This window comes from Callospermophilus lateralis, chromosome 6, assembly GCF_048772815.1.
Source record: "Callospermophilus lateralis isolate mCalLat2 chromosome 6, mCalLat2.hap1, whole genome shotgun sequence".
NCBI lineage: Eukaryota > Metazoa > Chordata > Mammalia > Rodentia > Sciuridae > Callospermophilus > Callospermophilus lateralis.
In genome coordinates, this window is record NC_135310.1 from 59,796,862 (window position 1) to 59,941,040 (window position 144,179).

The 144,179-nt window shown below is 34.5% G+C and overlaps 1 protein-coding gene and 2 pseudogenes across 1 annotated transcript; 2 read left to right on the forward strand and 1 right to left on the reverse strand.

The window, feature by feature from the left end:
- The first annotated feature begins 3,351 nt into the window (after positions 1 to 3,351).
- LOC143401876 (ribosomal RNA processing protein 1 homolog B-like) lies at positions 3,352 to 21,329 on the forward strand (annotated as a pseudogene).
- Positions 21,325 to 101,039, forward strand: Hace1 (HECT domain and ankyrin repeat containing E3 ubiquitin protein ligase 1). Its single transcript, XM_076858388.2, has 24 exons — positions 21,325 to 21,630; positions 28,142 to 28,196; positions 29,349 to 29,438; positions 30,356 to 30,460; positions 35,435 to 35,510; positions 40,072 to 40,203; positions 51,875 to 51,957; positions 57,794 to 57,890; positions 58,063 to 58,164; positions 59,215 to 59,321; positions 61,792 to 61,942; positions 68,416 to 68,741; positions 69,270 to 69,338; positions 69,585 to 69,672; positions 76,438 to 76,549; positions 76,645 to 76,742; positions 76,926 to 77,013; positions 81,279 to 81,428; positions 81,937 to 82,133; positions 90,494 to 90,625; positions 94,461 to 94,559; positions 94,824 to 94,894; positions 99,498 to 99,611; positions 100,136 to 101,039. Exons 1-24 carry the CDS (start codon positions 21,555 to 21,557, stop codon positions 100,236 to 100,238), a joined length of 2,721 nt encoding a protein of 906 aa, XP_076714503.1. The 5' UTR covers positions 21,325 to 21,554; the 3' UTR covers positions 100,239 to 101,039.
- Positions 101,040 to 105,036: 3,997 nt separating this feature from the next.
- On the reverse strand, positions 105,037 to 105,699 carry LOC143402521 (refilin-B pseudogene; annotated as a pseudogene).
- Positions 105,700 to 144,179: the final 38,480 nt, after the last annotated feature.

A 144,179-nucleotide genomic window follows, 5' to 3' on the forward strand; every position in this document is an offset into this window, starting at 1 on the left:
ACATCCCCAGCCCCTGAGCTTAGTCTTGAAGAAGGAGTGGTAGTTAAAATAAATGAGATTGGAAGAACATTCCAGGGAGACGCAACCTTGTGGGCACAGCTGTGATGTGTGAATACAGGATATAGTTGGAGAACAAGTATTTTTTTCACCATTGGAGTCAAGGTTCATGTAGCAGAATATTGAAAGATGGTCAGGCTGAAAATGGGTCAAAATGGCTTTTTTTATGTCATTTCACTAATCTGAAGTTGATTCTGAATGGAATGAAGACTACTATTGACAGATTTTAAATTGGGGAACAATGTGATTTAATAGTAGAAAGATTTCTGGGTAGGAGTATAACCAAAAGCTCAGTAGTTGTGCCCAGTGCCAATTAATGCCAATTTAATAATGAGAACACAGTTTTGAGAAAAAAAAGAAAAAGAAGTTTTATTGCTTTAGCAAAGGAGAAACACTCCAGTCCTAAAGGCTGAGTCTCCCCATCAGGAGGGACAGGGTGGGGATGGGGTTTAAAGGAACTCTTCAAGGGTTACATTCCATTTGTGCTCTGGTGGGGTGCAGGGTCCCAGGGTGCCCTGGTGACCTGTTAGGATTCACTTGTTAATTCGGGAGACATTCACTTCCCAGCTCCTCAGCAGGCATCTCCTTCCTGTAATGGGTGTGTTCAAGGGCAATTAACTAGGGGAAGAAACACTAACTCTGTCTCCCTAATCTTGTTAGGGAGGGGGAGAGGGGAGAAGAAAGAGAGAGGAAAAAAAATGTTCTTTTAAAAAATAAGCCTTAGAGCAATGAGGGGTATATTCAGAAGGTGAAGGGACTACTGTTACAGGAGCAACATGAAAGATTGATTGCAAGGGATGAGGCTGGCTCAGGGGAATCACACAGGATACTACAGCTATTATCCAAAGAGGCATTGATGAGGGTCCAATTGTTGTCATGGTGATAAAGACAGAAATTAGAGGTTAGATACAAAATGCTTAATAGGGGTAGTGGGGGCTGGGTTTGTGGCTCAATGGTAGAGCGCTTGCCTAGCTTGTGTGAGGCACTGGGTTCAATCCTTAGCACCACATCAAAATAAATAAAATAAAGGTATTGTGTCCACATACAACTAAAAATATTTTTTAAAAAAATAGGGGTAAAGGAAGCAAAGAACCTTAAGAACTTATCAGATGTAGGGGTGAACAATTAGAAGATGATGCCATGATTTCCAGCTTATGCATTTGGATGAATGTAAATAAAGATTAGTATAAGTAATATAGAGTAAAAAAAAAAATAATGGACTTTGTTTTTTGTGGTGGCCCAGCATTTCAACTCCCTTTTTTTGGGGGGGGGGGCAACTCTCCATATTATGAGTTTTAGCTCTTGTCAGAGGTCACTTCCCACTATAGAAACTGAAAATCAGACTCACTTTCCTAGCTTCCTTTGCAGCTAGGCTAGAACTACCTCTAGATTCCACTGATTAGATGTTCTGGCTCCAGAGTTTGAATTGGAACCAATGAAATAAATAATCCACTCTTGTGGTAGCAGTGACAGTAATAGCCTTTCTGCTGTGTTGCTGTCAGCAGCTAACAGCTGGTAGCCTCTGTGTGGTTGTGGTGCTTGGCATTCACCATCAGTACTGTCATGTGGTTTGTGTGGCGTGATCCTGGTTAGTCACCCCAACTGTACTCCAGATTGCCTCCAACTTTCCTGGTTCCCAAACTTGGCTGTCTAGGCTTTATAGTGACTCTCCTTCAGTTTTAATCAGTCAGAGTAAGTTTCTCATGCTTGCAACTAGGTCTCTAATGAATATCAGCAAAGTTAGAGGGTGAAGTCATGTGGGGCTGTGGAGAAAATATTACTGTGTTTTTGTAGAGCCAGAACTTTGTGAACAAAATTTTACTGAAACTTGGTTCTAACAAGCCCTGAAAGGTGATTTCTGACTAATTAGATAGAGAATTGCAGAAAGATTTACCTAGGGAGAGTTTACAGTTCAATGGGGGTGGAGAGCAAGGACTCCAGGCATCCCCTGGGTTATAAAGCTAGAGACAATGGTCTTATCTTTCCTAAGAGATTTGTTTACTTGAGAATTCAGGATCTTTTCAATCCATCTCCAAAGAGATTTCAGTAAGGAAGAGACAGACAGATGTAACTCTTTCTTTTACATTTTTTCTCTCTTTTTCAGCATTCTTTCCCAACAACACAAGATTTGTACTTGTAGTGTTTGCCTTTTGTTACATCACCCCAATGGAAAGAATCAGGGGATGGGGAGTCATACAATTGTTATTTGCTTTTAAGGTAATAATTGGTCTTTACTTCAGGAACCTCATGTGTGCATTTAATATAATATCAATTAATATGGCTAGGTAGAAGGGAATAGTGAATATGTTCATGTATCTGGGGACATCAATGGGCTGAAGGCAGCAGTTTTCGAGACATAATTGAGGAAGGATAGGGATATTAAAAATTTGAAGTAGTGACAACAGATAAAAACTGGTGGCACTAAGAAAAAGTTGTACTGTGTTTTGGTTTGGATGTGAGGTGTCCCCCCAAAAGCTCATGTGTGAGAGAATGCAAGAAGGTTTAGAGGAGAAAAGATTGGGTTGTGAGAGTCTTAACCCAATCAATGAATTAATCCCCTGATAGGGATTAACTGAGTGGTCTAAAGTGGTGGGTGTGGCTGGAGGGGGTGGGAATTGGGGGTGTGGCTTTGGGGTATATATTTGTATCAGGCAAGTGGAGACTTCTCTCTGCTTTCTGATCACCATGTGAGCTGCTTCCCTCTACCAGTCTTCCTCCATGATAATCTGCCTCACCCCTGGTCTGAGGAATGGATCCGGCCTTCTATGCACTAAGACCTCTGAAACCTTGAGCCCTCAAATAAACTTTTCCTCTTTTACAATTGTTCTGGTTGGGTTTTTTAGTCCCAGCAGCGAAAAAGCTGACTAAAACATACTGATAGAGGACTGAAAGCTGGGGAGAAACTAGCAAAGAACTGAGAGTTTGAGACCTGTAAAATACACATTCCTGGGGACAGGTTCTAAACCACTAAACAGTAAATTAGAATATGAACAAATTTCCCCTCAGCCTCATTCATGTTAATAAATATTTTTGTTCCTGTACTTGCCAGGTACAGGTGCATGGTTCTGAGGAAGTTACTGGTTTAAGAAAAAAACACACCCCAGTGAAGCTTCCAAGATTAAAAAAAAAAAAAAGTTCTAGAGTGTTGGGGATGTAGATAAGTGGTAAAGTGCTTGCTTAGCACTTGTGAGGTTCTAAATTCAATTCCCAGCACTGCAGGAAAAAATGGTTCTAGGGAAGGATAACATATGGAGAGTGGTGACTTGGCCCGTGATCTTTGACTGCCTCTGGGCTATGGCTGCTGGGAACTGCTCTGGGAACTTCCAGGACAAGAATGCCCAGTTGCAAGGCACAGAACTATCAGTCTTGACCCTGAGTACCTGCAATCCTTTTGCAGCCCAGCTACTGGGGATAGAGAATTATGAGCATAGTAAGATAACTCTAATTGCTTGCAAGCATATTGATGTTCAAGACTGACTGCTTTGAAGAAACTTTTTCACAGAAAGTCTTTGATGATAAAACCTATATAATAAATGTGCTGAGCTAGCTCAGGGTCATTGTTCCTCCATTAGAGGATGGTGTCCCATCTGGTCCCAGCTTTCTCTCTATAAGTGTTTTTCTTTCTTAATCCCCCATTTCCCCTTGATGGTTTCTCAGGTTTGGCTGTGCAGGTCACAGCAGATAGTGCTGACAGTTGCACAATAATGATCTGGTAAACTTACATTATGTGAGTTTCACCACAATTTTTTTTTTTTTTAAAATAAAAGGACCTCTCTGATAAGGAGAAATTGGAACAGAAGGAAGTGAAGAAGTGAGCCATGTGGACATCTGAGAAGCTCAAGAAGAGATTGACAGGATAATGGTAGCTCCCCAAATCACTGGAACATAGTTAACCCAATTCAAAGATTCAGGGAAGCTGGGAACAGTGGCTCACACCTGTAATTCCAGCAGCTCGGGAGGCTGAGGCAGGAGGATCCTGAGTTCAAACCAGCCTCAGCAACAGTAAGGTACTAAACAACTCAGTGAGACCCTGCTCTAAATAAAATGTAAAATAGTGCTGGAATGTGGTTCAGTGGTTGAGTGTCTCTGAGTTCAATCCCCAGTACTTCTCCCCCTACCCCTCAAAAAAAGATTCAGGGAAATAAAAATTATAAAAGTGTTTACAAACTTTTTGATACCTTTGTTCAAATTAAATTCCAGAAGTGTGCTTTGAATTCTGCAAAGGCCATTCTTCTATGTTGGGAGACATCTGTTTCCCACCTAGGACCCTCAGGTCTCTTTGTCCTGGGAATAATAAACACGTTTAATGTATATTGGCTGCTTTTTTTGTGGCTCATGAGCCAAGGTACTTACACTGAGTGTTGTATCTATGAAAGTGGGGGAGGTGGTGGAGAAGGAAGAGAATTTCAACATCAAATATTCAGTGGAACAGAATGCCAGAATTAACTAGCAGTGATGTGAATTAGGTTAATATGACAACTGCATCGAGTCCTCATTATTGGAGACAGTCTCAGCATATAGCAATCACAGAAGAGCCTCAGAAGGAAACACATGCCTTCAAAGCAGGTAGGTCAACCTAAAAAGCCATGTTCAGTTCAGTTCTTTTCACCTTAGCCTTGCTTGGAGTCTGAACCCTGTATGTACTTCATGGATAAGCCAGAGATATGGGCAAATTTAAATGCAAAATTGGGGTTCTCCTGTTTTGGCTTATCTTTTCAGAATTTCCCTACAAACTTTGTAGGAGCTGTTTTCCTGTTTGAGCTAGTGAAACTGAAAGACCCCAGCCCAGCAACCTTAGGCTTAGTTACAAAATTATTAGGGCACGTCACAAACCTGCAGACAATGTGTTTTTCAGATAATCAGTTAAGTGTGACCGATTGAAAAGGGAAAAACAGGATGGTTGGGAAAGAGCAGAAAAACAGATTCCAGGGCATGCCTGAATAAACAGGGGCTAATAAGCAGGAACAGAAAAATCAGAGTGCTCATATGTAACTGTCATGTGGTGTAATTCCAGGAACATAAAATGAAAAATAACTTTACCCTTTAGGTAACCTATATGCTGGGTTCAAAATAGCCAATAAGAAACCTGTTGCTTACCGCGCGCGCGAAACCTGCCCCTTGACCCTATAAAAAACCTGTACCCCAAAGCCCGGTGTGCCAGCTCACCGAAGCTCCGGCTGAGGTTTCGCTGAGCACCCACAGGCGTCTGTGTCTGAATAAACCTCATGCGTTTGCAGCCAGTGCCTCGTGCGTCTTTCCTGGACAGGGAATCGGTGGGTCTTTCAAAACGGCGATTTTTCTACTTTAATTTTAACTATCTAATGCCAACTGGGATCTGACCCATTTCCGGCAAGAATAAGAAATTCACCTATTGTCCCTTCTTTCAAATTCAAATGTTGACTCCCATTTAGTTTTTGCCTGCTTTGTTCCTTTTCCAGTGCCTTCAGGTAGTTACTTTTAACATTTTTTCCAGAAGGTTTTTATTTTTTATTTTTGAGAGGATCTTGTATCAACAGGAACAACACAGTCATGTCTCTTATCCAGCTTTGACTCCTCAGTTGATTGCTGTAGTTACTCCCTTGCAAATACCTAAATTTCTTTGCTTCTTTTGCCTCTCATCATACTCACCTGGAAATCCCCAGGCTTAATGAAATACAGCTTTCCATCTGGTCCAGAACTACAACCAAGAAGCCAAATTTGGCTATATAAAAATACAAATGCTAACTTAGCCTCATTTTAAATGAATGACAAAACAGAACTGCTATACTTCCTTAGTTGATCCCATCTCTTATTTCCTTAAGTAACTATCTCATACTGCTTTTTCTTTCCACTAATTCCAGTGCTTCACTCTCAGCTTGCCACTTATTTAATGAGTATTCATATATCCCCACCAGTACATCTGCCAATTGTGTGCTTTTATACCAATAAATTTTGCTTTTTCTCCTATGACATTGGTATCTGTCCAACTTCCTAAAGTCTCCCTTGAGCACTGGGTCCCATCCTTACTTCCCTATTCACAAAGAGCCCTTGTCCTCTCTCTCTCTCTCTTTTATTATTCACTCCCCCCCCCCATATTTCTATCCACATATAAACATGTTATAATATTGCCCAACTTAAACTATAAGTGAAACCTACCAGTTTTCTACATGATCCTCCAGTTAGTGCCGCATTTTCTGCATTCTCCTTTAAAATCAAATTAATTGCTGGGCTCAGTGGTTCACACCTTTAATCCTCGCAACTCAGGAGGCTGAGGCAAAAGGATTGCAAATTTCAGACCATCCTTGGCAATTTAGTAAGACCCTATCTCAAAATAAAAAACAAAAAAAAAGGCTGCAGATGTAGCTTAGTGGTAGAGCATCCTGGTTCAATCCCCAGTACCAGAGAGAGAGAGAGAAAATTGTGAGAGAATTATTCGGACTACCATTACTTCTTCACCTTGTAGTCTCTCTGTTGTTATTGTTGTTGTTGTTGTTATTTACTGGGGATTTCACCCAGGGGCACTCAACTACTGAAATGTACCCCCAGCCTTTTTTTTTTTTTATGTTTTATTTTGACACAATGTCTTACTAAATTGCTTAGGGCCTTGTTAAGTTGCTGAGGCTGGCCTCAAACTTGTGATCCTCCTGCTTTAGCCTTCTGTGTTGCTGGGATTACAGGTGTGAACCACCATGCCCAGCATTCTCTGTCTTTAAAAAATTTGTAAGTAAAACATTTATATAAATTCAAATTTAGATGTTATAAGAGGGTACCCAGTGTTCCTGTGTCCCAATAAACTAGTTTTTCAACTTGGAGGCAACAATGTTAGCAGCTAATCAAAATATGCAATATACATACAGTTATGTAGTCTTTTTTTTTTTTAAGAGAGAGAGAGAGAATTTTTTAATATTTATTTTTTAGTTTTCGGTGGACACAACATCTTTATTTTTATGTGGTGCTGAGGATCGAACCCAGCACCCGTGCATGAGAGCACGCTACCGCTTGAGCCATATTCCCAGCCCCAGTTATGTAGTCTTTTTTCCCCCCAAATGTTAACACAGTATGAATTTCCTTCTGTACCTTGATTTTTACCCCTACTTAACAATACATCCTGGAGATTATTCAATATCAATAGAGTCCTTTCTGTATAAAATATAAAGCATTTTTTCATTATTTTTATGATTCTTGGTGACATATGATATATCACAATTTCACCAGTTCTTTATCACCACTACAAACAATGATATAAAAATCACCTCTATATCTGTTGTTTTATATAAATTTAAATATATCTATAGGATAAAATTTATGTTGAATTGTTTGATCAGAAATATGTGCATTTGAATTTGGATAGATATTGCCAAACTGTCCTCCAAATGGGTTATATAATTAAAACTCAGCAGTCATATAGGAAAGTGGTTCCATTTCCATTAAATTTATTCCAATCAGGTTTTATAGTCATAATTCCATCAAAACCACAAGCTTCTAGGATATGAAACCTCTATGTTGCCAAACCCAATTTTTTATTTCAAATTTCTTACTCTAACAGGAGCATTAAAATACTTGACAAGTTTTTTTTTTTTTTAATATTTATTTATTTTAGTTCTCAGCGGACACAACATCTTTGTTTGTATGTGGTGCTGAGGATCGAACCCGGGCCGCACGCATGCCAGGCGAGTGCGCTACCGCTTGAGCCACATCCCCAGCCCCAACAAGTTTTCTTCATGTGTCTTGGGTCCACCAACTTTTCCTGATTGCTCCTCCTTATACTGCTTTGCTAGATCCACCTCCACTTGCCTATCTGTAAATGTTGGATGTCTTATTACCTCAAATTTCTCTATCTCTTATCTTCCCTAAGTGATTCCTTCCAGTTGTATGGTTTTAATACAATCCACTGCTGACAACTCTTTTTGTTTCTTTGTTTATTGTGGCATACTGGAGATTAAACTCAGTGACACTTTATCACTGAGCTACCTTCCCAGTCCTTTTTAGTTTTTATTTTTAGACAGGGCTTTGCTAAATTGCTGAGGCTGACCTTGAATTTGCAATCCTCCTGTGTCACATGACTGGCTCTTCTTACATATCTAATAAACATCTGAAAATTTAAGGAACTCTGTTTCCTCTGTACCCCAACCACTCTTCTTCTGGTATCTTCCATATCAATAACTGGCGTCTCCATCACCTGGTAACTCAGGACAAAAATCCTTAGAAGTCTTAAATTCTTAATGCCTCTTTTTTTTTTTTTTCTTCCTATCCTCAGTAAATTCTCAAAAGCCATAATTTCTCACCACCTTTACTAAAATAATTCTGGTCCAAGACACTGTCATCCCTCACTGGGCTCTTAGCTTGCATCCTTATAGCCCCTAAGTTTGCTCTCTATTTAATAGCAAGGATAGTATTTTTTAAAATGTACATTTTTTACATCAGTCCACCAGTTCAAATCATTTAGTGGCTCATCAAACTCTCCTAAGCTATCCTACCACTTCCGTTGACCAAATTTCCTAGCTCTTTCACCCCGGCCACATCTACTCTTATTATTTTAGGCTTTGCACTATTCCTCAAACAGTCCAATATCTTCCACACATTGTGATTTTGAATTTGTGATTCCTCATTTTTTTTTTGTGGGGGCATGGCACTTTTAAATAGCTAACATCATATTATTTATCCTTATCCTTATTTCTGTATTTTATGTTTTCTGTAATGAAATATAAATCCACAAGGACAGGGTATTATCTGTCTTATTTAATGCTATATCTCCAGTACCTAGAATAGCACCTGGAACAGATTAGACACACAAAAAATATGAGTTCAAGTGTACATATCGTAATCTGTTTCTGCTATATCTTTTACCTCTCTTCCATCTCCACCAAAAGCTCTGACTTGTTATTTTCTTCTGGATAAAGGTAGTGTCTTATATTTATTGGTATCTTTTTCAGTACAAATTATAGTTCAGCATCTATGCCATGTGTTGAACATATGATGAAATAGGGATTTGTACAAATGAAGAGGTATTGGAAAGATGAAATCCCATTTCTTTTAATTTCATTGTCTGATGACATCTTTCAAAAATGTTTGAAGTTATAATCAATAAGGGGGCTGGGGGAGCTGGCTCAGTGGTACAGTGTGTGCTTACCATGTATGAGGCCCCAGGTTCAATCCCCAGCACCAAAAATAAATAAATGAGTAAAGAAAAAGCCATAGTGGTTGTTAACATAATTTTGCCTGCCAAGTAACCCTGGCATACATTAAGATAATCATCCAAGTGTTTTGTCCTCATCACTAACATCTGGATTGTTTTTCTTTCTTTTTCTTTTGTAGGGTCTCATGCATGCTAGGCAAGCACTCTACCACTGAGTTACACCCTAGCCCATTTTCTTCTCTTTTAAAAACTCCTCTGATTTTCTTTTTTGAGGTGGTACGGAAAGAACCCAGGGTCTTGCACATGCTAGGCATGGGGTCTACCACTGAGTTATACCCAGCCACCAGACTGTATCCCAACTGATGCTTTGATATGTTAACAGTTTTTGAGAAAACACAAGTACATTCTGGCTGGTCCATCTTGTCTGAGCATTTAAACTCTTTCCTCTTTCCTCATGGTGTGGGGACCTGCATTTCTTGCTGCTGCCTATGACACACTGTGGTCTATAAGTACCCAATTCTGTATTTGTCCATCTCTTTCCTCAGTCTCTTGGCACCTTCTGCCTTTATCTATTCTTGTACATGGGTGTCTTTTTTTTCCCCCAGAAAATATTATCCCATTGAAAGTGATTTTATGTAAATTAAACCTGCACAATGTAGATGTGGAAAACCTGTACTCAGATGCATTTATGAAATGGATGTAGCATAGGATTATTCCACACTCCAGACTCAGGCTACTTAGAAACACAGCATGTGCATATGAACAGCAAGAAATATGGTAATATGCATTCATCCGCAGGTCCACTGCATTGAAGTGCAGGAAGGGACAAAAATCAAACATGTATAACAATAAATTTGAATGCCTCAGACCTAACTTTATGAGAAATGGATGACTCACATTTAAGTACTGTCTCCTCCATTAAAATCTGTCAAAAGGGTTTTGCTGTGGTTGTAGCTCTGTGGTGGAGTACTTGCCTAGCATGAGATCCTTCATTTGATTTCCAGCACCAAAAACAAAAGTGTGCATAGAACTTTCGAATTCGCATTTGTCCCTCAAAAGGTATTCTGTACTCCTGGACTACCACTGACTTTCAAGTCATCTTCAACTCTTACTCATGTAGTCCATCAACCATTTAGATTCTAGATTCTGCATCCTGATAATCCACAGTGCTTATCCTCATCTTCATTACTCACTTTTACCTTAATATGCTGTATTTCCACTCACCTGTATGATTGCAGTAGCCTCTTAGCTCATCCAGCTCTACTATTCTTTTTTTTTTTTAAAGAGAGAGTGAGAGAGAATTTTTTAAAAATATTTATTTTTTAGTTATTGGCGGACACAACATCTTTGTTTGTATGTGGTGCTGAGGATCGAACCTGGGCCGCACGAATGCCAGGTGAGCCACATCCCCAGCCCCTGTACTAGTCTTTCCCACTACACTCTTGATGATGTTACCCCTCACTGCTTTTCAAACAGGCTTCAAGCTCTTAAAGCATGTCATTCACGGCTAAGTGAAATCTGGCTAAACATGTAAGCCTTAATTCTCCAATTACCCATAAGCCTCGGCTAAATCAGCTATTAATGCTCAACAAATATCAGCTGTTATTATTTGTTGTTAAGCAGATTGTCCTGCTCATTTCTATTCCCCATGTGTAAATGTGACCTGCTTTAAGGCATGAAATCTCCCCGATTCTCCTCCACCCCACCCTGAAAGTGGTGCCTCTCTCTCACATCCCCAGGTTCATTAGTAAAACTTGAAGAATTTCTCTACAATTTACTGTATATTATTATCACAATTGCATGTGTCTTAACTTTCTAGAAGTTGAATTCCTTGAGAGTATAAAAATGTCATGCTCTTTATTGTATTTAAACCTCACATGAATATATATGTGGTGAACTTGGGACTAAGTTACCATGGAGAATTCACCAGCAGCTTTTATCTAACTGAAATTAAATCTTTAAAAAAGACAGCACTTCACTGAAATGGGGGCAGGGGGAGGAAGCCAAAGTACAAAAAAAAAAAAAAAAAAAATTTGCTGCAAATACGCAAGTTCAATGATACCCAAGTTTTATATATGTGTATATTATTATTATATTATTATATATATAAAGGTGGACACAATACCTTTTATTATTGATTGATTGATTTTTTAAAAAATATTTTTAGTTGTAGGTGGACACAATATCTTTATTTGTTTGTTTTTATGTGATGCTGAGGATTGAACCCAGTACCTCACACTTATGAAGGGAGTGTTCTACCACTGAGCCCCAGCCCCAGCCCCTGATTGATTGATTATATGTGGACTGAGAATTGAATCCAGTGCCTCACACATGCTATGCAAGTGTTCTACCACTGAGCACTGAACTCTACCACCCCAACACTAGTTTTCTTGACACTATTATTTTTAGTAGGAAACAATTTTTCATGCTACTTTCTCAAGTGATCACTACAAGTTTCAGAAAAATCATTTATAAGACTAATCTTTTATCTTATTTATTGTGAAAGTCACAGATTTCTACAAATTCTTTCATGGTTAAGATTTTAAGATTCTCATATAAGTCACATTTTGGATGTTATCTGTGTCTATTGATATCCTAATGCCTTACCAGGGAAGACCCAGTATTGCTTTTATATTAGCAGATACCCTGAAATTTTGCAATAGATAAATGAAATTTTGAAACATTTATTGTAAGCATAGCCAAAAGCTTTTACTTTACACAATCAATTTATGTGACTTATGGAAATCCTATCATTTACATTTATCCTAAGAGCTAATACATTTTTAATCCTAACATAATATGAAAGTAGGCTTGCAAGAATCTATTCCTGAAAAAGTTCTGGTGACCTGACATTTCTTTCAGCTGCTGTTAGCATGTACGTCTCACTGTAGACACACAGGTAAGAGAATTGATATGTATGGAGCTGATTCATAGTTAGATATTGATTTTTTTTCTCTAAATTCTAGGGATCAAACCGAGGGCCTCATACATGTTAGATAAGTGGTGCTTTACCACTGAGCTACATCTCCAGTTCCTAAAGATTTTAACTTAAATGTCCTCAATATATGTTGTGTTATCTCAGAACTCAAAAAAATAGAAGTGTTTTTTTTTTTTTTTTAATTTTTAGTGTGATTAGATTTTTCCAGGACTAATTCTCTCCCATATATTAAGTTAGATGTGACATCTGAAGAGGAAAACATCTTCTACCCTATTTATTATTTCATGTTAGTCTTAGAGAAGAAGCTTTTTGTCATTTATTCACTTTGTGTCATAAGAGAAGTTAAACTATCTTTCTATTGTAGGGGCCATGTTTTATACTTCTTGAGAGTAGTATAGAATAAATATCTTCAGTTTATTGGGTAATTTGTCATTTGGTTGGTTGGAATTCTTCAAGTAAAAATGCTTTATGCGATCGATATGTGCTTTGTGAATATTCTTTTTTTTTTTAAAGTTTACTTTTTTTTTTTTTAGAGAGAGAGAGAGAGAGAATTTTTTAATATTTATTTTTTAGTTTTCAGCGGACACAACATCTTTGTTTGTTTGTGGTGCTGAGGATGGAACCCAGGCCGCACGCATGCCAGGCGAGCGCGCTACCGCTTGAGCCACATCCCCAGCCCGTGAATATTTTCTATTATGGAGAAAATGCCTCATCTTTTTCACAATGATATTGTCTGCTAAGAAGTTTTTAAAAATTAATATCAAATTGTTGCCTTTATGCTTTTTTGCTTTCTGTTTCCTGTTCAAGAAGTCTTTGCTGGGCTGGGTTGTGACTCAATGGTACAGTGCTCGCCTAGCACATGCAAGGCCCTGGGTTTGATCTTCAGCACCACATAAAAATAAATAAAAAAGATATTGTGTCCAACTAAAAAATAAATATTTACAAAAAAAAAAAAGAAGTCTTTGCCTTCTCCCAGATCATGAAAATAGTATCTTATATTTTCTTCTAAAAGCTTATAATTTTTGCTCTGATGTTTTATTTGTGATCCTTTTTTAATTAACTGGTGTACATGGAGGGGGGGTGGTGGGAGAAAAGGAGGCAGGGAAGGAGAACGAGACAGTGTTTGAGTTCCCCAAGCTTCCTCAGAAGGATAAGGAAAGTCTTTTCTGAGAGCTCTGAGCAACTTCTCATTTCTCATTGGTCTAAATTGTGAACTATGAATGGTCGGCAGTGTTCTGGGATGAGATTAGGCCCCTGAGCTACATGCCCTCAGTGTCAGGGATAGAGTCAACACATGGGCTGTGCACAAGTGTGAGTACCTGAGTCAAAGTAGGATTGTAATTAGGGTTAAGAGGGGGAAAGAAGAGTGGTACCACAGAATTAAAAAGCCTTCAGCCATATCTCAACAAAATGAGATATGTGAGCTCTTACTTGGATTCTGATTCAAATGAGTAAATTGTTAAAAATGTCTTAGACCGATGTCCACAGACCCAGCAACTCGGGATATTGAGGCAAGAACATCAAAAGTTTGATTTTTTAAAAAAAATTTTTAAATTTTTATTTTCTAAAAATAAAAAGGGCTGGGGATGTAACTCAGTGGGAGAGTGACAAAGTGTTCCTGGGTTCAACTCCCAGAACCACATACACACACACACAAAAAAAAAATGTGTAAGGCAACTGAGAAAATTTGAATATTCTCTGGATATTTGATGTTATCAATTAACTTTAGCAAATATTTTATGTATAATAGTTACATTATAATTATTTTGTGGAATCCTTATCTTTGGGAGATAAATAATAAGTATTTATAGGTGAAATGCTATGATATCTGAAATTTACATTACAAAAACTCAGCGTGAAAATGGTAGAATAAATGGGAATATTGACAAAACAAAATTGGTTGAGTGATGAGTTTTATTTTGCTGTTTACTTTTTTTATAAGAAAATTTTGTAATAAAAATATAAAAGTCATCTACCACCCCCTCAAAAAAATGAGGATATATATTTCCACAAAAAATTGACTAGATGTTTTGGATACAACCATGATGCCCATTTTATGAATACTTTTCATACACAATGTTATCTTTGATTTGGGTTGTTTAAAATAATTTTATCACTCCTGGGTGCAGTGGCACATATCAGTGGCTCAGGAGGCTGAGGCAAGAGGATCACAAATTCAAAGCCAGCCTCAGCAACTTAGCAAGGCCCTAAGCAACTGAGAGATACATGTCTCAAAATAATAATAAAAAAAAATTAAAAGGGCTGGGGATGTAGCTTAGTGGTAAATCACCTCTGGGTTCAATCCCTGTACCGCCCCCCACCCAACACAAAATCATTTTTTAACAGGTTTGACTAGGCAATGAATCTGTAAAGGTAAGAATTAGAAAGATCTGAGGGGGTATCCAATGATAAGTCTTCCTCACATGGCTGGCCTTGACACACTCAGAGACCCCCATGAACAATAGGACCCCCTTTGGACTAAGGGATAAAACCTCTCATAGGCAATAGGAGAACACAGCTAGCTCTCAGTCCTACGGGGCTAATGGTCATATTAGAAAAAGAGGAGTTAAAAAGTGAACTAGTTTTTGAGGCCATGGGATTGAAATAACAAGACAGAGGATAAAAGTCTGGGGAAGTCAACTCAGCCTTCTGAGATGATGATGATGATGATGGTGGTGGTGGTAGTGGTGGTGGTGATGATGATGATGATTGATACCAGGGATTAAACCTAGGGGAATTTAACCACTGAACCATATCCCCAACACCCTTTTTAAAAATTTTTTTATTTTGAGACAGGGTCTCACTAAGTTGCTTACAATCTTGCTAAATTGCTGAGGCTGGCTTTGAATCTGTTTTCCTCCTGCCTCAGCTTCCTGAGCCTCTGGGATTACAGGTGTGTGCTATTGAGCCTGGCTAGCCTTCTGAGATTATATGGTCAGCAGAAATATCAGTTCTGACAGTAATAATCTTAAAGACTTTGCTAGATGATAAGGGCATACCAGGTGGGTGAGGGACAAATGCATGCATAGAATTGTCATTAAGGTAACTCACAGTTAATTTTACCTATTAGCATGGCAAAACACACATCCCTAGGTACAGGCTCAAGATGGTTATAAAACATGCAACACATAAAAAAGCATAATAAGGAAAAGCACAGGCATAACTGAAGTCCCACGTCTTCATGCAATGATATCAAGAGACCAATATCCTGGGGCTGGGGGTATAGCTCAGTTAGTAGAGTGTTTGCCTTCCATGCACAAGGCCCTGGGTTCAATCCCCAGCACTACAAAACAAACAAAAACACCAAGATCCTACCTACCCTGGGGATGGCATGAAAGATATTCTCCCTTTGTTCTTTGCTTGAGCCAACCTGAGTCTCTGTCCCTCATGTGATGTCTCCCTTCTGGCTCAAGTAGAAGTCCTTAATAAAGCCATACCCATGTTTAAATTCTTTCCAGGTCCATTGTTTGTTTCTGAACTCTGAGTTCAAGAACCCAAGGTCAGTAACAGTTCTTGTTACTTAGGTCAATACTGTCCTTTTTCATATGTATCTTTTTTTTTTTTTTTTTTTTTTTTAGAACTGGGGATTGAACCCAGGGATGTTTAACCATTGATTCACATCCCAAGCCCTTTTTTATTTTTTATTTTGAGACAGGGTCTCACTAATTTAGTCTCACTAAACTGCTGAGGTTGGCCTTGAACTTGTGATCCTCCTGCCTCAGCCTCTCAGGCCACTGGGATTGCAGGTATGCACCATCACACATGGCTCATATGCATCATTTTTAATGACTGAAAAATACAACATTATATAAATACCACAACTTAATGAGCAATTTTCTTTTTGGGTGTTGTTTTTTCCCCCTAGTTGTAATTAATTAAAAAAAATTTTTTTTAGTGTCAATGGGCCTTTATTTTATTTATGGATACATGGTGCTGAGAATAGAACCCAGTGTCTCACACATGCATACTAGGCAAGCGCTCTGCCACCAAGCCATAACCCTAGCCCTGATCTGATAATTTTTAAAAAGTCAAAACAAAAAACCTTCCCTCAACCCCACATCCCGCTCTATTTACTTCCTTATTAATACTCTTATTTCTGACACAGCCTGATCCAATATATCAATATTCTACAGGGATAAAGTGCCTGCAGTATTCATTGGACTTTTCAGGAAACTAACCACCTGTATATGAGAGATCAACCTATAGGGGTGTCTTGGACAAATTAACCCTTCATTTCCAGTTACACATTCTCCTTAGGCTGCAAATGCCATTCATACAGTTATATTTCCAGATATGTATCTCTAGCTCACAATAGTCATGCAGGTCCAATCAACTACCTGGTATCTCTATTTCAATACCTTGAAAGTATTTTATATTTTCCATGACATGATCTTCTCTGAATCTGATTCTATTCCAGTGTTTTCTGTTCCAGAGAATGGTACTATCATACATGCAATTTGATAAGCTAGACTTTCCCCCCTATTTCCCTTACCCAATCCATCATTAAATGTTATTTGTTTTATCACAAAAACAAAAACATTTCTCAATCTACCCAGTTCTCTCTTAATTTCCCATTTACCTTGATAAGATAATTATATCCTCCTCTTCGAAGGCGCGGCCTACAGCTTACTGCCCGGGATGCTTGGTCTGGTGCTGGTTCTACTACCGTGCAGCCAGTGGATCTCCAGTTCTCTCAGCCGTTGGTGTCCGCGAAGAAGTCAGCGACCTACCAGGTGGTGAGGAAGCTGCGCCAGTACCTCACCTTGAAGACGCAGATAAAAGAAGTTTCAGCCAAGGATAACTCCTAAAAATATGGAAAGGACTCTTCTACTGTGAGTGTAGTATGAACCCCTTCTGCAGGAGGAGCTAGTGAAAACTATTTCCCAACTCATCCATTTTGTTAACAGCTCAGAGGCTCTTAAGTTCTGATGTTTTCATGTTTTTCAAAACTTCCCTGTTCATAGCATTTGTGCACCTGTTCATTCAGACCTTTTGGCAAACCATGAATAGAGAATGGAAGAGAATAGACATGCTGTGCCTGCACAAATATATGTTGATCCATCTGGTCCGGAGGCAGTATTTTGAAGTTCTGAAATGGAATGGCTGGGAAGAAAACTGAATCAAGATTTTTTCTGTATGTTCTGACGAAGTAGATCCTGTGTCCTGAGAGTTATTCTCCTGATGGAGTGAGATTCCACTTCATTAATATTTACCTGGATGAACTTCCCAAAGTGGGAAGGAAAGAGCTTTTGGCTTAGAACCTCAAGTTCATTGATCCATTCTGCAAAATTGCTGCCAAGATCAAGGACCATACACTGATACAGACAATACCTTGGGGTGTTTTAGAAGTCATTGTAGATTAGTTTTCTTTTGTACCTGAAAAGACAATGGAGGAACAGAAAATGACAGTGGGTAATGGTGACCTCTGAAGAAGAGACTTCTGAAAATGAGGCAGCAGCAATCAGCTGAAAGAAGACAGCACTGGGAAAATACCACTCCCGGAGAGACAGAATCAATGAAGAAAGACAAAGGACAGACTGTGGAATCTTCAAGGACATAGGGTTACTACTCCAGTTTGACTAAAAGGCTGTTGCCAACCAACTCCTTGAAATAACCAACAAGAAAAACATCCCTCCTTTCAACCAGAAGCATCTCTGCAAACTAATCAAAAAGTTCCAAGTCCTCACTAAAGGTGACTTCTCAACTCAGTTTTCCTGAGGACATTTCTACTGATGAAGATGATCAAGCCCTCAGTCAAAGAAGGTCGGGGAGGGGGGCGGGGACATAAGCTTTTGAAGAAAGCTGACTTGGAGAAGGAGACAGAAAACTGTCTTTCTTTCTGAGAAAGAGGACAGTGAAGGCAGCATTCAGAAGAAAAAGAGGAAAAAAAGAAGAAGAACCACTTCCAGCCTGAGACTTGGGGCACCAGGGAAGTGGCCACACCCTCAGCATAGAGCAGGGACAGGGACCTCCAACTGCTCAGAGGCAGGCCCTACAGGTGCTTGCAACTTTACCCAGAGCAAGGGTAAAATCCAGCACCCAGGAGGAGAGTAGCTCAGAGCATCCCTCCCTGTTGTCCCCACACACAACAGGAGGAAGAGACTAAGAAGAAAGAGGCTGAAGGCACAGGGAGAGATCTGGGATCCATAAAGTTTCCTTTGGAAGACAAGTCTCAGAGTGACCCTGGTAGGAGTCATCTTCAGAGATCAGCTGCCAGAGGTTCCCCAACAGATGAGCTCAAGTCCTGAAAAGAAAACAGAAGCTTGGAGCTGTCCTGGTCAACAGCAGTGACCAGGCCACACTGGCCTGTCCTTTCTTGAGCCTCAAAGAGGGAGAATATGGCCAGGTCACCCTACTCTAGTGCCTTTTGATTCTCCTGCACTCTAATAACTATTTTATTTTTGCTTTATTTTGTTCATGTTAATATTGTTTATGATGGTTAATTTTATGTATCAAGTTGGATGATATTTTTGGATGAAGTTAACATTTAAATTTGTGGACTGTGGGTGAAGCAGATTGTCTTCCATAATGTGGGTGGGCTTTGACTTATCAACTGAAGGTCTGAATAGAACTAAAAGACCAGCTTCTTAGAGCAAGAAGGAATTCTACAGCTAACCGCCTTTAACTTCATCTGCAGCATTGGCTGTCCCTGGTTAGCAGTTTTTGGGTTGGAATTATACCATTGGGTCTCCTGGGTCTCAAACATGCTGGCCCACACCGTAGACATTGGGCTTGCCAGCTTTAGTAATCATGGGTCAGTTCCTTATAATAAATCTCTTAAACACACACACACACACACACACACACACACACATTGGTTCTGTTTCTCTGGAGAACCTTGACCCCAGTGCAGGAGGCAGGAGTACACTGAAAAAGAAGGCAGAGCCCAGCAGCCCTGACCTCTACAATCTCTACAATTAGAAAACAACAGTTTTAAAAAAGAAAGAGAAGATGAAAGAAAATGTTGACCTAGATTGACCACAGTGGAATACTGGGATACAAAGTCAGGCAGATCCAAACACCTCATGTTTTGGTTATTATTTATCAGATATATGTTATCTCCAATTCCTCTTTGAAATTTGAGGAAAAGGTAGTCTTTTAGAGCAAATAGATGCTTTGTTTTATCTTTTCATATGTAAAAAATCAAATCAAATCAAGTTAGAAAAAACTTAAAAATTTATTGGCATTCAAAAAGTACAGATTGTGATCCAGGAGATTTTGAACTGTAGTAAGACACTCACCTTATTTCAGTTACAGCAGAGTTTATAAAGCATTAAAGGAGGGCTGGGGAGATAGTTCAGTTGATAGAGTGCTTGCTTTGTATGCATAAGTCTCTGGGTTTGATCTCTAGCACCACAATAAATAAATAAATAAATAAATAAATAAATAAATAAAGGGGGGAGAACTTTGATTTCTTTTGTGATTGACTGGTATTATTAACATTTTTTTTCTTTAACATCAAACAGCTATTTAAGCTGATTTCTCTATAGCTGATTGGTTTAATTTCACTGAATCATGCTGACAGGGACATAAAGTTTATGTTTTGTTTATGGTTAGAGATAACATTTTGGGGAATTGGAATGACTTAAGTTTTGGTTACATGGTTATAGACAGTTGAACTTAGGTATACCTAAACTGTGGCTTCCACCTTTATTTTTCTTTCACACATATGACCTTCCCCCCACATCTCACATGGGCAGTGGAAATGTGGTTCCCCTTGGTGGAATGGGCTGGCTGTGGAATAAAAGCTAAGAAAAATAGAATGGTGGAAAAAAAACCACCACAGGATACAATACAGAAATAATTTCAAAAACCGGGGTAGGACGTTTAAGCCAATCATACAGAGGAAGCTTCTATACTAAAAAGCAAAATGGAGCCCAGGCTTGTTTTATTTATATAGGGAACATCAAAGACCTTCCAAAGAATGTTATTCACCATAAAAGACAGAAGGTGGGCTGTCCAGTTCCCAACAGGTTACGCCCATCTCCAGAGCTATTGCAAAGACTGGGCATGGTCCACGCTGGCTCACAGCATTTGACATACCTTGGAAGGGTTGACTTCTCCCATCTTGTTGCCAAACTGGTTTAGTCTTATCTGAACCAACAGGTTAGGTGAAGGTGATGGCAGTTATAGGCTAGAACTGATTTAGGATGGCTTTGACAGGGAACATCCAATCAGTACCAACCACAATCTGCCACTTCATATCTTGCATGGGCAGGTGAGACTCTCTTTTTTATACTTACTGCCCATCCATTGCAGGGATACTTTGCCTTTTTGAGGGAGAAGAAGTTGAGAAAGTCAAACCCTTTCCTTCTCCCCTACTCAAGCATCATCTTAGCACTGGTAACAAACTTAAGAAAAATTTCTTCCTTAACTTTTCATCATCAGTTGTGTTAACCAGGCTCCTATTAATACCCTGATAGGATTAATTCTTTCAAGTTTCAGGTGCTCAAATTTCCTTTGTAACCTGGCTTGGTGTTTAACTGCTATGCACAGATGACAAATACGATTTTTTTCCCACTGGTTTGCTTTCTATTAATTTCTTCAACACTTGTTGGTGTCAAGGTTTTTTGAAGTCTTTGTATTTACCATTAGGATGTCATCACATTGAGACTGCATTGTACCAAAATTCTCTTTCATGTTGTTTTTATTTCAATCATTCCCCAAGTTTCAATTTGGTGCTAGGTGTTGTGGTAACTACAAGGATCTAGCAAGGCTGTCCCAGCCCCAGGAAGTCACTCAGTATGAGACACAAAGTATTAAGCTATTGTTACTTTCTTACAGAGAAGGAAAACGCGCATTTTGCTTTCACATTTGTTTAACTTATTGCTCCTCAAATTTGACATATAATATTTAAAGAGTTCATTTATCTAAAAAAAAAAAAACGTATCAATACCAGAATGGATAGTGGTGATGATTTAAGAATAATTGTGAAATCCACAATTGTGTTTTATACTCATTAAGTTATAGGGGAGTGACAGAATTAAAGGTAACTGCTCCTGTACAACTCCGGAGGGAACGCCGGGTAAGTCTCTCCGGGATTTGGAGGTACAAACAGCACTGCTCGCCTCACTGCCCTGGCCCAGTGGCGGCTGGGCGGAGCTGGGCGGGGCGCACGGCCTCCGGCGTGGCTCCGCCCCAGGAGCGCGCCCTTCCAGCCCGGAACTACAGTTCCCAGAAGGCCGTGCGAGTCCAGAAGAAGAGCCCCGGCCGCTGTAGGAACCGCGCGAGCTGAGGTGGCTGCGGGTGGTCCCCCGCGCTGGTGGTCTGTATAGAAGCAGAGGGTCCTGGAACCAGGACGCAGCTCCGAGCCTCTGTCGCAGTCACGGGTGCTGGCCGGGGGGATTCCACTTCTCTGCCCACTGGCCGGGCCTGGGGCGGGATGTAGGGCGCTGGCGCGAAGGCCGCCGGCGCTGCGCGGCGATCTCGTAGGACGCGCCGAGGATGGAGAGAGCGATGGAACAGCTTAACCGCCTGACGCGCTCGCTGCGCCGCGCTCGCACCGTGGAGTTGCCGGAGGGTGAGCGGGGCTAGGGACCAGAGAGGTCTGGCTCAGGCCGTGTCAAGATGTAATGTAAAAACTAACCTAAAGCCCACTTTACTTTCTTGAGCTGGTAGGGCCCGGGCCGGGACCCCCAGCACCCCCCTGGCGGGTTGCTCCTGCCCCGGCAGGTGGGAGTTTGTGGGAGAGGCCGTGTCTATTAGGGATCTGCTGCCGGAACAATCCGAACAGAGGTCTTTCCTGACTGTGGATTTTGGGGGACTGAGCAGGAATACCAACCGATGGTGGAGACCCGTATTCAGAGAACGCTAGTTACGAGCCATTTTACAGTATTGCTTGGGGGGATAGGGAGATGCTCCAAAGATCCTATTTACTTTATGCTGCTGGAGGGCGGGGGCGGGGGTAAGCAATTTTATTCTTAATAATTTAAGATGTAGGGCACTACTGTGTTTTGACAACAGACAAAAGATCATCAGTCATCACTTAGGTATTCTCAAAGTTGGTGTGTACACACAAATACATTTTTCTTTAATAGGCATGCCTCCCTTCATGCTTCATTTATTCAGTGGGCTAGGTGGAAACTGAGGTGCGTCAAAAAAGAGGAAGAAGACATGGTCCCTGTATTTCAGGACTCTTATTAGTTCAGTGTGCCAGCATTCCTTCAGGATAGGTAAAACTCTAATAATAAAAGAGAAAAATACTTCCGTTTTGTTTTGTTTGTAGCCTCAGGAATCCAGATGTTTTAGTGCCTGAAGGAGGTGGCAGTGATGCCTCTAAGAGAATGGCTTTTTATGCCCTAGTGAGCAAGTGAGAGAAGGGTTAGGAGGGAGTTAGGACTGGTGAATACCCGCCCACTTCATTGTAGTTTATGTTGTTGTTTCATTTTTTAAAATAACTTTTTTTGAATTGGTGCTGGGAAAGTTATAGGTTTTTGGAAGGAAGACTTTGGAATTTTTTTTTTTTAATATTTATTCTTAAGCTTTAGATGGACACAATATCTTTATTTTACACTTATGTGGTGCTGAGGATGGAACCCAGTGCCTCATGCATGATAGGTGAGCACTCTACAACTGAGCTACAACCCAGCCCGGGAATCTTTTTAAAAAATATTTATTTATTTTTGGTTATAGGTGGACACAATGTCTTTATTTTACTTTAGATGGTGCTGATGATCTAACCCAATGCCTCAGGCATGGAGTGTTCTACCTCTGAGCCATAACCTCCTCCTCACCCCTTGGGAATCTTGAAAGAATTGTGGGATTGGGGACTTTGGGATAATTTTCTTGCAAAAAAATTTCCTGAATTTCTACTTAAGATTCAGAGTAAGGAAGATTTATGGCGGACATTTTGATATTTTGTTAGTATGAAGTAGTTAAGTCCTGGATTTTAGTAACTAGATTTCCAGCTTCAACTTTTTCTCTTTATTCTAACTTCCATCTTTGAATCTGTTCTTTAAGTGCTGCTCTCACTTATTTTCCAAGTCAGATTATCGGTATAAGTTGATGAAGACTTTGTGTGTAGTTTCATTGACATTGGAATTTGTATTGCCCAGTGTGCATCCAATATTTTTTACATAAATATAATTTGAAAGACTTTGATAGTATTTCTACCACTATATCAATAATAAATATCAATAATAAATAACGTTAGCATTTCTTTATTTCCTTCCATTGTTAGTTCCTTTTCTTTACCCATCAAAATAAAATCGTACTGCATATAGTCTCAATGTGCATTTAGAAAACGTCTCAAACTTTTTTTTTTTTGGAGTGGTGCTGAGTGAGCATCAAACTCAGGTATGCCAGAAAAGTGCTCTACCACTGGACTACACTTCCAGCCCCTCATAAATATTTTTTTATATTTTTATATGCTTAATGACTTTGCAGGATTTCATAAGATGCATGATTTTTGTTTTTATAACTGATTTTATGGGTGCAACTTTATACTTAAGACTTAGTCTGCCTGTTTCCCCATGGTTAATTCTTAGAAAAATAATAATAAGATTTAATTATATAAACATTTTAAAGGCTTTAAGCATCAGGTTCTCAACTTAAACCTGGAAATTACCTTTAGCAGTCTGAGTGGTTAGAAACTAAGAGTATTACAATTAAAAGTAAGACTTTTTCCTATGTTGCTAGGAAAAACTGGTATCTTGTTTATCTGTTTTTTTTTTCTTTGATTTATGATGAATTTATTCATTTTGTTTCTTAAATTTATCTTCGATCCTAACTTCTGATTAATTTTTGAATTTTCTGAGTGTATAGTACATTCTACAAATTCACATTAACATGTTTGCATTGTGAGGAATGAACAGAAGTGCTAATAGTGTACATTTAAGAAATAATGAGTTTTTTTTGCCTTGTTAAAACTCAGCAGTCAGTAAGCATCTAATTAGACTAAATTCTTACAACTGTAAAGTTTTAAGCTGTCTTTTACTCTACAGTTAACTTTGTTGCATGATTTACTGACTTGGGGGTAGGGGGCACAGTTTTTTTTCTTGAGGTGGTGAAAACCTGAGTATGACCACCAAGAAATGGAGTCTAGGTTGTTGAGTCATCCTAGGCAGGGCTAATACAGAAATAGCCTTGTGAGAGAAAAAGAGGCGAAGGCAAAGAAATTATTTCAGGGATGTGGATTAGCAAGGAACTTTAGAAGATTTGTGTATATTGTTTGCATATGTAGAGAAAATAGTTTAAATTATTGCATTTACAGTGAACGTAGTTTGTTTAATAAGAATTTGAGTACATTTTAACATACATATTTGAATGATCATTAGGATAATTATCAGCTTTAAAACAAATTATTCCCATTAATGGTTTGAAAAGAAATTATTTATAATAAATTGAGCTCCTTTTTCTTCAAGATTTTCCTTTTAATAGTTGATTGAGTAAATCAAAACTATTAATAAAAATCTATAAAGCAAGAAGTTAAATTTTTCTTATCACTTTGAAAACTTACCTAGGTTTCCGGGTATTTACTTAGGTGTGGAAAAGGAAGCATCTGGCAACAAATTTTATACTGTTCTTTCTTAGTCTAATATTTTTTAGTCTCCTTTTAGGAATATAGTTGTGGATATATTCTTTATTCTTACCTATCCTTGTAAGGACCTATATTTTTACAACGTTAAATATGACTTAAAATATAAGAGCCACATCTAAATTTAAAATTTTATTTCTTTTTGGTATCAGGAATTGAAAGAACGCAGGGGCACTTAATCGCTGAGCCATGTCCTTGAGATGGGGTCTCACTAAGTTGCTTAGGGTCTTGCTAAGTTGCTGAGACTGGCCTGGAGCCTTGGATTCTACTGTCTCAGCCTCCTGAACTGCTGGGATTACAGGCGTGTACCACCATGCCTGGCTTCTAAATTTTATCTAAATAAAAACCTTACAGATAAAACCAATGTAAATCTTATGATGCTCACTTACAATTATGTACTATTGTGATGTGTATTTAAATTTACAAAAAAGGGTATATTACCTGTTTATCACTTTTTTTTTAATTATGGAAATTGTCATTGTTTAGAGACTCAGATTTTTTTTTTAATATTTATTTTTGTTTTCGGTGGACACAACATCTTTGTTTGTATGTGGTGCTGAGGATTGAACCCAGGCCGCATGCATGCCAGGCAAGCTCGCTTCCACTTGAGCCACATCCCCAGCCCGAGACTCAGATTTTTTTTAATTGGGGTGTGTATTATTGAGAGAAAGAATGTTGTTATACCAAAGGAGGCTTTGTGTAATCTTTTCAACTTCTGGTAGTGACTCATTACTAATTATTGAGAACATTTTATTGGATTGCAGTTAGCATTTTAAAGAAAGAAATAGAAGAAGATAAAACAAATTAGAGTGTATCATATCATGGACTTTTTGGTTACTGTATATAGCATATTCTGGGTACACTATAAGGCATATAGTATTATGAGAGTATAGAATCCGTGGTTTGTTGCCATTACACAGCTTGTTACTTTGTGTTTCAGTTTTCTCATTTGTAAAATGGGGATAATGGTACTTCATAAAGTGATTGTGAAGAAAAAAGAGATCATATATATAGTCTTTAAAACAGTGCCTTTGGATCCCTAGCCTAGTGAAAACAAAAGTGCCTTTAAGATAATGGTTTTCAAGCTGGTTATGGTGGTGCATACCTGTAATCCCAGCAGCTTGGGAAGCTGAGGCAGGAGAATTTCGAGTTCAAGGCTAGCCTCAGCAAAAGCAAGACATTGAGAACTCAGTGAGACCCTATCTTTAAATAAAATACAAAACAGGACTGGGGATGTAGCTCAGTGGTTTAGTGCCCCCAAGTTAAATCCCTGGTAGCCCCCCTCCCCGCAAAATTCTCTAAAGTTGCTTTGTTTGAATTAGTATTCAGTCAACACATTACATTTAGTTGATCCATCTCTTAAGACTCTTTTTTAAAAAAATATTTCTAGTTGTAGATGGACATGATATCTTCATTTAATTTTTCATGTGGTGCTGAGAATCAAAATCAGCGCCTCACATGTGCTAGGCAAGCGCTCTGCCACTGAGTCACAACCCCAGCCCGAGACTCTTTTAATCTATAACAGTCTCTCCTCCTTTAAAAATTTTCTTCCAGTAATTTTAGACTCATAGAAAATTTGTATAAATAATACAACATTCCCATAACCCTTCACTCATCTTTCTCTGATGTTAACATCTTGTATAACCAGAGTACAATTATCATAACTAAGAAATTAATATTCATATAATAGTGCTGTTAACTACCTTACAGACTTCATTAGAATTTCACAAGTTTTCCTACTCATGTCCTTTTTCTATTTTAGGGTCAGTCCAGGATGCCACATATTTAGTTAGTTTCTTTATTCTTTTTTTTTTTTTTTTAAATACCTTCATTTTGTTTATTTATTTTTATGTGGTGCTGAGAATTGAACCCAGTGCCTCACAAGTGTGAGGCAAGCAAGGTTGAACTACAACCCCAGCCCCTATGTTTCTTTATTCTTTCCCAAACTGAGTAATTCCTCAGCCTTTCCTTTTATCCAGTGACCTGGAGATTTAAAGAGGACTGATAAGGCATTCTGTGGAATTCCCCATAACTTGGGTTTGTCAGGTGTTTTCTCATAATTAGATTGAAGTTGTACATTTTGGTCAAGAATGTTACAAGTCTGGGGTGTGTGTGTGTGGGTGTACAAAAGTGATGTGTCCTCAGTTGATCATATCAGGAGCTACTGTGTATTGATATGAATTATTTTAAGTGATGTTATCATTTGTAGTATTTGCTGGGTTCTTTACTGTAAATTTACCATTTTCCATTGTAATTAATATTTTGGGGAGATACTTTGATACAATGGAAATGCCTTGTTTCTCTTCAAACTTTAATCCACTGATTTTATTTGGAATTTTCAAGGTTTCCTCTCTGTAAATAATTTAAAAAATATAAACCTCTAAAATGACTTGAGACATGACTATTAATAAGAATAAGTTCAAAACATTAGGTAAAATGTACGTGAGTATAATATGGCATTATAGGTGTTGATTTTTAACCTTTTCTTTGGAATCATGTGTTTGTGAATTTACAGGATTACAAAGGATTGCAAATCTGAATAGTGTAATGTAATAAGTAAAATTGTTTTTAATTCTGTTTCTTAAAACTTTGAAAGTAATTTCTTCTATTATATTATCAAGAAGGAAGTACCAGGTCTAAGGTTCTTACCTAAGAAGGTAAGAATAGTGCAGAATAGCAAAGGTAGTACAAAATTTACAACTACTAAGTAATTTCTCATCTCCTCTACTGTGGTCACAAAAGAGATGCAGCTTCCGGATATAAGGAGCAAACTGAAGAGCTTAAGGTTGCAAAATTATTTTAGTATATGCATTTTTTGGGGGCAGTACCAAGGATTGAACGCAGGGGCACTTAATCACTAAGTTACAACCCCAGTCCTTTTCATTTTTTTATTTTGAGACAGGATCTTGCTAAGTTGCTGAGGCTGTCTTTGAACTTTTGATCCTCCTGCCTCTGCGTCCTGAGTTGCTAGGATTACAGGCATGCATCACTGTGCCTGGTTTAGCTTAGTATATGTATCTTTAATATCCATAAATATTTAAAATTTCACAAAGTGTATACATAAGTATGATAAAATACCACTTTGGAAATACATTATGGTTATTAAAACTACAGAAAATATAAGCACTTCAATTTGCTCCTTGTATCCGGAAGCTCCATCTCTTTTGTGACCATAGTTGAGGAGATGAGAAATTATGTAGTAGTTGTAAATTTTTCACTACTTTTGCTATTCTGCACTATTCTTACCTTCTTCTACCTCTCTTTCTCATTTTTTATGTAGAGTTAAGAAAACTCTAATCTTAGAGTGGGCATGGTGGTGCACATCTGTAGTCCCAGATAATGGAGAGGGTACTGCTGGATGATTGCTTAGGAGCTCGAGGCCAGCTTGGGCAACACAGTGAGACCTTGTCTCAAAAGAAAACTTTTAAATCTTAAATATCACCCTTTGGAAAAAGTAGACTATTAATTAATTCTTTTTCTTTTGTTTGAAACTCAGATAATGAAACTGCAGTTTACACATTAATGCCAATGGTTATGGCTGATCAACACAGGTGAGTGTCTCTTTCATAAATTTATGCCTTAGAAGTAAACTTTGTTCTGAATATTATACACACAGACACACACAGATTCACAGTTTGCATATAGATATGTCCTGAGGCCAGTTTTAACATCTCTATTGTAATTTTCTGTTGTGAAATAAGGAACAAAATTTCCCAAGAACTATATCTAAGCTGTAAAATTTTATGGTAGGAGATTTTCTAAATGAATAATTAGATTTTTTCTTCAGTATTTGATTGGTCATTGAAATAGAAAAAAAACATTGCAGTGGTTTCTTTTAAGGATTACTACTGATCTTTATAGGAAAGATTACATCTGAGGGTAGCTTACTTTCCTTTTGTGCTTCTACTTTGATGTTCTTTTTATTGATGTAGTGTTGACACTCATTTTATAGAGGCATGTTTAAAATACAGGCTTTGTGAAGGGATTTTTATTCTTGTAGCAGTCAGCTCTGCTGTAGTTGGCTAGTGGATAGTTGGGTGTACAATGAGAAGAAAGTGAAGAAAAATTATTTTGAAGCAAGTTTAAAACATAAGTTATTTTTTGGCTTTATATTTTCTCTCTGGTATATTTAAAAGGTGTTTTTGTCTGACTTTTTTTTTTATTTGGCTAAAATTAATAATAGGTAGACTCAACTTTTGACTAGGGGACCAGCTATGTCTATTCCCTTTGTTTCTGGGGAGAGCTGAAGCCAATTTACTCTGTTAGATATCCTCAGAACATGTAACAGCACAATTTGAGTGGCGAATTAGGAAACCTTCAGCACCAGTTTATGGTGAGGGCATTTCAATTATGGGTAATATTTTCTGGCTACCATTCTGTACTTTAGAATAGTGCTTTACTTTTTGGTTGATAAGAGATAGAACCTTTTGAATAATTATTATTATGTTTTTTTTTTAGGAAGAATTTCTTATTTTTTTCCTAGTTGTCCATGGATCTTTATTTTATTCATCTATATGTGGTGCTAAGAATTGAACCTAGTGCCTCTCATATGCTAGGCAAGTGTTCTACCACTGAGCTACAGCCCCCAGCCCTTGAATAATTATTAAGAAGACTTAAAGAAGTATTAACTTGATTTATTATGTTTAAAATTTTTTGTTTACATATTGATTTCTTTTTTTAATCTTTTTTTTTGGGGAGCATAGGTCTGTTTCTGAACTACTGTCAAATTCAAAATTTGATGTCAATTATGCATTTGGACGTGTGAAAAGAAGCTTGCTTCACATTGCAGCAAAGTAAGACTAAAGATATTTTTTGTTAAAATCTGTTCTAACCTAAGAATCATGAGTTTGACTCACCATTGTCTCATAATATTTATGGGGAGAGATAAGTACAGGCAGTCAAATAGTCTTTATCCTGTTTAGGAACTAGTATGCTATGTATTCTCTCTAGATAAATGATTAACTTTGGGATTGAACTCAAGTCTCATGGTCCTATTGTCTTAGCTTGTTCTAGGTTAGGTGTGGGGTTGTTTTTCTGGCATACACAGAGTGTGAATTCACCCAATTTTTCTTTTATCCCATCAATAAAAGGGATAGAAGGAATAAGCTAAATGTATTTGAAGTCATTCATTTTATATTTTTATCTTTTTTTTTTATTAGTTGCTCAAGACAATACAATGATTTTGACATATCATACATTTGATTCAAATAGGGTATGAATTCTCATTTTTCTACGTGTACAGATTGCAGGATCACATTGGTTATACATCCATGTGTGTACATACAGCAATCTATATTTTTATCTTTGTGGGAGTACCATTTTTTTTTATCTGTAGTCTTCTACTGTATAATCAATCAGTTAATTTATTGATACCTGTTCTTCTTTCTGGCTATAGGTAGATGTGTTTAAATTAATTGTTTATGATTAAGTTGATTCCTGGAAATCCAAAAATTGAGAGTACTATATAGCTTCTTTTATAAATGAATTCTTTATTTTGCTTTATTTGAACATCTCAAATCCTTTATAGCTTTCCTAATAGAATGTACCATTTTGAAGATAGAGGGTATTTGTGACAGAAATTAAATCAAATTGTAGATAAATACAGAGTTTTAAAATAATGTTGTTTAATAGAAGTTTTTGTTTTTTATTTAAACTTTGTCAAGTGTGGCTTTCGTTGAATGTATTTTAACTGTCTTTTAATATTTTTTAGTTGTGGATCAGTGGAATGCTTGGTTTTGCTGTTAAAGAAAGGAGCAAATCCTAACTATCAAGATATTTCAGGCTGTACACCTCTTCATTTGGCAGCTAGAAATGGGTAAAATATTTAGTTTCCTAAAGTAGCTAAAGCTTTATTAGTATTTCACTCTACCTTGATTTGATGACCTTCCCCTCCATAATTGCCTTAGGGAGAAATTAGAAAAATAATACATTTTACTTGTTATAATTTTTTTGTTTCTTAAGGATATATAAGTATTTTTTCTCAAAGTGGGTCTTAGATCATTGTTACATTTAAAAATATCATTTAATAACTTATTATTCATTAATATTTTTCTTCCTAAAAATATATTGCAATAGTTCATCATTACTTGTATTATAATGACATTTTCTGAAAAGCATAATTTTAACCTCTGTTTTTTGTTGTCTTTTTTCCCTGCAATCTTTTGCCACTCATAACTCCATGGCTTAATTCCTAAATTACTTGTTTAGTTAATTTTAGTAGTAGAATTAAGGACAGTGAGCACATTGTACCAAGTTTACAGTTGTTTGAGAATAACTGTATTGATGTAAACTTTCTAGTTAAGGGTAACTTTCAGTGTTAAAACTTTTTTCATTTTAACTGTGAAAAAAAGTTTCCTAAATAAATGATTGTGCTTAAAAAAAAAAGAGTATTTTCAAAAAGTGAAAAACTTTGTGTATTGAGTATATTTTTGCCTCTTCTTGCCAATTCTTAATTCTGGTCATCATCTAAACATCATTGTGTTATTGTGTGCTATTCTAAACCCTACTCTAATTTTTATGGTTTTTGTTTTTCTTTTCTATGAGGAATTCTGAGTGTCACACTTCTGTGTCTGCCTCTGCCACTGTTTTTCATCTAGAATTCTGTTGGACCAAGAAATGATACCAAAATGATTGGAAGTAAATTTAAAATGAAAATAAGTAGATTTTGATTGAGGCATTGAGGAACTTTTTTGAGTACTATAAAACTTCTTTATGGAAGTACATTCCTGTTGTGTCTCTTGATTAACTTTGGAGATATTTTTGTTTCCTGTTCTAAACTGGGATTACCCACTGCATCAATCTGAGGCACAAATTTTGCATATAAGGATGAAAATTGAACCAAAAAGATAAAGAACCATAGTGATGTCTGGGTTGGGCAGGGGAAAGACATAATCTTTTCACACTGTCTGATGTGTCTCCTTTTATGCGTTAACACATGAACCAGCTTAATTGTCTGTTGTTTTAACTGATAACAACATGCTGATTAAACAGTTGTTTTTATAAAAATCTTTAGGTATATTGTAGTGTGTCAACTCAAGATCATAGAGCTGAATTGATCTCAGATCTATTTTCCCAGGTGTTAATAGGATAGTGACAACAGTTTTAACAGTCTTTTTTTTTTTTCCCTTTTGGTACTGGCAGTTGAACCCAGGAGCACTTTACATCCGAGCTATACCTTAGCTCTTTTTGTATTTTATTTTGAGAGGATCTTTCTAAGTTGCTTAGAGCCTCACTAAGTTGCTAAGGCTAACCTCGAATTTGGCAATACTTAGCTTCCCGAGATGGTGGGATTACTGGTATATGCCACTGTGCCTGGCTACTGACAATAGTCTTTGAAAAGTTTATATGTGTTCTGTCAACCATCATAAACGGAAGGACACATTGGTACAAGGCAGGGATTAAAAGTCCACTGTAATTGTAGGTAGACTTACTCAAACAGTTTCAATGTAAGGATCAAGAAGTATGTTTTGTTAGGGTCGGGCAAACGTCGGAGGAAGAGACCACCAAGAGACTATCTCATGCAAAAGCAAAGGGTTTATTACACCAGCATGCTGGGGCTCAGAGTTCTCCTGAGAGAAGCCGGAGCAGTGAGCACAGCTTAAGCAGAGTTTTTATGCAGTGTTTAAACAGGGAAGTTCATATGGCAGTTAGGGTGCGAGGGTGGGATTTTTATAAAATAACCATTACAGAATAATCATGCTTTTTGTCAGGGGGTGTTGGGTCAGGGTATATTTTGACATAAGTAACTGTTTTTAACATAAGTTTTGGGTTCCAGGAAAACAGAACTTAAACTTACAGAAAAGCAAAACTTAACCTGAACAGGAAAGAAAAACTTAAATTTAACCTTTACAGTTTTAGACTTGAAAGACAGGATGTTCTTGATCTGCTAAAAGGATGTTTTATATATTGTTTTCCAGTATACAGGCCTTTTAAGTACATAGAAAATAGCTTTGATCACTGTTTCTGCAAATAGTAATTGAAAAGACTATTACAGTTTAAAGATGAAGAAATTTGACAGGTATTACATGATTCACTTATCAAGTCAGCAAGAGAAAAGGAATTAGAAGAGTTCATCACCCATTTGCTAATTTGGTTGCCTTTTTTTTTTAATAAAGTGTGCTTTTAATATCCAATATTTAAATATTTTAGCTTTTTAAAAATTGAATTGATGTCTTGTACAATATAGAGATGCTCAGTAAATGTTTGCTAACTGACTTGAATCCTTGTTACTTCCTAAAGGTATTGGTGTTTTCAGAAATAGCTGTTTTCTATAACGTCATTATGAATTCAAATTTGTCCATACTGAAGTAGAAGTCACAGGAGAATTCTACTACTTTTGCTGGTCCATTAGTTTTTCTTTTGCTTCCTTTGCTGTCATTGTTAGATGGATAATATATTTCTGTTGGCCTGCTTTAGTATTTTTCTTGTCACTATTAGTGTTTTGTTGGATTGCCTTCCTTTCTAAAAGAAGCCCCATTAAGCTTCCACAGAAGCTGAGAATTTTCTTTTTTAACATCCTCAACTCTCTTTAAAAAAACAAAACAAAACAAAAAAAAGCAAAAAGAACTTTGAAATAGGGTCCTCTTTGGTTGCCCAGGCTGGCCTCTAACTTGAGATCCTCTTATTTTCACCTTTGGAGTAGCTGGGATTATAGGTGTGCCCTTCTGTGCTTAGTGAGAATTTATTTTCTAAGATCTTCATAATGATGTGTTACACGAGGAAAGTTTGTAAATATTCAAACTTAAGAGTTTATTCTGAGCTTTATTTTCTTACATTTCTTTGATCATAATGTGATTTATTTATTTATTTTTGGCACCAGGATTGAACCCAGAGGAACTTAAACTCCTGAGCCACATTTCCAGCTCTTTTTATATTTAATTTTGAGGCAAACTAAGTTGCTGAGGGCCTTGCTAAGTTGCTGAGTCTTGCTTTGAACTTAGGATTCTCCCGCCTTAGTCTTAGCCTAGTTTATAATATGAGTTTTAAATGACATTTAACTTTGTTTTAAGTGTAAAACTCAACAAGAAAAGTAATTTGCGAAAAAAAAAGTCATTTGCTAGTCCTTTTTTTTCTTTTAAAAGATTTATGTGATCATTAATAATTTTAATGATTAATGGAGTTTTGAGAGCCACTATTGGTCTGGCTATGCTTAATTATGAGTTGATTAAGGAAATATGATATAATACATAGCAGAAGTTTATGAATTAGTTGAATAAATGGTAATATATGCATTTCTGCCATTTACTCTGCATATACCACTATATACCATGTGTAGTATATTATTAATACATGTATTAATACTATATGCACTGTTTTGTATATATTTCTATTTATTCATTTAGGTCATAACTTCATGCCACAGATTATATTTCCTCAATCAGTTCAGTGCTGAGCATAGTTAAGCCCCTGTGTGTGTGTGTGTGTATTGATTGCCAAATGAGTGATACCAGTAGGTAATATGCTTCCACATGAATATGAGGTTCCATGTAGTTCACAGGAATTCATACAGACTTTATTAATGAAGGGGAATTTAAGGTGTATATTGAATAGTAACTAGGAATGGATAGGCTAAGAAGAAACTTTGTGAACAAAATGCAGTGAGTGAACTGTACAAAAATGGGCAAAATACTTGAAGAGACATGTCTCTAAAGATATGCAAATGGCCAATAAGCACATGAAAAGATGCTCAGCATCACTAATGAGGAAAATGCAAAATAAAACTGCAATGAGATACCAATTCATAATCATTAGAATGACTACCATAAAAAAACAAACACCCCCAGAAAATAACAAATATTGGCCAGTATGTGAAGAAATTGGAACCCTTGTGTAGTTGGTAAGAATGTAAAATGGAAGAGCTGCTGTGGAAAACAATATGATAGCTCTTTGGGGCAGGTGTATGTTGTTCAGTGATAGACTGCTTGTCTTACATGCATGAGGTCTTGGGTTCAATCCCTAGCACTGCAAAAACAAACATGAAAACAAAATATGGCAGTTCTTCACAATATTAAAAATAGAATTATTATGTGATCTAGCAGTTCTACTTCTGGGTATATATTTAAAAGAATTGAAAGCAGTGTATTGAAGAAATATTTCACATACCTGTGTACATAAGCATTATTTATAATAGTTAAAATGTGGAAACAAGTGTCCATCAACTGATGAATGGCTAAGCAAAATATGGCATATGCACATAATGAAATATTATTCTGCCTCAAAAAGGAAGGAAATTTTGACATAAGCTACAACATGGATGATCTTTGACTTTGTACTAAGTAAAATACCACAAAACTTTACTCTTAAATGTTTAAAATGATAAATTTTATGTTATGTGTATTTTATCATAATAAAAATGAAAAAAATGAAGTGGGTAGAGAGGAATGCATAGACATATATTTTACAGGTTTTCTGATTGTGTTTTTATAACTCAGTATTTAGTATTTTCCAATCACGAATGTGGAATACAACATTGAAACATTTTGCTATGCTTATATTTCTTATGGCAATTACTATTCCATTTAGTCAACACTAGAAATTTCTGCAGTTTGAATGATAAGTTTGTTCCAGTGACATGAAAACTTAATGGTTATTTCTTTATCATGTTATCTTTGAATCATAGAAACAATTTTATATTTTATTTCAAATAGTGTTCATTTAAATATTTTAGTTATAGTTGAAAATACAGATATATATATCAACTAATGTTGATTGTAATTAATATTTCAGTAAAATAATTGTAGTTTGTATATTTTTTCTAGTATCAGTTATCTGTGACTGTCTTTCTTTTTAGGCAGAAGAAATGTATGAGTAAATTATTAGAATACAGTGCTGATGTCAACATTTGTAATAATGAAGGCCTTACAGCAGTAAGTGCTATTTTATCTGAGATTTTTTAAAATAATTTTTTTAATACAATCTTGAATACGTGATGGCAATGAACAATGTAGTATGAGTGTTTCTGTGAGATCTTTATAGTATTTAAGAAGGTGTAGAATGATTTGAGATATAGTTTTCAGTTAAGTTGTAGTTCACTTCTCTTTATTAGATTATGATTATCATTTATTTTGAAGTCTTATTTGCCTAACTTTGGTCACTGACTTTCAAGGGACTTCTTAGGAGCATCTCTGCTAAGATATGTTATCAGTTCTTTGTAGGAGAGTTGTTTTCATTATGTCCATTTGAGTACTGTTAATATTTCATTTTAGGAAAATGGTGTAGCTAGAGAGAAAGGAATAAAGTAAAAACGAGAATTAGCACTCCTTATAATCCCTGGGTTCAGAGGTAATCACAGTTAATATTTGCCCTATATTCTTTTAGATGTGTTATATCTTAAACTAGTATTTTTATCCATTTTGCCATATTTTTTTTGGTACTGAGAATTGAACCCAAGGTCACTTTACCACTGAGCTACATCCCTACCCCTTTTTATTTTTTATTTTGAGACAGGTCTCAAGTTTCCCAGGCTGGCCTTAAACTTGTGGTCCTCCTGCTTCAGACTCTCAAGTTGCTAAGAATACAGGCATGCACCCCTATGCCTGGCAGGTTAATCTAGTTTTGAGCCATATAAATATTGTAAGGAAGGTGGTATGAGCTATTACTAATAGGATTGTTGAAATCTCAGAATTTTAACCAATCATCATCATCATTTAATAGAGCCTTATTCATTTTGAAAGTAGAGATAAAATAGAATTATTGAACAATAATTTTGAAGTCATGGCAGAAGATATTAAGTATTATTTGTTAAATTGAATTTCACCTTTCTTTGATAATACTTGTAGATTTTTATCTTTTTTTAAAAAACCTATTTCTTTATCAGAATTTTATAACTTATTTATTTATTTAATGTGGTGCTGAGGATTGAACCCAGTGCCTCACACATGCTATGCAATGCCCAGCCTGATTTTTACCTTTTAATTTGTAAATAAAGAAGAATATTGACTATTTACTTACCAAGCCAGTTTTCAAGGCCTTTTTGATTAAAGACTTTTGGGGGAGAGATATAAGAAAAACAGTATTTTTTATATATGTTTATAGGTATATATAAAATTTAAAATTATATACAGAATATAAATCTATGTATATTATATATATATATATATATATATATATATATATATATATATATTTTAAAATATGGTAAAGTTTATTAGAGGAGAAAGAAAAGATACCCTCAGTTGAGAGGGCAAAGTCCTTTCAGGAGAGGACCTTCCTTAAAATTTGAATTTTTTTGAGTGGCTTATTAAATAATAAGCTTAATCATGATTATTATATGGGCTCTACAGGTTTTGTTATATATTAGCAATATAATATCATCTACTCTGTAAGGAAAGATTGTGTTCTGTGTATCTACAGAATTAGTGATTTGGTAGGTGCCACAGAGGTATGAACCCTTTGAAATGATGTAGATCTCTAGGATACTACCCAGTTTAGGCAATATAAGATGTCTGTTGTTAATTTAATCTGTTGAATCACATATGTTTTTATCTTTGCTTAATTCCTGAAATTCAAGGAAGATGGAGTAGAAAATAATTTTAAAATTTTTATTGAATAAAATTATTCATGAACAAATGTAGAGTCAAATGATTTGACAAGGGTTGGTGAAGGAAACAAATCTTTTGGTCTTCCCAAACTTGCCCCCCTAAAGTCTACCTATCTCTAGGCAATTCTTCTCAGCTATTTTAATGGATTTAAAAATTTCATCTTTGTGTCTAAATATTTCTGAGTGCTAATATAATGCACATTCTGCTATTACATATTCCTACCAATAATATCTGAGTGATACAGTTTTTCAATTTGTTGCCAGAATTTGCTGCAAGCATTTTCCCCCCTTTTTGATCCTCCTGGCTCAAGCCTTCCAAATCACTGGGATTACAGATGTGTAGCCAGGAAGCTTGAATGTTTTTTTTTGCGGAGTATTATGATAGATGTGTAATGATCTCATTGTGCTTTTAATAAGCATTTGCCCAATTGTCAGTGATGCTGAACATCTTTTCATAGGCTTATTTGCCATTTGTATATCATATCCTCTTATATGGAACGAAATGCCAATTCATGTCATTTATCCATTTTCTAATTGGATTTTTTAAAAAGCTGTTGTGGGAAGTCTTTATATATCCAAGAGAAAAGGGCTTTATTTCAGGTATGTGATTTTTAGATATTTTCTCCCAGTCTGTAGTTTGCTTTTCAAACTCTCATGAGGATCTTTTTTTTTTTTTGAATTTTCTTCAGGGTCTTTTGAAAAGCAAAAGTTTTTGATTTTGATGAAGTAGACTTTATCAGATTTTCCATTTATAGATCATGATTTTGGTATAAAGGCTAAGAGCTATTTGTTTAGCTCAACATCCTGAAGATTTTATCCCTTTTTTTTCTAAAAGTGTTAATTTTACATTTTGCATCTATGTCTGTGATTTCTTTTGAGTTAATATTTGTATAAGATATGGGGCTTAGATTGAGGTTCTTTTTTTATTGGCATATAGATACTCATTTATTTCATTTAAAAACTTAAATCTTAAGATATTATTTGTGAAATTATAAACTCATAGGGGACTACAGAAATAATAAAAATCCCATGAATGCTTTTTTTATCTATGTTTCTTTTTTTAAAAAATATTTGTTTTTTTAGGTTTAGGTGGACACAATATTTTTATATGGTGCTGGGGATTGAACCTAGTGCCTCATGCTTACTTACTAGGCGAGCACTCTACCACTGAGCCACAACCTCAGTTCTTGTCTGTTTCTTTAGCACTGTTTGTTGAAAAGGCTGTCCCTTCTGCATGGAATTGTTTTTGCATCTTTCTTAAAAATCAATTGGGCATATTTACTTGGGCCTTTTCTGTGCTTTTCATTCATTCCATTGATTTATGTGTTTACCCCTCTGTGAGTACTACACTATCTTCTTTTTTTTTTGGGGGGGGGGAGGGTGCTGGGGATCGAACCCAGGGCCTTGTGTGTGCAAGGCAAGCAGTGTACCAACTGAGCTATATCTGCAGCCTTGGTACTATACTATCTTGATTATTGCAACTCTGTAGCAAGACTTAATATCACAAGAGTAATTCCTCCCACTGTAATTTTTCTTTGTGAGGTTTGTGTTAGCTATTCTGGTTCTTTTTTATTTCCATATAAATTTTAGGGCAAATTTCTCTGTGTCTACAAAAATATCTTTCTGGGATTTTGATTAGAGTCATATTAAACTGAAAGATCAATTTGGGGATAATTGATATCTTATGTTGATTGAGTCTTCCAATCCATAAACACAGTGTATCCTTCCATTCATATATATCTTTGATTTCTTCATTAGCATTCTGTACTGTTCAGCATAGGGATTTTGTGCATGTTTTATTAAGCATTTAGCCAAGAATCTCATTTTCTTTGGAGCAGTTGTGTAAATGGTATTGCATTTAATTGTTTTTGCATGTTTAGTGTTAGTGTATATAAAGTGCAGGGTTTTTTTTTTTTGTGTGTGTGTGTGTGTGTTAATCTTGTATTGTACAACCTTGCTGAGCTCACTTAATTAGTTCTAGTTTATTTATTTTTTCTCTTTTGCTTTGAGTTGTGTTATCTGAGTCTTATGTCTCTCTCTTTCACTTTGCTGGAGCATATCAACTGGTAGTTTCCTAAGAAAGGGTGCGTGGGAGATAAATTTGTTGCCATTTTGCATGTTTGAATATGACTTGATTCTTTGCATTTGCACAATTATATAATTGATAATTTGGCTGACAATAAAATTCTAGGCTGGATATCATTATCCCTTTGTATTTTTAAAGCATTGCTTTGTTGTCTTCTAGTTTTCATTCTTGAAGTTTGGTGCCATTTTGATTCTTGAGCCTTTATATGAAACCTGTTTTTTTTTTCTTTTGTCTTTAGAAACTTACAGAATTTACTTTGTGCTTCAGCATTCTAAAATTTCATGATTATATGTTTTGGTTAGATTTATTTTATTCATTTGACTGGATAACACTGAGTTCCAACAACCTAGAAACTTATGTAATGGGAACTCATGGAAATTTTCATACATTATGACTTGGATGATTCCCACTCCCCTATTCTCTCTTTTCCTAACTCTTATGTTTGAATTTTAGACCACTTGGACTAGGTCATCAATTTTATTATGTTTTCTCTTTTGTTCTGTTTTTTTTTTTCTTTGTGCTTTATGGGAGACTTCTTCAACATCATCATCTAAATCTTCTTGCAAAGTATTTGGTGATCTTCAGCCTAGGAACCATACTATTTTAGTCTTGATTTTGTAATACCTGATGGAGTAATCTGATGCCATGTGTCTTTCTCATGTTAAAAAAAAAAAAAAGGGAAAAAGTATATGGGTTTAAAATATCTTTAATTTGCATATCATGTTCATTTGAGAAATAGTAGCATTATTTTTTGTTTTCTTATGAAATATTCTTGATATTAAGTAACTAAATGACTTCACAGATACACTGGCTGGCTGTGAATGGTCGGACAGAATTGCTCCATGACCTCGTGCAACATGTCAGTGATGTCGATGTTGAGGATGCGATGGGGCAGACAGCACTGCATGTGGCCTGCCAGAATGGGCACAAAACAGTGAGTACACCCATGAAGGCTTGAAGTTGCTTTTGCTTGTTTTGAAAACTTCACTGTGTGTTTTGGAACATGAAACTTTATAATAAAATATTATTTTGTAAATCCTGTGGGCTTCTGGGGATTAAATTTTATGTAAGACAAAGGAAATAGAAGAAAATAATGCTCTTAATTCTTCAAAATATTTGTAATTTGTACTCTAATTTTATCTGATTCATAAATCTTAATAGCTAAATTAACGTTTTTTCGTGGTATTAGAACTTAAACTCAGGACCTTGTGCATGTTAGGTGAGCACTCTGCCACTGAGTTACATCTCTAGCTGTTTTTTAAAAAAACTTGTTCTGGGACAAGTCTTGTTAAGTTACCCAGGCTGGCATCTAACTTGTGATCCTCCTACCTTGGTCTCTCAAGTAGCTGAGATTTTAGGCATGCATTACCATGGTTGGCTGCGTACGCTAAAAATTTAAATATGTATTTACATGTATTCTAAGCAATTATAATTTTTCTTCCGGTTTAAACCTCAGTTATTGGAATTAGTGAGGAAAATGAGTACTGATATTGCTTAAATAGTCTGGAACTTGTGAATACCAGTGTTTGTTTATATTTTTTGTCTTTTATCATCTGAAAACTAATCAGTGTTTTCAAGAAGTGTTCCTTCTCTTTGGTGCTTACTTTCTGAGTCAGTATTATTAAATTTAAAAAATATTCTATGTGAAGGAAAAAAATAAAAAAGATCTGAGATATCTTGAATGATCCATTTTGTTTTAAAATGTGTGTGATGCTGGGAATCAATCCCAGACACTGGTGAGGCAAGCGTCTACCACTGAACTACATATTCAGCCCCAGTGACCCAGATTTTTAAGGAACTACTGCATATTTGAAAATAAGTTCTATATATAGCTCTCACAGGATAGAAAAGCACCTACTTTATTGTAAAGGATCTCTGCTGTACCAAGTGAACAGAGTATCATAGTAAATGATACTTGCAGGCCTTTCTCTTGTATAGAAAACCCATTGGGATTCAGCTTAGAAATAATTGACAAAAACTAATATTTGCTCCCTTGAGCTAGTGTAGAAACAAGAATTACTAAGAATACTTTGGTTTAAAACATGTGCATGGCAGGCTGCATTAAAAATTTAGAATAGCTTTTTGAAGTTATTGAAGATTAGGTTGTATGAGTATAATATACTCCATATGGTTTACAACCTAAAGCAGGTGTGGTAAAGTAATAGAGAATTCCTCATAATCAGATGCCTTTGAACAATTGTATGCTCAAAAGATTTATAGAGAGCCTAACTTTACTAATGATGAGTTTCACAGGGTGAGATTTTTGCAGATATAGTAGAGGAGAAACAATACAGAAGCCATATTGACTTGTTGATTGCATTGGCCCGTGAGGTTCCTCTTGTCATAGTTGATCAGTTGGAGTTATCTTTGAGGTTTGTGTACAGATAAAGGAAATATTTAGCACTGCTTTATGAATCATTGTATATATCTTTCATTTTTTTTTCAATTTGGACAAAAGAGCCTTAAAAATTAGTCTTATCTCCTTGTCTCCAGGCTGAATTATACTTCTAAAAGTATGTTGGTAGTTGTGCTAATATTACCTTTGTTCTAGAATTCTGGAACTAGTTCATATCTCAGTGGATTAGCTATCCTTGTCTCTTGAGTTGGATATAATGTACTGTTTTGTAAAATACGATAAATAGGGATTAATGACTTTTTAGAATCTTTGTGTATCTTTTCAAAGTTGAATTTGGAGTGATGTATTTTAGTGGCAAGTCAAAATGACCTTTTTTATTATCTCAAAAGTAGCCAGCACACTTGTACTAATTCACTAGAAAGTCTCTGGAACTTATCCACGTAGAAAAATACTAGTACATGTAGGTTTCAAGATTTTTAAAAAAATTTTAAGTTTAAAATCTTGCATATTGATTGTATATATTTTGTCAGATAAAAAATTAAACTTTCAAGTGGGAAAGAGATTGTATTAAAAATATTTAAAAAGTTTTTCAAATTAAAGAAACCAAGATAATGAAGAAATCCTTGAAATTTGCCTTCTAATCTCATTTTAGTGGAAATCTCAGGAGTGTATGAAAAGATTTTGAGCAACTGCCCAAGAACCCTAAAGCTTTGAAGAATTTGTAATTGAATATTCTTAATGACCAGAAATGCTTTTCCAGATTTATATAGCTTTGTTTTAAAGAGAAAAGATTTGGAAAATACATTAATTTTTGTCATAATTAAGAAGCTGAATAATTTTTACTATGATTTTATATACAAGCATCTGTCAGAGGTGAATATCATAAAGGCCTCATTATCCTTTTGTTAGAAGGATATGCTTCTGGCAGATGAAGAGTGCATTCTGACTTTTTTTGTCCTTGCAATGTAATAACATCATGATCTTAATTTACTTCTATTTTTATTTAAAAATAAGATGAAAGCAGTGATTATAATTAATAACTTTATTTTTATATAATTTTCTTTATATCAACTGTTATACTGTATTATTAGATACATACTACCAGAATTATGCTTTGTCTTTGAATATTGATTTTAAGAAATAATTTCAGACTATGTGGGTCTGATGGTACATGAGAATGTGGCAGGAATATTGCTTGAACCCAGGAGTTTGAGACTAGCCTGGGCAACATATAGAGATCCTGTCTAAAAAAACCCAAAAAACCCCCCAAAAAACAAAGCAACAACAACAACAAAATTGTTTCAGTTTTGTTTTTTCAGTCTTTGGCAACTTTTTCTGCTCTTAACCTTCTCAGAAGGTATCTGCTGTCTATTGATGATATAATTGAGGAAAATGTTGTGAATACTTTCATGGACATTTAACAGCATTAATATCTTTTGCTGTCGTTACTGTCATTATTAATAATGTATGATGTGATTGTGTGAAGGTACAGAGAGCAATATGTAGACCGCTTTATTCCTTTACGTTTGTGTAAGAAGCTAGTCTGTGTTGTTGGATTTTGTTGTTATTCTTTTTAAATTTTATTTTTAGAATGTTTAGTAAATAATGTACCGTTATTGTACATATGAAATTTACTCAGTTTTTTCTTTTTGTGACTATAAATTCAACTTCCTTTTTTGGTAATTTTTCCTTTTTTATCCTGTAAGATTTATAAATATGTTGAATTGCCACAAATGATTGTTTATTGTCTGGAATAACTTGGATATATTAACACTAGAGAACTGTCATATAGTTTAATCAAAATCTAAATGTTGCATTACATAGCAAAATTAATTGAGGGATTAGTCTACAGTTTATTTAAAAATAAATTATATTTTATAAGAATAAATTTTATGTTTCTGAATTTATTAAACTGAATACGAAGCTTCTCAAGCAATATAAAGTGATGGTTGTACTCTCGTTTGGATAGATTTACACTCTTGTAACTTAAAAGCAATTGTTTTGATAATGAAATTGGACTGAATTTTGTAGATTTGTTAGTTGACAGTGTTTGCCTACATTCATTTAGCTCTCTTGGTTGTTGTATCCTTAGCTATCTTCTAAGCTTTTCATCCAGAGAGTTACCAGTCATGTGAGCTTAATATAAAGTATTTGCAAAAATATTAATCAGATTCAGCTCTGAGGCCCAAAGGTAGGTAGACTAATATTTCACAAAGTACTTTTATATTCAGAGTAACTTTATTTATTTCAATGCTAGAATTCTCCTTAATTGCTTATGGGAAATATGAACCTAAAAAATAGAAAGTCCTATTACTGATATTTTTCCTAACACAACTGAAGAATAATCATTATTGTGGGATATTGAATACAGGCTCAAACCCTCAATATATTTAGGTGAACAGGTTGCTAAAGAAACCTTGTAGACTCAGTCACTGATTAGTGGTTTGACAGTTTTTCTTGGTGTATAAGTTTTGTGTACATTGTCATAAGTCATATGTCAGAATTATTTAATAAAAAATAAAGATGCTTTTTGGTTATTTAGTTCCCTTTTAGCAAATGATAATACCACAATTTAGGCTTTTGCTTATAGCTTTATTATTGAATATCTATTGCTTTTTACTTTGACCAGCATTATTTTGAGAGTTGACATTAATAAAGAAGAGCTGCTTTGGATTTTTTTGCTTTGTGATTTATCAGTGTATTGGACTCAGGTGGTTTTAGTCATTATCTTCAATTAAATGACTTTTGAGATTGACCCAGCATTAGCTTTGTACATTAGTTTTCCACTTAGGAAACTGTTTTATCATTTGAAACATTGTGAAGGTTATTGAAAGTGTGTTATTCCTTAAGGATCTGTTGAAGACCATATGAAAATTTCCTTTGTATGCTTTTCTTTCTAGGTACCTCCTGAGCAGTTTATTTTCTAAAGAGAAGGGACCCCTATTCTAGATATTTGGGAATCAGGAGAATAGTTTTTGCTGGTAGTGGTTGAGGAAGATTGAGCAGGAAATTATAATTATGAAAATTTTAAGAGCTTATTTTGCTGATGTCATTTTATTCACCTATAGTGATCTCAGTTCACTGTAGTTATTAAAATTATGTATGTTTTGGATAAACAGCTAACTCAGTCACAGATATTTATGTTGGTCTACATGTTTACTTTTTTGTTTTTTAATATTTTTAGTTGTAGATGGACATAATACCTTTATTTATCTTTATGTGGTGCTGAAGATAGAACCCAGGGCCTCACACATGCTAGGCGAGCGCTCTACCACTGAGCCACAACCCAAGCCCACATGTTTACTTTTTAAAAAAAATTTAAAAAATTTTTAGTTATAGATGGACATAATACCTTTATTTTATTTATTTATGAGGATCGAACCTAGTGCCCCAAGCATGCAATGCAAGCCTGTATCCCTGAACCATAACCCCAGCCCACATGTTTACTTTTTATTTTAAGCCACTGAGCTTAATTTTTATAAGAAAATGAAAAGCCAAAATTTCTCATTTTCAGAGAAATTATGATCTTATTCATTATGTTTTTTTGACCTTTTACAGATCATAGCCCAATGCAGTTTTTAGAGAATGTATTTGTGTATAGGGTTTACAGGAAAAGATATTTTGTAAAATAAATTGTATCCAAAAAATGAGAATCCTGGATTTCATTTTTCTGGCTACTACTGATTACCATTGAACACATTGCATGTTGTTTATTCTATTTTGTCTATTGGCCCTTTGTACTATAATGTAAACTTCATGAAGACTGGGACCCCCCCCCCCTTATTTCTTGTAACTCTAGAATCTAAAATAGTTCATTGTACATAATAGACATGAGTTGTTTTTTTTTTTAAACTGAAAGATGGAATGAACCACTCAAATGCAATATCATTTTTTTCTGTGTTTTTTCTTAGTATTTGTGAATGTTTGTCACTTATTTCCTTTTTTGTGTTTTAAGTGGTGTGTTTATTGATGGCCCTGATTCTTCTAAAGGTTGTATTGGATTTATTTGTATCTACTGTCAAACTCTGGTTTTGAAAATCCTTAGGGACTTTAAAAGTTAATTCTTTAATTATGTTGTGCCTTGTGTTTTAATGTGGTAGTGTTTTTCAGGAACTTTAATGTATTTAATTTAGTAAATAAATAATATTTTGTTTCCTCCTGAATTTTATCCTTCGTATACATATTATAAACAGTCTTACATAGTTGGAAACAGTTGTTATTTTGTCATACTTTTGAAGATCATATAGCCTCATACTCTATTGTTAAACTGAAGTTGTTGAAGCTAGGCAGTATGTATTTGCAATCTTATGTAGCTCTTTACCTTTCATGATATTTCACATCCAAATTGTATGTGTATATTGTCAACAAAAAAAAATTTGTTGTTGTGGTTAGATATTTTGCTTTATCATTGAAGTATTGCCACTCTGGATTATTTGGGAATGAGAATTCATTTTGTACACTAGCCTGTGTTTAATTGAGATGTAATAAGGGACCCAGGAGGACTTACTTCCCCTGCAGGGCTCTGTGGGAACTGCCAGAATAGTACAATGATAGGGTGAGTTGGGTAAGTGTTGTACTCTATGTGCCCCTGGTCTGACACCATGTAGGCCTGGCTTGCTTCCTTTACCACACACCACAATGTAGTCTACTAATTGTTGAGATGAATACCTCTTAGATCTCTTTTGCACTTGACTTATTTATTTATTTTTAAAAATATTTATTTTTAGTTTTTAGGTGGACACAATGTCTTTATTTTATTTTTATGTGGTGCTGAGAATTGAACCCAGTGCCTCTCAGAGAAATGATTGGTGATAAAAAAACAAAAACAACAAACAAACAAAAAACTATGAATAAGGTTATCTGTGATTTTCTTGCTACTTCTCCTGTTACACTATTGAATCAATAATTGAATTCTTTATTATGCTTTTCTCTTTTTTTAATATTTTTAGATGGACACAATGTGTTTATTTTATTTATTTATTTATTTATTTAAAGAGAGAGTGAGAGAAGGAGGGAGAGAGAGAATTTTTTTTTAATATTTATTTTTTAGTTATCGGCGAACACAACATCTTTGTTTGTATGTGGTGCTGAGGATCGAACCCGGGCCACACGCATGCCAGGTGAGCGCGCTACCGCTTGAGCCACATCCCCAGCCCTATTATCCTTTTCTCTCGTGTCAGAACTTTTACAAAAAGAAACCAGCAAACATTTTTTTTTTTTTATCACAAAGGTTGATGGCTTTTCATTCATTATAGTGCTACAAGGCAATTTTTTATTCTTCACGTTGAAATTCATTTATACATTATTTAATACTTTTAAGAGAATTCTCCCCTCTCTTTTTCTTTAGGCAACATTTTATCTATAAGTGAAGCTATTGAAAACTTTAAAAAAATGTTTCCTTTAATAGTTGTATATTTTGAAGGTCTTAACCGAAATAAATTTTTTAATACAGAAAAGCAGAAAGACTTCTGAATGGAGAATAAAATACTAGAATCAACAGTTTCCACTACCTTAATCAGATGTTCTTTCATCTTAAGAAAGGAAAGAAAAGTTTTTTTTTTTTTTTCCCCCCAGTGCTAGGAATTGAACCTAGGGATATTCCATTACTGAGGTATATCTCCAGGCCTCCCCTTCCTAATCAATTAATTTTTGTTTTAGTTGTAGATGGACACAATACCTTCATTTTATTTATTTTTGTGTGGTGCTGAGGATCGAACCCAGTGCTTCACATGTGCTAGGCAAGCGCTTTGTCACTGAGATACAACCGTAGCCCCATTTCCAGCCCTTTTTAAATTTATTTTGAGACCGGATCTTGCTTAGTTGCCTAGGCTGGCTTTGAGCTTTTGCTTCTCTTATGTTAGGTTCCCAAGTAGCTTGAGAATTCAGGCATATGCCACTGAAGCTGACTTAAAAAAGAATCTTTAATGTCTTGTAGGGTGTACAATGATATGACAGGTATATAAGAAAAGAATTTTAATGTCTTTGTAGGGCAAGGATATGACAAGGGTATGACAAACATGTTTCAGTTCATACTATAAATGATGCCTTCTTGCTAAGATATGCTTATAAAGTTCTTCTCATTACTTTATTGAAAACAGTGGAGTAACATGTTAATCTAATGGCTAAATTGTTTTTATACTATAAACTTTACAGTATACATAAAAATACAGAAGCACTGTAAAAAGTATACGGTTTTAAAAATGGCTTTATTTTTTAACTGAACACAAGCAGCTGTTGAGTCACTTGAACCTGGCTGTCTAATAGTTACTTGATAGGGAATTAGTAGATCATCTGTGTTTAATATAGTTTGTGAAGGTATATGTCAGATTATCCATAATAGTATTTAGTAATCTGAATTCAGAAAAATTAGAATTTCTACTTTCTGGTAAATAGGATTATGATTATGAACATAGGCTTAATTTTTAATCCTTGCTTCACTGTGTGTTGGGGTACAAATTACCTGACCTCTTTGAAACCTTAGTTTCCTGCTTGTAGAAGTGGAGAGAATATCACATTTCTCACAGGATGATGCAATAAATGAATTGATAAATACTTGTTAGGGTAGTGTTAGGCACATGTTAAGGTTATTCATATTATTGTTACATAATTTTAACTATAATTTATCTGAATGTGTCCTGTATTTTGTTAACTTATTTCAGTTTCTGGCTCACTAGGTTTTAAATGTACATTAATAGATATTTTCAATGTATTTGCTTTCATCTCTCTTCTCTTGGGCTTTTTCAACAATGAAAGCTTATTGTCTATATTTTCTACAAGAGTTGTAGACACTGTTAGTGCTATTTCACTTCTGTTTTGAGATCACACACACACAGAGCTGCTATGTCAAAAATCAGAAAGGTTGAAAACCAGGATCAAAGGACCGAAATATGTCTTCTCTTATAAAATAGTGACCTCTAAATGCTTCTCATTTTCATATTTGAAAGTTCTTACTTGTGTAAGTTTAAAAGAGTTGTATAGCTGATAATATTAGTTTTATATAGCCTTTTTTTTTTTTATTTAAGAGATTGAACACAATGCTTTGTGCATGGTAAGCATGCAGTTATCTCTGAGCTACACCCTTAGCCCTATAACAGTATTTCTATTACTTAGATTTTAGAATTCATACTGGGATAGAAGTAAATTCAAATAGCAGTATGTGATAACTATATTTTTAAAATTTTTATCAAAATATTTTAAATAAAAAAATAGTTGTCCCTTAAATCAACCCTTATTCTTTGTCAAATCATGATCATGAACAATTTTTGACTTTTTAAGCTTTTTCTCTGGTAGATAGTTCTAAATAATAGGCTTCTATGGTTTTACTGTTTTAATTTATGATGTTTAGATGTTACTTAATAATTTCTTGTTATGGCAAGTTAGGATTTACAAACTTTGGTTAAGTAACATTCATTTTATTTATTATTAGGTAAATGTTGTTTACTGTTACGTCAGGTAGGGAACTATAACATTTTCTTTCTAGAAGTAATTGACTTTGTTCAGTTTACTTTGTAAGAATCAGCAGTTCTTTCTATATTTTTATATTCCTGTAAGTATCTCTCAGTACTGTTTTCTACAAAGACACATTTGTTAAATAATCTTGTCAGTTTGCCTTTCTTTTTTTTTTTTTTCTCCCTTTAAACTTGGAGATTTCTTAGTGTCCGTCTTGTGTTTGACCTCCAATATTCTGGTTTCCACATCTTCTATTTTGGTTTATTCCCTTGTTTTGGGGGAGGATATCGTTCAGCTCCCAGGTATGCTTTTCTTGAGAAAAGATACTTTTTAATTTTTTAAAAAATTTGAAATCTTTCAGAGTTAAGCATGTTTCTAAACTTATAACTGATGTGAATAATAGTGTGGTCAAGAAGAGAATTTTGTATTTTAAATAGTTTATCTTACAGCTTTAAAGGCTTTTTACCTTTTAGATTTTAGTGTTACAGTTGAAATATATCTTATCAATCTGATTTTAGTTTATCTTTTGAGATTTTATATGCTTGGTATTATGAAATTTTATTTTGTTGCTTTGTTGACATTCTTATAATTTATTAGACTGGGGATTTGATGAGCCATTTAAATTTGGCAATTCATACTCTTTAGTTCTGGGTTTTTTGTTTGTTTGTTTTTGTTTTTTAAAATTTATTTAATTTTTATTTGTAGTTGGACACAATACCTTTGTTTTATTCATTTTTACATGGTGCTGAGGGTCAAACCCAGTGCCTCACACATGCTAGGCAAGCGCTCTACCACTGAGCCATAACCCCAGCCCCTGGGGTTTGTTTTAGTATTATTTACTGATTCCTGTGTTGTTCCCCAACTTCTTCATTTTCTTTATGCTTACTTTCTGCAATGTGTCTCCTTGGATTGATCCACTGATTTTCTCATCTTTTCTGTTTTCTTCTTATTTGTCTTTTCATTCTGTTTTCTGTCTTGTAGATTTTCTAAGCATTGTGTTTCTTCAGATTGTCTGTTGAATTGTTGTGTCTTCTTGATATTTTAATTTCTTATTCTCTGAATATTTTCCCCTTGGGTTTCTGTTGTTTCAAGGATATAATACCTTTTTTCCTCTTCTCTCTGAGAATATTAGCAATTCTAAAATTGGTTGTTTTCTTTGGTGTTCCCTTTATTTTTTATTTTTCTGGGTTTCTTTTTAAAAATTTTTGCTGTTTGGGTTTGTTACTTTACTGTGTCTTAAAATATTGTCTGTCCATCTGTGTGTAAGGCTGAGATACTAAGATGTTGACTGGAAGCATTGTGTTTGGGGGCCAAATTTGTTGGATGTTTGGCTTCTTTGTACACCAAGTTTTCTTAATCTTGGCACTGTTTATATTTGGACTTTATAATTGTTTGTTGTGGGGACTGTCTTGTGCATTATAGAATGTTTAGCTGTATCTCTGGCCTTTCCTCCCTAGGTAACAATAGTCCTTCCCATCCCTAGTCACAAAAATCGAAATATCTCCTGGAAATGCCAAATGTCCCTCATGGGGAAAACATTCTTTGGTTGAGAATCACTCCATTGTAGGAACATTGCCTTGAACTGGATTATTTCATTAGGAACTCTACAGTTAATATCCTTAGGGCTAATATCTTTAGGGCTTTCTTTCTGGTACCAGGCTATAGAGTGGAAACTTTCAATTTCTCTTGAGGTTTGAAGCCTGGCTGCTGGATTTTGGGGACCCAAGAGAAATATGGGGTTAGAGGTTTTCACTTAGTTTTTTCCACCATGGCTCCTGAACCTTGCTTGTACCTGTATTTCTAGTTTGCCAGTCTAGAGCCTCCATTTTCACTTTGTCTAGAGAATAAACCACCTGTCTTAACATAGTAGAGTCTAATACTATGGCATGGAGGAAGAGTCCTAGCTAAGGAGGAATTATTTGTTTTATAGACTTTTAACTATTCCTCCTATTTCTTAGCTCTATGTAAACATCCTATTTTCAGAGGTATCCTGGTACTTGGTACTTCCTGTGGTAGGTTTTTTTTTTTTTTTTTAAATTTTGTTATTGTTTATGTGCTATATTAAGAATTTGGTTACTTCTTATTAGAATTCCCATTTGGACTCAGCTTTTTTTGATCTGCTCAGTCAATCTACTGGTCTTTCATTTGTTTGCCATCTTTCAAAAACCTTTTGGCTTATCTAGTACACTGGTGTATTCTTTCTTGTTCTTCCTTGTACAGGTGTATGTTAACACACTACTAGGTTTTAGAGCAGCAATCAAAATGAATACATGTGTTCAATCCAGAATAAATAAAATAGTTTTGTTAAAAAAAACTATATTTTTACATATTTTATTTCTTTTTTGCAGGAGGAACTCAAATGAATATTATAGAAATAAAACCAGAATAAGTGTGTGTGTATTTTTATATATATAAAATGTATATGTATGTACACACACACAGACACACACACACATTTAGTTTTTAAGGCTTTTAGGTGTACTTTGCCTTATCTCTAATCATCAAGTGTGAACTTTTAATATTTTTATATTAGCTATGAAACAGTGCTGCCAAGGAGTTTTTTTCATGCTAAAACAGTTTATCTCACACTGATAATTCCATACATAGCATGTGGTGCCTGAGAGACTCAGAGCTTATCAAAGTTGAGTTTGTGCAGCCATCATAATTGTCATATGCCCATTCATTTTCTCTTTAAATTAGCTTTTGAGTTATGGGAAGAACTTTCCTTATATGAATTTAAATTCTGAGAATTGTGTCTTTTGACTTCTTTGATTTTAATTGTTTTTTCCCCCCTCCCTAGACAGTGCAATGCTTGCTAGACAGTGGTGCTGATATTAACAGGCCAAATGTGTCAGGAGCCACTCCGTTGTACTTTGCTTGCAGGTATGATATTTTATATTTTCATATATCCAAAAAACAAAGTTGTGTATTTACCATATTTTCAAGCAAATATTTCTGTATATTATCTACAGCTCTATTTTCATAAAAATGTTATGTTCTCTTTTAAGATGAAGAAAAGCATTTTGGTTTTGTTACTTAACTACATGAGGGAAAGCATTTTCTATTATATTTCATTGCCAGTGTTTTTATGCTATAGGTGGGAGCTTTTGATTTACTTGATTATTTCAGTTTTAAGAAAAATCAATAATCCAGTAATTCCCAGAGGTCACTTTATTAACTAACCAGGTGAGTTCCTTTGGGATAAGCTCTTGAAATATGTTTTGGTCCAGAGCCATGGTTTTGCTTTCTCTGTATCTATAACTTTAAAATATTGAGTCAGTTTTGTTAGTTACTGAGTTATTCATTATTTTTGTGCTTGTTTCTTGATCTTTTCTTGACTTGGACATTTGTTCACTTATTCATTCACTTAATTGGCAAACACGTAGCTAGCACTACATGTTATAGGTATTAGTGATATAGTAATAAGTAGGGCTGGGATGTAGCTTGGTGGTAGAACACTTGTCTGGCATGTACAAGGCCCTGGGTTCCAGATCTATCATCATAGAAAGCAAAACAAATAATAACAAAAACAAAACAAAAAAAACCCCCAGTACCTAAAGAGCAACATAAAAATTACACACATGTATTCACACCCACTTAGATATACGAGAGTTTGTGTATTGGGATGGTATATAAATGTAGCTTACAGAGAGAAGCAGTGCACAAAAAACTATAGTGATTCTTCTTTTTGTTTTAAATTCTAGTGCTTTCTTGGTATCCCCTAGTACTGGTTCTAGAATTCTCCCATGGATACCAAAGTTCTCTAATACTCAGATCCCTTATATAAAATGGCCTAATGCTTGCATATAAACTATGCATATCCTTCTGTGTACTTTTAATCATCTCTAAATTACTTATACCTTATACATTGTAAATCTTGTACAAATAGTTGATATACTGTATTGTTTACGGAATAATGACAAAAAGTCTATATTTGTTTTAGATTGAAAGACCTGCCTTTCCTCTTTAGCTTCTTGTTGGGTCTCTGATGTTATCTTGATCAGACTGATTCAGATTATTTATTGAACAACCTTTGTTAGGAGCAGTTCACCAAACATTGTAGTGAATTTTGTCTTTGATTTAAATTTTATGAATTTAAAAATTTATAAAATTTTAGACTCTTATGTTCAGGGGGCCCTTATGTACAGGAGCTTTTGAATCTTTATACATCTAGATTTTGTCTAAATCTAGTCATTTTTTTTATACTTAAAATTTGGTTGGTTGGTTAGAATAGTAGTTCCTTCCATAGTGTTCTTAATTTATGAATAATATAATTGTTTGATTACCTGAAATCATACCCTATTTAGAATTTATCTTTAGATCAGAGTTTTCTTTGAAGCTCTGAATTTGAGTGTCTCTCATCACTCAAAAATCTCATAGAATCTCAGATGTTAACATGTCCAAAGTATAGTTTCTGATTTTCTTCTTCAAACCTTTCTTTCAGTTTTCCTTATTCTCCAGTTCTTTAAGCCAGAGACCAGATCATTATTTTTTTATCTCTCTCTGGACCCTCAGCTTGAAACTTATTTAGTAAGTTCTGTAAATTTCTACATTCAGAATTTGTTTTGAAACTTTTCCACTCTTACACTCACTGAAATTGTTACGTCTTGACTAGAGTACTGTAGTAGTTATCTTCACTTAGCATTATATTCTCCAGCTCCATCCATTTACCTGCAAATGCCTTATTTTCTTTTATTGATGAGTAATATTCCATTGTGTATATATACCACGTTTTCTTTATTCATTCATCTACTGAATGGCATCTAGGTTGGTTCCACAGTTTAGTATTGTGAATTCAGCTGGTATAAATATTGGTGTGGCTATGTTACTATAATATGCTGATTTTAAGTCCTTTGGGTATAGACCATGGATTGGGATATCTGGGTCAGATGGTGGTTCCATTCCAAGTTTTCTGAGGAATCTCCACACTGCTTTCCAAAGCGGTTGTACCAATTTGCAGTCCCACCAGCCATATATGAGTGTACCTTTTTCCCCACATCCTCTCCAGCATTTATTATTGCTTGTATTCTTGATAACTGCCATTCTGATTGGGGTGAGATGAAATCTTAGTTTTCATTTGCATTTCTGTAATTACTAAAGATGTTGAACACTTTTTCATATATTTGTTAATCACTTGTATATCTTCTTCTGAGAAGCATCTGTTCAGTTCCTTAGCCCTTTTATTGATTGGGTTATTTATTTTTTGGTATTAAGTCTTTTGAGTTCTTTATGTATCCTGGAGATTAGTACTGTATCTGATGTGCGTGTGGTAAAAATTTTCTCCCATAATGTAGGCTCTCTCTTTACCTCAATATTGTTTCCTTTTCTGAGAAGAATCTTTTTAGTTTGAATCCATCCCACTTATTGATTCTTGATTTTATTTCTTGTGCTTTAAGAATCTTGTAAAGGAAGTCAGGGATTAATCTGACATGATGAAGATTTGGGTCTACTAGTTGGTGCAGGGTCTCTGGTCTAATTCCTTGGTCCTTGATCCATTCTGAGTTGAGTTTTGTTTATGGTGAGAGATAGAGGTTTAATTTCATTTTGGAAGATGTTTTTGAATGAATTGAGTCACTGTAATTTCATGCTTGAAAAATATTTTATATGAAACAGTGACATTTATAATAGTAAATATAAGTATGGTAATACAGAACTGAGATATTCCCATAGTCTGAATGTTGGAATGTGGTAAAAAGATGTTTTTAGAAGAACATTCTGCTACTACTATATTCCCCTATATCATTAAGGGTTTTTTTTTGTTTTTCTGGTACTTAGAATTCACCAAGGGCCTTGTACATGCTTAGGTTCTAAACTAGCAAACATCAGATAGCTTTGAACAAAGATAGTTATACAAATCCGTGTTGAGAAGTAAAACCAAAAAACATTTACAGGCAGACTTTTAATTGTACTTGTGATATTTAGATTTTCAAGTATTTTCTGTATCTTCAGATAACTTTCATTCTGTTAGGAAAAGTAAGATTTTGTTGAGATGTATAGATACAGTAAATTAGTAAGACATGTATAGAGTTTTAGAGCTTTGTAATAGTTATAAAGGGGTAAAATTCAGAGCATGGATTCATAGTTCCTGCCAGGCAACTCCTTTTAGTTATCAAACTCTGTAAATAGCCAGGTAAAATAGACCTTAGACTCAGAATTATAAACTGTTGGATTTGGAACATCCCCTTAGAAAATACGGTCATTTTGTTTCAGGCTATTCCAAAAAATATTGCTTCTATTTGTACAATTATATATTCTATCCAAGTTCTCAAATTCACAAAGTCTGAAGTTAGAAGAATGAAAGTGTTTGAGAGATCACTTCTATTTCCTCTTCAAGGAAGTGAAAATTATCTGAATCAATGTTAAAAAAAAAAATCCATTTTGCTAAATTTAGTTGCTTTTCTCACTTTCAAAGTAAAGTTTTTGTATTAGATTGTCTTTTTAAATTGTGGAACTTCTTTGAGCGTTTGTTAAAATCAGCCTTATATTTTAATGTCTCTGAATTGTAAATTTATTTATTTTTGTTGACTTTATTTTGAATCAGAGGAACTCATTTAATAACAAGACCTAGAGTCTAGTGATTGCTACCTCCAGAGTATAATGGTTCTAACTGAAAGAGTAGTAGTACAAGGAGAGCTATCAGAGAAAGGCATGTGGATAGGAGAGTTGTTTATTCTAGACTAGATTGAATAGCCAAACTGAGTGGGTTGATAAAGGTTGAAAGCTAGATAGATATTTTTTCCTTGTAATTCTCACTTGTGTTCTTCCCTTAAGTTTTTATTTTGATGCTCTTTTCTTTTTCTTTTTTTTTTAAACAAAGAAAGTGCTATGAAATGTGTTTTTTTAAAAAATATTGATTTTTTTGTAATCGTAGTTGGATACAATATCTTTATTTTTTTTATTTATTTGTATGTGGTGCTGAGGATTGAACCCAGGGCCTTATTTTTAATATTTAAATTCTTCTGGAGTAAGCAGTCTAAAAATTTGGGTGTTTGTGGTAGAAAGGAGGTCAGGATAGACTTGAGAAAGGGATTAGGAAGTGAATGGAAGGAAAAAAATTGACCAGAGTTTAATAAATAGTTACATATCTCAAAATGTTATGAGTTATTGTAGGATTCATATTAACCATCCATAATTCATAGAGAAAGACTTTAAAAGATTTTATTTTTGTTATGGAATCCAGATTTTTTACTTTTCTTTTTTTATTAAATTATTTTTTCTAATTTGTTACATTTGACGGCAGAATGCATTTCATTTCTTATTACACATATAGAGCACAATTTTTCAAGTCATTGTTCTACACAAAGTATTTTCACACTTTTTGTGTCTTCATACATGTACTTAGGGTAATGATGTCTAACTCATTCTACCATCTTTTCTACCCCCATGCCCTCACTTTTCCCCTCCCTCCCCTTTGTCCTATCTAATTTTCCTCCATTCCTTCCATGCTTCCCCCCCCCCCAACCCCGCCCTGCCCCACATCACCATTATGAGTCAGCATCCTCATATCAAAGAAAACAGTCGGCCTTTGGTTTTTTGGGATTGGCTAACTTCACTTAGCAGTATATTCTCTAACTCCATCCATTTACCTGCAAATGCCATGATTTTATTCTCTTTTAATGCTGAATAACATTCCATTGTGTATATATATATCAAAGTTTCCCTATTCGTTCATCTACTGAAGGGCATCTAGGTTGGTTCCACAATTTAGCTATTTGAATTGTGCTGCTATAAACATTGATGTGGCTGTGTCCCTGTATATGCTATTGTTTAAGTCCTATAGGTATAGACCGAGGAGTGGGATAGCTGGGTCAAATGGTGGTTCCATTCCAAGTTTTCCAAAGAATCTCCATATTACTTTTCATATTGGCTGCACCATTTTGCAGTCCCACTAGCAATATATGAGTGTGCCTTTTCCCCCACTTCCTCACTAACACTTATTGTTGTTTGTATTCTTTATAGCTGCCATTCTGACTGGCTTGAGATGAAATCTTAGAGTAGTTTTGATTTGCATTTCTCTATTTGCTAGAGATATTGAACATTATTTCATGTATTTGTTGATTGATTGTATATCCTCTTGGGAGAGGTGTTTGTTCATTTTCTTGGCCCATTTAGTGATTGGGTTATTTGGTTTTTTTTTTTTTTTTGATGTTAAGGGTTTTGAGTGCTTTATATTAGTGTTCTATCTGATATGCTATTGGTAAAGATTGGCTTCCATTCTGTAAGTGCTCTATTGACTTCACTGATTGTTTCTTTTGCTGAGAAAAAGCTTTGTAGTTTGAATCCATCCCATTTATTGATTCTTGGTTTTAATTGTTGCACTATAGGAGTCTTATTAAGGAAGTTGGGCCTAATCAACATAATGGAGATTTAGGCCTACTTTTTCTTCTATTAGGCACAAGGTCTCTGGTTTAATTCCTAGGTCCAACTTTGAGTTGAGTTTTGTGTATGGTGAGAGAGAGGGAGGTTTAATTTTATTTTGTTACATATGGATTTCCAGTTTTCCCAGCATCATTTGTTGAAGAGGCTATTAAAATATTTTATTTTTAGACTTACAAATGATTTTCAAAGATAAAAACTTGATCTTCCAAGATGTTTATGTCTGTTTGTGTATGTAAAGCAAATATATCAAATTGGTAAAATATAATAAATTGGCTATTTAAATAAATTTATTAAAAATAAAAAAAAATTTTATTTTTAATTTGGTTCTATTTTTATATAGTCATGGTCAGAGAGATACAGCACAGATTCTTCTATTACGAGGAGCCAAATATTTGCCAGATAAAAATGGAGTAACCCCTTTGGATTTATGTGTACAGGTATGTTTTCAATATATATTTTGAGCCTATTTAAGATAGAAACTGAGAATAGTAAAATCATTTTTTTCATAAATGAGTGGGTGAGTGCAAAGATTTTTATACTGTGAAGTATAAATGACTGTTAAGAAAAACTTTATTTTTGAAGTTGAGTAATTTTAAGTCTTGTTTTTAGGGTGGATATGGAGAGACTTGTGAAGTATTAATTCAGTATCATCCTAGGCTTTTTCAGACTATTATTCAAATGACACAGAATGAAGATCTCCGAGAAAACATGGTAATATAATTGTGCTAGTAACTTGGAAATGAACAAGCTTTATTCAGGCTTATATATGTGAAACTTTCCAAATGTGCTTAGTAATTTTATTTATTAATACAAATATTTTAATAATTTGAATATGCTTATCTGCACTATAGAATAAGTATGAATTCCATTTATTCCTTCATATCCATGGGTTCTCCATGCATGGATTCAACCAATCAGGGGTCAAAAACATTTTTAAAAATTGCATACGTACTGAACATTACAATTTTTTTTCTTGTTGTTTCTTAAACCATATAGTACAAGAACTATTTGCATAGCATTTTTATTGCATTTGGTATGAAAAGTGATCTAGAAATGATTTAAAATATGTGGAAAAAGGTTCATAGGTTATTTGCAAATACTATGCCATTTTATATAAAGAACTTGAGTATCTGCAGATTTTGATATCCTTGGGAATTCAGGTGGTAGTCCCCAGAGATACCAAGAAACATATGTAATAATTAACAAACTTTGGGCTAATATTTGACCTTCTAACTCTTCTGTTCTGTGGATCTTTGATCTTCCCTTAAGATAACTGTTCCCTGTGAAAGAGGAAACGAATCCGAGGAGGAATGTCATGTTATGATTTGTAATCACTAGTTTACCAAGCACTGTTTTTTTATTTTTGGTTTTCTTTTTGCTGTGCTGGAGATTAACTCAAATCTTTCTGCTGCTTGGCTATATCCCCATCCCTGAGTGCTATTATTTATAGTAGCTATAATCTTAGAAAAATTATAGAATTTAAAATTTTCTGAAATTTGAGAAGTCTGGAGTTAAATTTTCATAGATACACTAGGTGATTTTTATTCTCTTTTTTTTTAAATTGTTGTTTACTGTGTAATTTTCAACAAAATTTTCTGTTATCATCTATCATATTAACTTTTAAATTTATACAGAGCAAAGTATAAAGGTTTCTGTTTTAGCTGATTGGCTGTAAGGTGTTTATTAAATTAATAAGTACTTAATTTTTTGACAAAATTTAATAGTTTATTTAATCTTAATTTTTTACTTATAAATATTTAGCTACGGCAAGTTCTGGAGCATTTGTCTCAGCAAAGTGAAAGCCAGTACCTAAAGATTCTAACAAGCCTTGCTGAAGTTGCTACAACAAATGGTCACAAGCTGCTTAGGTAAGTGTTTCAGCATTTCAGTAGGTAGCAGTTTCTGCCTGAATAGTTATTCTGTTAGGTGCCTTTTTTCAGTGGGAAGATATTATGAAAATTTGCTGACGTATCATTATTTTATTTAAAAGGACCAAGATAATCACCTAAAGAAACTTTGATCTTAAAGAAACTGGAGCATACTTGAATGAGTTTTGGCATATGTGTTTGGAATTTTTTGAAAGTATTACTTAGACTAGTTATATAAGTAAATACACATGAAGAAGAATCCAAAAAGTAGTACAGGAATCTTGCTTACTAATTTATAAAAGTGAATATAGGCTTTTCTTCAACTTTTCAAAATACTTTTGAGATTCAGCATGAACTTTTCTCCTTACCCTGTCTCATTTCGTTTCTTTATTCTTTCCAGAAGTTTTTGTGATTTTAGTGGCTCATCACTAAGTCCATGGAGTTAATGCTTTTATATTACTTCATTTTATATATATGGCATTTTCCCACAGCTACACTCTTTTGTGGTTAGTCACCCTAATTAGGAGTAAGTAGCTATTAAGAAATGCCCTTGAGTTATATAATTCTCTGTTATTACATATTAATTTATAAATTTGACCCTCTTTTAATTTAGACGTTTTCCCCTTTGTATTATTATTATTATTTTTTCACTAATCATCTCTATATTGATAGGTCATGATTGTCTCCTACCTTTTTAGTTGCTACTGAACTTTTTTCCTCCCAACAACATGCAGGTTCTATAATTCATCTACATTGTCAAATTCATGATTTTAGACCTTTGTTTCATTTTCCCCTCAACTTTTCATATACTTCAGATGAGAGTCATTTTCTGTACTCTAAGACCCTTTATTTTTTCTTGGTGCCAAGATCACTTTCTTGCATTCTTTAAACTGTTCAAAGTTTCTTTAGCAGTTCTACTCAATATACAATTTGCTAAAAAATTATTCTCTTTGCAACTACTTTTAGAATCTTATCTATAAGAATTATTGAATTCCAGGTTCCCATAATATGCTTCTCTTATTTTAGTCATTCCCAGTATTACACGTTGTTGATGAAGCCTTTCTAAGATTCAGATATGCTAATTAAAAGCATGGTCCTTGGAGCCTGCCAGACTCAAGTTTAAATCCACACCATTACTAACAGTGTGGCCTTAGCAACTAAAGACACACCATTTACTAACTGTGTGGCCTTAGCAACTAACCTTTTGGAGTTTCCTTATTGTTCATCCATGCATCTAATGTGTATTTTTGAATGCCTGCTGCCCGACACCAGACATTCTATTAGGTGATTGTGAATAAAACAGACAAGATGTCTCCTTATATTCAATTTGCCATTTAGTTTGGATTTTGTTCCATTTTATTAGAAAGTGGTAGTAAATACTTTAATGAATAGACATTTTCTATTCCCAAATTATTAATCCTTATTATTATTTTTTTAAATGTTAAAGGTATACTAAAAATGTTACCATGAATTGGGTAAAATATATAGAGGACTTTTGATAATTAGATTCATTACAAACACAATTATGGCATTCTGCCTGAAAATTCATGAAACTCCTTACTCTGTGCAACAGTTATAATACAAAATAATTGATGTTAGAGATTTCAAAATAAAATATTCCCTAGACCCCAAAAGTTATTTATAGATATATTATTAAATTAAGTATGAATTTAACTGAAGTTCTTCAGCTTCTCTGTGGAAGAGGAATGATTGGTATTTGTGATTATGACTAATCCCAAGGTACTTTGGGGTTCTGAAGGGCTTTTCAATGTGTTTAAGAAAGTTTATATTTTGTATGATTTAATGTTAGTTGAATTTTTTTTCTTTCCCACATTGGGGTTTATTTCCTATGTTTATGTGGAATCATAGTACAACCCATTACATAGAGAACAACCCTAATGCAATTAGTTGGTAACTTTAAGATTATTCAATTTGTGAATATTCTATATGCCGATAATTGGTTACGCTTGTTGGACAGGGAGGGCTATGAAGTTATGGATAGACTAGATAGAATTTCAGCTTCTTAGTTTAAACATTTGAGCAATGGGTTGGTCTGCTTTTGTGCAGCTGTATACTTTTACAACATAATACTTATAGAGTTGGTTCTTTGTGAAATGTTTTCAGAATTCTAAATAGTTCAACTTAAAAATGTACTTTTGGAAGGGAGAATTGAAGATTACCTTGAAGTTGGTGTATCAAGATACCAATTGTTCTAGAGGAGTATTCCCCCCCTACACATTTACACCTTGATCTTGGTTATATTCTGGGTACTTTAAAATTACCATTCTATTAATAAGCTATTCAAATAATGTGTATTCGATACTTTGCTGTTAAACCATTTTGTTTCCTATCATGATAAAAAGAGAATTTTACCCCCATTTTATCATGAAGCTAAAGGTCAGTGAAATGAAACTGTTGAAGATATAGTTTGTTTGCCCCATCTAATCTGTTCATGTTTTAATTTTTTCAGCCTATCTAGCAATTATGATGCTCAAATGAAGAGCCTTTTAAGGATTGTGAGGATATTTTGTCATGTCTTTCGAATTGGCCCTTCCTCCCCCAGTAATGGAATCGATATGGGTTACAATGGGAACAAAACTCCAAGAAGCCAGGTGTTCAAGGTCAGACAAGAATATGTTGTTTTTAGGCGGACATATGTAAAAGATGAATTTGACAAAGCATGCCTTCATTAATCAGACACTTTACAAACAGGGTATAATTTTGGTTCATATCTGTACCACTTGTTTTTTGTTTTTATTTGTGGTCTTGGGCCTTGCACCTGCTAAGCAAGTTCTCTACTAAGCCACATCCCCAGCCCACCTCTACCATTTTTTAAATTAGGCACACCTTTTTTCTCTCAGTTCTCTCTAATCAAACATAAAGTTTAACTGGTGAGCTTTCTATATTTTCTTACATATAAAATTTTTATTTAATTAGTGTTTTATTGTAAGCATAAAGATATTTAATGTTTAAATTTAATCTTATTGAATGTTTTTAATATAATAGGCAACTACCATTTAAAAATTCTTATTAGAAAGAAAATATCTAGTTCTGTTAAATTTTATTATTGTGTGTATGTATGTATGTTGTGTGTGTGTCTCTGTATGTGCTTTTAGAAGTAAAGTTACTTGCTGGGTGTGGTGGTGCACACCTATAATCCTAGCAACTCGGGAGGCTGAGGAAGGAGAATATCAAGTTTGAGACCAACCTCAGCAACTTAGTGAGGCCCTAAACAACTTAGTGAGACCCTGTCTCAAAAAGTAAAAAAAATGGACTAGGGATATAGCTTAGTGGTAAAGTGCCTCTAGGTTCAATCTGTCGTACCCCGCTTAGAAAAAAGAAGTAAGGTTGCTTTTATTTACTAGATGTACTAACAGTTAATTCCAGGGATTACCTCAGGAAAGAATCACTGAGAAATTTTCTTAAAATATTTTGTATTGCTTCTTCAACGTTTTTTAATACAGGTACAAATGAGTGGAAGATTGATCCTTAGAAGAATGATTCCATATAAAACCAAAGGCAGCAATGTTACCCATGTTAAATTGTAATTTTTTGAAGTAAAAAAAAAAATTAAAAAATAATACACACACACACAGGTAGATAGATAGATATTACTTTATTGCTATTAATGCTTGTTTGTGGTACTGTATATATTTTATTTTTGGTGATACTGGAGGGGTGCTCTACCACTTAGCTATATCCCCAGCCTTTTTTATTTTTTATTTTGAGACAGGTTCTTGCTAAGTTGCCCAGGCAAGCCTTGAACTTGTGATCCTTCTGCCACAGCCTCCCAGGTAATTGGAATTGCAGGCATGTACCACTGCACTCAGCATTGTGGGATTGCATTTAAGTTAATATATTTTAATGGTTATTATTATTATTACATATATTTTTTGTGGTGTTGTTTATTAAACCCGGGGCCCTGTGCATGCTGGGCAAATACTCTGCTTCTGAGTCACACCCCCTGCCCACTAATGTTGTTTTTTAAAAGGTAATTTTTCTTCAGAGATTTTCATGGTGTAAAATTTTCTTTTGGCATTCATGAACTTATATTTTTTTGTTTTTTTATTTTTATTTTTATTTTTGTAGTTGTAGATGGACAGCACGTCTTTGTTTTATTTGTTTATTTTTATGTGGTGCTAGACATTGAACCGAGTGCCACATAGTACTAGGCAAGTGCTCTGCCATTGAGCGCCATTACATCCAAAAAGCAATGTTTTTATGTGCTACTTCCTTGAAAACTAAATTAATAACTTTGCTATCTATAAAATTTGAAGCTGTAGTCTCTGTTAAATGATTCTTTTTTTTGTAACATGGAAAAACTGGTAGATACTTAAAAATAAATGTTTTGCAAACATTTTGACACTGTATATTTTTAAGTATTAGAATAGGTATAAGAGAAAATCAGTGTTGGAAATAAAGTTTTCAGTTGTATACATGTATGTACATTTATAGGCTTTCCTCCATCGTGCTACCTTTTGGATGAAGAAAACTATGCATCATCTTTTAATTCAAACTGACTTCGTATATCACCTCCTCTAACACTAGTTAGGATTGACAACTTGCTGTCATTTTAGTTAGGATTGACAACTTGCTGTCATTTTAAATGTCAGTCTAAATTATTGATTTATTCTTTTACTGCTGTTTAAAGTGAGTTTTGCTGCTCATTCATATATTTAATTGTTCTTCATGCATTCTGGCATAGCTCACTATTAGAACTGATTCTACCCTTGATTTTACTTTCAGCTCATCCTTTCTGTTCATCTAAAATGATAAGTAGAAAATCAAATCAGTTATAGATATGGTCACTGTTATCTAAATTCGGTATAGATTATATTCAGTATTGTCTGATTTTCATTGTTTTAAAAATTTGAATCTGTCACTTACTTGCTAATTGATATCAGAAATTAAGTGTATGTTAAGTAGTCTCTCTACAGGTATTTCATGCTTGATTTAAATGTCAATTTTCTATTTAGGCAGTCAGTACACTTACGGTAAAAGAAGATATCATTCTTTTTCCTTTTTATGGAATTCAAACTTTGTGTTTTGTCATGTATCTGTGAGATATATATATATATATATATATATATATATATATATATATATGTATATCTCTATATGTATCCAGCTATCTGTCTATAAAGTTGTTTTCTTCCAGTTATTTTGTTGGTATCTTCATTTTTTTTTTTTTTTTTTTTGTGGTGCTGGGGATTGAACCCAGGGCTTTGTGCATGTGAGGCAAGCACTCTACCAACTGAGCTATATCCCCAGCCCTTCATTTTATTTTTAAAGGTGTTTTCTGCATCATGAATAAGTGCTCTCGCTTCTTTGACCACTTATTTTCTCTTTAAATTTTTAATTTGCATTTTGGTAAAATGTTTTTATTCCAAAACTCAGGTAATTAAAAAACAATTAACAAGTGTTGACTTTTAAGAAATTTATTAGTCTCTTTCCATCCAATTTTATGAATAAAACATGGAATTTTGGGGAGATAGCAAAATGATCTGCCTTCCCACCAGTCTGGCTGAAAGTAGACATTGTACATTGCCATCATGCCTATAAGGTCTCCTGCTTTGTGGGGTAATACAGATTAAAAATCTTTATTGCTGTTGAGTTGCACAACATTAGACTGGAAATACTATTTTAACTTTACCACATTTTGTGTAAGGTAGCAATTGATCTCTACTTTCCATTTTAGTAACTAGGTACTGTAACATGTCACTTTATTGTTAGGATTAACTAATGGGTTTTCCATTAAGAATGAGTGGGTTTATAGGCCATGTGTTTTTAGTAGGTGAAATTGTTTAACATCCTGTTATTAGTTTTCTGATTTATATTAGAAGTCCTTTAAGTTAATCTCAATACTAACTATTCTTTCAGTGTTAAGAGATTTTCATCTAGAGCCTTTGGAATTTTGGAGTATTTGAAGGAGAAAGTTGTTTTTATTATTATAGTGAGTAAGCAAGCATGAGGAAGACAGTTTAGGTTATTTTGAATCTGATGTGCCCTTTTTTGAGTGTGAAATAGTAAGCTGTAACTGTTAATGGTTTCATAGAATTGTATTTGGAAAATTTGGGAGCCAAGAAAGATTGAAAAATTAAACTTTAATATCTTTTGGGTTGTGGCATTTAACATTATTGCATTGAAATAGACTGACAAAGAATTTCAAGGCAGTACCCCTTATTAATGAACTGTTAGTATCAATTTCCTGTCACATTTCTACTTTACTTCAGTACATCTTAAAATTTAAAAAATTTGTTCAATAAATTTGGAATTCTGTATTATAGTGTAGAAATATAATTTAAAATGTTTGTAACTCATCTATGATGGTCTTATTATTATTATAGAGGTAAATGTGGCAATCATTCAATAACATGAAATGAAGCAATATTTTCAAAGTGCCGAGAAATCTGCTACTATTTTCTTTAGTAATTGACTTATTTTTCAGTAACAATTTATATGTATGGTGTTTTGTAGCCTATCTAATATATTTATTATTTATGAATATTGAAAGCTTCACAGATATGGTATGCAATAGTTTATTTTTATTTATATTTTTGCAATGCTGGAGATGGATGTTAGCCAACCACTCTGTACCAATTAGCTAGAAAACCAGACTGCAATATTTTATTTTAAAATTTAAACTTTATTTTAATCTTTTTTGTCTGTGGCTGCTGCCACAATTATAAATTAAAGTTATTTTTTATGGTATTCTTGTTTGTGATTGAGGAGTGATTTTTTAAAATAGATCTTCAAAGAGACAAATTCTTATGTAAAATTACCTCATGGTTTGAATTTAGGTTTGGTGTATGTGTTGTGAAAAAAGGAAAGGTGGTAGAAAAAAGAAAAGTAAAGAAAGACCCCTAGTGGCTTATATTCTTTATTTTATTTCTTCCTATTCCTTATTGAAAACTCTTAACTTTTAGGATTTTTGTATCTATCTTTTCATACAGATCCATTGTATTGTTATTATTTTGGATTATTCAAAGTTTGCCTTTAAATTTTTTTGCACATTGCCAGTATTTGAAAATAGGATTGTAAGAGTTTAGGCCCAGTGTTCATCTACATGATCAGCCTGTATCATTCTTGCCTTAGGCCTCATCTCTATGCACTGTGTCCGTTTTCCAGGTTTTATCACTTTTCTTTTTTCTTTGGTTTGAAGTAATTTATGTGACCACCTGTTCTTTCTATTTTGGAGTTCATTTTCTAATGTAAAGCTAAATAGTTTGTGACATAAAAAGTTCTTATTCAGCTTCTATCACAGGTTTACTGTTTTGCTCATGAGGAGTAACTGTAGGCTCAAACTTGGATGGTGATTATAATTCTAAGCCATTTTCAGTAAAAGTGTCATGTCACTGTTTATAGCAACTGTCCTTCCTTAAACAGCAGAGGCCTCAAATCTTTCAGCTGTGGCCTAAATTTAGAAAAGCCCTGTTTGTGGATGAGTGGGGTCCTTATTTCAGTCTCATCCAGGGTAATATTAATTTCTCTTTAAAAAGGAAACTGCTTTCCTGCTTAATTAGTTAGTGTACTAAGTTTTGTTGATTATAGTAGTGGTAGTTCAGTTTATTTGTTTTGTTTTTGCTTTTTGGTTCACCATATGAATGAAGAACTAGGGGTGATTTAATTACTTGCAAATAATAAATACAATATTCTGGTTACTTAATAAAGTTCTGGATTATTGAACAAACAATGAAAATATTGTAAAGGTATTGTTAGATAATAATTGAGAAGAATTTTCTGGCATAACAGGTTATTAAAACATTCTCTAAGATTTCAGAAACAAATATGCTTGCGTGATCTTTTTCCATAGTATTTTCTAAAAGTAAGATTATTTGTTTAGTTAAAATATTTAAAAATATTTAAAATACTGTGTAAGATGAATGATAACCCCTCTACTCTTTAACTGTTAATCCTTATTTGGAATTAAAAATATTCCAGCAGTTCTTTTAATAAAAAGTAGTGGACATTTATATTTGTTTTAAAACTACTCATTATTATAGATAATGTTTGTATTTCTTTTTTTTAGTATTTGGTCCTATTGTAGCATTTTTGATAAAATGATTTAAATATAAAATGTTATTTACTCTTAATTCACAGAAGACATTTCACTATTCTCAGAAATATTTAAAATATTGTAGGAGTAAAAAAGCAGTTTGATTCCCCTCTTCCCCCTTATTATTATTATTTTTAAATGTTTATATATATATATATATATATATATAGTAGTTGGACACAGTCTTTATTTTATTTATTTATTTTTATGTGGTGCTGAGGATTGAACCCAGTACCTCACACATGCTAGGCGAGTGCTCTACTGCTGAGCCCCAGCCCCAGCCCCAGCCCCCTTAATCTTGGAATTAAGAGTTTGCAAGGAGCTGTGAGGGCATAGCTGAATGGTAGAGTTTATGCTTAATGTGTGTGAAGTCTTGCATTTGGTTCCCCAAACCACAAAAAAAAGAATTTGCTAATTAGTATTTTGATAGAAGTTTGGTAATTGTGCTTCTTTATTAATTATTTGAGATGGAGTGTATGTATAAACAAGATATATTGTATGATTATATACTTTATTCATAGAAATGTCATATTTTAATCATTTCTTATGATAAATTATCAAAATTCTAGGAATTCATGTAAGAAAGGAGAATTTTAAACTGTTTATTAGGTTCTTTGGGAATTCTAATTTTATTTTAAGTTGGAAATGGCTTATTTTTGTTTTAGTGAAAATTCTTGATAATTATTGACAGTAAATGTTAGGGGTGTTATGAAAGTAATGTATAGTCTTAAAACTAAATTTTTGAAATTGAAAGAAGAACGATTGCTTATAATTTATTGTTAGATTTTATCTTTTTATTACCATGAATACATACACAAATAATTAAATTTTGCTATAAATGAAGAAATTATAATTTATATGAAACATATATTTTTGTTACTTACCTTGAAGCATTATTGTCATTTTAATATGGGAAAACTGAAGTATCTAGAGTAAATTTTCTCTTTTACACTATATGTCTGGCTGTGTGGGTTTTTTTTTTTTTTTAAATTATGCAGTTTAAGAATGATGTCTAAAAAACTTTTCTTTTTTTCATAGCCTCTGGAATTGCTTTGGCACTCATTAGATGAATGGCTAGTTTTAATAGCTACAGAATTGATGAAAAACAAAAAGGACTCAACAGATATCACTTCTATTTTACTGAAACAAAAAGGCCAAGATCAAGATGCCACTTCCATTCCACCATTTGAACCTGGGAGCTATGAAAATCTATCCACTGGCACAGGGGAATCTAAACCAGATGCTCTTGCAGGGAAACAGGAAGCCAATGCAGATTGTCAGGATGTTATTTCTATGACAGCCAACCGGCTAAGTGCTGTCATTCAAGCTTTTTACATGTGCTGTTCTTGTCAGATGCCTCCAGGGTAAGAAGGTTTCAGCTTATTATTTTTTGCTCTCATAAGTGAAGAAGAGATATGATGTTTTTGTAATTTCAATAACAAGAAGTAATTATTGATGTTTAAAGATCCTATTCTAATCTTGTTTTAGAGTACTTATTGTACTAATCTGATTCTAGTACAAAATTTCTTTGTAGAATGGAGAATGTCATTTTATATAGGATATCTTAATTATATGTTTGAGATTCATAGAGCAGAGATGCTCATACTTTGAAGATTTTTAAAAACATTACTTGTTTATGTCATCTATTATTGAGAAGTTTTATATATTATATATATATATATATATATTTCTATACATACATACATACTATTTCATTCTACGTATTGACTAGGCATGCCTTAGTTTTCTGAATTTATAAAGAAGATCCAAACCTAAGTTCTTTCTTATGGTCTACAAGCCTGTCCAGTTCAATACATATTTATCAGATTTTCTGTATCTTATCACCAGTGTTTGTCTCTGTATGTATTCTGATTTTTGCCTAATCCCCACAGAATGACTTCACCCCGTTTTATTGAATTTGTCTGCAAACATGATGAAGTTTTAAAATGTTTTGTTAACAGGTAAGGGTTTCTGAGATTTCATGGACTGTCTTGGCACTCTTTCTTCTCTTTAAGTTTGGTTTCTTCCAAATAGAAAAAAATGCTATTTCTGTTTCTATTCAAATGTGTTCAATAACAATTCAAAATGCAGTAGGAGAGGATTAATATGTTTTTCTTTTATTTCAGTTATCTATATATCTGAATTTGCATTTCATTTAATGGTATTTGTATTTCTTGTCCATTTAACAAAATATATTTTTCTTTTAGAAATCCTAAAATTATTTTTGACCACTTTCACTTTCTCCTTGAATGTCCTGAGTTGATGTCAAGATTCATGCATATCATAAAAGCGCAGGTAGAAATTTTCTTTATCTTGTTTTTAGTCTTAGTAATGAAATAAATTTTTAAAATTCAAATATTATTGAGTGTGGTCAGCATTATACTTAAAACCTCCTGTAAGTAAGAGGGATGGAATTACATGTTGCTTTAATATGAGGAATAAATTTTTCTTCTTGAAGAAATGTGTATTGAGTGCCTACTATGTGCAAATGCCCGTGCAAAGACTATAGAATACATTACTACATTTCCTGAAGTGAGTTTCACGAATCAATAGTCCTGTGTCATGGATGGTCTTTGAGAAAAGGATTTTATCCCCAAATACATTTGGGAAATTAGACTTATGTCCTGTGGAAATATGTAAAGTACATGAGTAGCATGTTAAAAGGCTTTGAGAAAATCTTTGGATAAAAATAGTGATTTAACATTGCTAATCTTTCTAAACTTACTTGACCTGACAATCTTTCCCCTTATGAAGGTTGTACCTATTTATCCCATATATCTCATGTTTTGTGAAAAAATGCTAGGGAAAAACTTGTTTTGCTTCTAACCAGTTATATGACTTTGGGCACATTTCTTAACATCTTTGACCCTTGATTTCTTCATCTATAAAAGATAATGAACCAACTTTATAGGACTGTTGTGAAGAGTAACCTGTGAAGAGTGCTTGGTATATATGCTTAAAAAATGGTAGTTGATTTGGAGATAGAAATCACATTTCTCTAAGAGGATCCGAATTCAATCTAGCAGGGAAGATAATATTTGTACTTATAAGTCAGTAGTTATGTATCACCTGGTTTTTCAGGAGTTTAAGGAAGGAAGAACTTGCTTTTGGTTGCTCTAGTGAAAGGAAATTTCAAAAAGGAGGTAGATTTTAAATGATTTTGAAAAGCTTGAGAAACGTGCAGTATTTTGATGGGAGTAAAGAGGAGGACAAATATTCTAGCCAAAATATGGGCTGGCACATGCAGGTGGAAATTTCAGATAGGTGGAAGTACCTGGAAAGGTAGAATAGGTTCATATTGGAATATTGTATTGAGCCTTGATTGCCAGATTGCAGAATCTTCTTTGTTTGCTAGACTGTTTGGAAGCTTCAGGAGAATAACAAATCTTGGCAACATTTTAGGAAATCATTTTAGAAAATAATTTATCAGATGTAAAGGATAGACTGGAGGCTGTGATTTCATTAGTAGTCATGAGATAATAAATACCATAAGGTTTTTAATATCTTTAGGAACACGAACCCTTTCAGAAGTTAAAAGAGCTAAGAATTCATTTTTATAAAATTATATAGATGTACATAGGGATGTTTTGATTCCTGTTTAATAATGATTATGTAAAAGAAGGAAATGGTAATAACTTATGCTTATTGAATGCTAATTATAGTTTTAGTACCATGTATTTGCTTTACATTAATTATTTAATTCTCAGAACAATCAGCTGCTTTTACTGAATCGAAGGGGTTAAATGACGTGTTTAAGCCATTCAGCTATTAAGTGTAAGAAATAGGATTTAAAAGTCTATCTGGTTCTTATGTTTATTTTTGTTGTGGTGGTGGCGGTGATGCTGGGTTTTAAAGCTAGGGCCTCTCACTTGCAAGGTAAACTCTAACACTGAACTGCATCACCAATGTCTTAAATCCATATTTTCTCTCTCTCTCTCTCTCTCTCTCTTTCTTTCTTTCTTTGTGTGTGTGTCTGTGCATATGTGTTTGTTTCTAGGGATTGAACCCAGGGCCTTGTGCATGCTAGGCAAGTACACTACCACTGAATTATATCACTGGCCCCTTAAGTTCATTTTGTTGACCTGTACTATATGGCTATCTACTAGGGCAAATGAGATACTAGGTAAAAGAAGCTTTTAGTTGTTGAAAAAGAGATAATTTGCTATTTTTAATACTATTTCTGTTTTTCATTTTTCCCCTTTCCCAAACAGTTCAGTTGAAAAGCATCTGCATTAGATATCTGTCCTTTTTGACCAAGTGAGAGAGTTTTGTTAACTTACCAGGATGAAGAATATTCACATGCATCCTGCTGGCCTAGTGTGGGGCTTTGGAGTTTGGGTGTGGTAAGGAGGTATCTGTTTAGAAGAGGGCTCATGATGAGATAGATGAATTGGAGTGGCGTAAGGAGGAGGTCCATGTGGAAGATGGTGGCGGCTTCTCATAGTTACTTGACAGAGCCTCAGTGGGGCGGTGAGCATTCTACAGTGAAGGGGCCATGTCAACAATAGGAAGTTGGTTATATATGGGAGGTGGAGAGGAGGTGAGTGTTGATCAGATAAGTATGGGAGCTTAATGTTGGAGAAAGGAGTTACAAAATGGAGGAAACTAGAACAAATTCTGTGCTATTAAATTTGAATCAACAGATATCAGTGTGAACAGAGTTTTCATTCTTTAAGATATAGCAAACTTGGCATGTAGCTCTTGGTCTTCTAAATGAAGCAGGGCCCATTGGAGAAATGGTGAATTCCAAGGTCAGGTTATGGAAAAGTATAAGTGCCGCAGTCTGGCTGGGCACAAAATCACTAGCCACTCACAGCTTTGTAGATTCAAACAGCAATTCTTTATTCCCGAACTCACACCGGCCGTCTACAATCACGTTCTGGGGAAATCCACATTCTCCGCAAATCCATCTCCTCTGCCTCCCAAAATACTCTCTGAATCCCGGGAGAACTCAAGGGGAACTCAGGCAGCAGGATACGCCCTATTCCCAGCAGGAATAATCTTAATCCTGGAATTGTCCTAAACCCGGATTGTCCTAAACCAGGAACACCCTAAATCCAAGGAGAGCCTTAAACCCTGATCCGCCCTAAACCTGGATCCACCCTGGTCCTTGAGCAAGGTCACCTTACATGCAGTGTCACTGCAAAATGCCTAAGGCAAGTCCATTTTACCATGAGTCCTTCCTGTAAGCAACATGGGGTACGCTGGCAAGGAAATTGTCATACCTACTTGGCTAATGGCTCTCAGCATACAAGATGAAACTGTAACATTTTCTTGTGCAGGAAAGTAAAGATATGTTCAAAGAATCATGGAATTATGTCAAAATGACTCAGAATCCAGTTTGAAATGGATTCCCATTGGCCAAATTTGAAACAATTGGAATATCAAAATAAGTAATGATAATAGCATATTATAAATAAGATAGGAACTCATGTATCTATACTGGAAAAATTAATGAATGAATTTGGAAAGTTCTATAAGGGGTGGGTATTTATAGTCTCAAAACATCTCCTCACAGACTACTTATTACAAAGAGAAAATGGGAGCTTTACAGTGGAGAAGCTTTGCAGTAATCAGAGCAGACATAGCAGTGTGCCAGCTAATAGGATACACTAAGAAGAACATGGCCTCACTTCTGTGATGTTTTTGCTAAAGATGCATACCCTAAATCTAAGTATGAGGAAGCATTAAGCTAACTCTGATAACAGGGATATGCTACAAAATTAAGTGAACTGCAATCTTTAAAAGTTTCAAGGTTATGAAAATTAAGAAAACATTGAATAACTATAACCAGAGTGAAGGAGATAGAGAAACAGGATAATTAAATGTAGTTCATGAATCATTATGCCCATAAAGGATATCTTTGGGAAATTGTCAAAACCTGAAATGGGGTCTGGGAATTGGATACAGTAGTGTACCAGTGTTACTGATTTTTAGTAGTAGTTAACTGGTTATGTAGGATAATTTATTTGTAGGAAATATATATAGAAAGTATTTATGGGTGTACTGGGCAGCATGTTGGCAACTTACTCTCACATCAAAAAAAAAGTGTTCTGTACTCAAGAAATTTTTTGTAACTTGGAGACTGTTTCTTCCAAACAAGTTGAAGACCAGCTATTTCTGAAGGATTGACTTCTTCTTCTGTTGGTGGTTTTCAGGTGGCCAGTAGTTAAAGGGAGACACATTTTGTGTTGCTGTACAAATGCTATTAAGAGGAGCCTCTGTAATCAGTCCTGTTTTGTGAATTATATATGGAAATGCAGGTACTCAGAAAGTTTACATACAAAAATGTGCCCTTCAGCTTTGTAGAGCTGTGTATGTATATGTGTGACTGTGTGTGCACGCATGTGTGCACATGTGTGTATTGGTCTTATAGATATCTTTATTAGATTTTGAAGGTAGCAATTGGTACCTTTTAATGTTCTATATGAATTACTTAAAAAATTGCATTTGTTTTTATTTCTTGGTTCACATTTTATAGATCCAAGACAGTTTAATATCTTAAAATGGCAAGTAAGCTTACTGTCATATATTGTCATAATTATTGACAATTTTAACATTTATGGGAGTGGTAATAGACCATCATCTATTTATTGTTGTGGATGTTGAGTATTTCCACAAATTACTTAGCTTCTTAGTGCTACATATCTTTTGCTTCTGTAGATGGGGCTAAGTGTACCTTTTTCTCAGTGTTACGAGGGTTGTGTGTGATTAATGCACCTTAAGGGCTTAAAACAATACCTGGCTTATTGGTGCTTAAAAAGCATTAGCTAATTTGTGATTATAATTATGATTATTATGTTCTGTTGCATTATTTTTTAAATCCTCACAATAAATCCTTGAAGTAGGTATTATTTTATCTATTTTATGAGTAAGAAAACTAAGATGTGAGGGAATTAGTAATTTCCTTAGGATCACAAATTCAGTAAGTGACTGAGCCAGCATTTTAAACCATGCTTATGTGACTTTAAAGCTCATACTTAAATATGTTGCTTCAGTGTAAAGTTTTGTTTTCTCCTCTTTTACCAAAATTTTAGAAATAATTAGCATTGAAATTTCAAGTACGTTATATTCCAGTCTGTTTACTAAAAATTAAGTACTTAGATGCATACTATATGTGAAAGAGCAAATATTAAAAGATTGAAGTTAATCTCTCACCAGTTATCTAAACTAATAATATTGGTTATCTAAACTAATAATATTTTATTAAGAACTAATAAAAAGCCTTAAGTCTTTTAAAGCAAAACTAATATTTAGTTTAGCTCAACTAAAGAAATTGACTGATAACCTAGAAACTTGCTGAAAGGTAACTTCTTTGTGGTATTGGGGGGTAGTATTGCTCATCCTTACCTTTTGAAACTTGTAGTTTCTGTGGTATTGTGCCACCTTGTTTATCCTTTAACGTTTTTAGTAGTGTGTGTTATTTGCTGAGCAAATTCTCAATCCTGATCTCGGATTGTAAATTTCTTTCTTCTTGGTGGTTATATTCTGTTCTCTTGAACAAGGTACCTTAGCTTGTTTCCAACTTCAGCTGGACTCTGTTTTCAGTGTTTCAAGTGTAGCAGAGTCAAGTATTTATTTCCAAACCCCTAATAGTTATATCCTACAATTACATTAAATTCAGGATACATAAAACCTTGTTTATTGTTTTTCCATCAGTGCCTTCTAGGAGTGTGGCAATAAGTTGTGGGAGAAAGTTTCTTTCCCTCCAAGTTATATCTGTTAGTAAATTCTATCTCTAGCGATCTTCTTTTACTTTTCCTTTTTATTTAGAGGAGTAATGGCTCTTAGATTTACTTCATAGTTCCTCTTTCCTACCACTATGTGGACCTCATTATTTAGTAGCTGTTTTTATAACTTGTACTTGGATAATCTCTCTTTAAGTTGGTGCCACACTCACTTTGATTACTGTATTATATTCTTCTAACCAATATACATAGTGGCTCCTGTATGTTTTACTGAATTCTCAGGATCCTTAATTATGTGCTCAGTTTACTTATACAAACATTTTTCTTTCAACATGTATAGAAGTAGAATTCTGTTTATACCAGTGCCTTCACTACATCTTCCAGAGGGACATGATTTCTCCTTCTGTACCTTTCTCTTTGTCTCTCTTAACCTGATATGCCCCTTTTTCTCCTTGCTTGAGCAAGTCCTACTGAGCTTTAAATTCTAGTTCAGAAAATGACTTGTGAAACCTTTGTACTCATTCATCTTCAAGTTTCTAAATTCTTAGTTGCATCAGTATTTTGTACTTCACTTTTTAGAATTTGATATATACTATTGTACTGTTTTTTGTTATTCTCATCTCTTCAACTTTCCTAAGTAGTTTTTAACATCTAGAATGACACTTATATAGCTTTTATGTTTTAGTATTGGCACATACTAGGTACTCAATAATACTTTTAGATTAATCATAAAAATTATAGATCACTTGCAGTTTGCTTTACCTGTTAGATGAATAAAAGGCAGAAATTTTCTTTACCGTTTAAGAGATCTTATTCTTCAGTTTTTAGGGTGGAGGAAAGAAAGACAGAAGGATAACAAATAACTTTCTAGTTGCCGTCTGTATTTCAAAAGAGAAATAAGAATGAAGATAGGTGTAAAAGATTATTTTCAAAAAACTGAAGTGGAACATTCACTGTAACTTTTTCTGGGTGTGAAAATTCATTCTTATAAGCTTTGTTGGGTTTAAAATAAATTGAGAATAAATATGTTCAATTATATATCCAACATTAAGTTCTTAGATATAACATCAGTATTTCCTATTGAAAATGTGGGAATTTTATGTTTGATCCTAGCCAAATGTTCAAGAAGCAATGAAAACATAAGGATGTTAAAAAATACATTGTCTAGGTTGTCAAAGTATTTCAGCTAACATCTGCCTTTTTGTGAATAGTTACTGAAATGTTTGAACATTATCTAATAAATACTTATTGCGAATTAGAGGTCTAAGAATGATTATTTGTAGAAATTTACTAGCATTTAGTATGCTAATAAATCTGGTAATTAGGTGACTGAAATATTGTTAATATATTTTCCTGTCATTTTTTTGGGTAGCCATTTAAAGATCGCTGTGAATGGTTCTATGAACATTTGCATTCAGGACAACCAGATTCAGACATGGTGCACAGGCCAGTAAATGAAAATGACATTCTGCTGGTTCACAGAGGTATGTTTAAAAAAGAAAATGATATACGTGTGAGGCACAAAGTACTTGTTATTATAAATTTTAATATGTAAAATTAACTAATGCTACATATTTAGATTCTATTTTTAGGAGTAGCTGTGAAGTTGTATCAAAAGCAAATTGTGCAAAGCTGAAACAAGGGATTGCTGTACGATTCCATGGAGAAGAAGGCATGGTGGGTATAAAAATAAGTGATTTGGAAATCACTGTATATAAAAGAAACACATTTGAATGAAGCTTAATATTTAATTGATAAACAAAGAAATTTAATGATTTTAATTTTGTTCTCATTCAGAAAAAAAAATTTCCAGCATAATATATTTTTGTTGATGCTAAATTTCATTTTCTTGAACCTTAGGGTCAAGGTGTTGTGCGAGAGTGGTTTGATATTCTGTCTAATGAGATAGTCAATCCCGATTATGCATTGTTTACCCAGTCAGCGGATGGTAAGTTGTGTGGTCTTGATTTTTTTGGTGACCTGTCATATTTTTCAAACTACTTCAGTACATTTTGTTGATTCCCACAGTAACCCTGTGAACTAGATGAGGCATTCCCATATCAAAAACTGTAATTCAGAGTTTTTGTCTATATTGACACAGCTGACAAGTGGTAGAACCGAAAGTGGAACTTGACTTAGTATAGAGTTGGTTTCCAAATGTTTGTCTTGAGGTCCTGAACAAGTTCTTATCTGCCCTTTGAAATTTATTCAATTGATACTTATCCTTTAGCCTATTTTTTTTAATATTTATTTTTCAGTTTCCAGTGGACACATCTTTATTTTATGTGGTGCTGAGGATTGAACCCAGCGCCCCGTGCATGCCAGGCACATTACCGCTTGAGCCACATCCCCAGCCCTAGCCTACTTTTTTGGCTACCGTTTTCTTCCGTAAAATAGTGTTGCTAGAAATGGACTTAAAAAAAAGTCCTTATTTGGAAAAATAAAAATTTGCTAACCCTATTTGAGTTTCTACATCTAAAATTTAGTGTGATTCCTCCATTGTGAGAGTTCTGCTTCCTTTATGTTTCAAAAATAAATTCTGTTTATTCTAAAAGGAAAAAAAGATATTGGTTATGAAAACCAAAATCTAGAAATTGTGATGTTAAATCTTAACTCATAATATATTTATGCATGCTGACTTTTTTTTTTTTTCAGTTCTTTTAAGAGATCAAGACCTGACAACTACAAAGCTCTTACCTAACCATATAATACAGATGAACAGCTCTCTTTGTGGAAATGGTTTACAACCTATAGAGTTGTAATTTGATATTATAGACTAAATGGAATTGGTTACCACCTCATTTTTGTGAGGGTATGTTTGAGAGCTCTGTAATAAAGACTTATATTTGAAGTGAAAGTAGGATTTTAGAGTTCAGATGCTTTGCCGCACAGTTCCATTGTTTTTCCTGCAAATCTTTTCTTTCTCCAGTATTTACAAGTAGAGAATACCTAATTAATTGTAGCTTCTGACTGCTTCCAAACAAGTGTAGCAGCAAATCTCCATTTAATAAGAAGGATTACTTTAGGAGAGGCCAACAGGAGTGGCTGCAATGAAGCTAGGAAGCTGCAGGCATTCACCTATGTAATGCGCTCCTTGGGTATTTGAAATTACTTAAGAATATGGGACTGCCTGCTTTAATTGTGTAACCTTTGATTGTTTGCTCTGTGGTGAATTTAGTGTCTTTGTGAACAGTATGACAAGTTCAATGAAGCGCTAAGTTTAAAGATTTTAGGCCTAATCTCTAAAACTCAATTCAGCATATTTTAGGCTTTGCTTTTCTTTATAGTCCCCTCATTCTCCCTCTGTTTAGTTTTATTCCTGAAATTCAGATTTGATGTGAAAATCATTACTAGAGGTACTTCCTTAATACCACATAACAAAGCAAATGTTGAGGGGATAGACTGTAAAAATTGTGGTTCTTTTTGTAAACTACATGTTTTCTCTTTGGGGTCATGGTTTTAATAATAATTTAAAAATCTAGGTGAAATATTATCTTGTTATTAAGTTTAGTTTCATGAAGGAATTTCATTTAGGATTTAAGAGTTCCTGAATGTGGGGAACATCTGGAGAGACTGTTATTTGTAACAATTTTTTTTAAAAAACTTATTTTCTAATCAAATTAAGATGCCCATGATAGAGAAGCAGCTTATGATACTGTTTGAGTTTGGACTTTGGGGTTACATTAGGTGTTAATATTGGCTCTGCCACTTTTTAAATTTGATGTTAGACTAGTGAAGTCAACCTTTAATTGAAAATGGTGATAACTTGTTTTATAACACAATGAGAATTCAGTTAGTGGATACATCAATTAGCTGAGATATGAAAATGTTTATTTTGATGCTTGGCCCAAAGAAAGCATGAAATAAGTATTAGATACTGTTACTATTATTCTTTGAAAATAATTATGTAGTAGGATTTCCTTCTTGAAATTGTATTTTCAGGGCTTGAGATATAACTCAGTGGTACAACATTTGTCTTGTGTGCACAGGGCCCTTTGACTGCCAGCACCACAAAAAAAAGTTTTTCATTATATTTTGAAAAATATCTCAATAAATCATTTATCTGAATAATGGTTCAGAATTTTACATGCCAATGTTCAGTCAGCCCTCAGAATCTGCTAGTTATTGGTGCAGGTCCCCTCTAAACACGTCATAATTTGTGGATGGATGCCCAAGTCCCTTCTATAAGATGGTCTGGTATTTGCATTTTACCTATGCATATCCTCCCATATACTTTAAATCATCCCTAGATTACTTATAATTTTTTTAAACATTTATTTATTTTTTTAGAAGTAGTTAGATAGAATAGCTTTATTTTATTTAGTTATTTTTATGTGGTGCTGAGGATCGAACCCAGGACCTTGCATGTGCTAGACAAGCACTCTACCACTGAGCCACAGTCCCAGCCCCAGAATTTTTAATAGTGAAAACAAGAACCTGGGACTGTCATAGCTGTGATTATTTTGAACTTAAAAATTTTAATATAAATTTTATACTCTGTTTTAACTAGTTTTCAAGTTAAAAACTTATTTATTATTCCTGTCCTGAAGATTTTTATCCCATTTGCTTCCTTTTTTTTTCCTTTAAATTTCTCCTTATCTATTCTTTTTAAGAATCCAAATTTCCCAGAAAGTATTAGATAGTGAAAGAATTACACAAAGCTAGGAGAGGAAAATAGACTCATCAAAAATAAGTGCTGGTTCACCAGTAATCCTAATATTCACTATTTGAACAGATTAAAAAAAAAGTTGTGATATTCTCATTATAAAATAATATGGTTTTGGAATTATGGTTGTGCTGATCTTTGATGTCTTTCTTCTTCTCCAAGGCCTTGCTCTGTCTTTTCATATCCAGTCATACCTCATGACTGGAAATTATTCAAAGGTACTTAAGAGTGAATGATGAACTTCATGTGGCTTATTTAGGCCATTCAACCATAAGCTTCTAAATTTTTTCCCTTATATCTAATTAAATGGGTGACAGCAGTTTAATCGAGTTTCAACAATGATAAATCAAAGCTCAAAGTATTATCACAAATATGTATTCCAAATGACCAAACATTTCACTAATAATATTTTCTACTTTATTTTTCTTTGATTCTATTTCTGTTATATTTATCAGTTATCCTTTCTTTTAGCCTCAGTACCTAGAACAGTAAGTAGTACATAGCATGAGTTCATATGTTTCTTGAATGAATGAATTTTTAATCCAGGTTAATGATCATCACAGAAAAATCAGTGGAGTTGAAGTTGAGAAGTTGACATTAGGTTTTTCGATTGGACTATGTATTTTTGTGTGGTAAAATATGTAATATTGATCATTTCAACCATTTGAAAGTCTGCAACTTATTGACACTATTGACCTATTATGCTGTACAACCATCACCACTGATTCCAGAACTTTTTTGTCAGCCCAAGCAGAAATTCTACTTGTTAAATAACTCCTCAGTCTTTCCCTAGCCTCAAGTAACTACTTGAAGTATAATCTACTTTGAATATATATGAATTCACTTATTCTAGATATTTCATAAAAGTGGAATTATACTCTTAAAATTAGATTTTGACACTGTAACCAGTAACTGTTACTCTTGCCATTTTTCCTTTTACCTCAGCATTAATTGTTTAAACTTGATTATTTGCCATGTGAATGAAGTGGTTGACTTGGAAACTTAGATGATTTTCTGATCATTGTTTAACAGGCATTAAGTTCAATGACTAGGTCTATTAAGAACAGTTGTACATTTAAAAGTTTTAGTCTTTCTCATAACTGTTTGCTTTCCTTAAGAAGCAAAAATAAGTGAATAATAATTGCCCTGGACATATATAGATGAATGAGACAATATCTGCCGTAGTTTATAGCTTAGTATTTATTGCCACACTGCGTAGGAAAATGGGTGTTCATACGTGTATGTGTATTATCTTTTACTAGGTTTTTTGAAGGTATCTAATGTTCTTCCAACTACTTTCAGTTGAAAGTATTCTAAAATTTTCTCTTTATATTTGGACTTGTCCTGATAATATATGTGAATTAATGGTTATTTTCAGTACTTCCATTTCTACTGCCTGTTTGTGTATCCACAAAGAACATTCCTGTGGAAGTTTATATATGATTAGCTTTACTGAAGTTATATGTGAATTAATTTATTTGCATTTAAGTTATCTCTCTTCTGCATATAGATTCCTAAGTATAATTTTTTGGTATTTATTTTAATAGGAACAACTTTTCAGCCTAATAGTAACTCCTATGTAAATCCTGATCACTTGAACTATTTCCGGTTTGCTGGCCAGATCTTGGGATTAGCTTTGAACCATAGGCAGTTGGTCAATATTTACTTCACACGATCATTCTACAAACACATTCTTGGTATGGTTTTATTTTTTATTTCTGTACACATGTTTTTACAGTAATTTTCTTAAGCTTTTAAGGGTGAACTAAGTAGGTAATCAGTGGCATTTGAATGAGATAATTTTTATTTTGATTGGACACCATCTATGTGTAAGGCATTGGGGGTCAGAGGCAAAAAAAATGACCTATTTTTAAAAAAACACTTCTAAATTTTTGTTTTTTATTTTATCATGTATATGTTTGTGCAAAGAATACAATTTAATAAGATATTTGGTACTTCTGAAATTTTATGACAACTTACGGAATATCTATTTTAAAGAAAGATTTCATTGTAAAGATGTGGAAAAAACAGGCTTAATATTTAGAATTCCACATTTAGGAATTAGATCCATTTAAAGCCATGCTGTGAATTGGATTCTGTTTTGCAGTTTTTCAGTGTATCCGTAGAGGGCAGTATTTTACCATTAAACAGATGAGGAAAGACAGAAAAATGGACTGTAACTGCTGTGTTTTTGCATTTTTTTAGGTATTCCTGTAAATTACCAAGATGTAGCATCCATTGATCCAGAATATGCCAAAAATTTGCAGTGGATTTTAGATAATGATATTAGTGATCTAGGTCTAGAATTAACTTTTTCTGTTGAAACTGATGTGTTTGGAGCAATGGAAGAGGTGCCTTTGAAACCTGGGGGTGGAGGTATTCTTGTGACACAAAATAACAAAGTGAGTATTTGAATGTTTACCTTAATTATTGTTTGAAGTTTGGATTTGATAATTTGCCAGTTACTCTAAAATGTTCTGGTACTTGCTAGAAAAGCTTTTATGCTGTAGATTAAAACATTTGAGTTAACAAAACTATCAAATATCAAACTTGAATTGGAAAGGATCATTTCAGTATTGTTTTACCTAGGTAGGCTGAGATGGTTCCTAAAGCAGTCTGGACGCTTCAGTTGATCATACCAATTGTACATTTACAAATGCATTTGAAAATTTTAATAATACAAACTTAATCAAAATATAATACTTGTAATAATCACTATTTCAAAAGTGTGATTATAGGACTGGGACTGTGGCTCAGCGGTAGCGCACTTGCTTGGCATATATGAGGCACTGGGTTTGAATCTCAGCATTGCATATAGATAAATAAAACAAAGGTCTTTCAACAACTAAAAAAAATATTTTAAAAAAGTTTTAATATAGAAAAGAAGAAATACCAATGTTTAAACTTTGGAAATGCTTTTAAGTTCCAGTAAATGTGTTAGACCTCTTGATGTATATATTTCTAATTTTATATCTTGGTTGTTTTTATTATTGTATCTTCTCTATACATGTTATCACAAAATCTTGCATTTGTTTTAAATGTTGAAAATCATAAACTTTTGAAAATCATAATCAAATATACAATACAGTATTATATTTTGCTATATTATGAAGGACATTCAGAATCAGAAAATCTGGTTTTGAATTCCAGTTATGTATGAATAGCATCTTCTTGTTAAACAAACCTAAAACCTTTTTCCTTTCCTTAGTCATGTTTTAATTCCAAGACAACTTCAGAATTAACGATAAAGATTGTCTGTTAAACCATTTTGTAGGTTGTAGACTTTTTGTTGTTGTTGTTATTATAATAGTGCTGGGGGCCGAACCCAGAGAGAACCTTACGCAATGATAGTCATGTTCCCTGCTACCACTGAACTGCATTGCTGGCCCAAGACTTAGTCACATTTTAACAACTCATTGAGCCTCGGTTTTCTATATCCTATAGAACTGGAATAATAATACCTACCATACAGAATTGTCATTGACATTCTGTAAAATGAAAAGTAGTGCCACAGTCTGGCTGGGCACAAATCACGAGCCACTCACAGCTTTGTAGATTTAAACAGCAATTCTTTATTCCCGATCTCACACCGGCCTTCTACAAACACGTTCTGGGGAAATCCACGTTCTCTGCCCAAATCCACACCTCCACTGGGCTTCTGTCTCTCAAATATATTCTGAATCCCGTGAGAACTCAAGGGGAACTCAGGCAGCAGGATACTCCCTATTCTAAATGGGGAATGCCCTAAACTCAGATTATCCCAAACCGGGAACACCCTAAACACGGATCCGTCCTGGTCCTAGAGCAAGGTCACCTTACATGCAATGTCGCTGCAAAATGTCCTATTTCCACGAGTCCTTCCACTAAAGAAACATGGGGGTACGCTGGCAAGGAAATTGTCATACCTACTTGGCTGATGGCTCCCAGCAAAGTAGCACAAAAGTTGTAGTAGTAGTAAAGAATGCTATTGGGTAGTATTCTTTAAAAGTATGTTCTTAGTTTCACATATATAAAGGAAATTGTGAACCTGTATTAAGATATACAATTTTACTTCTTAAAACTGTTGTACTATACTTATACAAAAATATGCAGTTGAGTTATTAGAAATAAAATCGGGAGTTGAGCTTTTATTCACTATACTTAGAAATTTTTAGCTTTCCCTCTGATTTTGAATACAAGGACACTGAATCCTAAAGAGTTAATGGCAAAGGTGATACCAAAACTCAGGTCTCCTAATTTCAAGTCTAATGTTCTTCATGATGTTTGCAAAATTAATCATATTGAGGAAAAACCTACCTAGTTTTTAATATAATGAGTCATGTTAGAATGTTGAAAATTAAGATAGTAAAGTGCTTAAATTAATTTTGAAATTTGTATGAACTTGGGAGTGAATGAAAATATTTTAAAAATCTTTAGATTGTTCACCTTGTAGTACATTTATTATTTTATTTTACACTGAAGACCAACCTTCAATTAAAGGTAATGAATTCATAGAATCTTTTTTTTTAAGTTGTAGATAGACACAATATGTTTATTTAATTTATTTTTTTATGTGGTGCTGAGGCTCGAACCCAGTGCCCCACACATGTCAGGCAAGCGCTCCACCACTGAGCCACAACCCCAGCCCCCATAGAATCTTTATTAAGCAGGTGATTGCTTTTCAGGGAAGAACCATAAATGTAATTCTTATTGGTGAATACTATATCTGGTGAGTAGTTTGATGAAGTGGAATGACTATTTAACAATTCAATGATACATAGCTGTATTTATACTTGCATTTTCTAGCCACTCCACTAATGACATGATTTTTATTTAGATTTTATAAAATACTTATTAGTTTTTACATTCATGTTTTTTATTGGAATCTAGAAAGAAGGAAAATAGTAATTAAATAATTATAAATTAAAATATGCTCATGGAGGATGTACCTTTTATTGTGAGTCTTGTCTGAGGATGGAATACTATGGTAATTAAAGAGTTTGAAACATTTATTTCTAAGTGTAACACTTTTTAATTTGACCAGTTGCTTGGTTGATAATGGGCTAACTTTAAAAAAAATAATTAGGATTGATAATAGCAGGATCTCAGTCATAAATATGTTAATAATTATTTTCAACTTTTATTTTTCTCATATAAAAATTTCTCACAATAAATCGAGTCTCCATTTTCTAAAGTTACCAATATAATTGTATTATCAAATTTTTGGGTGTTTAGACATTTAATATTTTTTTAATAAACAACCAGATTAATTTAAAACTTAAAAATCTTTAGGAACATACCACATCTTAAACTGATTACTTGCCTTAAAATTGTTAAAGTATTTAGTATATAAATGTTCATTTAAAAAATCAAACCTGAAGAATATAATTTTTTTCGATTTATGCATTCTACCATGAACTTTACTGTCACTTTAGAACTAGTCCATTATTTACTTATATTTATAAGTATATAGTTGTAATTGTCATGTCTAGAGTTGAACTTTATAATTTTAACTGTTTTGAAATTTAAATGACTTGCCAAACTTATTAGTAAGAGAGAGCCTATTTAAACTGATTTCCACATGAGGGGGTTATTATTCCTAAATTTTATTAAAGGCCTTTGTTAATTACAGAATGAAAACAAAATGCCTTTTCTCTAAAATCCAGTATATTAAATGAATGCATGTAATACAGGCAGAAGAATATATATTAGTTCCACATTTGGATATGTAATGTTTTTAATTTTGTAGCTGTCAATGATTTGTTTTAAAAGCTAGAGGGGAAAAAATCCCTCATTGTTTTCATTTTGGAAAATAGTTGTATTATCAGAAGTTGAAATTTTAACATTTAAAGAGTTTTTCCATCTCTTTAAAAATAATTTTGATTATTCTTAAACAAAACCTGAAATATTAGAGCCATAATTCTTGGGTTAGATGCATCCTTTTTTGCTTAGATCTTCAGTTTCAGCTCTTGGAACTGAATGATAAACTACATGGATTTTAAATACTAGCATTGCTTTTACAATATTAATCATAAAGTTCATGCAGACTTGGATAGTGGAATGACCATGGGGTAAGGTAGGATCTCAGGGAATGGATGGAGGAGGCAGTAGGAGAGTTGAATTATAGAGAAATATAAAATGGTCAGGTAAGAATAAGGAAAGGAAGAAGAAAATGTTCTGGGCTTATCAGAAGGCACACAGATGACACAGAGCATGGCATATTTGAGGACCCACAGTAGCTCAGAGTCTTGGAGCTTGGCTTACATTGCATAATGAGTGAGAGAGAAAAGATGAGGTGGGGGAGGTAGACTGGGGCCAAATTATGAAAGACTGCACCCATAACAAGAAATTTGAGGCTATAGGTAGGGATGATTGCAAATGTTAAATAAGAGTTCTGGGTTTTTTGTTTTTTTTTTTTTTTTTCATTTTTGCTTTAAACTTAATTTTGAGCATGAAGAATGTGTTGAAATGGAACAATATTGTAGTCAGGCAACCAATAGGAGGCTGTTGCATTGTTTTCAGGGAGCAAGCATGAGGAGTTTTCTAAGGCAGTGGTAGTGAGAATGGAGAAGAGGACATAACTTTAATAGAATTTATAGAACTTGGTTGTAATTGTTTGGAAAGATGAGTAAGAGGAAGGACTAAAGGGCGATTGCAACTTTTGTGGATTAGGGTCCCAAATGATTCATAATGTTGCCATTCTACTCTCTGTTTATCTCATTGCCCTTTAGTTCTTTTTTCTAATGATAATAATAGGATTACCTTTTGTATATTTCATATACTTGAATTATATACTTATAAATTTTTCATTTACTGTAGTAACCTTTTGATTGAATTATTTCTCTTTATCCAATATGAAAATAGCCTTAATAGTAAAACTATCTGGCATTCATTAGGTGCTTATAATGTGCTAGGCAGTGTTTGAAGTGCCTTATGAGTATTAGTTTAAACAAACCTGTTCAGGTGAGGAAATGGAAATATATAGGGCTAAATGGCATCACCCAAATCACAGTTAATAATTGGTGAGGCTTGGATTTGAACCCCTGTGCTAGATACATTTTTTTAAAAATAGTTTTTTAGTTGTAGATAGGCACAATACATTTATTTTATTTGTTTATTTTCATGTGGTGCCAGGGATCGATGCTAGGCAAGTGCTCTACTGCTGGCCCCTTAGATATATTTTTAAACCTGCTTTTAAGCAAGATACTGTATTCTTTAGGAAAAAAAAAAATTGAGTTCTCAGTGGAGAAATTTTGAGACAGAGTCTTGTTAAATTGTTAAGGCCTCACTAAGTTGCTGAGGCTGGTCTTGAACTTGAGATTCTTCTGCCTCAGCCTCCTTAGCTGCTAGGATTACAGTTGTGCACCACTGTGCCTGGCCCTTTTATTTTTTGTATTGAGATAGGGTCTTGCTAAATTGCTTAGGCTGGCCTCAAACTTTTGATCCTCTTGTCCGGAGTCACTGGGATTACAGGAGTGTGATACCAAACTCATTTGATATTTTCAGTAAAAACTATTATATGCCAGAGCAATAATAATCAGGGAGATAAATCCAGGAAGGAAGGTTTTGTTACCAACAGTTTTTATAAACAGTGAATTGAATTATGTCAGTAATAAATTTAAACAGTTGATTGGTTAAAAAAGAAAATCCAACAAATGAAAAAACCCACAAACCATTCCAAACAATTTTATAAATGTGGTCAAGAATATCAATCTACTTAAAGGGGGAGAAGAGCATTTTGTTTTTACTATTAAAAATTATTTAACTGTTATTCAAATAACTGTGCTTTATTGAGGTGTATATCAAGAAATAATAATAAAAGATTTTCAAGAAGGAAATTAGTTTAGAGAAATGTGTCAATTTTCAGTGTCCCCAATGCACTCCATAGGAGGACATAATTTAGGCCTAAAACCTGAAGAAAAGTTAAAATTTTAAGGAATATCTTTGAGGGATGATGTTATTCATTTCACATATTAAGAAGATTAGGAGATTACTAAAGCAAAATGTTTCTATAAGTAGACAGTAATTGAACTGGAATGTAAATGTCTGAAAGTTGAATCACCTTAGTCTTAGTGTGCATTCCGTTTATAGTTAATTTTCTCTAATATCTTTATATCAATTATCAGGCTCAGAGGTTGTGCTGGAAAAAAGTTGCTAGAGCTCTTTTTTTACTCTCTCTCTGTGGAGGCTTTCTAGGTTGAAATTTTCTGTGTGTTAACGTATTATCTTATATATCGTCACTTCTCCAGTTTAATTCCATAGCATCTCATATTTTATGCCCTCAAAGAATTGACTGCAAAACTCATTAGGAACAGTATATGCTATCTGTTGGGGATAAAATATCTTTATTCTTAGCTTTTATCAGTTTTATTATTTTTAAAAAATTTTAATTATATTTTAACAAATTATGTTTGTATATATTTTATGGATACAAATTGATGCTATGACTTATGAATAAGTCAAGCTAATTAACATATCCATTACCTCAAATACTGACCATTTTTTGTAGTGAGAATGAATATATTAGTTTTTTTAATACCTTAGAGCAAAGTCAGATTTTAGATTTGATTTATATTTATTGCTTAGTTTTGAAACTTCTCATTCCACTGTTTTATGGATTGGTTATCATCTATATGTGCACTGTTTCCCTAAAGCTTATATGCAACAGTGTAATTTTGCAAGGATATAAAATCATCTATAAACCCTTTATAGGTAATGGAAGGTAGCTATTATATTTCTGCATAACAAAAACAGTTGAAATGTTAGTGTGTAAAATTAGTAAGTGTTCATAGTAACAATTGGATTGCCAAGAAGATGTTAATTTGTGTTGTTTTATTTGAAGTTGTGCTATTTAAAGAGACAGGGAAAAATATTTTAGAGGCAGTTTGATTAATCACAGTTATCTTTCACTTATCTTTATTCTACTAAACAACTCAAAGTTTATAATGACTGGAATTTTATTATTTTACTGAAAGGTAATTTAAACCAAGAGACAGTCACATTTAAATTCCTTAATTGCTATGAGGATTAGGATGTGATGGAGCTGATTTTCACAAATCGATATCTGGTAGCTATGGACTGGTTACTGAAATAAATACAGAAAATAATTAATGTTTGAAGGAATAAAAGATAAAAGTGTGAGGAAAGATTAGTACACATATAAAAATTTGAAAATTGAATGTATGAGGACATAATAGGAATTGATAAAGAGAATGTGTATTCCAATAGATATGGAATGCAACTAATATAGGTAAACTTTACTTGGGCAATTCACAAATCTTATTTTCATACTTTATAATTCGTTAAGACCTTTTCTCCTCAGTGTTTAGAGTATTCACTCCGAGTTATTGAGAACTCTACATAGCATATTGCTTTTAACTCTCAAAAGTTTTACTTAGGCCAGGTGTGGTGATGCATGCCTGTAATCCCAGTGGCTCAGGAGGCTGCAGCAGGAAGAACTCAAGTTCAAAACCAGCCTCAGCAATTTAGTAAGGGCCTGAGTAACTCAGTGAGACCCTGTCTGAATGTAAAATATAAAAAAAGGCTAAGGATGTTGCTCAGTGGTTAAGCACCACTGTGTTCAATGCCTGGTACTAGGGGAAAAAAAGTTAGAAGTAATTTAGAAAAATATATAAAGGATAGCATCCAGTAGTTTATATACACATACATGTATATATGATAATCATTCTTTCTGGTCTGTGCCAAAATACATTTTTTATTATCAGTTAAATTTTAATAATAATGTGTGAAAATAGTTTAACTCAAAATTGAATTGGCTATGATAAAATGAGTCATTTTATTAAGCTTAAAGTGTGTATTGTTAATTTGTTAATGTATGCATTCATTTATCATATCACTTATTTATTAAATATTTACAAAGTAGCAGCCACTCTTAGGAACAGGGGATATATACTGATAGATATATAAAACAAAGTTCCTGTCTGCAGAGAGTTTATGTTCTCATGAGACATTTCAGTTAGAAAGCCTCAAAATATAAAGACAGAGAGGCCTAATTGAGCTTGTGTTTGGGGAATAGTTGGAGAACCAAGGAAGAGAATTGAGTGAACCGACCTAGGGGAGGAGTGAAAAGGAATGGGATCAGTGTGCAAAGCAGAGCTCAGATCAATAAGAGCCTTACAGACTGGGAAAGGTTTTTATTTGGATTTTACTGTGTCATGTGAAGTCATTGTAGGGTTTTGAGCAGGAAAGTTATGTGTTATATATCTGTATTTTTTTTTAAGGAGAGAGAAGAGAGAGAATTTTTAATATTTATTTTTCAGTTTTCGGTGGACACAACATCTTTATTATATTTTTATGTGGTGCTGAGGACCGAACCTAGAGCCCTGCACCTGCCAGGCGAGTGCGTTACCGCTTGAGCCACAACCCCAGCCTAATATATCTGTATTTTTGAAAGCCACTTTAGCTGTGGCAGGAAGCAAAATGGAAACAGGTGTTGCTGTAATCAAGCTAGAGATGATGATGGCTTGGATCAGGATGCTAGAAGTAGAGGTAGTTAAAGACTAAGTCAGATTGAAAATATTTTTTAAAGGTAGATCTCACCGACAAAATCTGAGAGAAGTCATGGGTGATTGATTACTAGGATTTTGGCCTAAACAATTTAGTGAATGGTGGTTTACTGGTTTGTTGAGTTTTATGAATATTGGCACCAAGTTAATTCCAAACCTTTACCTCTTAAATGAGAAATTTATTCTATCAACATTATCTTAAATGAGATTTAAAAAGAAGTCATCACAAAAACTTTTTTTTTTTTTTTTTTTTGTAGGCAGAGTATGTCCAGCTTGTTACTGAACTTCGAATGACAAGAGCCATTCAGCCTCAGATCAATGCTTTTTTACAGGGCTTTCATATGTTTATTCCACCTTCTCTCATACAGCTTTTTGATGAATATGAATTGGTAAGGAAAAATGTGGGTTTTTGTTATTGTTGTTATTCAAGAGTGTAGAACTCTAGTTGATTAATTCAGAAATAATTTTAGAGTACTATAATGAATGGAATAAGGTATAATGAGGCATTATGGTTTAGTATTCATGTTTGAGATTTGTTATAAGGTTTGTGGTTGTAATTCTCCTAAACTTAATAAACAGATTAACAATTCCTTAATGTGAAATGGGGTGAGGTTTTGATAAACAAAAATGGATGTATTTCTAATGTCTTTTACATAGAAGATGTTGAAGGCCAGTCTTCTTCCCGTAAGAATATTCCACATTACTCCTGAAATTTTTATTTAGCCATATCAAGTAAGGATGCTGATAGTAATTTGTTGTGCTTACAAAAGGAATTCAAAGGGCTTTTTCTTATTTTATTTATCTGGTCTTCTTCAGCTTCTTATTTTACCATATATGTAATTTTATAAATTTCTACTTTAGACCTCTGTAGAGTCCACTCTCTTTGCTATCCTTTAGTCCCTAATGTTTGTTTGTTTTGTTCCTGTAACTTATCTGCCATCTACAGTGATCTAACAGGATTTCTAATTTTATATGATTTATGTCTGGGTTTTTCTTCCATATCCTTTTTTCTTTTTTTGTAATAAGTTATTTTCAAATTCTTTGCATTATAGTTCTTAATAAGACAATATTTTAAGTAGAAATAGCTTCTTATTTAAAAATTATAATTGGGAATAGTAAATTCACTTTGCCTTTTCATTTTACTATATGATGGACACTGATGTATACCTTTACTTTTACATATGTTGATATTTTCAATTTATTGTTCATAGTATATCTTAGTTTAGTAATGAAAAGAATTTGCTAATTTTGAAGTTCATTGAAACTTAATTTCATTAAATGTAAGTTTTGCAGTTGTTTCAAGCTGAAAGATTAATGGCTTCATTTGGCATAGATTCATTTTTTAGGTAATTATAAAAGTTTTAGCATTTAAAAATGAAGGAAGTACTTTTGAACTGTTACTAGACATTATTTAAATCTGACTTTTTCTATGTAGTTGTGTTAAATTAGCCATGTGAAGTTCAAGAAAGAATTAAGTTATTTTCTAGACCTATGTGTATGTGAAAAACAGCAACAACAAAATTAATTGGTGAAAAAATTGCTTGATAATTTACTGATACAGATAAATTTATAAAAATAAAAAGCTGTGCATAGTAAATGTAAAGCTCAGTGAATCTTAATGAACTGAACACACTTGTGAAAATAGCTCCCAGATTAATTCAGAAATCCTAGTACCTGAGATTTTCTTCTTGTGTCCCCTTCCAGTCAGTATCCCCTCTCAAGTATAATCATTCTCTTAACTTCTAAAATCATATTAGGTTTACATATTTGTAAAATGTGTGCCAATGGAAAGAGCTCAGTTTTTTGTTGTGAGAATCACACCTATTATTACATGCAACTATAATTTTTTCATTTTCATTGCTATGTAGTATTTCATTGTGTTCGTTTCCTATTGTCATTTCTACTTTTGATGAACATTTGTGGCTTCTTTTTCATTAAAGGCTAGTTCAAGTAGTGCTACTATAAGCACTCTAGTATGTCTTTAGGAGGAAAATATGTATATGTTCTGTAGTATGTACATCTTGGAATAGAATTGCTGGGATATAGAGTATGTGTGAATTCCATGTTAGTAGATAAGTAGCAAATAGTTTTCAAAATTTATGTGTCAATTTACACTCCAATCAGCAGTGAAGATTTCTGGGTGTTCCATATCTTCAACCAGTATTTGATATTTTCTGTTTCTTCTTTTTTCATTTTTGCTATCTTGGTGGATCTTTAGTGTTTTTAAATGATATTAATTAATTTGTATTTCCCTGATGACTAATGAAGTTGTTTATTGGTTATTTGTGAATTCTGCTTTTGAAGTGTCAAGTAATTTGTCTATTTTATTATTTCCTGTTGTTCTGTTTGGAGGATTCTTTATGTGGGTCCTTTATCAGATACATGTATTGTGAATATCTGATATCTTTCAGTGAATAAAAAATTTTATTTTTACACAGTTTATCCTATATTTTTTTTAAAATTTTAATGATGCACTTAAAAATTTTTTTTAATTTTTTAAATTTTTTTTTTAGTTTACATGACAGTAGAATCCATTTTGACATATTTATACAAGCATGGAATGTATTTTATTCTAGTTAGGACCCCATTCTTGTGGATGTACATGATGGTGGGATTTACTGTGGTGTTTTCATATATTTACATAGGAAGATCAAGTCAGATTCCTCTCACCACCTTTCCTTTTCTGTTCTTCTCCTTTCCCTCCATTCCCCATTGTCTAATCTATTGAACTTCTGTTCCCTGCCCTCCCCATTGTGGGTTAGCTTGTACATATCAGAGAGAGTATTCAACCTTTGGCTTTTTAGGATTGGCTTATTTCACATAGCATAATAGTCTCCAGGTCCATACATTTACTGGGAAATGCCATAGTCATTCTTCTTTAGGCTGAGTAATATTACATTGGATGTGTATGTATATGTGTATTTATCTATCATATTTTTATATGACCATTCACTACATATTAACATAAACAACATTTAAAAAAACCTACTTTTCCCAGGAACAAAGCAAAAATAGTGGAGGAGTGGCATGTTTTAGCAATTTTGTGATGTCTGCTTTAGTAGAAGACTACTGGATTCCCCTATCTACTTCTGCATATAATGAGTTGTGCTTTCTTGCTTGAAGTATATGAAGACACTCCAACTTCACACATAATTTAGAAAAGGGAGAACCTTGCAGACCCACTGAATAGAATTCAAAATCCCCAAGAGTTCTCAGACATTGGCTTACATTAATTTTGTTCAGAGTACATTCTATATTAGTCAGGTATATGTTAATTATTGCTGTGGGAGATATAGCTTTGAACTACATTCAAAGTCTAGTCTCTGTTACAGCAAACATACTGTTTTGCTTAATGTGTAAGTACATATACACAATCATTGCCTTACCTCACTGTGTGAGCATATCCATAGTGAAATGACCATGCTGAGAGATACATATATACAAGCTCATGTTCTCCTTTCCCTTGGAAAATCTAATTGTAAATACTCTGCCTATCAAGAGTGACTAGAAGGCCTAGGGATATAGCTTAGTGGTAGAGCACTTGCCCTAGCATGTGTAAAGCCCTGTGTTCCATCCCTAGCACTGCTCCCCTGGCCCCACAAAAAAAAAAAAAAAAAAAAAGGAAAGTTTTATTTATTTATTGTCTTGGGGAAAGTTGACTTTTGATATGAATTATTCCAGAATAGAGTTCTTAAAAGATTCTATTCTGGAATAATTCTTTTTTTTGTAAACAATTACTTTTTATTATATTACCCATTTTTCCTAGTGATAAGGATTTTTTAAAGAGCTTTCTTTGTTTAATCTTATATTTATTTCAGGACTTTGTTGTCACTTTCATTTGAGAATATGGTTTTCTAATAGAATTTAACATATTTGCAAAAAAATCATGAAATAAAAATAAAGTAAATCAAAGATAATATTCATAAAATTGTTGCATATATAAACTGTTGTGTATGTTTTTGTATAAACTTATAAGCATTTTCTTTTTATATTTTAATTGTACTAAAGTGATAACATCTCCACATGTCATAATATTTGAAATTATCAGTATAGGGATTCTTTCCCATGTAGTACTTGTAATGGATGGCATGCAGAAACTGTCACAAAAAATAAATCAGTTTTATATGGGATTGGTTTCTAATGAAGGCAAATTTACTATTTAAATGTAATAACCTTTTTATTTCCCAAAGAAGATTAATGAAATATTTTCCTTCTCCCCCAAAGGAGCTACTGCTTTCTGGCATGCCAGAAATTGATGTGAGTGATTGGATAAAAAATACAGAATACACAAGTGGCTATGAAAGAGAAGATCCAGTTATTCAGGTAAAAATCTCTCTAGAGCTTAAAATGAAGTTAAATTTGCCATTTAATTTTGTAAGCTTTTCAGCACTATTGGATGATAACCTACATTATAACAAAGTAAAGTTTCCCCCTAAATTTTTCTTGTGGCAATGTTGCATATAAAAGCTTTGTGTGAAATCATTATTGATAAATGAGTTTCATAGAATAAAATATGTTTTATGAATATTGCATATTTCTTTGGTATTAAGTCTATATTTGTTCTGAAATGTGAGTTTTTGTTGTTAGTGGTTCTGGGAAGTTGTAGAAGACATTACTCAAGAGGAGAGAGTTCTTCTTTTGCAGTTTGTTACTGGCAGGTAAGAAGTGTTTTTATGATGACATAGAAAGAATTTAATGTATTTTATTTTTAATGGCTTAGAAAAATAATCATAGAGAAAAATAAAAATAACCATAGAAAATAACCATAGAGACAAAAAAAAAAAAAAAACTGTTGGTATCTTACCTCTTTTTTTTTTTACTATTTTAGGTATTAAATAAAGATTTATGTGGTATTAAAGATAAAACATTTTTAGTAGTACTTGATAAATGTTTAACACATTGAAAAGACAGTTCCAACTAGGACTTTTAAACAATAACTTATTATACTTAAATAATCTTATTACATCTGAATAATTTGTTTATCTTTGAAGTATATTTTATAATTTGGTAGTCTTTTCATTTTACAGGTAAGTGAATGTTAGTAGCCAAATTTATAATATTTGTATATTGCTGACTTGGTTTAGTACAAAGGATATTCAGTTTGCCCTGGATAAATCATAAATACACACATTGACACACAAAGCACATTTTATATATGCATAGCAATTTTGTCAAATAAGAAAATTCTTATCAAAACTTTGCAATGTTAAGATTCATGGTCTAAAAAATAATTTGTGATAAAATATTTCTTTGAAGAGTTCACTTATAGGATTAATTAAATATAATAGACATTAGAAAATGAAATGTCTTTAATATCGGATAAGTGGATTTTTAGTTTTTTAAAAATTTTTTTATTCTAATTTGTTATATATGACAGCAGAATGCAATACAATTCATATTACATGTATAGAGCACAATTTTTCATATCTCTAGTTGTATACAAAATATATTCACACCATTTGTGAATATACTGTTTTCTTCTATAGATGAAAACATGGTTCAATTTTTGCATGAGTAAATGTGTAGATCTTCTGAAAGTTAGGAAACAGAAAATTACTTCACCAGCAGTAACTACTATAAATAATTTGATGTTTATCTCTTTTTCTGCACATTTAAAAAAACAACCATCAATGTGTATCTATATAAAACATATATAATTTTGTAAAATTCATTATTTTCTTATTTTAAAAGTAGCATATAACCAGTATAGAAAATTTAAAAAATGGAGACAAAAAGAAAATTTTGTTAAAAATTTTGATAACTACAAATAATATTTTGCTTTATTTTCGTAGTCTTTTAATTATATAAATAGAAAAATAGTTGAGTCATACTATAAGTCTAATTTTAATTAGTAAATGAAACATGACTTAACAGATTGTAGGCTAAATGTATGAAAAAAACTTTGTTTTCAGGTTTATTTGGTGTCTGAGTGCCAAAAGATACTCAAGAGATTTGGGTGATTTAATAAAAAGAATTAAACATTAATTATATTTTCTATGTAGAAAGGTTAAAAAATTTAGATAAAAAAGATTCCCCTCCCATCTTAATCCCTAACGATTACCATTATTAACATTTTGGTTATTTTTCTATAATTATTTCCATATATATAATATTTTACTTTTTAAAACCACTGTTCTTATTTATATTTTTTTGAATTTAGGAGTAGATTATTAAACATTATTCTGTTTATAGATCTATATAATTTCTCAAATGACTACCTCTTCTCTTTATTGAACTCCCTTAATTTCTCTTATCCTTTATTTCTAAAATTTCCTATTTATAAATAATGTTGTACAAATAAGGAATTCTAATGCTTATATTCTCATGGGCCACTCTGATTATTTATATTAGATATGTTCTTAGGAGGAAAATATTTGGATATAAGAGTATTTGGGGTAAGGGGTATAGCTCAAGGGTAAGAGTGATTGCCTTAGCATGTGCAAGGTCTTGGGTTCAATTCCTAGCACCTGGGAAAAAAAAAAAAAAAAGAAAGCAAGATGTTAATTTTTATAACATTGATACATATGCTTCATTTACCTTTCAAGGAGGTGTCAGTATTAACATTTGGAATGAGGAGATTTAGTACCTATTTTTTTTAATCAACACAATGTATGATCATTTTTATTTTGCTATAATTTCTTATCATATATATATAACATTTTGTGTGGTATGAATTGCCTTTTATTTTTGCCATTATTCCATAGTCATTTAAAAACTCATTTTCCTCCCCTTTGGGAATGAACCCAGGGCTTTATTTATGCTAAACAAGTGCTTTACTTCTGTGCTTACACCCTTATTTCTTTTTAAAAATTTTGAGACAGTTCCCCTAAATTGCCCAGGCTGGCCTTGAACTTTCTGTCCTACTCCCTCATCCTCTGAAGTAGCTGGGATTACTCAGGCTGGCTCACTGGCTCCTTTGTTTTCTTCCTCCCTCCTCTCTTCATCCATCCCTCCCTCCCATCCATCCATCCATCCATCCATCCTTTTCGTATTAATAATTGTCTTAATGAGTGTAAAATGATATTTTATTGTGGTTTTGATTTGCATTTACCTGGAGATTAGTGATGTTGAACATCTTTTCCTGTGTTTATTGGTCATTTGTGTATCTTTGAAAAAATGTTCAGTCCTTTGCTGATTTTTTTTTTTTTAAATCATGCTGTTTTGTTATTGTAGGAGTTTTAAAAAATATATTCTGGAAATCATTCCCTTATCAGAGTTTTTATTTCTAAATATTTTTCCTATTCTGTAGATAATCTTTTAATTGTATTGACAGTGTCCTTCAATGAACAAAATTTTAAATTTTGATAAAGTACAGCTTATCTTTTTTTATTGTGTTGCCTGTGCTTTTGGTGTTGTACCCATAAAATCATTGCCAAATCCAATTTCCTGAAGCTGTTTTCTATATTTTCTTCTAGGATTTCACAGCTTTTGTGTTTAGGTCTTTGGTGCATTTTAGGTTAATTTTTGTATATGATTTAAGGCAAGAGTCCAACTTTTTTTTTTTCTTCCTTAAATCTAGTTTTCCCAGTGTATTTTGTTGAATAGATTGCTCTTTACCCATTGAGTGTTCTTGGCATTTTTGTTGAAAATGATTTGGCCATCAATGCAAGAGATTAGTTCAGGGCTATCTATTCTACTACATTGGTCTGTATGTCTGTCTTTATGCCACCATGCACTGTTTTAATTACTATACTTATAAGTTTGAAATCAGGATGTGTAAGCCTCCACCTTTGTTCTTTTTCAAGATTGTTTTGGCTATTTTGAGTTTCAGCATTTTTTAAGTGGACTGAATTATGCTTTATACTATGAGTTGTGTTAAAAATATTTCAAATTGTAGTCATGTATTACCTATTTAAATGCTTCCTTGTCATAATTCTAATTATCCAAAAAGCATCTTATTAGGCATCTCTTATTTATTTATTTACTTATTTATTTCTTGCTTGCGATTCTGGGGATTGAATATGAGATCTCATGCATGCTAGGCAAGTACTTTACCACTGAGCTACATCTCTAGCTCACAGCATCTTATTTTAAAAGCAACCAAGTTTTTTCTAGGATCAGTTTGTTTAATCATGATATATACACAGACTAATTTTAAATATTAATTTATTTTCAAATATGTAGGAATTGAGAGCTTATAATTAAATCCTCTACAGCCATGTACCCAATATTAAAATTTCTAGTAATTTGTGTTATGCATTAACTTTTAGCTTTCCTGTGGCCTCATTCTGTTAGTTGACATTTTTTTTTTAAACACAATACCTTTATTTTATTTACTTGTTTTTTTAATGTAGTGCTGAGGATTGAACCCAGTGCCTTACAAATGCAAGGCAGATGCTCTACCAATTGAGCTACAACCTCAGCCCCGTATTAGATGACATCTTAAAAATACATTTGGTGGGTCTGGGGTTGTGACTCAGTGGTAGAGTGCTTGCCTAGCATGTCTGAGGCACTGGGTTCAATTCTCAGCACCACATATAAATAAATGAATAAAATAAAGGTTCATCAACATCTAAAAAATAATTTTAAAAAATACATTTGGTATTCTGTTTATCTAGAAAGAGAAATGTAAAGAATTTTCTACTGTGAAAAACAAAACAACAGAAAACACTTTAGATCTAGATATTTTTCACAAAGAGGGAAACCATTTGGATTGCAACATGTAAGAGCCTTTGTTGCTTAAATTAATCAATCAAACATTTATTTATGTAGCAAATATTTAATGTCTACTAGGTGCCAGGCATTTTTAAAAAAATATTTTTTAGTTGTTGATAGACCTTTATTTTATTTATTTATAAGTGGTGCTGAGAATTGGACCCAGTGCCTCACACATGCCAGGCAAGTACACTACTGCGGAACCCCAGACCCAGCCCAGATGCCAGGCATTTTGCTAACTCCATTGATACAGATATAAATATGACATATTTGAGCCATCAAATCAGTCCCAGTTTAGTAGGGAGGCACAAGAAAGCAAATTACAAATGCACCTTGCTAAATTAAATAGTAGATGTATGTCTGTGACCATTTTTAAGTATAGTATATAGTTGATGGAAATTTGGAAGGGTAACTGGCCACAAATGCAAGAATGAGTTGGGAATTTTGCAGACTAAGAGCATCTCTTATTTATTTATTTATTTCAGCATGCTATCTTGTCATTGTTCTAGAGTTGAATATATTCTTACTCTAACTTAGAGCTTGAAACATATCTGTTGGACAAAAATGTTTTCTTTCATGATTAGAACTTATGATACAAACTCTTAGTTCCAGGGTCCCACATGGTGGATTTGCTAATATCATGGGTGGAAGTGGATTGCAAAACTTTACAATTGCTGCTGTGCCATATACCCCAAATCTTTTACCAACTTCAAGCACATGGTAAGTTAGTTTGTTTAAATGCATTGTGCATTGTTTTGGTTAATTTTAAATGATCAGAGGTCTGTTATATATTGAAAGGAAAATCTCAACTATGATCTCTGTTCAGAATTTTGGAATCATATATACATAAGTCATTACATAGCTTTTGTTGCCTTCCTTTTTTTGGTTGGGAAAATATTTTGGGAAACCCTAACTACCTAATGTTTGATTGAATATGGTTCAAGTATCACTAAAATTCAAAAGTATCACTGAATTACTATCACTTGCCCACCCTTATAAATTGCCCACCCTTGTTTATTTTACCCTAAAAGGAATTTATTTTCTTCTACTACATTTTCACACTGAAAGAAACTGCGGTGCAGCAGTTTTTTTTTCTTTTTAAATACTACTTCAGGGTTTTCCAATTTGAATGCAAATTTGAGAGTGGTTTTATGTTAATTATGAGTAGTATTTTCACTGCTAGATAAAACAATGAGAATTTTCATGGATTCTCTGTTTAATGGTAGTATATTTTTATTTTAAAGCATCAACATGCTCAAGTTACCTGAATATCCAAGTAAAGAAATACTCAAGGACAGACTTCTTGTGGCATTACATTGTGGCAGCTATGGTTACACAATGGCATAATGGAGTCCAGAAGACCCATCTGACTACTGATGCACAATTCAGAGTGGCAGAATCAATTTAGAAAACTGTCAACAGAAAAGCAGCCTAAATGCAACCCATAGGCAGGGCTGATGCTTAAAATTTACAAAGGATCAAGTTTTCTGTTTTCTTTCTCTTTTCCCATTTATATTTTCTCTGTGATACAGTTTGAGAATATAAAAATCACAGTAGACTTCATTTTTAAAATGTTAATTGGAAGTAGAAACTTTTTTTTTCCTATTTCTTTAATCTGATTTAAGATTTTGTTAAGGCAAAATCTTATTCTACATTCCACATTTACTATGTAACTGTACTGTTAAAAGGGTATTTTCTCTTATTTTCTTATATATTAAATTATATGAGGACATCCAACTGGTATGTTCTATTGCATGTAAAGTGCCATTTATATTTTGGAAAACTATTGTATAGAATGGATTAATTTAGATTGTGTATAAAGTTACAAATATGTATTTTCCCACGTTGTATCTATATTGCAATGATTTTTTTTTTAGCTTTTTAGTATTTTAATATATAATATAAAATTTAGGCTGATTAATAACAAACAGCTGATGAAATTAAATCTGATTTATATATTAGAGCTTAGACTATATTATGAATTGTTTGCATTTTTCCATGGTCAGTTTTCACATGTACAATATTGTGGCTTTGAAGTTTTTCCTATGCCTTATTTTAATTTGTAATGAAGGTAAAATTAAAATATAGTATTTTACTGTATTTCTTTACGTTTGTCTATAACTCTGATGACATATTTGAAGAAGTAATCTGTTCTGTAGATTGCAATTTAAGTATATAATGTTTTATTTCTTAAGTTTGCTTTTTGTAATTGAAATGTTTTGCTCAAATGAAATGCCTAAATACAGAACATTGGGTTTTGGAATTTTTGGATGATCCAGTCAATTTGTTTGTTTGTTTATTTATTTTGGAAAAGCCACACAGGATAAACACATGCATTTAACAGGAGGCAGGCATGTTCCAACGTTATATACTGATGGAGCACCTTGCTTCTGGCAACTAAAAATATCCAGTTGTGTTATTGTTGATGAGCAGCCAGTGTATTTGTTCAGTGACATTTAATCAAGAGATTTATACACTGAAAGTAACAAAAACATGACCCAAGACAATATAAAAATTTTTCTTTATTATCTGGGGCTCTGTTTTGTTACTTTTTTTAATATTAAGAAAATAATCTCTCAAGAAATTACATGAAATATTAGGAATTCTTTAAAAACTAATCTAGTTTTGAAAGTCTTAATTGGTTTTTGTTTATGATTCTAGAATCTAACAGTTCTCAGCACCAGGATGAGTTCAGAGAACTACAGTTTGCTGTGTAGTTGAAAAGCATTAATGGATAGAAAATGGAAATGAGTACAGAGATAGCCTTATTGGTTATAACTCAGCATTGGCCTGTTTGAACATGGTAAAAACATTTGACTGCTTGCAGATTGACTGAAGCCTGTCTGCTGTATTGGCTGAGACTTAGCTATTTGTTATGAGAATATACTCCTAAATGACGTTTTCAGTTTGTTATATAAAGGTCCAAATAAGAGACTTCATCAGGCCAAATTAAGTTTAATGATTTCTCCCTTTTGGTTGTCCTCCCAATTTTGAGAGATTGACTAAAACTTTGGACTTTGGGACCATTCTCTGCCACCATTATAAATAGACTTAGTTGGTCTCAATATGGAATTCACATGTGAAAGTGTCACTTTACTTGCATAATTCTTTATGTTCTTGCTGGTCTAGTTGAAGTGAGATCATTCAACACTCAATGAATGACTGCATACAACAAACATTTAAGGTTTGAGGTGAGATACAGTGCCCCCGGGGATTTTATGATGACTACCAGAATAATCCCAAAAGATTGAAGTGTACTCCTGAACAAGAGCCTCTATAAACTGAAATAATCAAAATTAATCAAACTTCAGGCAGTGTAAATATAGTTTAACAGTATTTAAGTCCAGTTGATCTATAGTGTTGTATTCGGCCTATGTTGTTGGTGAATACCATAGTTTGGTATAGAATGGTCTGGTTTAATGTTTGGTATAGAATGGTCTGGTTTAATGAAGTATCCAATTGTGTTGTTAGCCTATCATTGCAATTAGTAGTGATCAGGAGACTCAATAGAATAAAAGTTAGGAAACCCTGGAAAAAACCAGGATTTTTGCCATCTGCCACTTAGGTTGCCTGAAAACCACCTGTTAGCTGCGTTTGTAAACACATCACACATTCTATTCGTTTGAAAATTTCCTTAATGTGTTTTGTGGCAGTGTCAATAGCAATATCAGCCACCTTTTAAATTGCTTTAGTAGCAAAATTGGGAAAGATAGGTATGACATTTAGGCTTGTAAAATCCCATACGTGAACTTCCACTCAGCAAAAAGGAGATCTAAAGTTGCATGATATTCTATTAAGTTTTTTGTTGTTGTTGTTGATGATGGGGATTGAACTGAGGGTCTTGTGTGTGCTAAGCCTGCATTCTATATCTGAGTTAATGTCCCTAGCCCAATTAAGTATTTTAGAACACATGTTATCATATATTTTTTGGAGGGTGACTTTTAAAGATTTTTTAAAATTTTTATTTTTTTGAGATGGAACCTTGCTAAATTGCCCAGGCTTTCTCCAATTCGGGATCGTTCTCCCTTAGTCTTCTGAATATCTGGGATAAAAGGTGTGTTCCATGGGCTGGGATTGTGGCTTAGCAGTAGAGTGCTCACCTCGCACATGTGAGACCCTGGGTTTGAGCCTCAGCATCACATAAAAATAAATAAGTGAAATAAAGGTATTGTGTCTACACAACTACAACTAAAAAAAAAAAAAAAAAAAGGCATGTTCCAGCCCCACTGGTTTTTGGTGAGTGACTTGATTTATCTACACCTCTGGGAATGTCTGATTGGCCACAAAATGCAAGATTTTCTCCCAATCGAATTAGTTTCAGGTTTAATACTACTGGTACCCCACTAGTGCCAAGAGTGAGCCCTCTAGGAACCCCAGTGGGAACCTTCCCTTAGTAGAGAGGCTTATGTTCATGAGCCTCAACAATGGCTCTAAGAGGGCTCCTGCTTTCATCATAACAAAAATCAGGGCTCCAGGGTTCCCAGAGAGCTCTCAATTCTGCTTTTAGGACAGAAGAATGCCATCCATAAAAACCTGGAGATACAGCAGGAGGCAGAGCTTACAGAGCGCTGTAACCCTGGGGCACCTGACATAATTTGGATGTATTCAAAGGAAATATGTATGGTTTGTCTTTTTTCAATATTGCGGGGTTGGGGGAGTCCATTTGCCACTTTCTACACTCCAGCCCTGCAGAGACTGGCAGGAGAATCGGGTTGGAGCTGGGTGTGGTGGGGTGGTGGTGAGAGTCCAGTGAGGAAGGGCAGCCTGGTGCCACCTCTGCCCCACCCAGCACCATCCCTGCTGCAGCGGCTCTGCTGAGCTCTTGAGGTTGCTGTGGGAACATCTTCAGTTCACACTTAACCCCATGGTGGTCACTTCCCTTTATATAGTGGCAGGAAAGAAATGTCCACTTTGGCTACAGTAGCCGGGCAGTAAAGTCTGAGTTGTGACATGATTCCTTACACTAAATTCACCAAAGCATAACCTCAGAGGATGTTAAGCAAGATTCCTCATTTTTTGCATTAGACCCAATTTCTTTGCAATTTTGACACCACCAAAATCCTAAACTTGGGTCCATGGAGATAGTCATGATGAACTGGATCACTAGAAACATCTACATCTGTCTCTTCCTGGTGGCAGTGGGTCTTAGCCATGTCAGTCCTGAGTGGAAACCTCCCTTCTGGAGTTCCAAAAATGTTTTCCAAAGCATTCTTTTAAAATGCCATCTCTCTCAGAAGTGCCCTCTGCTATATTTTCCTTTATGAAAAAATGGGAAAGTAGTTTTGAAATCCCACATTACCTATCGGGAGAGTTACACAAGACGTGAACCAGATGCCAAGTGTGCAAGGATGTCACCAATGCCTGTGCCTGCAGCCCACCTGCAGGGAACAGACGGAAGCCACTGCCCCCAAACTGGGCCATCTGTTCACCTGACCTTCTGAAACAGGAGAGAATGCAGTGAAGTGGATTTTTTTTTTTTTAAAGGCATCTCTTATTTTGGTTTGGGGTTTTTCCATATTTATATATATATAATATAATTTTATTCATTCAAGAGAATTCCAAAAGTTTTGGTTAACAGGAAATAAAAATGGAAGTGGAAATAAAGAATGAAATGAAACTCGGCTCTCCCCAGATTGAACACATATGGGCATCACAACCTATTGAAACAGCTACACTTTTCCCTGCTGGGAAGACACCTGTGGCTGGAAGGTCTTAAAGCTCACTTTTTCTGTCCCAGTGACTTTTCCAAGCTTTTTTTTTTCAGACACACTGACAGTGGAGGAAGAGCCGTCCTCCGCCCTCCCTGGTTCAAACGGTTGCCATTGTTCTTTTGCTCTGGTTTTCTTTTTATTTTCTCATCAAATCGAGACTTTCGGGAAACTCTGGAAATACACTCCTTTTAAAGCAGCAAACCAGGAAATATATTCCTTTTAAAGATAATTTGAAAATTAAAAACAAAACCGAATATCTCAATAATTGCAAGATGAAGTGACTTTTCCCCCAGGCTGGGCTTAGAGGTATCCCCAGGTCCGACTCTAGGGCTAGAATGATAAGCAAGGGCAATGTCGCCCAACTTGCCCAGGGTAGTCTGGGGACCAAGTCAGCTGAGAAGCTGGCTCAACCCCAAGCCCTCCCTCCTTCTGAGTCAGCATTCATCCGAGAGGCAATCGCTGCCCAGGAACTCTGTGGCCTCAAGCTCCACGCTGGACAGGAACCTCCTCAGCATCTTGTGGCAGTTGTAATCCAGGGTGGTGGTGTAGATGGTCTTGGGGTACTTCGGGTAGACAATGGTGGTGCTTAGGAAGCGGGTGGGCTTGTGGCGGGGCTCAAAGCGCACCTCAGCCTTGTAGTTGCGCCCTGTGCCATTGGGGATGCAGGTCACTGTCTGGCTGCAGGAGGCCACTGCCAGGCCCAGTGGCAGCTGCACATCATCAATGAAGTGTCGCTCCGAGTCATACTTGACTGAGGAAGTGTACCTTACTTCTGTTGATGGTAAGGGGTCAAACTCCACACCTTCGCCAAAGGACAGGGGACACAGCTTTGGTGAGCAGCTTACAGCCAGGGTGTTGGGGAGAGAGGCTGGGTTCGGGGCCGCTGGGGTCACCACCACATCGGGCTCCTGCGTCCCGGGGACCGGCGCGTGCTCCCCGCCGCCGCCGCCGCCGCCGCCGCCATCCCCGGCCGCCGCCAGCCCCCAGTGGCTGGGGCTGGGGGGCAGCCCCGAATCCGGGCTGTCTAGGACGCCGTCGCCCTTCTTCTTCGTGTCCAGGAGCTTGGGCACATCCTGCAGGCTCAGCCGACCCACCATGGCTGTGTGCGTGGCGGGCTCCGGAGTACACGGCCGTGGGGGTCGCGGATGAGAGGGACTAGAGGGACCCACAGCGGGCCGGGCGCTGCCCTCAGGGCCGCCCTCCCTGCCCGGCCGCCCTCCCTGCCTGGCCACCACGCGTCGTCGGGGTCTCGCCCGGAAGTATCTAGGTTTTAGATCATGAAGGATTTGATTGTCCTCCATTGTTGACTCACAAAAAGCTCCCTTTACCTGGTTAAAATACTCCTGGGCATCATGCATTAAAGCCTGGCATCATTTATTCATAGGAGTTTAGGAGAGTGGGGAAACAGGAGATCCTGCTATCTTGGGCATAGGCTTCCCAGTGCCTATTTCATAAAGGGATGGACTTTTGTTTTCCACAGTGGGGTCAACCTACAATACCTTTGGCCAAGGCAATTCAGTTGATTCAGTTAGCTTTGCCTAGGGCTATTGTAATATTTTACTTACTATTTTACAATTTATCCAGTGAAATGGATACACCCCTGTTGCTGATTTCTCCAATAATTCCCCACAAGAGAAACACATTTCTGAATAACCTTTTAGATACCTGTTACAGCACCAGGTTTCCTGCATGAGTAAGTTTCTATACAACCAGAAAACATGCACTGAAAGTGCCAGTCGAATGAAGTCCCCTGTAACTTTTCAAATGGCCCATTAGGTAATAGAAACATACCTAATGTTTTTTCTGCTCAGGGTTGTGGGTTACATAAATGGAACATTGGTCATAAACCTTTTTAGCAATTTTAGAACAGTCACCATACCAATATTTTCTCATAATTTGGATCATTTATCTTTCCATGAGGAGTCATAAAGTGAAGAGCTTTTGGTAGTGGAAGTTTTAGAGACTCAGACTGGTGGCTGTCCAGGCACTCATGAGCCTTGGCTTGTTACTAGATTTATAACTTGTACCAATTTTATTTGTTCAATTCAGGTATAGCACTATTTATTAAATAATTGTCATGGGTAATTTGACTTGGATCAATCAATTAGATATCATTCCAATTACATATCTTCACAATTTTAGTACTGCCTGACCCAGCATGAACATCTGCCTCAGTATTTCCTTAGTATTTAATTAATTCTTGTTCTGCTTGATATTGGGTTAGCAATTTTTTATTCTAATTTGTTATACATAACAGCAGAAGGCATTACATTTTATATTAAACATATAGAGCACAATTTTTTATATCTCTGGTTGTATATAAAGTATATTCACACCATTCGTGTCTTCATACATGTACTTGGGGTAATGATATCCATCTCATTCCACCATCTTTTTTTAGATCCATGACCCCTCCCTAGAGTTCATCTAATCCTCCCATGCTTCCCTTCCCAACCCCACTATGAATCAGTCCACTTATATCAGAGAAAACATTCGGCATTTGTTTTTTTTTGGGTTTGGCTAACTTCACTTAGCCTTAGCGTTATATTCTCTGACTCCATCCATTTACCTGCAAATGCCATGATTTTATTCTCTTGCATTGCTGAGTAATATTCCACTGTGTATATATGCCACATTTTTTTTATCCATTCATCTATTGAAGGGCATCTAGGTTGGTTCCACAGTTTAGCTATTGTGAATTGTGCTGCTATAAACATTGATGTGGCTGTGTCCCTGTAGTATGCTGTTTTTAAGTCCCTTGGGTATAGACCGAGAAGAGGGATAGCTGGGTCAAATGGTGGTTCTATTTCCAGATTTCCAAGAAATCTCCATACTGCTTTCCAGATTGGCTGCACCAACTTGCAGTCCCACCAGCAATGTATGAGTGTGCCTTTTTCTCCAAATCCTCGCCAACACTTATTGTTGTGTCTTCATAATAGCTGCCATTCTGACTGAAGTGAGATGAAATCTTAGAGTAGCTTTGATTTGCATTTCTCTAATTGCTAGAGATGTTGAACATTTTTTCATATATTTGTTGATTGTATAGCCTCTTTTGGGAAGTGTCTGTTCAGTTCCTTGGCCCATGTATTGATTTGGTTGTTTATTTTTTTGATGTTTAGCTTATTGAGTTCTTTATATACCCTCAAGATTAGTGCTCTGATGGGTGAGTAGTAAAAATTTGCTCCCAAGATGTAGGCTCTCTATTCATCTCACTGATTGTTTCTTTGTCGAGAAGAAGCTTTTTAGTTTGAATCCATCCCATTTATTGATTCTTTTTTTTTTTTATTTTCAGTTTTCGGTGGACACAAAATCTTTATTTTTATGTGGTGCTGAGGATCGAACCCAGGGCCCTGCGCATGCCAGGCAAGCGCATTACCGCTTGAGCCACATCCCCAGCCCTATTGATTCTTGATTTTAATTCTTGTGCTATCCCATTTATTGGTTATTGATTTTAATTCTTGTGCTATAGGAGTCTTATTAAGGAAGTTGGGGCTGAGATTCATGTGGAAAAATAAGAGACCCAGAATAGCTAAAGTAATCCTTAGCAAGAAGAGTGAAGCAGGTAGCATCACTGTACCAGACCTCAAACTATACTACAGAGCAATAGTAAAAAAAAAAACAGCATGGTATTGGCACAAAAATAGACTGGTAGACCAGTGGTACAGAAAGAGGACACAGAGACTAAACCACATAATTACAGTTGTCTTATAATAGACAAAGGTGGCAAAAATATATATCAGAGAATTGATAACCTCTTCAACAAATGGTGCTGAGGAAATTGGAAATCCATATGCAACCAAATGAAATTAAACCCCTATCTCTCATCATGCACAAAACTCAACTCAACGTGGATCAAAGAAAGGAATTAAACCAGACACACAGTTTCTAGTAGAAGAAAAAGTAGGTCCAAATCTCCATCATGGGTTAGCAATTTTATAAACGAGTAACATTATTTATTAAGAGTTCTGAAAATTCTTATCCAGTCCAATAGTATGATCTTAAAGTTACTAGAAACCTATACTCATCAGAGTTCTTTCCATGAATCACCTTGAAGACTCAACAATTTAGGTTACAGATTCTTGCAAAGAGCTTCCATAAAAACATCAGAATAGAGCAATTAACTTTGGACAAGACTTAAAATGGCCAGGTCTGTTGAGAGTTCTTTACATTAATAATGAAAAAAAAAGCAAGGAAAATCAGCCTTTTCTTTTGTTTACATTTAAAAATTAACAATTATGACTAATAATACTAAAATCTCAAAAATATGAGATTTCTATGAAATTCATCTACTTTTTGAAGCATATTAATAAAACAATGTAAGTATATCCAAAGAAGGTTTAGCACTTCTTATTTGTCAGTGCTCCCCTATAATCTAGAATATCAGATAAATATAATTTGTTTAGAATCTCTCTCTCTCTCTCTCTCTCTCTTTAAGGTTCTCACCTTGTATATATCCTTTGCAGCTTTCCAGGGAACTGGAAAATCCAAAAGTTAATTTAAGGTCAAGAAAAAGTGTTGATTTAGAATCTGATTCTGGGAAGTTCATAAAAAATATCAAAAGTTTAAAACATTTGACCAAAATACGAACACAGGTCATGGTGAATAATAGTCATCCATTTAACCAAGGTGATAATTAATAGTGTTTAAAGGCAAATATAGAAGATTACACAGATTAAAAAACCTTAGCTCTATAATAATCCAGAAGACTCATTTTTCTCAATGATTTAATATCAAAGACTTAATCAGAGACTTAATAAAGACAAACTGAACCACTGGAAACCATCTTGATAAAACAGAACTTTTGTTTCCAAGGCATTTACCTTCAGGTATAAAGAAAAACCTTTTCCTATTAAGAGCAGATTAGTAGCCAAGAAAACATTTTGACAGGACCAAATTTTTGTTTTGCATCATTATACTTTTTATTTGAATGCTCAATTTTTTAGAAAAGCACAAGCAGTTCTCTTCCAGTTGGGACCATCTTGGTCGAATAAAGTATCTCCCACAAAATCACTCTCCCACCGACCTTCCAAATCTTTTTATGTTCTTTCAGTTATTTGGCTTGTACTTTGCCTCTTTGTCATTTTATAACAGCAATCATTTTACTGTAGGACAAAAATTATTCTCTGTCAACAAAAACACATCTTTTATTTAAGATTCTCTTACCCAAAACGTGTTTTACTTCCCTCACATATGGGGTTGTTTAAATTCCCATGTATTAATTAGAATTTTTATTCTTGCTAACCTTAACTTATAGTGAAACTTCAGAAAACAGGATTTTTAACTGTTGTACACCAGAATTTTATGAATATACATTTCATAATTTCTAAAAATATGTAGAACATTTTTTTCCCTTTTAGACACACTGTGTTTTTTTTTTTTTTCTCTCCCTCAAGGCTGAGGTTTGAACTCCTGGCCCCACACATATGAGGTAACCACTGAGCTGCCTGTCTCCAGTCCTAGTTTTTTCATTGTGGAACAGGATATATTTAATAACACATTCAATTATATTTTGTCTTTCAATAAAATTAAAGAAGCCAAAAGTAAAAGAAACTTTATGTTCAGCAATTAATAGTTCAGCACTTTATTTTATTTGGAAATGACCTGATTAGTCAATGACTATTCATCATTCAGCTTAAATTAACAAAATTCTAAAGGTATAAGTTACCTTTAGAAGATTTGAAAAACTTTTTAGGTAAAGATATGAAACATAATTATCAGGGGCTGGGATTGTGGCTCAGTGGTAGAGTGCTTGCCTGATATGTATGAGGCACTGGGTTTGATTCTTAGCACCATGTATAATTGAATAAAATAAAGGTCTATCAATAACTAAAAAAAATTAAAAAAATAATTATTAAATAGTTCATTTATAAACTTTTCTCTTACTAACACCTTAATTTACTATTCTTAACTTATGCTTAGACTGCTGGTAAAAATTTCAGGAGACATTAGAAAAAAGCTAGCCATCATCTCAAATTTTTATTTCCCTGTTAACCATTTTCACAGCATCTACTTGTCAGGCCCATCATCAAAACAAGAAGTCTAAAGCTCAATTTCTTTCTTTCTTCTCAGATATCACAGCCTTTTTCATTAAGCCAGCAACATTAGTCTTATTTACCAAAGATTTAGCCATGTCACATAAACCTGAAAAATATTTGAGTTAGTTCCTGTTTTTATGGGATAATACAATAGTCCTCCTTATCTACATTTTTGCTGTCTGTGGTTTCAGTTAACTTGCAGTCAACCCTGGTTCAAAACTATCAAATGGAAAATTCCAGGAAAAGTTCATAGGTTTTAGAGGGCTGGGGATATGGCTCAATTGGTAGAGTGCTTACCTCAAATGCCCCAAAACCCTGGGTTCAATCCCAAGCACCAAAAAACAAAACAAAACAAAACAAAAAACATAGATTTTAAATTATGCATTGTTCTAAGTAGCAGGATGAAATCTTGCACCAGTCTGCTCCATCCCACCTGGCAGTAAATCATTGCTTTGTCCAGCGGATCCATGCTGTATGTGTTACCCAGGCATAAGTAACTTAACACTATCGTAGTGCCTATGTGAACAAAGATTTGTATCTTGGTGATTGCAAAGCCAAACAGCACAACCAGAAGATAAAGAGTGGAGGTTGTATTACTTGCTGCAAGTAAGGAAAGCACTGGAGTTATTTGCAAAAGCAATGCAAAAGCAATGCTTTTGCTGAACAAAGAAGGTGTAGGATGGAGGTTTTATTGAGGAACCTGTATATATACATATAGGAAAGTACATGTGTAAGTGGCCACATTTATGAGCATATTTAGTTTAAGGTCAGAAAGCAATGTTCAAAATGAAAAGATGAATTTTGGGCATGCTCAATTCAGTATCAAAATGAGCCAAGTTTACTCTAAAGTCTCCTAAAAGAAAGAGACAGAGTGACTCAGTGACCTTGCCTTATTCCTAAGTTTTTCCAAAGAGTTTTTAAAGTTAATTAGTTAATTAATTTGAGATAGGGTCCTGCTATGTTGCCTAGATTGTTTTCTGTTTCCTGGACTCAAAGGATTCTCCTTCCTTAGCCTCCCCAGTGCTGTGACTACAGGTGATGCCACCATGCCTGGCTCCAAAAAGTTTTAGCTGAAAGAAAAAGAACAAACAACATTAAAAATGCACTAACAGTCTTTTAAAGGAATGGCAGCTTTCTCCCCCCAACCCCCATAAGTGTAGGCATTTGCCCCTAAAGATGCCTGCTCTGTTTAGCAGCAAACATTTGTGTTCAAGAAATATATAGGGTTTACACTCTGTGGTTTCAGGCATTTATTGAGTGTGTTGGAGTGGATCCCCCATGGAGAAGGGGGTAATAACTGTATATAAGCACTTATTTTTCAAGTCAATTTGATAGAGCTTTTTATAAATTTTGGCAACATCATCCAAGAAAGAAAAATATCACATATACATAACATAACATATAGACATACATAAACATAGAAATAGATCTTTCATCTTTCATTTTTTTTTAGTTATACATAAACACAATATCTTTATTTTGTTTATTTATTTTTATGTGGTGCTGAGGATTGAGCCCAGTGCCTCACATGTGCAAGGCAGGCACTTTGCCACTGAGCCACAACCCCAGCCCTTTCATTTGATTTTTAATTTAACAGTTTCCAAATAGTTTTTCTCACCCTTTTCAACTGTCAGTCTCTCAGTTACCTATTTCATTAGTGTTATGCTTTGGATATGAGATGTCCCTCAAAGCTCATGTGTAAGACAATGCAAGAAGGAGAAATTATTGGGTTATAGCCTTATCCTAATCAGTGAATTAATCCCTGGGATTAACTGAGTGGTAACTTGAGGCAGGTGGAGTGTGGCTTGAGGAAGTGGGTCACTGGGGGTGTGACTTGGGGGTTTGGGGTATATATTTTATAACTGGAATGTGGCTTCTCTCTCTCTTTGCTGCCTGACTATTATGTGAACTGCTCCCTCTGTCATACTGTTCTGCCATGATGTTCTGCCTCTCCTTGTGCCCAGAGGAATGGAACCTGCAGTCTATAGAATGAGATCTCTGAAACTGTGAGCCTCCAAAAAACCTTCTTCTCCTCTACAATTGCTCTGGTTGGGTCTTTTAGTTGCAACAGTGAAAAAATTGACTAAAACAGCCTATGCAGTTGTTAGGAAGGCAGACTTAAATTTGTATTTCCTAAGGAATGACTCTTGGATAAAACAATTTAGGGAATTTACACTTCAAAAGCACAGACCTAAATGCTTAATTTTCCCAAACCAAAAAGGACATTGGTCCAGTAAAGAAAAGATGGCCAGAAAAACACCCTAAACAAAGGAAAGGCTTGCTATATAAATTTAAGTCAGTGCCTGCTCCATTGTAAGAGTTTCCAGTGACTTAATCCTCCTCCTTTTCCTGGTGCAGAGAGGGAGACATCTTTATAAATGGAGATTTCCTTTATTGATGTGACTGTTTTAAAAAGCTCTTCAAAAATAACCAACTAAATGCCAGAAAGTTGTGTTTTGGAATTTGATTTAGTACCATGAGTGGTATTCGCAATTTAGTTTCTGTATTTTTAGCTAGATTACTGAGTTCAGGGCAGAGCCTGTTAACAAATAGGGCAGAGAAAGTATTTTCTATGCCTTGGCTCCTAAAGAAACCAAACTCACCAGAGTATCAACACTTTAGCTTTCTTTCATCTTAATAACTCTGAAAAGTTTAGAGATTCATTTTTTTCTTAACCAGTTACTTAATCTTTCCATTTGTCTTTTATAAAGAATCTTTTAAAAGGCAATAAAAGTTTTGTAACATTGTTAGAAGCTTCTAAACATCAATAGGTCCCTCTGTCTAAATCTGTTTTCTGTGGCTGTATTAAAATACCTGAGACTGGGTAATTGATAAAGACTAGTTTATTTGTCTTATGGTTCTGGAGATTGGGATACCCATGAGCCTGGCTCTGACATCTACTCAACATCTAGTGAGTCCTTTCTCCATTGTAACATAGTGGAGGGTGTCATGTAGCAAGACTCAATAAACTTGCTATCTTAGGTCTTTCTGCTTCTTTTAATGCCACTAATGCTATCACAGAGGTTCACCCTTATGACCTCATCTAATCCTAATAACTTCCCAAAAGTTCCACCTTCAAATACCATTAACATGTATTTGGGGATTATTTCCAACATATGAACTTCTGGAGGGGGCATATTTGAACCATGGAACCCTCATTGTAAAATGTACTTCTTTAAGTATAGTGTTGTTTATCTGCAACATTGCATACACTGGCCATCTTAATTCTAAATTAAAAAAGATTTTTATCTCTTTTAAACATTTATAGCTTCTGAGACCATCATTCTTATATATAAAAGAGGCATTTGTACCAAGAGGGCAAAGTACTCAGATTTTTAGAAATTAAGGATCCCAAGTTTTCATTGGGTCTTGGGTCTATCAGAGCTAGATAAGAACCTAAGAGAGCCAGGCATGATGGTGCACACCTGTACTCTCAGTGGCTCAGGAGGCTGTCGCAGGAGGATCACAAGTTCAAAGCTAGCCTCAGCAACTGAGATGCTATCTGAAATAAAAAATGAAAAACAAGGAGGGCAGGATTGGTGCTGGGAATGTTGCTCAGTGGTTAACCCCTGGATTCAATCCCTGGTGTGTGTAGGGGGGAATCCTAAGAGGGAAATACCGTAAGACTGGGGTTTGACAGTGCTTTCACAGTGTACCTTGTTGCATTTTTCTCAAGGCTGGTGAATAAATGGCAACTAGCTCATTCTCTCTTTTCCAGGAGTCCTACTGTTTGTGGTGAGAGCTCTAATAGCTTTTAAATGCTCAAACCATGCCCACCAGTCAGGTTTTGTCTTTATCTCAGATTTCTTTGACCAACTTAGTCAATGATTTTCCTTTACCTAAGTGTGCAAGAAAAGGAAACAAAGAAAATAGGACATAAAATCCCTTCAGGCCAAATTTAATTATAAAATAGTCCTTGAGTTTTCATACAGGTCACTATAACTTCTTTAGTATTATATTGCTTATAACTCTAATGTTTACAAACACCTATTTTTGTTTATAAAAAAATTGCATTGTCAGATTGATCCCCTTTGCAAGTATTTAAGGTGGAAAAGACCAATCTGAAGAAAACAGAACAGCATTCTCATAGAATGAAAATATAAGAAAAGGAAGCATATTGTTGGAAACTGATTAATAAAAATATGTGGGCAAGAGTAGATTAAATTATCCCAAATAGTTTGAGGAGACAGTGACTACATACTTAATAAAACCAATTCAATACTTAACGTAGATAAGCTAATCCAAATCCAAAATGTAATATAGAGAAATTCCAGCTTCAAAATCATCTGCTAACCACAGCCCTATTATTGTGACAGTCTGGTAATTGTGGGGAAAAAAGCAAATTTTAAAGCACAGGTTACAAGTTGAAACAATGCCTACTTACATGTGTGTTTTGTCTGTCATGTTAATTCTAAAATTTTGAGTTATCAACATAAAGAAAACCTAGAGGTTTCCTGCAGATGTCCAGGTTTTTGGTTTCTTTCAAGAAATGAGACAATCTGAAAACATTGGGTGCACATTGCTACAAAGCAGTATTAGTGCCCTGGAATTGAGTGGAAGCTGCTATTTGATGGCTGGGGTGCTCTCCAGTTTACTCTAACCTGCTTCACTACTGATTCATGTTACCTTCCTGGCTATTGAAAACTTTGGAGACTGCTGTACAGAATCTGTGCTCGTCAGAAATATCCCTCTGGAGTCTAAATTGGTATAAATTCTTTGGAAGACGATTTGGCAGTATCAGATTTGTAAAAGGCACACAGTCTTTGATCTGTGTGATGAGAAAACTGGGAATAATCTCAATGTCTAATAGAGTACTAATAATATATCCATAGAATAGAATATCAATTAGTTTTAACAATGAAATGGATCAATATATACTGATATGTAAATGTTTCTAAGATTTATTAAATGTAGTAATAGATGTATAGAAGTGATCAGTGTGAAATAAAATATATATTAGGATATATGTAAAGAAAATTTCTGGGGAGAAGACAAGACACTATTTCTCTATCTGGGAAAGAATTATAAGATGGGATGGACTTTTCCCACTGCCTAACCTTTTTTTCTTGTTTATATAAATCATATGTCTGTTATTTCCTATGTTATAGAAAACATATATGTATGTATTAAAAGAAACATTCAGTTCTAATATGGAAAAGAACTGTTAGTAGTAGGTTTTATTGAATTTGTGAAATGTCACAGCAGTAGTGATAAGTAATATTTTCATAGTCACAAAACTTATAATTTATAAGCTTAATCAACTAATTAAATTAATCTGGTTAATTTAAAATAACTCTCCTAATTAAAGTCTTTTGTAAACAGTCAGAAAAAGGGAATGCTCCCTTGCTCACAAAGCTGTTTCCACATTGCATGATAATTAACAGTTTTTATCTTTCTAAAATTCTACCAATTGGAGATTTATTTGAATTAACATTTTTCTCTCCTCATTTTTCTTTTTTAGTAATAAAATGGTACTTAATTGATATGGGAAAACCTGAGAAGTATGGACTAGCAATAAATTATGATTCTACTACCCAATAATTGTATTACATTTCCTTCTGTATCCCCTCTACCCCTGGTGCTGGGGATCTAACTAACCCAGGACCTGTGCATGCAAGGCGGAAAGTCCCTCTACTGCTGAGCTATATTGCCAGGCCCCCTCAGTATATTTTTTGCCGTGTTGAATTCATAAAGAACATAGTATTTTAGTATCTTCTTTATTTCCTTAGCATTATTTAAACATCTTTCATGCCATTAAAATTATTCATAAACATTTTTGTGATGGCACAATATTCTGTTAAAAGGATTTCTAATATTTTTGCTTTTATAGATAATAGGCTGTCTCTTTAAAAATTGTTTATAGTCTAGCTGTGGTAATGTTACTCTTTGGTCATAGATTTATTGCTTGGAGGCTTAAGAAAGGGCTCTGGAAACATAGAGCCCTTTGGTAGGTGGGACAGAGTGGGATTGCTACTTCCATAGTCAGAACTAGATGTCCTGATAGAGTGTAAGTGGGATAGAAAGGGAGGCAGAAAGGTATGGCCAAAGTCAATTATTTTAATAATTGCTAACTTCCAGTCTTCTTCCTAAGAACAAAGGAAGAAATTCATCTTCTGTATGACACAAGCTCTATTTGTAGGGCCCAGAACTTGAGCAGTGACTGTTGTATTGTATAGTTAAACTATGTCAGTGGTTTCTATACTCTTGTGAGCTAAGCTTTAATTTAGCTTGCTTTTAGAACGTTTGTAACAAATGGAGTGGAACTTTTTGTATTATACAGCTATCTTTATCAGAAGGTCTTTAGCCAATACTGAATGTTAGTTATTTTCAGCACAATTTAAGGGATATTATCATATTTCAGTAGGAAAGATTTTTTTTTTTTAATGTGAAACATGCTTCTCTGTCTTTGTGTCCTTCCACAGCTGTTAGGCAATGGAGTTGTCTTTTCAGGTCAGTAATAGTAACAGAAGTCCCAATTTTATCATTTGTTTTAAGTTATTATAATGTGGGCAGATTTCTGTTAGAATGCCCATTATAAATTTCTTGGGTTTTGGATTAGGTTACCTGTCTACTGATCTGGTGCAAATTATTCCAACTTTAATTTCCAATCAGTCCCTTCATTTCACAGATTGGGAAACTGGGAGTCAGACAAATTCCATTTAATGCCTTGTATGTACTCAACACTGGTTTAGGGACTGTGATCCAGATACTGCCCTCAAAGGAAATAAAATTCAGTTGGTCAGACGAAAGGCATAGGTAGTGACCTATTCAAGGTTTTAGAGTTACTTGTTAACCAAACTGGAATTTGAAACCTAGATTTTCTGATTCTTGGTCCGCTAGGTTTTCTATTGCACCATGCTATCTCTTTGTGACATAACTTCATTATAATATGACTTACAAAAACACCTGCAGTCTATTAACAGTCATGTACGAAAAGCCTGTTGAGAAACTATAGCTTAATAAGTTGATAGTTAAGAGTGATTAATAGGACTATATTTCTTTTTTCCCACTGTGCCACAACGAGCTGGGGTGGGTATTTTATCATCTCAAAATGAGAAAGAACAGATGTATTGTCAGATCATAGATCATGGATAGTCATTAACTTTTATTATCTTTATAAAAATGTTCAATTTCAAGCATACTTGGTACTTCAAAATATGTTGTGCATCTAATGTTGCAAAACCATTAAAACTATAAACTGAGAATCTAATGACTTCATGCACACTTGTGTGAGGGAATCGAATCCAGTTGATTGAAATGGAGAGAAAGCGGTCCTAGGTGGGAGCTGGCTAGACAGTTACTTTTCAAATCAGTTCAACAAATTCCTTTTAATGGCTTGTATGTACTCAACACTGGTTTAGGGACCGTGATCCAGATACTGCCCTCAAAGGAAATAAAATTCAGTTGGGCAGACAAAAGGCATATTTTAAAACAGAGTTTAAAACTGTGCAGTGTGGCATATGATTAAGTTGTAAAAACTGGCTGCAGAAATATGTTAGTGCAGGAGATGGGTTTAATGTAAACTCATTGTCCAAGGCAGCTTCAAATATCTGACCCAACTGAATTCCTAAAGTAGATTTAGAGTCAAATAAACTGATCAGGTTGTTGATTGAGCAAATAACTGGGAAGGGTAAAAATGATAAATAGAAAATAAGGCTAATGTATGACAGTTATTAAATTCTTAAATTTTTAATTAGTGCATGATTAGTTTTGTCAGCACTTAGGTCCTGGTTCTATTGAGTTCCATGATTTGGAGGTTGCTAGTTGTCCACATTGAAGATGGCCCTCCGTTTTTCTCAGAAGAGTAGTAATATCTGATTTATTTTTGAAAGCTTACTGTAGGAGTGAGGAGAGGTGGTGTTTGTACAGTAGTCCTGTAAATAATCTCTTTCTTTTCCTAATGTCTAGCAATAGAGAAAAAATATATTGGTATTCTTCAAATTTCAAAGCTTCATACAGAATGGCCTGCTTGATGTATTCACTTGACTTTTCCTTCTTTAGGAATCTCAGACCTTAAGTATGTCCAGAGAGGAGCTTTAGTTCTTTGCCATCTCATGCCACCTATTACCCATCCTAATCTCTCCAGGAAGTCTCTGCAGATGGGTGCCACCTAATCACTCTAGCCAAAACCTGAGAAGACTTCTCATATTCTTTCCTCTCTCTAGTCTTTCTCTGGTACATCTAGCTCATCACCAACTTTTGTTGAATTTACCCGTTGAAGATCAGTTTTAAATCAGTCAGCTTCTTTTGCCCTTGTCTAAGTTGCCACCATCAGCTCTTTGGACTACAATGATCTAACACAAATGGGGGCAGTAGAGCATCATGTCCTGGAGTACAGATGAAGGACCTAGGTGGCCTGGATTTCTTTTTTTTTTTTCCTGTTTTTTTAGAAAAAGGAAAAAGAAGTGTTATTGCTTTTTTAGCAAAGGAGAAACACAGAATATACTTTGTATACAACCAGAGATATGAAAAATTGTGCTCTATATGTGTAATAAGAATTGTAGTGGATCCTGCTGTCATATATAGTTTTGTCAGCACTTAGGGAACTCTTGTCCTAGAGGCTGTGAGTCTGCCCATCAGTCAGAACAGGGGGATTTTAAAAAGGTGATTCAAAGCCTATATTCCACTTGTTCTCTGTTAGAATTGTAATCCACTTGTTAATTTGGGAAATAGTCACTTCTGACATCTTCTGGTGACATTCCCAAAGTCTGGATTACTTCATTCCTATGTTGGGTATATACTCAAGGACACATTAAGTCTTCTAGGATGGGGAAGAAAGGTAGTCCTGATTCCCTGAGAATTTGGGAAGGGGAGAGATTAAGGAAGAGCAGGGACAGAGGAAGAAAAAGAAACATCCATTTAAAAAACAATTGCAGTGGCAGAGCAGCAAGGGCTATATTCAAAGCATAAAGTGGACCACTGTTCCCTACTCTCAATTTCTAGCTTCGATTCCTATGGAAAAATGGGCAATGACATCTCCAAGCCTCTTCCTGCTGAAGGAGGGTGAAGTTGGGGAAGTGACCAGAAGTCCTTGTTCTCTATCAGGTGGAGTGTGTGGACAGTTAAGGGTAATCAGCATCAGGGCAGGTCATAGGTCCACAGTGGCAGATGGCAGGTGACTGGACAAAGCATACATAGGGCAGGGATCATGCAGATGGCCAAGGGTGTCATGACTCTACTGAGTTCAGTTTCCTTTTTCTCAAAAGTGAACCACAGTGGAACAACCTGTACCACTCAGGGAGAGAAGGCAGGAGTTCCCCTAAGCAAAAGAAGCTTAGGCAGCTGCTGGGATGATCCCTCCTTCCCCACTTTGCTCACAGGAATAGCTCCTCCAGTTTGGCCCAAAGCAAGCTCACCCTTCTAACTCTCCAGCAGCTGACTCTCAACCCTGGATTTCAATTCCAGCCTTTACAGCTCAGTAGAACTGGGGGAGAGAGTTGAGCTGTCAGGTGTTGAAGTAGCCAATTAAAACAAGAAGCCAAAAATAAGAGTGAAGCCCTTAATTCCTTACTGTGATGGTATGACAAGAGGCTAAAACTTAGGGAGGACTTCCACATTCCATTTCTCCAGTGGAGCTGTGCACAGGTGGAGGTCAGCAACACAGACACGGGAGGGGAAAACCCACTAGGTGTGAACCAGTCGTGGGGATTGAGTCAAAGAGGAAAAAAGTTTTTTCAAGGTTTTTTTCTTTTTATCCTCTATAAGGAGGTATTGGAAGAAATGTCTAAAGAAAACCTCTGCCCAAGGCCACAGATAATGACAAGAGTGAAGATGCCTGAGTTTGGAATGCAAATACACTTTCATAAGAGTATAACTGGCCAGGGAATTCTGGAATCTTTGTAACTCCCTTCAAAGAATTGCAGTGCATTCCTGGCCCACCAAGCCAAGCATAGAGAGAGCAGTTTTTCTCCATGAGGACTCCCAGGAAATCACGTTTTAAAACAGGAATCAGATTCTTCAACTATGTGACATTGGGCAAGTTTCTTCTCTATGCCACAATTTATAATACAGAAGTAAAATAAGAATTACATATTGTATTAATTTCCTATTTGCCTCTGTAACAAATTATCACAAATCTAGTGGTTTACAATAGCACACACATATCATCAGTTCTGGAGGTCAGACTGAATGAAATGAGTATCACTGAGCTAAAATCTAGATGTCAACAGGTCTCTTTCTGGAGGGAGAGTATATTCCTTGCTGTGTCTAGTGGATGAAAACACTATCACTATCACTGTTTGGCTTAACACTGAAGGTTTGCCAATTCTATAGTGTTAGGAAGAGAACTGAGTAATCAGGATTAGAAAGGAAGAGACAAATTTGAAATTATTTGTAGATGTTATGATTTCTTTCTGTATAAGAAATAAGCAGAATGAGCTGACCGTTAAAATTGACTGGAGATAAGAATAATAACATTAATCTTTATCAGCAATAACCAACCAGCAAATGTGACTGGAAATTAGATACTACTAACAGTAGCTGCTAAAGCTACAAACTATGAAGTAGCTTTTCAAATAATGCAAAAAAGCTTTATAGATTTATATTTTTATAAAAGTTTAAAACTACTTATAGGGAGAGACTTAAGACCCCTAATATCCAAAACTTTTTTTTAAGTTAAATATTTATTTTTTAGTTATAGTTGGGCACAATACCTTTATTTTATTTATTTATTTTTATGTGGTACTGAGTATTGAACCCAGGGCCTCACACATGCTAGGGGAGTGCTCTACCGCTGAGCCATGGCCCCAGCCCATGCCCAAAACTTTAGATGAAAATTGACTACTGTAAATTATGGATTTTTTTTTCATTTGAAGAAGAGCATAGACAAACTTAACATATTAGAGACTAGGAAAAGATATCTATGATGTCTAAATTCAACAGTTGATACCCAACAGATAATGTATAGAATAGGGAAACATATTCTGTATATCAACAAGGAGGAGGACAGGAAACCCAATAGGCAGGCAGACAGAGGATATGGTTAGGCAGTTCACAAAAGGAGAAGATTAACTAGCTAACAAAACTACTATGAAAGAGATGATATAAAAGAAACATTAGATTCCACATCAGAATAGCAAATATTAGAAAATACCAAACTTTAGAGAGGATATGGCACTCTTGAGTTCTACTGTTTACAGCATTGACTGGTTGGGCTACTCTAGAAAGAATTCTGGAAAACATTAGTGAAATTAATTACATATATACCTGTGATCCAAACATTTCATGTTTTATTTTTCCCACAGAAATTTCACACATTTCCAGAGAAGGACAGTATTTACTTATTGTGGTCTTATTTATGGTAGAAATTTGTATTGTTTCCCATTTTTATTAAAACAACATTATTATGAATATTCTTATACATTTGTATATGTGCTGGAGTTTTATTAATTAATTTTTTATTTGTATATGACAGCAGAATGCATTACAATTCTTATTACACATATAGAGCACAATTTTTTATATCTTTGGTTGTACACAAAGTGTATTCACAACAATTTGTGTCTTCATACATGTACTTTGGATAATCATGTCCATCACATTTCACCATAATTTCTAACCCCATACCCTTCCCTTCCCCTTCCATCCCTCTTCCCTATCAAGAGTTTGTCTATTCCTCCCATGCTCCTCCTTACTACCCCACTATGAATCAGCCTCTTTATATCAGAGAAAACATTCAGCATTTGTTTTTTTTGGAATTGGTTAACTTCACTTAGCATTATTTTTTAAGGGTAGAATTTCTGAGTCATGGAGAATTTACATTTCCAACTTTAATAGATGATCCTATTTGCTTTTCAAAGTGATGATATTCCACTCAGTATATTCTCATTCATGTGTAGGAATTGTGGTTATTCTAGATTTTTGCCTTAAATTCTATTTTGTATCAGCTTTATTTTGGTTGTGTGTGTGTGTGTGTGTGTGTGTGTGCGCGTGCGTGTGTGAGAGTGTATATAAAATGTAATTTTTTCATTCTAATTTTTCAGTCATATATTATACTTACATTGAAGAATTCTTTGAAAACATTTTAAAGCTGGATTTAAAAAATTTCTATTCGTTGGTGAGGATGTGGGGAAAAAGGTACACTCATGCACTGCTGGTGGAACTGCAATTTGGTGCAGCCAATATGGAAAGCAGTATGGAGATTCCTTAGAAAAGTGGGAATGGAACCACTATTTGACCCAGCTATACCCCTCCTAGGTCTATACTCAGAGGAGGCTGATTCATAGTGGGGTAGGGAGGAGGAACATGGGAGGAATAGACATACTCTAGATAGGGCAGAGGGGTTGGAGGGGAAGGGAGGGGGCAAGAGGTTAGCAATGATGGTGGAATGTGATAGACGTCATTATCCAAAGTACATGTACGAAGACATGAATTGGTGTTAACATACTTTATATACAACCAGCGATATGAAAAATTGTGCTCTATATGTGTAATAAGAATTGTAAAGCATTCCGCTATTGTTTATTTTTTAAAAATCAATTAAAAATTAAAAAAATTATTCATTCTGATAATGTCTTTATTAGATTTATTTTTGCATTTACATTAATATGTTTACTCTTGTCTTTATGTTTACTTCTACTGTCTTCATTCATGTTCTTTTTTGTGCAGTTTTTCTGTTTTCCTCTTGTAATTCAGGACTTCATGAACCTAAAGACTTGAATAACTCAATCTGGAAAATCTAATCATTATTTCTTTGAATGCTATCTCCTAAAATTTTCCCTATTCTGTCCTCAGGAATTCTAATTTGACTTTAGTAGAATTTCTACTCTACCATCTCTTTTATATTTTCCATATGCTTATGTCTCTGTTCTGTGTTATGCAAAACTATCTGCTTTATCTTTCAATTTATTAGTTCTTTCTTATATTGTATACATTCTTTTGTTTCATCACCCTTTGAATTTTTAATAAAAATTATTTTTCATTATTTTTTTTTTATTTCTAGAGGGTATATTTGGTTCTTTTTTCCAGGGCATCCAGTTTATGTTTTATAGTCTTTTGTTCCTTGTTCATATTTAAAATTTTCAGGCAAGTAGTTTATTGAGGGAGGCAATTCCAAGGAATGGGGAGTGGGGGATGGAGAAAGTGAAACAGGAAGGAGGGAAGCCAATGAAGGAGGGTGCCTAATAGATTGAGCTGCACTGGGACATCTGGGACTGTATTCCATCAGGACCTTTGGAAGAGCTGACATTATAAAATTGTCCTTGTAAAGGGGTGAAAGATGAGATCATTTATCCATTAGCTTTCATACCCCATCAGTCAAGGGTCACCCCAGGGATGGCGGTCTTCCTGTCCTTCCACATTATGTGTGCATGAGTGCCTACTTGATTTCTGAAAGCATCCTTACTGACATCAGAGAAGCAGGGAGACAGAGCAAGAAGTAAATGCAAAACACCATGAGAGACCACGTCTGCCCTTCCCTACTGTCCAACTGCACGACCTGATGTCTGTTCAAGTCTTGTTCATAAGACTGTGATGTCTGCTGGTTTCGCACGCTTATTTGCGTGTTTTGTGAATTTTCTGCTCTTGAATTTTGGTTCTGAGGTAGTTTATCTGTGGAAATTCTTTGACTTTTACTTGAAGGTTGGTGCCTTAAGAGCTGGTTTGCTATTGATTCTGCCAGACATTTGAGTGCACTCCCAACACAGAACTATTTTAAATCATGTTCTTAATCTGCAATTTGTTGCGGGGGTCGGGGGGAGCGGAATTTGAATTAAAAATCCAAATGAAGGTCTATTTTGTGAATTCTTAGGAGAGAGATTTCTCTTTCTCTGTTAGGATTGAGAAGTCAATTTTTCCTCTTATCTCCAAGGTGGGAAAGAGAGATCTCTAGGTTCAGTTTTACAATGAGGTTTCTTCGGCTTGTATCCCCATATCCCATGACTCTAAGAAAATCAAATATCAAGGTCATCTGGATAAGTGAATATCATTAGAGTGAAACTGATTTGGGGATTCAGCTTCCCTTTCTGTGTTTACATTTTCAAGTACTTTTAGTCACTTCAGTGCCCCTTATCTTTTTGTCAGTTTATAGGCACATTTAAAAAGTTTTTCCTTTTGATTTTATGCATCGATTTTGCATATTTTCAGTGGAAGTGTCAGTCAAATTACTGAAGTTGTAATATTGCCTGAAATGGAAATATTCATTATTGCTCTTGAGTCAGAAAACTACTGAAATCTTTATAGTTGAAGAAGCCCTCTCAAATTCATTATTACTGTCACACTGGAATCAGAGCACAAGTTGGAGAATCAGTTTGCCTTAGTTAGATTCTTCAAATATTTACTAGCTGTGTAGTCACAGGTAAGTTAACCAACCTCCTGTTGCCTCACTTTTCTCATCAGAACAGTAGTACCTACTTCATAAGGTAATGTTGAGACTTTAATAAACTCATACACAAAAAGCACTTAAACTAGTGAAAAATATTAAATGCCCAATGTATATTAGCTATTTTAAGTACTATTATTATTATTTTTTCAAGCTTACCTTCCAGCCAATTTATACTTTCATTGCTCCTTTTTTAAAATTTTTTTCTTCTTGGTTCTAGAGATTGAATTTAGTCACACTCTACCACTAAGCTACATTCACAGCCCTTTTTATTTTTTGAGTCAGGGTCTCCCTGAGTTACCAAGACTGGCATTGAATTTGCAATCCTCTGAGTAGCTGGAATTACATGTGTGCACCACTATACTGAGCCTGTTCTCTTCATTTCTTTTTTTTTTTAATATTTATTTTTTAGGTGTAAATGGACACAACACAATGCCTTTATTTTTATGTGGTGCTGAGTATCGAACCTGGGTCCCGCCTGTGTGAGGTGAGCGCTCCACTGCTGAGCCACAATCCCAGCCCAGTTCTCTTCATTTCTTACCTTAGTTTGGCAGAGTTCTCTGTGGAAGCAAAGAGATCCAAGCAGTACTACCCTACTCTATCTCACACCTCCATACCCAATGCTGGTGCCTTAATCTGTTTTGTGTTGCTATAACAGAATACCAGAGACTAGGTAATTCACTTAAAAAATTATTGGTGCATTATACTTATACATTATGATGGGATTAGCTATTACACTTTGTATATGCCTGCAATATAACAATATAATTTGGTCAATTTTGTTCTCCAGTATGAGGCTGGGTAATTTATAAAGAAAAATTTATTTCTCATAGTTCTGGAGGCTGATAAGTCAATCTCAAAGCACTGGCAGGTTTGGTGTCTGGTGAGGGCCTTGCCTCAGCTTCCAAGATGGTGCCTTTGGATACTGCATTCACCAGAGTAGGCAGATGCTGTTTCTCACATGGCAGCAGAGCAGAAAGGAGTGGTCATGCTCCCCAAAGGCCTTTTGGGCATTGATCTGTTCATGAGGCCATACCCTTTATGATTTGAACACCTCCCTTTTAGGCCCACCTCCCAACACTGTTGCATTGGTGATGAAGGTTCCAGTGCATGAGTCTTAGAAGGGACAAAGGCTCAAGCCATAGTACCCAGTCATACTAACAATAGGACAAAAGCCCCAATAATACAATTTAAAACATCAGGACAACATCAAAATCTGAAAAAAACAAGATCCAAGTTTAATTCTCAGTTCTGTGACTAATGAACGATGTAAATGATATTGCCACCTTCTGACCTCTCAATGTTGTGACATTAAACAACTTTATATCCTTAAATTTTTTGGTAACTGTAGAGCTCTAAATAAGCCTTTATGTACATCTAGAGGAATCAAGTATAACCTTGGTTTCTGGGTTATGCAACATGAAGCCTACTTGCTCTAACATCATTAAACATGAATTGACACCACAACACACAACAGTGTGCTCCTTCACCAGACTAAATGTGGTGATCATTAGCTTATGCATGAGAGGCTAGAGTGTGTATGTCAACACATAGTTCAGCTGTATGTACTTATTCCTCTAAGTACTTGTGACACATTATGTCAAGAGTTCAGTGGCTGAGTTTCACACAGGGCAGTGTGATTCATCGGGATTATTAGGATCCTCCTGGAATAACTTCCCTGAGTTGATTGGCTTTGACAGATCAGTTTGCTTAGATTAAAAAGCAATTGCTGCTGTCTAGTCAAATTTAAACACTTTGACTAGAAGAAGCTGAACTCTAACTCTGTCCAGTCTATAGAAACACCTTGATGTGAAAATTACATTGAAGATAGTGAAGAGAAAACTGTGTTAGCAAGGCTCTGGGGTATGGTTTTGTAATAACACGAGGGAGCACAAATGCCAAACAAAAGTGATCCCAGGCATATGTGAGGGAGAGAAGAGTATATTGCTTTTAATAGTAACTCTATTTGTACCCAATGCACTGCTAAATAATTAACAGTGTTTGAGGTTCCACTCTGCTCTACATGCATTTAACATTGACCACCAGTAGAATTGGAGTAGAAAAGATTTGTCTTCTGGGCTGAACAATGAAAGGTATTTTGGGATATAGGAATCTCCCTCTTTCCCCTTTCTGAATGGATCCAGAGATTTAATAGAAAAAGAAGAGCAACAAGGGAGCTGAAATAACAGTATGCTAAAATCCGATTTCCATTTTATAAAACTAAAAGGAACATCTGATTTAAGTGAAATTAAGCCTAATGCCTGAATTTACATTATCAGCCTACTTACACTGTAGATAAAATGGAAGCTGAGATGATATTGAACTGACCTCCAACCCATCCGTGGTGTTAGCAAATAATTAGTTTTGGAAGTAGTGCAAGAAGAGGAAAGACTCATACACATCTTCACTTTTATCACAGTTTGCTTTTATATTTAGGTTCCTTACCTTTTTGAATATGGAGGCCAACTAAGATGTTGAAAGTGGAGGATATGAGGACAAGACTTGATGGGCTTCTCTTTTTCTCTCTGAGGAGTTTAGTTTGCCCTGTGAACACAATCTTTATGTGGCCCCACGCTCAGAAAACATTGGTCATATGGTATTAATCGTAGTGAATTTAATGTAAATTATCTTTTCAGGAAAGAGCATTGTTACATATTCATTAATTCATGGACTTGTGCAATCATCATGATGATTTAAGTTTGGGACATTTTCAATACCTAAAAGAATCCAGGTACCCACCAGCAGTCACTTCTCTAATTTGAGGCACCTGCTGATCTACTTTCTTCCTCTATGGATTTGCTTATTTTGTACATTTCAGATGAGTGGAATTGTGGTCTTTTGAGGGCAATTTCTTTTACTTATTGTTTTCAAGATTTATCCATGTAGCATGTTGATCAGTACTTCATTCTTTTTTATTGTGAATAATTGTATTTCTTTTCAAAAATATTTGTTTGCTTTTAATTATAAGTGAACACAATACCTTTATTTTTTTTTTATGTGGTGCTGAGGATTGAACCCAGTGCCTCTCGCATGCTAGGTGAGCACTCCACCTCTGAACCACAACCCCAGCCCTGAATAATTGTATTTCTATTGTATGTATATAACATGTTTTATCCTTCAGTTGATCACAATTTGTATTATTTCCACTTTTTGAATATTATGAATAATGGTGCTATGAACATTCACGTGAAAGTTTTTATATGGAGGAACGTTTTCATTTTTCTTAGGTATATAAGAATGTGATTGCTGGTCATATGCTAACTCTTAACTTTTTAAGAAACTGCCAAACTGTTTTTCAGAGGGCTACACTATTTCACATTTCCAACAGAATTTTTTTTCCGGCACATATTATAATCTTTTTGATTATAGTCATTCTTAGTGGGTGTAAAATATTATATCATTGTGGTTCTGATTTGTTTTTCCTTAGTGGCTGATGATTTTGGGTGAGCATCTTTTCATTTGCTAGTGGCCATGTTTGTGTATTTCTTTGGAGAAATTTTATTCAATCCTTAACTCATTTTAAATTGGCTTATCTTTTTGTAATTGTGTTGGAAGTATTCTCAGTCCCATTATTAAATATATGATTTGAAAGTATTTTATATTATTATGCAGTTTCACTATCTTGAAGATATATTTTTAGCAAAAAAGTTTTAGCATTTTATGTAATTCAATTTATTTTTGTGGTGTATGCTTTTGATGTCATATCTAAGATAACACTATCTAAACCAAGATCATAGGAATTTAATTTTTTTGAGTTCTTCATAGTTTTGGCTCTTACATTTAGACCTATGATTCATTTTGAGTTATTTTTTGTGTATATGGTATAAAGAAAGAGTCAGCTTCTTCCCATTTTCAAATGAATATTCAGTTCTTGGTATCATTTGTTGAAAAGACTCCTGTTCCCTATAGAATCATTTCAACTCATTGTTGAAATCAGTTGGTCATATGTATGGGTTTATTTATAGACTTGGAATTCTATTCCATCTTTCTATTTGCTTATCCTATGCTAACATCAATAATTGTGAGTTTACCTGATTTGCTTTTATTTGTAAAATTTATTTTGGTTATTTTAAATCCTTTGCATTTCCATAGTAAATTTTAGAATCATTTTGTAAATTTTTGTTAAACAACCAGTTGGAATTTTAAAGGAAGTTGCATTGAATTTGTAGATCAATGTGAGGAGTAGTGCTATCTTAACAATGACAAGTTTTCCAGAGATCCATGAACATGGGATATCTTTCCATTACGTAGGTTGTCTTTAATTTTTTTCAACAGTTTTGTACTTTTCAGTGTACATGTCTCATATTTCTTTTATTAAATTTATCCTCAAGTAATTTATTCTTTTTGGTGCTATTTTAAATGAAATCTTCTCTTTATTTTCAAAATTTCAATTGCTAGCATATAGAAATACAACTGATTTTTAATACTCATCTTAAATCCTGCAAATTTGGGAAACTTGTTTATTAGCTCTGATTTTTTTTGTGAATTTCTCATATATATATAATATATATAAAATATTATAATATATATTATAATATATAATATATATAATATATATAAAATATTTTTGTGAATTTCTCATACATATATATATATAAATTTTATATATAAAATATATATATACATTTTATCTGTAAAGAGAGAAAGTTTTACATCTTCCTTCCTTTCCAATATGGGTACCTTATTTATATTTCTTGCCTGATGTCCTTGGCTAGAGCCTCCATTGTGTTGAATAGAAATACTGAGAATGGATATCCTCATCTTATTCTTGCTCTTAAAGGAAACTACTCAGTTTTTCATCATTAAATATAATATTAGTTGTGGGATTTTCATGGATTATCTTTTCTCAGGTCAAGGAAGTTGCATTCTATTCCTGGTTTTTTAAGAGGCTGTATCATGAAGGGGTGTTAGATTATGTTAATTTTTTTCTGTGTCTATTGAAATGACTATGAGATTTTTTCCTTTATTCTATAATATGGTGTAATACATTGATTTTTATATGCAAAACTAACTTTATCCCAGGCTATTCTGGGATAAATCCCATTGGTTTAGGTATTTAATTCTTTTTACCAGTTGCTGGATTTGGTTTGTTAATATTTTGTTGAAGATTTTTGCATCTATATTTAAAAAGATATTGTTTTTTTAAAAAAGGATATTGGTTATTCTTTTCTTGTGATGTTTTTGCCTAGTTTGGTATCAGGGTAATACTGGCCTCATAGGAAGCATTGGAAAGTGTTCTTTTTTGTTCTATATTTTTGAAAAGTGTAAAGAATTGGTATTAATTGTTTAAGTGTTGAGTACAATTCAGGCAAGGGAGTTGTCCAGTCAGAGGCTTTTACTTCATGGGAAGTTTTTAATTAATAATTTAATATATATAATATATATAAAATATTATAATATATATTATAATATATATATTAGATTATAGATAATATATATATCAGATTTATATTAGATATATATATATATATTAGATAATATATATATCAGATTTTCTATTTAATTTTTATTCTGTTTCAGTAATTTGGGTTTCTTTAGGAATTTTTCATTTGATGCATCTAAATTATCTAATTTATTAGCCTGTGGTTGTTAATAGTATTCCTTCATAATCCTTTTTATTTCTATAAAATCAGTGGTAATGATCCCTTTTATATTCCTGATTTTGCTAATTTTAATTTTTTTCTTGGTCAGTCCACAATATTATTTTATCAATAGGACTTCTATCTGTTGAGCTTGTTTAAATTTAGGGATTAAACAATAATTCCTTCCTTTTTTGTCTTCCCTGGATGTGATTTCCCGCTTTTTTCTTTACCACAATGGTATAGAATGTTCCTTTTTTCCTTTTTTCATCCCTCAGTTATGCTCACCTTCTTCTTTGTATATGAGGATAAAATTTCTATCTCACATTCATAAATCTAATCAAGGAGTCCATTGAAGCAGTTTTCAGTGTCTACATGTGTTTCTTTGGTATTCCATCTTGTGTAACCAAAGTGACTTTAGCTCTGTCATTGTATATAATCACAATTCAGGAATTCAGTTTACTTCAAAGAGGTATGCTGTGCTTCATGCTCAGGATTTCTATTTTGTAAATGCTATTTTAATTTGAAATTTACAGCAAAGTTGCTACAGTCATACTTAGATTATAAAATTTGTTCCTGGAAGGACTTTGTAGATATCTAGCTCAGGGATTAAGAAGCAGCCATTGTTCGCCAATCAGTAGTTGACAGATGGGAATGAAGACCCAGCGTGACTGGGCCTTATAATGGGGTTGAGGACCCCCAAACACAAAATACCCAATAACGCAACAGGAAACAGAAATCTGGATATTTGTGGGAAATTTTCTTTTTTTTTTCTTTTTTTAATTTTAATTTTTTTTTTTTAAATTTTGTAGTGGGGATTGGTCGCAGAGGTGATTTGTCACTGAATTATATTCTCTCACTCTGTTGCTGAGGATCTTGCTAAATAAATTGCCCATGCTGGCCTAGAACCTGCAATCTCCTGCTTCAGCCTCCCAAGTATCTGGGATGGTAAGGCATGTGCCACCAAGTAGAGTCTAAATTTTAAAATGATAGCAAAGAATTCAAAAGTCCTAAAATGTGGTTAGGGTTAAGGACTCTGTTCTTTTAGCTTATTTGTATCCTGCTTTGCCCTTAGCATTCGGTAGAAGAGTTTAGTTGAAGGAATCAAGGAAACTGTAGGTCTAGCTAGATCTGAAGATAGACACAACAAAAGCGATTAGCTTTGGCCTTTTAATGTAAATACTGGCTATTTTGAACCATGTGTATTAAGAAGCTATGTAAACGAACTTTCTTCCCTCTGTAAGCTTTTATGCTTAATGAAAAACTCATTTATAGTGGTGGATCTTCAAAGAGACTTTATGTCAACCCTGAGAATTGTTTCTTTGACTTAACAAGAAATTGAGGAACTTCTTTAAAATCAAGCACCAATTCTCCTACTCAGCTCAAGGTTTAAAATATTAGTGTTTTCTGAAAGTGAGGTTTTCATTTAAGGGCATCCTGAGCAATTTGACCTTCAAGGAGAATGGCCCGAGAAGCATCCCTATAGAATCCAGCACCATTATTTAAAGCAAAGCTCTCAATATATTTAAAACTATACTTGGAAGTGACTGGAGACATTTTATTTATTTATTTTGGTGCTGGGGATTGAACCTAGGGTTTCATGCATGCTAGGCCAGGGCTTCGCCACTGAGCAACATCCATAGCCCTAAAGAAATATTTTAAAAAATGAAAATGAATGTCAATTTTTTTTTTTTTTTTTGAGATAGAGATACCTTGGCTGCTCTCAGGAGTTGATTTCTTAAAAAAACAAAAAACCTTGCTTGAACATTTTGCTCTCTGAAGTATTTTGAATTCTTTACAGATCACTGGCACAGACTTTAGTTTCCTGATATCTTTTTAACTTAAGATTTCCTTCCTGAGGAAACTTTGTTTTGCAGAGGAAGAATGAAGCCTCAGACCACATCCTGACATTCGGGAGTGTGGCTGGTTGAACGGCCTTTTTTAGGTTTCAAGAAAAGGCAAGGTGAGATGGGCTTCTAACACTTCTCTTTTTTACCTGTAGACATTTAGAATGAGAGGCCTTTGGACCAACACAAGTAGGTGTGTAAATATGTTTTCTAAGTAAGTAAGGAGCTCCTTTTAAGAAGAGACTAATTCATGATGAAAATGAGAATCTTAAACATTCAGTCTGGAAGATGACTGATACTCGAGAACATCAATTGATGCAGTTCAAGAATCTCTCTACTGAAAGACCAAAGCACTTTTACACCCTTGTTCATGAGTTCAGTTTTAGATTTCATTTAGGTAGTATAGATTTTGTTTCCTCTTAGTAAATAGCAGTTGAGTTATACATTTTATATACTAATAGGTGAGTATGAAATGAAAATTAGCCACTAGCAAGTACATTTCATTATGAAGCAACATCTAGGCAGATGGGCTCAGCTCTAAGTTGGGACTTGTCTAAATTATCTCAATTTTGAGCATCGCAAATTAATTCCAAGTGGAACCCCACCAAACCTTTAGGCATTGAACAGAACCTGGTATAAATGCTTGATGTGTATATCACATTCAATGAGATGACTGGCCTTTCTAATAAAAAGTGGGTCCAGAGGCTAGACATCTGGTGATGGTGTTTATGCAAAGTACATTGTCAAGTTGTAGCATATAGAAAAATAATGATTGTCATTCTCTTTTGCTGTCATTTCTCTCAGGAGGATATTATTGTCTGCTTTCCTGTCAAAATTGTGTTAAACAACAATAATAAAACATAAGCCTTATAGTTTTCCAAACTGATCATTCTCTCTTGGGCACAAAGAAATGTGACTTGTGCTGTCTCCTTTGGGAGGCCTGCATCCTCTGATTTTCTCACATGTGATCTGCTCAAAGGGTAAAGGAGGAGGATGTGTGTTTCACATGCTGTCTTTCCTTTACCACCTGCTTTTATTTATATTGAAGAACATGTATTTCTTCCTTTTCTGAAAGTAACGTAACTACATTTCAGATTGCTTTTCAGTTTGGTTTAACATTTATTACTTTGAAGGTCTTGATTATTACCCAACAGATTCTTAGTTTTACTTTTGTAAACTTTAAGATCTGTGACATCAAATTATTCCTTTCTCCATTCTAAATATCTGTTAGGGGTTTAATTTACTGGAGCATGAAAATACTTAACTTGATGAAGATAGTATGTGTAATAGTGGTTTAAATCTACCAATTTAATTCCAAGTTTGAAAAGCTCTGGATGAAGAATGAATCTGATTCTTATGTCTTACCTCTTTAGGCCACGATCTGTAGGTTGGAGTGGGAAAGGAATGCAGGTATCCATTCACCTCTTCTGTCTGGAAATCTTCCCTGGACTCCTTTGTGTAGCTGTCAAATCCTGCTTATCCTTCACGTATCTTACTAACATAAATTATGTGTTCTCTGAGCTTTTTACTTGATGCACAATGCAAAGCTTCTTTCATTCACTGTTTCTTTACATATGGGAAGTTTTAAATAGTCATTTGGGGCCATGCTTTCAATTACACTTTGAAGAGACTTTCCCCCAGTTGCTACTGTCAAAGAGAACCCAGACCTGTGTTTAAGGAGGGAAGTACAAAGCAATTTATATCAATGAAAAAAAAAATCTGAACTTTATCGAAATCACTGTATTGTTCACCAAGAACAACAAAAAAAGGAGACTGCTATTTTGCAGTTCTCTCTCAGACACTGAACTGCCACTTGGCTAAATTGTCCTGGCTGTGAGTGGATCTCTGCCCATAAAATGAAATCTCTTTGTTGCTTGTGGTTGTAAGTTTTTGTTCTTTCATAATAAATCTAGCCCAAAGACATTTCTTTACTGTAAATTTGTCTCCTCTGAAGTGCTCGTAAACAGTATCTGCTTCCATTACCTGTGGAAGAGCCAAGTTCGAGCATTTTGTAGAGTAAGCATATGCACTAAGAATCAATATGTGTTTTATTAGCAGCAAGAGACCCATTGGATTGATTTTTTTTTCTTTTACCTTTATGGGCAATTGCTATAAAAAGGTAAATTAAAAAGTTAACCATCTGCTACCTCACTTTTCATTTAAAATCTTTTATTTGATTACTCTTTCCAGGTAATCAATGCTTTCTATTTTGCTATTATGCTGGCTAGTGAATGAAGGTGGTTTTAATTTATAGCTTTTATTTATCTAACGGTATTGTCAAAGTCACAATCTTTATGCATCCTATTAGTAGTCTGGAAAATATTTCTTACTACATCGAAACAGAACAAAATTCAATTTAGAAATATAATTTCCTGCCATGGAGACACTTGATAACAGGGGGGAGATTAATGGAGCCCAGTGACAGAAACTTGATTTAAAGCAGGAGATTAATATTGCTTTATCAGCCTACACTGCAAGTGAATTGGCTCCCAAAGAAAAAAACCTGTTTTAAGTTGCTGAGTTGTCTGCTTGTCGGTTGGAAAAAGGTCTCTGGACATTTATTTTGTTATTGCTGAGTATTTGCCGCATGCTTGTCTATTTGACAACATAGGAACAAACCTGCACACAACACCAGACTTGCTTATTTTACAGTAGTAACATGTTTCTTATTATTCCTTTTGATCCCACAGGAAGTTTGAATGCTGTGGAGGTCAGCTTCTGACTTAAGGGGATTATGTGCAGTAAATCATGTCAAAATTAACGAATAGAATTGCGCTGACACTCCACTTTAGTTGGATTTAAGTAAAATGTTTAAATGGTATTTTTAATTGCAAAGCTCCTGTCCCTAAGTCCCATTATAAATATTTTTTCCATCCTTTAAAGAAGTCATTAATTTCCTTTCCCAGCTATAAAAGTGTGAATCTTCCAGAAGAATTTAAAGCAAATCTGAAGATTAGCTCAGTAGGTTGAAATACCCACTATGTATGTTCTGAAACAAAATATAGAGCTTGCTGAACGGTTAAAAATGAGTACTAAAGGAAGTGGGTCCAAATTTTGCTTTTGATTCTCAGGAACTTAAAGTATTCCCATTGCTGGAATTAACTTTTCTGAACTTACTCTTGAGCTATGTGAATTTTTAGACTTTGTATTTGCCTGAGAAATTCTTCCTGGAAAATAAAGAAGAAATAGAATAAATTTCTTACCAACTTTACACTAATGTCTAGAGTTTTCAAAAACTTGAATTGTGAAAGTAGTAGCCTCCAGACTAATTACTTAGTTACCACATGCGGGAAGTTTTAAATGGACATTTCTGAGGGAAAGAGATAGGTGTAACACATTTTACTTGGTTTAACTGACTTAAATTTTGTAGAACCAGAAGTATTTTGTCAGAAATCAGAAGATCTGTTTTGTTATTTAAGATCATTTAACAACTTTTTGTGTTAAATTTTAAAACCACTTTGCTTCTAAGAAAGCTGAATAGTTATAGTAATATCTGCTTTACCTTATCACCAGGTTGTTGTAAATATGAAATAAGGTGATTTTTTTTCAAAATGTTTAGACATGCAGAAGACTATAGTAATAAAACATTTTTACCTAAAATAACAGTAGTATATCTAGCCTAAACATTTTGCAATGAGGATTTTCTTAGGAGAAGTTGCATAATTTCACAGACAACTACCTTAATTTTGTTTTAATGTAACGACTATCAGTGTGTCTTGGAATCAATCCACTGAAAATTGTTTACATTTTTAAAAATATATGAAGTGGGGCTGGGGTTGTGGCTCAGTGGTAGAGTGTTTGCCTAACATGCACGAGGCACTGGGTTCAATCCTCAGCACCACATAAATGTAAAATAAAGATATTGTGTCCACCTAAAACTTAAGAATAAACATTTAAAAAAAATATGAAGTGGTGGGGGCTTGGATAGTGGCTCAGTGGTAGAGAACTCGCCTAGCACATGCGAGGCCATGGGTTCGATCCTCAGCACCATATAAAAATAAATAAATAAAATAAAGGTAAAAAAAAATCAGAAATTTGAAAAAAAAATATATGAAGTGGAACTAGCGATGTGGCCACTGAAAATGGTTTACGTTTTTAAAAATATAAGAAGAGGGGCTAGGTAGAGTGCTTGCCTAGCTCATGTGAGGCACTGAGTTCCATCTTCATCACCACATTAAAAAATAAATAAATAAATAAAATAAAGTTAAAAAATATATACGAAGAAAAGTGGCTTGTAGTACATTGCTCTTTGGAATTAAATGTATGAAATAATTGAGTCAGAGAAATTTAGAGCCTCTTTGGCTCTCAATACTTATAAAAGAGGGGATGATGTCTGACTGACAGCAAAGATGGTCAGCCCAGTGGGCATAGTTTCTAAGGACTCTGAGCCACGTGCTTTGTTTGGGTGGTGTTCTCCTGTCCCCCATGCAGCTGCTTCAGGATTTATTAGCTGGACAATTCTCTTTGTTGCTGGGAAAACAAAACACAACAAAACAGAAAGACTGCAGGGAATATTAGGCCCTGCTTTTCTGTCTTAAAGGCACATACCAAACCCCCAGGCTTAGAATTAGAATTCTAATTTGGTATGTGTCTTAAAGGCACATACCAAACCCCCAGGCTTAGAATTATTTTCAAGCCAGAATTTAGCAGAGAGGAAAACCTAAGAGGGGTTTTAATGTCAACGAACATGCATATGCTTTTCTTCCCTCTTGTTTCACAGATCCAGAGGGACCTTCAGGGAAGGTGCCCCTGTGACCTTTTCCTAGTCATGCAATTATCCTCATCCTGCTTTTCCTCTTTTGCACTTCCTTTCCCAACTGGCCTTTCTTTGGTGATGGAGTTTAAATTGTGCAGTGCCTACTCCAGACATTGCCACTTGGATTAACCTTAATCCTCTGCATTCTGATTTTGCTGGGACATGGCCATCAAGTGTACTGCCCTCTTGGGAGCTGGTCTGGTTTTGCCTGAGGTTCACAGCATTCCCACATATTTGTGAATAGCTCATTTTCCATCTTTGGGAATGAAGTAGTGAAGGTTTTGACTACGAGTTCTTCTTTTTTATTTCAATTTTCTCTTCTTTGTGCTGAGAGTGATTTGAAAGTACCCAGGTATGAAGATTGCCCACTGTGGCAGCTCAGCTGTGGTTATAAGTTCAAATGGAGAAATTACACTCAGGAGATACCACAGGCTTTAATCTAATACCACTTTACTGAGCTTTCCGAAAAAACACAGGCAACAGCACAAAGGGACAGAGCCTTTTCAGGCCATGGGGAGGCATAGCAACCACCCTAATAGCAACTATCTTTGCCCCTTCACCCACATGCGGCCAAGTGTGAGACCAAGGTGTGGGGGGTAACCTTGTTACAGAGAGGCCACAGTCCCCACCAATTTTGTGTATGGTTTTCATCAAGCTTGAGGCCTGTACGCCAGCTCACAGATCCCCCAGCCCAGGTTCTGTTTCACACAATGAAGGAGAGACAACTGTTCCCCATTTATCTTAACTCTACTGTTTCCAAGGAAACAGGGCCGTGACAGAGGTCATTCTCAAGCAGGCCTGCCTCAGCGAAGGCCTGGAGTTAACCCTTTATTCACACACTTCCAGCTGTAGAAATGGTAGCATCACTACATGTAAAGCTAATGCTCAGCTCTAAGGGGCTACGTAGTATCTTCAGTATTAGCATTTACTGCCACCCATTTTCTAAGGCAGTAGATAGAAAGGCTATGGTAGATATCCACCTATCTAACCACTCACCCATTATCTAACTCCCCACATGGAGTGAGTGTACATCATAGACCTCACCTGATTTTAGGTACTGAAGATACAACAATGAACGGGACCCACTTCAAAATCTGGAGGGCAATCTCTGCATAAGGGTTACTGTAACACAAGCCTCCACATTCCACAGCATTCCATGAACACTGTGGAGGTACAGAGAAGGGAGCAACTCAGTCTCTTGCCTTTTGTGTATCTTACAGACACTATTCAGCCTTCCCTGAATAAGAATATTTATGGAGAACATTAACTAATGTTCACAGTGATTCTTTTGGGATGTGGCAAAGATTCTGAAGTGCCCTCTGAATCACTGGAAAAAAGATGTTAGAGTCACCTGTATTTGATTATATTCTAGACCATTAAAAAATGAGGATCATCTTTGGTCACTTCATAGCACATTAATACAATATTAGGCATTTAGGAAGTGAGCAATAAAGGTTTGTTGAAATAAGCCTAAACAATAGTCCTAGGGGGCATTGCCTGATATTCAGCACATGAAAAATAATCAAGATGTACCTTAAATCCAAATTTATGAAGCTTATGTCTTCTAAGATTTCATTCCTGTTGAAAAAAGAGAATTATTTAAAAACACATTAGACAGGTCCATTAACTTCATTTCTGCAGTAGGTTACAAGAGAGTTCAGGCATGTTACATCTCTGACCTTAAAATAGATGCCCAGGGCATGACTGCTCCCTGTCATAGCATGGCTCTAATGTTGTCACTGGACACAGTTGTAAGCTGGGGAAGCCATGATACTGACCCAATCATTCTAATTTCATTACTTGGGACACTCATTGGGAACATTCACATATAGTTTTTTTTTTTTTTCCTTTTATCTGAGTACGACCCTAATTTATGAGGGTTTTTTTTCTTTTTTTTTTTTTTGCCAGTTTGGAGAAGAATTCAGTTTTATTGTTGGCTGAGGACATGATCAATATTCAAATTCAGTTTTAACAAAGGAAGGAACACAAAGTTGAGGAAATAAGCCAGAATGTAGAACAAATTATAATCTAAAAAATAACTCAGAATTGAATAACTCAGAATTGAAGGAAAATATTTTTTTTTTTCCAGAATCTAAGAGCCTTCAGGCCCATGGGAGTGCAAACAGATCCAACCAATCTGGAAAAGTTTTGCATTGCTCGCATAGCAGAAGGGGTAGTTTTTTATAATAGGACTGATAACTCCGTTTGACCATTGAAAATACATGCATGTGTAACTTTGTTAAAAAGCAAATATTTTAAAGAAAGCTATTGTACCAGATTTTTTTTCCTTTTCATAACAAAAATTGTTTACTGAGGACCTTCTGTTAAACTTCAAAACAAGCTGTTGTTGGATATTTTTCTGAGTTATTCATGACCCTGAAAGTGGGCTATTTTCACCTTTTACAGAGAAAAAAACTACACTTCCAGAGAAGTTAAATGACTTTTTAACACCACATTTACCTGGCTCCAAAACCCACGCTTTGCCCTCCAGATAGCCTTTATTTCTCTGAGAGAGTTGCCTTGGACCTACTTGGGGATAAGTATGTTCCTTTTTTTTACGAGACCCTTGGAACTGAAGGTCATATAGCTTTGCAGTGTGACATGTATCTATGATGGTGGCTACAATAACAGGATATTCTGAATGTGATCCCAAGAAGAGAAAACTTCTCTTCTAGGAGTGGGAGGTATATGGAGGGCTTTTCTGCTGGTCCCTGAAGGAGCAAGAGCTCTTGGACACCAGGGACCTTCCCTGTAGAAACGTTGAGTGGAACTGTGAGGCTGCATGGCAAGTGTCATCGTGCAGATGAACTATGGCTTTTGATTCCCTATTTAGTGAGCCAGCCTTTGACTGCCAGGTTCTGTGCAGATAACTTCCAAGTAAACTAGAACTGACAGATAATAAACATATAGCTAGGGCTATGGCAACAGAAATCGATGCATTTCAAGTTCCACATAAGATAGAGCAGTCAAGGTGTTTCAAGTCCTTTTAGAGTGATGAATGCAATTTACACAATAAGCAAGAAAACATGATTGGGACTACATGGTGTAAGATCCCATCTAGGAGATGGAAAAGAGGTGTCTGATGGAGGTGATATTGCTAACCTTAGAAACTGCCAGCAAAATCAGTTCTGAAAGTTCTAAAAAAACAAAAACAAAAAAGCCCTAAAACCAACCAACCAAACAAACAAAAAACCCAAAAAAACCCAAAAGCAAACAAAATACAATGAACTCATGAATATACAGGAACCAGGAAAAGCTTAGGGTATGTGTTGATTACATTTGTAATGGAGGCAGAGCTGAGTCTGGACTGTACAGCTGACTGCATTTGTTTTAAATGACTCTGCTTTGATTGTTTAATTGAAGTGAAACCAAATGACAGTTGGGCCTACAGACATAGAGACATCCTTTGCAGGTAGGGCAAGTTAAGCCTGTATGTTTCCAGAGAGCTTTCCCCAAGTCACTGCTGGATCTTATACTATTTGTTATAGTAAATCCGAATGGTCCATTCCTCTGGTGGAGCCCTTGGGGCCCTAAAGTAAACTCATTGAAGTTTATGATGACATCGTTATAAAATTGACCAACCTGTAAAGTCTGTATGTTTCAATAATCTAATAACAAGTGATGTGAGTTGTGGGAGAGGTTTCTTTTCCTTCTCCAAAGACCACACTCTTGATGTCAAAATCATTGCTTTCCTTTTCTTCTTCTACAGAGGTAGCTTTTAAGAATTAATAGAGCCTCCTGTGGTCCAAGTCTGGGCTTTGAAGTTGCCAGAGTAGGCAGGCTCTGTTCAGGCTTTTGGACCCACCTCCTTGCTCCCACTCTGTGACCTTGGGCAAGTTACTAACCTCTCTGAAAATAGGTACCATTTGTTGTAAAGTGGGGTGATGATATTCTCTCCTTTCAGAACGTGGCTGTGAGCATACAGTGGGATGATGCATATGGTATGTGCAGCAGAGACTGCACAGCCAGCACTTGATGGATGCTAACTTCATAAAGTTATTTCATTATCCTAAGCTTCCCTTCCTTATTACTAAATTGTGCATAGAAAACCCTCCCCATGGACTCTTCAGTGGAATTAGAGTTAGTATTTGTGAGCCCTTGATGAATGGTGACCATTATCCCTTTGCCCGCAAACCCCATCAGAAGTTAGAACTGCAGAAGGGTTCAGCAGCATGGGGGCTGATCTCAGACAACTGAATGGAGACGAGTAAGGTTAATAAGATGTAGTCTTTCTTTAATCTCTTTACATCACTGAATCTGGCTTATTCGGATAATATACATCAGGTTCATCTGGCTCCAGGTTGAGACTTCACTGCAGAAAGTGACTCATCAGGATTTGCTTGTTTACTGAATTCCAGGCTCAGTTGCTTTCCTAAATTATCTACTTTTTTAATTTAATAGCTAATATAAGAAATGGTCTAAAGACAATATTTCAATCCACTCTTTCTTGTTCTCTCTTTATTGCATAAAAAAGATTAAGATCTCATGTGTATGGAATCAAATCTATTCTGCCATAACCCTTTGTTCCAATTAACTGTTTTGTCAAAAATCAGTTTAAAATGTAAAAGCTTAGGACACTGACAACCATTTTTGCTATCTCTAATAGTTCCTGATCAGAAATTTGGAAGAGTTCAGCTGGGAAGTTGTTCCTCTTGGTCTCTCATGTCCTTGCCCTTAGATGAGCTGGAACTGGAGCAGCAGGGCCCTGGAGAAGCTGGGGCCTTGGCTGAGCATGTCTTTGTGTAATCTTGGCACTTCTGCATGGGATGTGTTTGGTGGAATAGTTTGGTTTCCCTACAATATGGTGGCCTCACGGTCTTTCTGAGGGTTCATGTGGTGGCTTAGAGTTCTCGGTTCCAGAGAAGAAGCTGCCTTGCTTTGCATGACCCAGTCTCAGAAGAAGGACTGACTTCCTAATTTATGGACACAATGCAAAATGAAAACCTGAGTCTTTTGTTTGAAAATTAGCAAAATTTAAAGCATGCAGCAACAGAATATTAAGCCAAGTGCAGGGCCCTTTCTGAGCACAGGGCTCTCTGTGACTTCATGCCATACATGATTGATCAACCAGTTACTAAGATCAACCTAGATTCAAGGAGAGGGGACACAGAACCCGCTTATTAATGATAGGATTTTCAGGAAAATTTGCAGATTTGCATTAAAATCTTTATATCCAGATTCCCCTACTTTCATTGCCCTTTTCTCTTCTGGTCATTCTTAAAGTTTACATAAATTCTTATTTGGTGTGGAGTATCATTTTTTTTTTTTTATATTAGAGCCCTTGGTCCTATTTGAAGAGTTTTCTTTTCAGTTTTCATTTGAGGTTAGTCAATCAGAACAAACATCTTTAACAATTTTATGGAAATAGAACTTTCAAATTTCATTGATGAAATGCTTCCCACTCACATGGAAATGGCTTGTCAGTTTTCTGTCTTCCACTGAGCCCTTTGCTCTATGGCCAGCATCTGCTGGGTTATCTTTTGTGTTCAGCATCTGCCAGGCCAGAGTAAGGGGTTGAATTCATTGAATACCTCAAAGAGGAAACATAGTTTCTTGAATGGGAATCAAGTTGAATAGAAAAATATGTCTTCCCCAGGCCCAAATGTCTTTGCACATGTGTGAACAGTGCCCCCTTCTTGAACTCATTGAGCATCTTTGTCTGATGCAGCTGAGGGCTCTTCTAATTAATTACTCCTTATTATCACATGGCCTTCATTAACATTTTCCAGGTTATTTTCTTTTATGCAGACAAAATTTCTAACTTCTCACAAATTAGATATCAACTAGCTTATTTATGTCTCTAGGTTTACATGGTGCTCAATTCAGTTTTACGTGATAACTTCCAGTTATATTACCCAATTGTGACCTCACAAGAATTTATCCCTATTGCTAGTTGAAAACTGATGTTTAAAAATGTAAATGCCTCTTTCAAGACTGCACAGCTTTTAAGACAGGGAATTGAAAACTTCATGAAACAAGGACATCCAACAACAAACACTGACTGTGCATTTGAAATGCTTCATGATCTCTCCTACTGAATTTAGGACTTCATTGAATTTCAGTGCAAAACTCTTCATTATCCATGTCAACAACAAGGCTCAGTGGTGCTGGCAACTGTAAATCACAGATAATCTGCCTCAGTACTTCAAGGACTTGCTTGAACATTTTCTTTCTCAACTTAAATATATATATATATATATATATATATATATATATATAATATATTTATATATATAAAATGATAAAAATTTAAAACACAGAAGTCTTCCTCTATCCTTGACCTTGCAGTGTACATACTTAGTTATACACTTAGGTACCTTATATACATACAAATGGTGGGATACCCTATAGTCTATTCTCTACTTTGATTTGTTTCACATAAAAGTATAATTTGTTTATTCAATGCACCTAGAGCTATTTCACTCATATTAATGAATGAAGAATGTTGTATTTATGTGATATCACTTATTTTACTAATCTTCAACTAATAGGTCATTTTTACTTGCATTTAATTTTCCTTAATATATTTGTTGTATATATGTGAGAATACTATCATAGGCTATATTAGGATAAGAATATGTGAAAATTTCACAGATAATTAATTTTGATGCAAATGGAATTTGAGTAAAAATATGTATATTTATATTTTTAGGTAACTCCAAATTTGCCTATTAAGAGGATGTTCCAAGAAGTAGAATGGAATTCTCACCAACATTGTATGAGAGTTCATGCTTCACTTCTTTAATAAACAATCAATTTTCCTAAATCAATCCTACAATTAAAAAGAAGAATCTTACAGTGTTATTTGAGTTTCATTTATTCTGAGCAAAGCTGACTACCTTCTAATATGCTGGAAAGACATTTATTTGTATTTCATTTTCTGTGAGTTACCATGTTCACTCATTTTTCCTTTGAGTTGCTGATATTTTCTTATTGAGTTGTTGGGATATTTACATATTTTGCAGATATTTTCTTCTGCTTATTTGTAAGGAAGAGAGAGCATATGCAGGCAGAGGACTAGCAAGCTAAAATACCTTGAGACA

What these genes read in the sequence shown, in the direction of transcription:
- Hace1 (XM_076858388.2), top strand. Translation starts at nt 21,555, where the DNA reads ATGGAGAGAGCGATGGAACAGCTTAACCGCCTGACGCGCTCGCTGCGC. An exon ending in CTTTGGATTTATGTGTACAG is followed by an intron (nt 57,891 to 58,062) that starts GTATGTTTTCAA and finishes TCTTGTTTTTAG; the next exon opens with GGTGGATATGGAGAGACTTG. An exon ending in TTAAAATGTTTTGTTAACAG is followed by an intron (nt 69,339 to 69,584) that starts GTAAGGGTTTCT and finishes TTTTTCTTTTAG; the next exon opens with AAATCCTAAAATTATTTTTG.